The 144,179-nt window shown below is 36.0% G+C and overlaps 1 protein-coding gene and 1 long non-coding RNA gene across 5 annotated transcripts; one reads left to right on the forward strand and one right to left on the reverse strand.

Moving 5' to 3' along the window:
• The first annotated feature begins 9,729 nt into the window (after positions 1 to 9,729).
• LOC122127721 lies at positions 9,730 to 27,623 on the forward strand. Its single transcript, XR_006151262.1, has 3 exons — positions 9,730 to 9,742; positions 9,991 to 9,992; positions 27,499 to 27,623. It is a non-coding gene; the product is annotated as an uncharacterized LOC122127721 (long non-coding RNA).
• Positions 27,624 to 29,478: 1,855 nt separating this feature from the next.
• On the reverse strand, positions 29,479 to 95,875 carry Msr1 (macrophage scavenger receptor 1). 4 transcript variants are annotated; one of them, XM_042701645.1, is made up of 10 exons: positions 95,709 to 95,875; positions 91,551 to 91,657; positions 88,772 to 88,885; positions 79,839 to 80,233; positions 74,109 to 74,295; positions 71,442 to 71,522; positions 66,257 to 66,346; positions 62,927 to 62,980; positions 40,469 to 40,657; positions 29,479 to 29,636 (listed from the first exon to the last, which is right to left on the reverse strand). In XM_042701645.1, the coding sequence occupies exons 2-10, from the start codon at positions 91,651 to 91,653 to the stop codon at positions 29,500 to 29,502; spliced, it is 1,350 nt and encodes a 449-aa protein (XP_042557579.1). In that variant the 5' UTR covers positions 91,654 to 91,657; positions 95,709 to 95,875; the 3' UTR covers positions 29,479 to 29,499. The 4 variants fall into 4 exon arrangements, with proteins under 4 accessions (XP_042557579.1, XP_042557588.1, XP_042557599.1 ...); XM_042701654.1 differs by lacking the exon at positions 29,479 to 29,636 and adding an exon at positions 38,450 to 38,523 and having other exon boundaries at positions 95,709 to 95,873; XM_042701665.1 differs by lacking the exons at positions 29,479 to 29,636; positions 40,469 to 40,657 and adding an exon at positions 58,899 to 60,140 and having other exon boundaries at positions 95,709 to 95,866.
• Positions 95,876 to 144,179: the final 48,304 nt, after the last annotated feature.

Consider the following 144,179-nt stretch of genomic DNA (forward strand, 5'->3'; position numbering starts at 1 on the left):
ATTTTGTCTCTTGCCACTGCTTCAGCCCTAATCTTATTAATGCCTATTTTAATTTACTCCTTTCTTTACCACCATCTTAGGCATTTCACAAAATAAACTTATGCATGCATTTGTATTTGCTGCATATGGATTACAGGTGGTGTGTGTCTACCTTTTTTTTTTTTTTTGGTCGGTTGTGGGGCTTGAACTCTGGGCCTGAGCACTATCCCTCAGCTCTTCAGCTCAAGGCTAGTGCTCTACCTCTTGAGCCACACCGCCTCTTCCAGCTTTTTTTGCTTATGTGTTGCTAAGGAATCGAATCCAGGTCCTCATGCATGTGAGGCAAGCACTCTACCACTGAGCTACCTTCCCAGCCCATGTGTGTCCAATTTTTTATGAATATAAAACTTTTATATAAATATAATTTTTAGTTACAAAATGAATATACTACCCCAAAAAGTTTTATAGAACTTCTTAACTAGAAGTAGAGACATTCTAAATACATTAGCTCTTCTAAAGTTCTATGAAATCTAAGGGTTGTTCATTGCCCTGGACAAATAGGACAAGAAAAAGAAATAAATCTTGAAAGGGATTGAATAGGTTAAAGAATTAAAGTTACCCAAGTCAAGATTGGACAATGACTGCATTTTGAACAGGTTAATATGGGAATGCTTAAGCTGGATACCATGGTGCATGACTGTGATAGCAGCTGTACGAGAGACTACAGGTAGGAGAATCAGTCCAAATTCAGCCCTGGGCAAAACCCAAGACCATATCTGAAAAACAACTAAAGTATAACAGTCCAGGAATGAGACATGGCTTGCACAGTAGACTGATTTGTCTAAAAAAGTGTGAGGTACTGAATTCCAACATGAGTATCACAATTAGTTAACCAAGCAATCTGTTCATCAATAAACGTTTACAGAAAAGAACTAGAATTCTATTCAAAGAAAACAGGCTGGGAAAGGTTCATTTGTGGCCTTCAGCGTAATGTCAAGAGGAACAGGAAGAATCTTCCTAAGGAAGACTTGATGGGCATATACAATTGTATTTCGGCTCCTTTATTTTAGCATAGGTAAAGTTGTGTTTAATAGATTGTTAATATGAGAAAGTTAGAATAAAATCAATAGAAAAATCAACAAGCTCTATGCAGGTGTTTATGGTTCATACCTGTAACCTTACCTACTCAGTAAGCTGAGATCTGAGGGCTGAAATTTAAAGCCAGGCCTGGGCAGGAAAATCTGTGAAACTCTTTTATCTAATTAACCTGCAAAAGCCAGAAGTGGAATTGTGGCTCAAGTGGTAAAGTGCCAGACTGGAGAAAAATATCTCAGGGACAGTGCCCAAGCTCTGAGTTCAAGCCCCAGGATCACCACAAAAAAATAATAAATAAATAAATAAATAAATGTATAATATTTTCACCATAACTTTAGTACGAGGAGATAGACACCATTGTTATTAGAAACTTAATTCACTATAAATGAGTACAAGGCAATGAGTCAGTTAAAATAGAGACTCAATAGAAAGATATAACTGGCTCAGAAACCTGGACAAGTTAAAACAAAAGCTATGACGTAACCTTAACAGATGAAAGTAATCAGTCTCCTTCCATGATCCATCCCTCTCAGGGTAGGAGGCATGAAACTCTGAACTTACTGACCTAGCTCTCTAGCAATGCATCACTGATATAACCTGGGCTTTGAACTGGGTCATTTAATCAATTATGCAGGTGCCAGTGTTCTTAGAAGTCCAAGAAAATTCTATTTTGATAAGGTAGCCAGAAGTGCTTGGATTCAGAGAGATAAAGATGACAAGATTCATTACAGTTGTTCTCAATTCAATCTCTGCATAATATTATACTTATGTTTCAGTTTGAAGATGTAAGAGAACTGTTTTTGTAATAAGAAAAATCTGACCTGATACTCAGACTTCAGATTTAAATAATTTATCATGTAAATGCTAACTGGGGTAAAGTTTTCTAGAAACCTTTCAGAAAGTTTTGAAGATGTAAGTTATGATTTGGAGAAATGATATGCTACTAAGAAAATAATTTCTTCATCTTCTACCTCTTATTGGGAGCAACATAAAGGTATTGAACAGCGGAATGGGGAAGAGGATATAAAAACAGAAAAGAAGGACTAGAACAAGGCACTAGAGGTCTTCTGAGATCATTCTGTTCCCTGTTTGTTATGTTTCCCCTTCCATACAGAAGGTGTAAGAATGTCCAGTGATAAAGTCAGTGGTTCCTAAAGGGAGCGAGAACCCAATTTCAGACCTCCCACTGAGAAGTATTATTGGGACACTTGATATGAGCTGGATAATATGATATGTACTTTACTTCATTAGTGTTTTTAACTTTTACAACTTTACAAGGTATTTACAGTTAATCATTTTATAAAAATGAAAATTGAAATTTATAGTGTAAGTAAATCCTGGTATTTCAAGTGATATATTACTTCAGTAATTAACCATGCTTAGTGCCCTATTTGGAAAAGAATGAAAGGCCTTTATAATTTTGGAAAATTTTTAAATGTCAGTAGGTTACATTCAGTGAGAATTGACTTACAAATAACTTATTTCACATGGGTCAGTTCTGAGGAATTTTCTAAAGATTTGAGGAAAGCAAGGAGAGTTTTAGAAACATAAATGGGGAGGAAAAAACTATGTTAGGTGAAGTAAATCAAGCCCAGAAAGATAAAGGATACATATTTTCTCTTATATGTGGAAGGAAGCTAGATTTAGCTTACAAACTTATAAGTTAATATGTGGGGTGATATGCAAGTGAAGACAATTGAATGAATTGAAATACATGAGATTCAAGGGAAATCTCAATTAGTGTAATTCCTTAAATAGGCAAAATCAGAGTTCAGCAAAATAAAACACCAGGAAGTGTTATTCAAAGTAGTGGAGTTAGGTCAAGGGGTAAGAAGTAGATGAATGAAGAAAAGAAGATGGGAAAAATGCAAACAAGAATCCGATGTATATCCTGCAAAATTACGAGAATAAGCAAAGGGTTGGGTTGAGTGGGGTAGATGAGACTATTGAAATAGGTGACATTGATCAAGATATGTTGTATTCATAACCTTCTTTGTTAAACAGCAACTTCTTTGTAAAACTATTTAAAAATACTTTTTAAAATAAATGTATTAAATACTTTTGCATACAGTAAAGAAATATTAATGTACTTAAAATTTAGCAAGAGAAATGTTTTGGATTAATTTTATCGATTTTAATAGTATATTCTAAGATAATATTAAGCGATGAAACATTGGATTTGGAAAGATAGACTACTTACAGGAATGCTTTTACTATGTTTCACTACAGACTGAAACTACAAAAAAAGGAGAGTTTGTTAGTTTGGTCTACAATTTCATCGTCACATGAGCCACTATGGAAAAATTAATGCTTAAACAAATACAGCCATATCAATTTCGAGGGGGGAGATTTCAAAATAATTCTTCAAATTTTTTAAATTATCTGTTCCTGGGCAAAATTCATAAGTATTGAAGGTAGTTTAAGAAACACTTTATTGAAAAGGAGGTAACTAAAATGATGTTTATAATCAGGGGAATATTAGTTCACTTCTGAATATAAGAAGGAAAGTGAAAATTTTCTTTTTTTTTTTTAATTTTATTTTATTTTATTTGAGAACATACTGTACAGAGGGGTTACAATTACATGGGCAGGATAATGCATACATTTCTTACCAAGCATTGCAGCCTCCTCCTTTGTTTACCCTTCACCTCCCTTCCCACCCTCCCCTCTCCCCCCCACTCAATCAAACCCCCCCCCCCACTCCGACATTGTAAAGCTGGTTTTGACATGACATTTTGTACTTCTCATTGTTGCAACAGGTCCACCTGAATCCTTAAACGACTTGTTTGTCCCCGTCTCCTCCACATGTTATACTGACATCAAATATAGTGAAAGCGGGGGTTACACTGTGGGGGAGGGACATACACAAAGAAATAATCTTATAAATTCGTTAGAAACACATGCATGAAAGAAACAAAAACATTAAAATACATATTTGAGGGTTCGTTTTCCTAACATCACATTATCTGACTTTTTCCGCTTGACTCATACCTATACTAGATATTGCAAATAAGGGAAACCATGGGACCTATGTTTCTTTGGGCCTGGCTTACTTCACCTAATATAATTTTTTCCAAGCGGAAAGTGAAAATTTTCTGGCTAAGGAGTAGTGTTGAGTGAGGAGATTTAAAAATATACTAAGGAAACCTCAAGGATAGTGGAAAATTTTTGCCTAAATGGACATGACAGGATTCTTCAGGCAGTCATCCTTAGATGGTCACATATTACCTGGGAGAATGGTAGAGAATAGGAACCTCAGTTAGATATGAACATTGAGAGCTTTTAGTTAAAGTGCTTTAACAAGATTTCTGCTAAAATTGGACAAGACACAATTGAACAAAACAGTTAAAAGATCAAGGATAAGTTGAGAACATTGTTGACAGAATGTGATCAAGGATCAAATCTGTTATTCATCAATATGATGATAAGACTTCTTGTACCTTTAACAAAAAAAGAGAATAGTGATATAACTGTGTAGTTACAGTTATACATACATACAAAAATATATATATATATATATATATATATATATATATATATTTTACTAAAACTCTAAACAAGCCAAAACTGAAACAGTAGATCTTCTGAATGGAATTTGTTTGGAAGAAACATAGAATGCTAATAACCTTTATTATAGAAAGTACATTGATTTATGTTTAGTTAATTCTGACAATTATAAATAATGTGTGATCCAAAGTTCTATGAAGAATATACATCTATATTAAAGATCCTACAGACTAACCTTGGTCAAGTAGAACATTGTGACTGTGGAAAATAGAATGTTGCAGGTTGAGAGAGAAAATTATCTTGGCTGGTTTTAGACTTTTAGTAGTCACTTACTTTTAAACCTCTGCATCCAATCTAATAATCTTGTCACTACTACATAAAACTCTTGGGATATATCACTAAATTGATCACACCTCTGGCTTCCACCAATGCTAAAGATAAGAATGCTGAAGAAAACATCTGAAACTTAGAAGAGCTTTCCTGAAACTTGCCACATTGTTGACCATACCAATGTATTTAGGAAATGCATTGATTATTACTCACTGCTCTTTGTTCAATATAAAGGTTTCTTCAATATTTCCAAGATGGAACACTTTGATCAGAATAATTTGAAACCATGTCTCACTTTTATTTGACTGTTAATGACTCTCTTTTACTCCTTTGGAGCAAGATCTATTTTATATTGGTAAAAGCAATAAGTCTAAATCACAGTATCTCAGGAAAATGAAACCACAAGGTCTACTACCTCTCTAATAGATGTACATAATAAGAAATGAGAACAAGGTAACAGAGAAATTGAAATGAAATTGAATAAAGAACATAAACACAAATAGTTAGATTGAAAGACTGAGAAAACTTAAGATAAAACCTAAGCCACAGCAGTGTATAACTAATATATTAAGATTTTAATGTAAGAATGTCCTCAAATGGCAAGGAATATTGTAACATATATTATAAAAAATCTGTTCATTTTAAAGTCAAAGTTAATGAGTCATCTTGTGTTATTATTTACTCAATTTGGCAGCCTTGTTAAGAACAGATCACTGTGTATATCTCATACTAATTACTATTATTATATTCTTTCCTCCCATCTTCACATGTTATTCTGTTGTTCTGATTTAACCTTCATTTGTGATCTCTTATTTCTGACTTCATTTGGTGTATAGAATTTTGCAGACTGTTGCCACCGGATTAACATTTTTTTGGTAAGCGTTTAGTTAAATACTCGAGCTTGGCTGCTTCCAGGAAAGAGCACATAGTTTTACAATGTGTTATGCACAGATAATGCATTTTTAATTGTGAACATATTTATTGAAGGTGAAAGAAGTATTAGCTGTGTTCTCATGGGTCAGTAATTGCAAATTGAGGAAGGCATTTCCGAATCCTCATTTCTTCTACTATATTATTTCTCCTATTTTTCTGTTGTCTCTTCCTGATTGTCTTTGGATTTACCCCTCTCCACCTTTCCTTTGCCTCCAATTCCCTTTAGGTTGAGCCAGTACTTGAGAACTCTCTCCTCTCTTCATTCTTAGGTAAATTTGCTCCAAGGTACCCACCTTCTTGACCTTTATTTGCTGCTTCTCATTTATGCGAGTGGCCTACAGTCAAAGCAAAGAAAGGTGCTAAAAATGTACACTGCACAACTATCAATACTCACTGTGCGGTTGCTGCCTCTCCACAGAAGTGTTTAATGTCTCTAGGCTTAAAGGTAGCAGGTATATGCACAGACAAAAGCATATATGATAAACTTCTCAAGTCTAATTTGCTTTTAAACTGTACCCAGGATATTTTAAGTAAACACATCTTCTCTGTTTGTAGACCTGCCTCTTCCTCAGAAATTCTAATCTCTTCTAACCTTCCACCATTCAAACAACTGCCAGAAAGCTCACACTAAATAGAGCAAGGACTGGACAGCAATAGCTCATGCCTGTAATTCTAGCTACTCAGGATGCTGAGATCTAAAGATCACGGTTGAAACCAACCTGGATAGGAAAGCCTGTGAGATTCTCATCTCCAATTAACCACCATCAAAGGGGTACTGTGGCTCAAAGTGGTACTGGCCTTGAGACAAAAAGCTCAAGAACAGTACCCAGAGCACGTGATATAGCCCAATGCTAGGACACTTACCTCATATGTGCAATGCCCTGGGTTTGATCCCCAGTGTTTCACCACGATTGAAATGTTCCTTTAATCTTATGTTCCAGCCCTTCTCACTCGGGCCCTATTGTCAGTTCCTCTTTCAGGAAACAATCACTTTCAGATATCAGACCCCTAAGTGCTTTTTCCTTTAAAATTCTACCAAGGTAAAATATCAAAAGACTTAATTAATAATAAAATAAACACTCAGGAGCCACTGTGTATTTTGAAAGTTGAAGCATTTCAAGTAGAATTAAACCTTCATACTCGTCTCTCGACTATAATCCTTTATTTCAATCCTCCCCTCTAAATCCTGGATTTGCTTTTGTTAAGGTTAAGTAGTGCAAATTATCCATCTTTATTTTCTCAGCTTTGAACATAAGTGTAGACTTATGCTGATGCTATTGATTTACATTTATTTAAATTTTATATAAATGGAGCGATACAGCTTTCATTTCTATTTTTTATTGTTTGTTGTGCCAGTACTTGAGCTGGAACTCAGAACCTTGCACTGATGAACATTTTTTTGTTTGTTTTCATAGCTGGTGTTCTACCATTCAACATATATTTCCATTTCTAGCATTTTTTCTGGTTAATTTGATTTCTGACAGCTCACATTGTGGAGGTACTGAAGTAGGTCTGTTCCTGATAAACTCTGGACTCTGGCAGGTAACATTGCCTCAAGAATACCCTGTAGTACAAGATTATGTTCAAAACGAACTTCACAACTTTGGCAAGGGGGTGGGGGTAGTTGTGGAGGTGGGAGGGAAGGGATGGTAGGGAAAAAATGAAGGAGGAGGCAACAATGCTCAATAGGAAATGTGCTCACGTAACTGTAACCCCTCTGTACACTATTTTTACAATAAAAAAGGTACCAAAAAGAATACCCCGTGAGCCTGCAGAAACTCAGAATTTTAATATAGTCTGAAAGTATCCCAATCCAACATTCCTTCATTCCCATAGCACTTTCCCTCCACAGGTATCAAACTGGACCACTTCCTTTCCTTTAACTTCAGATGTTCTGCTAATAAGCCGATTGCACTTCTAATTATATGTTGATGGCTGCCTTTTGGAGCAATCTAACAGATACTGTGTTTGGTCAAAAGAGTTTTATGATTTTTCTTCAAAATCTGTTTTCAGATTTTTATGAGAATTTCCATAATGGAAGTAATGAAGTATAAAAATATTAAGGTATTTAAAAATACTATCTCTTAATGGCAACTCAGAGTGAGAGATTGAATATAAAAACCAGTTTATGTCCACGATTACTTGCCTAACTTGCCTGAAGCGAGTAAGGGTCCTAAATGTGTTAGGTTAGACTGCCTGCTGGATATATAAAACTACATTGCCTGTCGTCAACCATTCTCATGTAGCTAAGACTTAGAGAGCACAGATCACATAGGGAAAATAGCAGGACAGCTGATTCTTGCCTGCAGACGAACAAGTTTAGTAGACTGGCACAGCAGGAAAACTGAAGGCTGGCACCTTACCTCAGCAGTACTGAGAAGTCAGTTTGTGAAGCACAAAAATACTCACGACTTGAAGGAGATAGGATGGGTACCAGGAACAAACGTCTTTTGGATTGACTTTCTGGTTCAAAGCTGAGTTGCTAGACACACACCTCCAGTGCCATTGTCTCGTCTTCTCAACAAACTGGTTCCTGTTGATGACATTTACCATAACGAGGCCAGGATTCTAAAAGTAATGCATAGCTGAGAAACCATTGCAGGGACAAAAAGCTAAGGAGAAATCTCTTCATAGTTAATTCCTATTCAACAAATCCCCCTAAAGGACTTAGGGATCATTTAGTGAATTTCATAAATTTATGTGAGATGTTGAGAATAAATGGCTTCCTTTGCTTATTGACAAAATTTTGTTTAATTTGAATTCTGATCTAATTTTGAGGCAGGGCGCTTTGAATAATCTATAGACAGAGAAATAGAGCGATCTCTTCCACTCAGTTGCTGCGTCTGGGAATAACACCAGCTTCTTAACTCTAAGGGTTCTCGGTGCAACCCCATCCTTATAATACCCAATGATGAGAGCTTGGATCCAAACTGCTCATCCCATATGAACACTGCCCAACATTCCAGTATCCTAAGTGGCTTTAAATCAACTGTTGTTATCCCATTTTTAAAACCAGTTTGAATTTCTAATGAGCTCTTTCTTTTTGCCAGTTCTGTCACTATTTCCCCTCTATTCTAGAAGTCTCACTCTATCAGTTGTAACAAACACCTTAAGGCCAATCTTTCATCTGTTATTCTAAGGTCTGTATCAGAAAACAGTGTGTAGTGCCTGGGAAGGTGGCTCAGTGGTAGAGCGCTTGCCTTGCATGCATGAGGCCCTGGGTTCACTTCCTCAGCACCACATGAGCAGAAAAAGCCAGAAGTGGCGCTATGGCACAAGTGGTAGGGTGCTGCCTTGAGCTGAAGAGCACAGGGACAGCACCCAGGCCCAGAGTTCAGGCCTCACAACCGACCAAAAAAGAAAAAAAAAAAACAGTGTGTAACATTGAATGAGGCTTCCAATGAGCAAGACCATCAGAATGCCATGTATCTGCATGGTAATTATTATTATACTCATGTTGTTGACATGGCTGGTAATTCTAAGGAATATTGCCTAAGCTTATACAACCAGTAAACTACCAAGACACAATGTCTCAATTTGAACCCATGTCCTTTGTACTCCTTCTCTGGAACTTTACACTTATGATATAAGCCAGGTGACCTCTGCATTTCTCTATTCAACTACCACAAATTGGACAGCCTTATTATACCATACCAAATGTCTGATATGGTATAATAAGTAATTTTTCCGTGCTATATCCTTTGCTCTTATTCCTAGATCTTTCCACCTATTTCCATTGAAGCAAAAGCTACTGTTTTTGAGACTCTACCATTCTCAAGTCATTGAACATTCAGCTATCAAACCTTTTATAACTAATTTATTATTATCCCAATCTGTCTGCAATTTAGGTATAAATGTTTTATATTATCTTTTAATTTATTAAAATATGCTGTAAGAAGTCATAAAATGTACAGAGAGCCCAGCTAATAGGCCCTGGCATCAACACTCAGCGAAGGTCATGCCTTTTTGGCTAAGCAGATGCTTAAGGCATTTCCAAGCTTATTTTAAGGTTCAAAAATGGAATTTTACTGCCAGGATGCATCCACACAGGACTTGTATAAAGGGAATGGTAAGAAAGCAATGACTGATACTTTATGAGAACAAATACCTTTTTATGGTCTATTAACAATTCCCTGCTTGAACTAGTAGTTATTCATATGATCTTCTAAGTGGAGCATTCTTTAAAAGCACTGGACTATAAAATCGTGCGTTACATTACCTGTAGGATAAAGTGATAAAATAATTGATCTGTTGTCAAATGACAGCTGGAGAGATACAACAGGATCAATGACTTTGTGAATCAAATGTATAGGAGGGAGTAAAAGGGGCTTGAGTTTTCTTCCAGAATGCTGAATGAGTATACTAGAAAAGGCTGATATTTTATTTGGATCTAGAGCATTTGTGACAGCAGAGAAGTTGGGGTAGAGGGGTTGTAGATTTTATGGTCTCTCTTGACATGAAAGAAATACAATTGTGTTTTATTAGACAAGAATATTCAGGGGGGTTCCGGGAAGATGGCGGAGGAGAAGCTGGAATCTGAACAAGCTCTTGCATAGAAAACAGTTTCAGAGTTCCAGTGAACAGTCCCAAGCCAGAGAATCACACCAAGTGTGCCATCACAGGACAGAGAGTTAGCCAAGAGAGGGGAAGCCAAGCAGACACATCTGAGCTTCTGCCAGCAGCTGCTGCTGCGGCGGCAGGGTCGCAGCGGCGACCGCAGCCGCGGCCATACCTGAGCGCTCACACAGAGAGTCCGGGACGAAGGAGCCAGACGCAGCGGGTGAGCGGATTCTACTCAACACCAGCAAGAACCGACAAGGAGCGGACAACTTCATCCTGCACTTTGCAGACCAGAGACGACCCAGGATCCAAGACTCGGCATGAGTAGCCCCACTTCCTCACTCCTTCCCAGGGAGCAGAGGAGGGAAGGCCACCCCTCCCCCCCCCAGCACCGGTGATCTCCATCTTGGATAGCGACAAAGCTCGGAGGAGCGGCTAGCTCCAGCTCAGGCCTTGGAATAAAACGAGTCATTTAGCAGGTCACAAGAACTTAATGGCGAAGTGACCTCACAGACTCAGTTCCATCCAGGGAAAAGTCACCCAGCTCAGGCGCCAGCCATTGGAGTGGCTCTCCTCACCGGGTAACCAGAGCCAGAGGCTGCCCCTCCCTCTAGCAGCCACCACAATCAATTGAAAAACAGAAACCCTGAGAATGGCTCCAGGCTGGGTGCTGTGAGTTTTTTTCACGAAATAGCCCCAGGGAAAAGCTACTGTTTGTTGAAAGGCCTCAACTCTACCCAGAACCTAGCCTCATCACTGCATCCCCCTCTTTTGTGATTCTCAAAGCAGATCACCCTCCCAGTAAACTAACCTGGGAGGGGGAATCTCAAAATCTTGGGTAAAGCAGAGCATTTTTCTGCCTGTTCCAACAAACTGACTTAAGAAACCAATCAAGCCACAGGACTTCAAGCCGACCAGAGACTCCAACCACACTCTGGTTACAGACAAAAGGGAGATACAGGACTCTTCCCACCCCTCCCAAAAAAAAAAAAAAAAAATCAAAGAACTTTTTTTTGTTTTTTTTTTTCTTCTTCTTTTCTTTTTTCTTTTTTTGTTTTGTTTTTTTTTTTTCGTCCTATGTTACCTTATATATATATAAAAATTTTTTTTTTTGCTTTTCTAAAACTTTTATTAATCCTTAATTTTTGCCTCTTCTGAAAAAATAATTGTTTTCCATTAACTTTTTTTTTTCTTTCTCCTCTTATAATTTTTATTTTAGGAATACGTGAATGTGTGTTTTCCTTTCTTTTCTTGTCTTCTTTCTCTTTTTCTTTCATTCTTAATTATCTTTTTGTTTTTTGTCTAGCTCTACTGAATTTCTGATCATTTCTTCTCACTCTCCTATCCTTTCCAACTTTTCCTCTTTGTTCTTCTTTATATAACTTAACTGTTGTTCTGCACATCCTCAGATAAACCCGTAGTTAACCAGTAGACCCTATCCCCCATTGTGTACACACTTAATCCACAAACTTATTACTCAATTCAAAACCTCTGAGACTTAAATTCATTAATAGCAGTACTACCTCTTTATACCTATATAATATTTTAAGCATTTTTTTAAAGTTTTTCACATCTCCTCTATGTCCCTCCCTTTCTCTCAACATATTCATATTCCTCTATAAATAGATGGTCCTTTAATCTCTAAAATAACATTAATTTTTACGTTTCTTTTTCTTTTTCTGGTCTCTTTTCATTCCCCTTTCCCTTTCTTCTTTTTCTCTCTCTCTCTACTTGCATCCTACCCAACCTATTTCCTGCATTGTGATTAGGACATAGTTAACTCCTCCTGTGCCTCCCCACACCAATCTATTCCTATTTTTTACCCACATCTCTCCCTAACCCTAATAATTTCTGGTTTGCCAAATTCTTCTCTGCGGTTCGAAGCCCTTTAACATATAGTTGTTTGATGTCGAATAGATGTATCTGTTGAACTAGATTGTATCTGTAGACTATTGACTGTACAAATGCAAACTTTGGTTGATGGTTGCCTTAAGATAGTGTTCTAGCACAAAACTGGTGCTATCTTCATCTCAAATGGGCAGAGTAAGCCGGAAAAACACAAGAAAAATGGCAAATTCGGGTATCTCAATTCCCAATCTTGATAATCAGGGGTTAGAAGAGATAATGAATAATCCAGAGGAGAGTTCCCAAACAGCTCTACAAACACTGCTGGCAAACATGATAAATGAAAAGTTTGACAACGTACAAAGGACTCTGTATGAGCGTGATAGGGAGCGAGAGGAGGCATCCCAGAAGTTTATACAGGAATATCATAAGCATGAGGAAGCTACTCAAAAACTGATACAGGATTTGCGTGAACAGCTTGAGAATACTCAAAGAGAAAGGGAGGAATGGCGTGAGCAGGCTGAGAACACTCAAAGAGATCTGCAGGAATCCCACGAACGGGAGGAAGCTAATCAAAGAGTAATACAGGAATTGAGAGACCAGGTAGAGAACACACAAAGATCACTAAAGGCATTCATGGAATCCATTAACAAAGAGCTGAAGAAAGTCAGGGAGACCACAAAGGGAATGCTGAATGGAACCCAACAGAAGGAATGGGAGCCCAAAGAAACCATAACCAATCAACTAAGTGATTTGAGGACAAACACTGAACACCAAATTAAGGAAGTAAAGAAATTCATACAAGACCTAAAACAGAGCTTCAACAAAGAACTTGAAGCCATCAAAGCTGACCAACTAGAAGGAAAAGAGATAAAGAACAAAGTAGAGAGTCTTGACAGCAGGTTAGACCATGCAGAAGATCGAATCTCAGGATTGAAGACAGCCTAGATATTATAGAGAAAGAACATACAACCATCCAAGACAAGTCCAAGAAATATGATAGATCTATCCAATACCTGGAAGACACCATCAGAAGGCCTAATCTAAGGATAATGGGTGTAGAGGAGCACCTAGAAACAGAAGTTAATGGTCTAGGAAATTTGTTTAACAGGATCCTAGCAGAGAACTTCCCAAACATGCAAAAAGATAGGCCTGTCCAGATACAAGAAGCCTTTAGAACCCCAAATAGACCAGACCAGAATAGGACATCCCACCGCCACATTATAATCCATACAGGATCAACTCAGACCAAGGAAAAGATCCTTAAAGCTGTCAGAGAGAAAAGGGTAATCACTTATAAAGGGAAACCAATTAGAAACACCTCAGATTTCTCAGCAGAGACAATCAAAGCAAGAAGAGCCTGGAATGATGTATGCCATGCCCTAAAAACAAACAACTATCAACCAAGAATACTGTACCCAGCTAAACTCTCCTTCATAACTGAAGGCCAAATAAAAACCTTCCATAGCAAAGAAAAATTGAAACAATACATCTCCACCAAACCAGCCCTACAAAAGATTCTTAAAGATGTCCTACACATAGAAAACCAACAAGACCGCAATAAAGGCCAAGAAACTGCACCCAAACTGAGAATCCAAGAACCATAGGAAGAACCCAGTTTTCGCAGCCCCCAAGAAGGTAGATAACATGGCAGGAACTCCCAAATACCTCTCAGTCCTATCTCTTAATGTTAACGGACTGAACTCTCCAATTAAGCGACATAGACTGTCTAGTTGGATTAAAAAACAAGACCCTTCTATCTGCTGCCTGCAGGAGTCACACCTTGCCCGTAAAAACAAACACATTTTCAATGTTAAAGGCTGGAACAAAATCTACCAAGCAAACGGACCGCATAAACAGGCGGGAGTTGCAATCCTAATATCAGATAAAATAGACTTCAAATTAAAATTCGTGAAAAGAGATAAAGAAGGTCGCTACATACTAATTAAAGGATGTCTCCTTCAGGAGGATATTACAATTCTAAATATCTATTCGCCAAACAATGGAGCACCCAAATTTATCAAAGAAACACTACTTTCCCTCAAATCCCATATAGATCCAAAGACATTAATTGTTGGGGATTTTAACACACCACTCTCCCCACTAGATAGATCAACTTGGCAAAAACTCAACAGAGAAACTTCAGATCTAAACAGCTGCATAGATCAACTAGACTTAACAGACATCTACCGAACATTTCACCCAGCAGCATCAGAATACACGTTTTTCTCAGCAGCACATGGAACGTTTTCTAAAATAGACCACATTTTAGGCCACAAAGCAAACTTGTCTAAATTCAGAAACATTGAAGTTATACCTTGCATTCTCTCTGACCACAAGTGAATAAAATTAGAACTCAACACCAAAAGCCACCAAAGAAAGTCCAGTATCACATGGAGGCTGAACAACACACTGCTGAATCATGAGTGGGTCATGGAAGAGATTAGAAAGGAAATTCAAATGTTCATGCTATTCAACAAAAATGAACACACAAATTACCAGCTCCTCTGGGACACAGCAAAGGCAGTACTCAGAGGCAAGTTTATAGCTCTGAGCTCCTACATCAACAAATTGGAGAGATCTGAAACTAGCAATTTAATGACGCATCTAAACCTCCTTGAAAAAGAGCAGCAAGATAAACCCCAATCCAGTAGACGGAAAGAAATAATCAAAATTAAATCAGAATTAAATGAATTAGAATCCAAAAAAACTATAGAAAGAATCAACAAAACAAAGAGTTGGTTCTTCGAAAAACTTAACAAAATTGACAGACCCTTAGCAAATCTTATCAGAAAAAGAAGAGAACACACCCAAATTAATAAACTCAGAGATGAGAATGGAAACATCACCACGGAAACAAGCAAGATTCAGAACATTATAAGGGAATACTTCTCAAAACTTTATGCTAATAAGTTTGAGAACTTGACAGAAATGGACCTCTTCCTAGCAAATAGTGACATGCCAAAACTAAACCAAGATGAGTTAAAGTATCTTAACAGGCCCATATCAAGCATTGAAATAGAAACAGCAATAAGAGACCTCCCAGCTAAGAAAAGTCCAGGACCAGATGGTTTTACAGTGGAATTTTACAATGCCTTCAAAGCAGAGCTCACACCAATTCTCCTCCAACTCTTCAATGAAATTGAAAGAGAAAGCTCACTACCGAACACATTCTATGAAGCCATCATCACCCTCATCCCAAAACCAGGCAGGGACTCATCAAAGAAAGAGAACTATAGACCCATTTCTTTGATGATCATTGATGCAAAACTTCTCAACAAAATTTTGGCCAACCGACTTCAACAATTCATCCAAAAAATCATACACCACGATCAAACAGGATTCATTTCAGGGATGCAAAGCTGGTTCAATATACGCAAATCAATTAATATTATTCATCACATCAACAGGAGCAAGAATAAGAACCACATGATTATCTCAATAGACGCAGAAAAAGCATTCGACAAGATCCAACACCCCTTTATGATGAAGGTTTTGGAAAAATTAGGAATCCATGGAACATTCCTCAGTACAATAAAGGCTGTATATGACAAACCTACAGCCAGCATTATACTCAATGGTGAAAAACTAAAGCCATTTCCTCTTAACTCAGGAACAAGGCAAGGATGCCCACTCTCTCCACTTCTCTTCAATCTAGAATTAGAATGCCTACCTACAGCAATAAGACAAGATGCAGACATAAAGGGGATCCAAATAGGGAAAGAAGAAATAAAACTCTCCCTCTTTGCAGATGACATGATCTTGTATTTAAAGAATCCCATAGACTCCACTCCCAAATTACTCAAGCTGATTCAAAACTTTGGCAAAGTAGCAGGTTATAAAATTAACCCCCCAAAATCCATGCCTTTTCTGTATGCCAACAATGAGAAAAGTGTGGCTGAAATTAGGAAAGCAACTCCATTTGTAATAGCCCCACAAAAAATAAAATACCTAGGAATTAACTTAACTAAAGAAGTGAAGGACCTCTATGATGAAAACTTTAAAATCTTGAAAAAGGAAATCAACACAGAACTTAAAAAATGGCAAAACCTCCCATGCTCCTGGATTGGAAAGATTAACATTGTGAAAATGGCAATACTTCCCAAGGCTATCTACAAATTCAACGCAATACCTATCAAAATTCCACCCTCATTCTTCAAGGAAATAGAAGAGGCAATCCAAAAATTCATATGGAACAATAAAAGACCCCGAATAGTAAAAACGCTCCTCAACGGAAAGAACACTGCTGGAGGAATATCAGTACCAAATTTCAAACTCTACTATAAAGCCATAGTAATCAAAACAGCTTGGTATTGGCATAAGAACAGACCTCAGGACCAATGGAATAGAATTGAAAACCCAGAAATGAACCTACAGACCTATAGCCATCTAATCTTCGATAAGGGAGCTAAAACAATAGAATGGAAGAAAGACAGCCTCTTCAGTAAATGGTGCTGGCAAAACTGGTTAACTACATGTAGAAAACTAAAGCTAGATCCTTATATATCACCCTGCACCAGAATCAACTCCAAATGGATCAAAGACCTTGAACTCAAAGCAGAAACTCTGAAAACATTACAGGATGGAATCGGAGAAACCCTGGGTCTCCTCGGCTCAGGCCGAAATTTTCTGAATAGAGACCCGGAAACACAACAAATCAAAGAAAGGTTGGACAAATGGGATTGTATAAGGTTGCAGAGCTTCTGCAGGGCAAATGACATAGCTAGCAAGATCAATAGAAAGCCCACGGATTGGGAGAAGATCTTTACTAGCCATACAACGGACAAGGGTCTCATATCTAAAATATACTTGGAACTCAAAAAATTAAACCACCCAACAACAAATCCTCAAAGAAACAACTGCCCAATAAGTAAGTGGGCGAAAGACCTAAAGAGAAGCTTCTCTGAAGAAGAAAGAAGGATGGCCAATAGACACATGAAGAAATGTTCAACATCCCTAGCCATAAAAGAAATGCAAATCAAAACAACATTGAGATATCACCTCACTCCAGTTAGAACAGCAAAAATCAAGAACTCTAACAACAACAGATGCTGGAGGGGATGTGGACAGAAAGGAACCTTACTTCATTGTTGGTGGGAATGTAAACTTGTTCAACCACTTTGGAAAGCAGTATGGAGGTTCCTCAAAAGACTTCACATAGAACTCCCCTATGGTTTTGGGCATTTACCCTAATGTTTACAAAAAAGACCACACTAAAGCTACCAGCACAACTATGTTTATTGCAGCATTATTTACCGTAGCTAAGATATGGAACCAACCCAGATGCCCCTCAGTAGATGAATGGATCAAGAAGATGTGGTATATATACACAATGGAATTCTATGCCTCCATCAGAAAGAATGACATTGCCCCATTTGTTAGGAAATGGAAAGGCTTGGAAAAAATTATATTAAGTGAAGTAAGCCAGGCCCAAAGAAACATAGGTCCCATGGTTTCCCTTATTTGCAATATCTAGTATAGGTATGAGTCAAGCGGAAAAAGTCAGAGAATGTGATGTTAGGAAAACGAACCCTCAAATATGTATTTTAATGTTTTTGTTTCTTTCATGCATGTGTTTCTAACGCATTTATAATATTATTTCTTTGTTGCTTTGTATGTCCCTCCCCCACAGTGTAACCCCCGCTTTCACTATATTTGATATCAGTATAACATGTGGAGGAGACGGGGACAAACAAGTCGTTTAAGGATTCAGGTGGACCTGTTGCAACAATGAGAAGGACAAAATGTCATGTCAAAACCAGCTTTACAATGTCGTTGGGGGGGGGAGGGGGGATATGATTGGGTGGGGGGAGGGGGGAGGCTGGGAAGGGAGGTGAAAGGTAAACAAAGGAGGAGGCTGCAATGCTTGGTAAGAAATGTATGCATTATCCTGCCCATGTAATTGTAACCCCTCTGTACAGTATGTTCTCAATTAAAATAAAATAAAATTTAAAAAAAAAGTACTTTTATTATCTTTAAGTAGTTGTACAAAGGAGCTGCCATTTATGAATGCAATGCCTCTTGATCAGCGCCATCCCTTTCAACAGTCTCATCCTTGTTGATGTTCTTGGCAAGTAGCAAATTTGTGGTGACAATCTCTCACTGAAAACAATCTGCAGGATGGAGGAAAATATTCTTTTAGACACACAAATCAGATCTCTTAGACAGAATGCTAGTGGTGGCTGGTAAATCGTGTTGTGATTTAGAAAGGGGTTAGGGTTAGGGCTAGGGTTAGGTTTAGGGTTAGGACTCTCATCAGGACCATGGTTTTAAAAAAAAAAAGAAAAAAAATAAGGTCTCTGATTTTTTCAGTCCACTGTATGTGGCTTAATGCAAATACCTGAGATGGGTTTAGTTTTTAATGGAAATAAAGCTCTGGGGGTTAGGAAGTCCATGGTCAAGTTTGGGTATCCAACATGGGTGTATTTGCTATGTCATGATGAAAACATCATGGTGGAGACAGAGGGAAAGCCTCTAACTCAGGTCTTCCTTTTCTAATAAAGCTATTATTCCCATCAAGAAGGATGACTTTAGTGTAACTTAGGCACTTCCAAAGGCCCACCTATGAACTTGGTTGACTGTTTCTAACACATGACCTTTGTGGGGAGAGGGGGGAGAGACATTTCAATCCATAAAAATGACACATAAGCAATTAGTATTTGAGTGGTAGGTGAGAGCCTGAGGAAAAAGAGAAGGAATAGAGAAATATGGTAGCTTAGAAACAAAGGGAAAGAAAGGCAAATCAATGGTTGAAGACTTCAACGCAGAGATGTTCAATCTTTGTGGCTAAGATGTTTATGTTACTGGGAACTTGTTTCTTTGAAACTCCAAATCTTTCTGTTTGGGATATGTTGAACTTAATGGAATTGAGTGGTTTTCCTAATGAGGACATGCAAGAAAATAAATATACTCTTTGTTATATGACGATAAACTCTAAATTTCACTTGGTTGGAATGGAAATCTGGATTGACCAGATAAAGGCATTTCTGATTTTCTGCAGTGCAATTCCAGAGGCGGTAAGGAGTCTGTAGGCTTCCCCAGGCTACTTGACGTTAGAAATCAATCCATTCAATGCCAACCTGAAGGATTTGTTAATTAAAAGCAAAGAAATCTCAGTTCAAGATCATAAAAAAAACAAAGATAAATATTCTATACATCGCATCTGCTCATGTTAAAATTCTGCTCAGATCTGGCACTTAAAACATTTGGATTTTAAAGAATTTCTCATCACTATGAAAACACATTTATATGAAGATGTTGAATAGAATTTAAATAGTATCCAATTTCATGTTTTATTTAACTTGCTAAGAAGTATATTTTTACAGAGTTTAAGGGTAGGGAGCTAGAATTTTAACACACAAGAATTCCGACGAATATATTCGATTCTGTCAATTCTTGCTGTGACTAAAGTTTTTGAGAAGATCCCCATTGGATGCTGTTGGGAAGTTCTTCAAAATGACTTCTTACAGAACACCAACCTTTAAAAGTTACCCCAAATTGATCCCACATTTTACTGATTTTTTTAACAATAACTATGTGTCTCCATTGGGAAGATGGATATTCACAAATTGATGCTTACGGACTTTAAACCTGTATGAGGAAGTAACAACCAAGAACCACATTCATCTGTCTATGAGAATGAATGAACTAGAGGTACGGATCAGAGAGGGATCAATCAGTCTAGCGATCATGGCTTATATACACACACACACACACACACACACACACACAAAAATCAATTCCCTAAAGCTTTTCATCAAACTCTGAAACTTTTCTTTTCACACAATGAAGCCAGCATTCTATGACTAAGTCATGGTGGAGATGTCGCCTATGAATTATAGAGGAAAGCAAGATAATTATGCAAAAATGACTAATCAGAACTATGAAAATTATTTTGTCATTATCATATATTCAAAATTCACCCTGCGCCCATGTAATTCTGAGCACAGAACGATACTAAACTAGATTTATTCCTTAATTGTAAACTGAAACAAGTGTAGTCTGCCTTTCTCTTAACAGCAATAAGAATAACAATGTTCATTTAAATGCTACTAGACAGCAAGCCCAAAGATTTTCATGACAGAATCAAGTGTGATCACAACCATTATAGTGGGAAGCAGATACAAGGTATAGACCCGTACATGATCAAAACTGTTAAGGAATAGCAGGGAATGCAAGTGTCACTGGCTAGCTTAATTTCGTACCCCTCATCAGGGATGTTACTGAGGCTCCAAAAAGTTGTGGCCAGCTCTCAGCGAGCACCACACCAGCTTAAACAAACCCCAGGTTGAGCTAGTATTATATTCAGTCACTCTCTGAAGCTCACAGACAACCAGTTTTTCTTTAGTCAAAATCATCATTAGATATTATTTCCCTTTCCATGATGTAGTAGTTCCCAGAGGCCTCCTAAATCCAATGGAAAACTCCTGAGTTGTACTTTCAGCTCTTCTGGCAATTACTTTGTTTGTTTTTTGCACCCTTAGGGTTGGAGTTGGTTGTTAAAAGTTTTATTCAGTCTGGCATTGCTTACAAATATGTCCTCGGTGCCTAACCACATTCGTATCCTTTTACATCATGAGAACTCCAAAGTAAGGTTCTTCATTTCTTCCCTGTTGTCTCCTCTGTAACTTCCCAGAGTCTTTGCAGAGGCCACGGTGCACACTGACTTAATGAGTGTTTCGGTGAAGCCCTTGGCAGACATTATCTAGGACAAGCCAAGTTTTCATTTAAGAGCTTTTCAATGAAACCCCAGAGCTTTTCTAGATAAAGAAAAGAAAGGTAAAAAAACAAAAATATGAGGCTAGGAGAGAACAGAAGAGGAAGAATGAAAGGAGCCAGAGAGCTGGAAGGTAGGAGAAATGACATTTATCCGGGAAGCTGACCTGACAATGTTTCTTGGGCTGAGAATTCTGTGATGACTCCATTGAGGATCAGCCTCTGTGTCAATTCTCTTTCTCTCTTTTCTTCCTCTGAACCCCTACGGAGTGTTAGAGATGCTATACAGTACATGGCAGGGGTCCCTCAGGCAGCTGTGGAACTAACTCCTCCAACTGCTTTCTTCTAGAATACATTTTCTTCACTATGTTAAACTAAGCAGCTCCACATAGCATCTCCTCACCCCTAAAGATTATAAGTCGAGCTATACAATACATAATTTTCAGAGCACCATCGCATTTTTAACACTGATTAAGCTGTGACAAATAGGAATCTGATTGTTACTGTTAACACACGAAGTATATAGGTGGAAAATCAAAACAACTTCAGTGCAATTCACTTTTTTTTGCAGTACCACTATCAGACCTGAGAGGTCTAGTCAATATCAAGGGCCCATGAAATTGATTACCTTGTGTCTTCCTATAATTCATGCTCATCATTGGCCCTCACCACCATAGCATGAATGAGGTGACCCACCTATACTCATTCCATTTTTTGTCTTAGCAGGGGAGGGCTGTTAAGAGATTTCCTAAAGAGCCCACAGCAGCAAGATAGACAGGCAGTGAAGAAATATAGGTTGGCCATCCCTAATCTTAAAAACTGAAATATGAATTGCTCCAAAATGCAAATCTTTTTGAGCACCAAAATGACACCACAAGTGGAAAATTCCACACCTGACTTCACATGACAGGTTGCAGTAAAAAGACAGGTGGTGAATGAAAATATTGTATAAAGTTATCTTCAAGTTATATGTACAGTGAATATGACAGATGAATGAATTTTTATTTAGACTTGGATCTCTTCTTCAGGATTTCTTACATATTCATAAATATCAAAGAAATTAGAAATCCTAAGCATTTCTGGTCCTACACATTACAGATAGGATATACTAGACTGTTAGAGTCTCCCATACTTGTCTGTTACACTAATCATATCACATAGCGTGCTAGAAAGCTACCCATGAAATAGTGCTATTCTTCTTCATCATGGAATAAGGACTTACCACTTAGTAATAAACCATTTTAAGTTTAAATTCTCTACAGAAATAGCATAATCCAGAGATAGCGAATATTATACATTCATGGTATATCTCAATACATTTTTCTCAATATTAAGTTATTGTTAGTTTTCTTCAAGATATCAAAATATAGCAAAGTTGCTCTAGCACACAAAACTCTTCCTCTGTAAGGTGCATGTACATTCTAGTTGGATTTCAGCACAGTATCCTGAAATATAATATTCTGGCAGGAATTTTTTTATATAATAAATTTTCCTTATTTTCTTAACTTGTAGATTACCTGCAATGTACCCTCCCTCCCTCCCTTCCTTCCCTACATTCATCCCTCATTCCTTCTTTCCTCCCTCCCTTTCTTCTCTCTCTTTCCCTCCCTTCTCTCTTTCCCTCCCTTCTCTCTTTCCTTCCCTTTCTTTCTTTCTTTCTTTCTTTCTTTCTTCCTTTCTTTCTTTCTTTCTTTCTTTCTTTTCTTTCTTTCTTTTTTCTTTCTTTCTTTCTCTTTTTATCTCTTTCTTTTTTTCTTTCTTTCCTTCTTTCTTTCTTCCTTCCTTCCTTCCTTCCTTCTTTCCTTTTCTTTCTTTCTCTTCCTTCCTTCCTTTCTCTCTTTCTTGTTTTTTTTTTGTTTTTTGCTGGGCCTGGGAGCTCTCGCTAAACTCCTTCTGCTCATGCTTTTACTCCACCACTTCAGCCACAGTGCCATTTCTGGCTTTTTCTGTGATCACAGACTTTCCTGCCATGATTAGCTTTGAACCATGATTGTCAGACCTCAGTCTCCTGAGTAGGTAGAATTACAGGAGTGAGCCACCAGCGCCCAGCTTCTTTCTTGTTTTATTTTTATTTTTATTTTTTTGTCTTGGGTGGGTTTTTTTGAGATAAAGTTTAACTTCATAGCCCAAGCTGACCTTGAACTCAATTTTCCTGCCTAGGCTGAATCACTGGAATTACCAGTGTTCAGTATATGCTACTATACCTGGATTGGAATAGAACTTTATATTAAGTAGAAAATAAAGTGTAGAATGTGAATATTATAATAAAAATACTTGTTTAACATCATTGTGCTCCCCTAAGCCTTTCCTTTAAATTAACTTGTTACTTTACTTTGTGACCAGAAGATGTTTAGAAATCTAGGATGTGGCTCAATGCTAGAAGGCTGACTCTCATGCCTCTGTACCTGATTTCAATCCCAGAGCTACAAAAAAAAGTCTAATAATACCACAGTGACGAATTCAAAACAAATGTCAAATAGTAAAAAAGACAACTAGAAAATTTGTTATTCTTTGGAGTCACCTACTTTTTTATCTTTTTCTTTCTCCCTGTCTCCTTTTCATTTATTCTTCACTTTCCTAGTCTATCAATCCAGCAATCGAATCATTCTGCTGACTGGAGTATGACTGTAGGCCTCAGAAAGCCATTGTGCCCTAACTTCCTGAACAGCTACTTATTCAAAATTATGTTTCACTTTCTACTGCCACTAAAACTTTAGTGAGGTCATTTTTTTATAATTAAAAGAATGGAAAAGTATGTAATTTCTGTCATTAATTTTAATACTCTTTAGAGAAATGAAACAAGCATAAAGCGTCAAAGGTATTTTTGTGAAAAAAAAATTTAACAGAAGGTTTGTGTGAACTTTTTTGGCCCTAGGGAGGTTGCTAAATGATTAACAAATGTATTTTAATCTTTTTCTTTTTATTCCTAAAGTAATTCAAGGCATGTGATTCTGTTATTCTCTCTTTTAATTCAGGGAACCACAAAGAGCTTTGAGGGTTTCATTTAATTTTTGAATACTATTTTACTATACAATTTTAAAATAATACAATAAATTCACTCTTTCATTTTTTGTGTTTGAGTTTTGTAGGAAAAAAACTGCACAATAGTTTTATACTTTGTGTACTTTTTATTATACCTGGGAACATGTGGTTCAGTCTAAGCATAGTGTTCCTTTCAGAGAATACAGTTCAGTAAAGTATTAAAAAAGAATTTCACTTTTAAACACGCATGCTCTGTTAACTTGAAGAGAACCTGAATATCCAGCCCATCCCTGCAGTTATAAAATGCTCTACTATCTTCCTGTGTCTTTTTCTACCCAAATCTCAAAATCCAGAATAATTCTGTCTGTTTCAGTTCACCACGGCTTCTTTCCTCTCCTTTCTTTCTCATTTCTCTGTTGAGCAAATCAATTGCATATCTAGCCTCTTCATGGACACACTAGTACTTGACCTTCTCTTCGGTTGCAACAGTTAAGATTTTGAGTATGCAGCAAATATAAATTGTCAGTATTTGTTAAAGAGACTCAACCTTGTGCATACATGGATTTCAGTTGTAGGTTATACCAGTCTTTTGCTTTTGTGTCTCATGCTTGATCGAAGTCACCATGACTTGTGTCTTGGAAGGAAGAAGGACATGAGATAGAGAAATACAAGGAGAAAATGTCACCCAAGTAGATAGAAGTCAATGGAGTCTTGTATCTTGTCACTGTACCCAACATTCATGTTTAACGTGGTCTTCAGGAGAAACTGAAGGACATTGCCAAGGCTGATCTAAGGAGCTACATCATCACTGACAGTTGTTGGCAAACCAGGTGAGCCAGCAGCACAATCTCATCGTCTGGTAGCCAGTACAATGACATTCTGAGCGTAAAAGCAATATGGTCATGATAACCCAGAGCAAAGTACAAAGTGAAAGACTGAAAAGTTACTGCCTACCTAGGGTGATGGATATAAATCCAGAAAAACAAAACAAAAACAAAAAGCAATAGACTCTTTTCATATGGATTTTTATATCATCAAAATGCTTTCTTCCCTCCATGATTTTGTTGACAAATCTGATTGATTGCTTACAGAACGGTGAGTAAAGTCTTATCTGAAAACTTTTCCTTTTGCTGCTTTCAAGATTCTATTTATATTTGTCTTTGGGTGTTTTGATGACAATGTCTTATGGGGTAGCTATCGGTCCATCTATTTTCCTTAGACTTACTTAGCTTCTTGGGGTTTATAAATGTATGTCCTCCATCCAATTTTGGCACCTTGACCAATATTTCTTTTGACATTCATCCTTCTGTTTAAGTGTCTTATGCTTCTATTTTTTCCAAACTACTACTTCCACTGAGCCTAGAGATCAGTTCAAGGTAATAGCATGGGTTTTCTCAGAACTTCTCCTTGCACACGTTTTGCCCTGAGCATGCACATGGCTTTCTAAATCCCTCTGTATTCATGACGTTTTTGTGAATGCCTACATTTCCCAAGGAAGTTCTCCCCAGCTTTTGCTACTGTGCTTTACAGTCTGTTTTATTTTCCACTGCGATCGCTTGCCCCAGGCATCTAACAGTTGTTAGTTCATCTTGCAGTGTTTTTAAGCAATGAGCCCTGCTTTTTCAGCTCTTATTTGAAGTTCAGTTGCCTGACACCAGTCCTCCAGACAGTGTTTGGCAACTTAGAATAGACACCCACAGTCATTTATGAGGGTCTTTGCTGCTTCCTCTGGAAGGACCAGGGATCTCAAAGTGTGAACACAGACTGCCCTGTCTGTAGACAAAGGCCACAGGGAGGCCAGAAGAGAAGGCCAGAAGAGAAGAGGGGAAAGGCAAGTAATAAAACCCTCCCAAACACAAAACTGCTGTACTGTTTTGCAGCTGAAATTTTCTTGACTCAACATTTGCTCATTGCTTTTAGAAAATTTTGACTCTTTTTCTAGAGTCCTGAACAAGTTGTTTATGGAAGTTTCTCCTTGCTATGAAGTGTTTCTTTGCAGGGACAAGTGCGCAGAGCTACCTACTGAACCAATTTGCTAATGTTTCATTCTACCTTTGATCTTTATCAGGCAAATGTATTAAATAATCACACTAGCCCTTTTCCAAGACATCAAGAATTAAATAATTTTAAATGACATAAAATTATAAATGTAAGTTGTTGAGTAAAGCCAATATCAGAATAGACTACAGTGTCCTGTTTTGTGATGTTAATGAAAAACACTTAAGGATCTTTTTAATTTAACATTTGTTAAAATTGAAAGAAAATCTATAGTGTAAAAGTGAATGCCAGGAAACAGGTATTTGAAAGGTGGAGAGTGAAGTGAAGGGGACAGAAGTATATGAATGAAGAGAGGAATACTAAAGGGGAATACAGTCATAAAATGTCATATGTAGCCTGCAAAATTAAAACAAACTGACTGGAGGGATGGGAAACAATGATGGAAGGGGTAACATCATTCAAGTAGCATTGTATTATTTTTAAGGAAACACTTTTAACTCTAGACATTTTCTCTGGAAGACACATGAACCCTTGATCTTCATAAGCCTTAAGGCCTTGGGCCCCGGAAAGTGAATGGCACATATTGTAAGACATTGATAGGAAATTTGCATTACCTAATTGTGACTGTGATTGGCCTAGTCATAAATTTTGTTGCCATCGTAATCATACACATGCTTATTATTAAGACTCCCAGTGTTCCATTTTCCCTTAGTAGCAATGACTATTCAATTCAGTTGAGTACGATTTACCTGTACTCAGTAGTTTATAATGCTTCAAGAGTTTTAGAAAAATTGAAAGTTTGATTAGGAACTAGTTATTCAGATAATCGAAATATATTTAGTCCTTAGATGTCAAATGATTTTCTTGACTTTCTACATTCCTTTTCTCCCTCACTTCTTCCCTTCATTTTCCTCCATTCTAACCCTCCTTTTCCTCCTTCCTGCCCTCTCTCCTTCCTCCCCTTCCCTTCTTCCCTCCCTCCCTCCTTCCCTCTCTTTCCTTCCCTCCCTCTTTCCCTCCCTCCCTTCCTTCCTTCCTTCCTTCTTTTTGTATTTATTTTATGCTCAATTGTCAGAAAAGTTTATATTCATTCTGATAAGTCTGAAAGTAAACAAGCCATGATTTTTTGCTCCTAGAATAATTTAATGCAATTCCCTCTTTCAATGTACATTAAATTCAAATAACACTGGCATTTTAAAGATTTTTTTCTCTGAATATATTCAGGCTAGATTCAATATCTCTTCCCTGAAGCCTAAAATTACAGAAATGCAATAGATGAAAACCACCTATGTTCAACAAATATGAGAATTTGTAACATAATAAAAATTTTCTGTAGGCTATGTCCAATAGCTGTACTTCCAAGATAATACATTTTGCTTTTGCAAGTAGAGGATACTGAATCATTTACTTGGTTACTTTTTTGTGTGGTAAGACTTCGTAATATGAAAAAAATTGCTTAGGCCTATGCTTTGCTTGCCATCAATAAAGGGTATAGTAAAATAATTCTATAACAGTACTGTTTCATAATCACGTGTTTCTATAGGTTAAACCTAGGATATTTGAAAATTGAGTTTCTCTTAGGGACCAAATTAAGTTCAGTTGGGTTCAATAGCTACCCTTGCTCATCTGTCTCCCATCTAGACAGTCACTTTCAAGGTTACTGGGGTCTCGAGTAGCCTTTCCCACTCCTAGGATAAGGTCCAGTGGAAGAGCTCACTCTTGTGAGGGGTTTCCTCACAATAGTCCTCAGGACTATTATCCACTTAGGATTAAATATGTTTCTTTTTTTCTGGTTGTAAAGTTGACTGACTTCAAGAAAGATTTCAAAGAGGAATAGTTGAAATCATTTTCCTGCTGCTCTCATGACATTTGCATTCTGAAAGTAATGGAGTAATTAATTTTATTTATGTTCTAAACAGTTTCCTAAGTCATAACCAGCCAGTTTCTCAACTTTTTTAAATGCAAAATGACTGAGCTATATTTGTTTATATTCAAAGATAGCGAGGTTTTTTCATATATTGTTCTTCTGTGACATATATTTTCATTGTAAAGATATTGTATAAACGGGTTACAGTTACATGAGTAAGGTAAGGAGCACATTTCCTATCGATTATTGTTACCTTCTCCTTTATTTTTCCCCTACCATCCCTTCCCTCCCCAACTTCTCCCTCCCCCACCCAAGTTGTAAAGTTCATTTTCAACAAAGTATCTTGTACATCTCATTGTTAAACAACTTAATGGTTCAGTAAATCTACAGTCAGAACCTGACCATGAAAATTAGCTTGATGGTCCATGGTAGCCAATATAAATTATACAAAGCTATCCAAGCTAAACTTGCACAGATACTAATACTTAGATTTTTTAAAGGTATATGGATGGGAGATTTTGCATACTTTACATAAAGACTCTTGCAAATTATTCCATAATTTAACATAATTATAATCAACTAAATTGATTTCAATGAAAATAAAAAATGGCAAGTATTATCTTGCAATGAAAATAACGTAAATTAGATCCAATGGTTTATATGTGTTACTATTGTCATTTGTGATATAGAAATATTAAGCTTCAAAATGTTTTATTCAATATACAAATCATTTTCTTACATAATAAAATTTTACCTAATGTCTTAAACGTAAACATAGGGTAAATATGAAGGAACTCATTCAACATGATTATTAGATTATCTATTATATTATTATATTGTTATACATTATTATATTATTATATATCTTATATTATTATTCAATTTCTTTTTGGCTGGTCTTGGGGCCTGAACTCTGGGTCAGGGTGCTGTCCCTCAGCTCTTCAGCTCAATGCTAGCACTCTACCACTTGAGCTACAGTGCCACTTCTGGCTCTTTTCTGCTTATGTGGTGCTGAGGAATCAAACCCAGCACCTCATGAATGCAAGGCAAGTACTCAACCACTGAGCTACCTGCCCAGCCTCATTATCCAATAATATTTAAATAGGAAAATGAACCCCAAGTTAAGTATTCAAATGTTTTTTTTCTTTCATGTGATTGTTTCTAACATATTTATAAGATTATTTCTTTGTTGCTTTGTATGTCCCTCCCCCGCGGTATAACCCCTGCTTTCACTGTATTTGATGTTGATATAATTTGTGGAGAGGAAGGGAAAAAACAAATGGTTTAAATAGGGATACAGGTGGACCCATTGCAACAATGAGATGTACAAGTCGTCATGTAGAAAAACGAACTTTACAACTTTACAACTTTGGTGAGGGGGGAGGGTTGGGTGGGGGTAGGGGAAATGGGAAGGGATGGGAAGAGGAAACAAAGGAGGAGGCAACAATGCTTGATAAGAAATGTACTCATTATCTTGCCCATGCAATTGTAACCCCTCTGTCCACTATTTTCACAATTAAAAAAAAAGTAAAATATAAGCAGTTCAAAAAAAAATAATAATATTTAAATATTCTTTTTCTTTGGACAATATCATTAAACCTTTAAATACTCATGAAGTGACGAGTGAAGAAAGCAATAAAAATATTTTATGACAATGATTTCATCAATGTGATTGAAAATATGATTTATTATAAAACGCAAGTGACTCCTGCATCTTCTGAGTGGGTGCAGGTTCTCACGCCCCATTGTCCATGGAGATTACAGTCTTCAATAGAAGATTCCATCCCAAAGCAAAACACCTCTTTTAGCCAGATTGGACCAGTACCTGCAAAAACACAGGCACAACTGCATTAGTTATACATGTTTAGAAGGTGTTTATGTTAGTTATAAGAAAAAAAAAACATTAGTTTACTCACTAGTTAAACACAAAAGTGTCAATCATAGTCTACATGCAAGTTCTATGCTCTGTTAAAATTAAAAGGTTCTTGTCTTACAAAACTATATATTCTGCCAACATGGAAACTACTAAAATACAAAGTAATAATGAAGGTACCAAAGCAGTCCAGAGAATGCAGAGATTAAAGAAGATCTTAATTTTTTCCTAAAGAGTTTTTGTTTTATTAATCTACAAAGGAAGGAAAGAAATGACATTTAATCACAAAGAATTTGTGAAAGCCTGTAGACCTAAGTTGTCCTCTATGTCACAGACTTTGTCCTATCTGTAACATAAAAACGCTAGCAGGAAGGGAAACTTGATAAGACCCTTTTTGTCCCTTCTCAGTTTGTAGTGTATTAGCCTAGATGACCTGGTTTACCAAATATATTGTTTATTTTTAATTAAATTGGCACTAATATTATTGGAAATGGCTTACAAAGTATCCTGTTTCAAGCACTGCATAATACACATTCAGAAATAACTTCAATTTCAAAACAGCTCTCTATGAAGCTATTAAAGACTAAATAAAGATGGTTTTTCAATGAGGCATATATAAGGGTATTACCTCACTTAATTTTTGAATATTCTGTGAGGTCAATAACTATAATATAACAATGTGTACATGGTTGACAATGTATATAGTTGCATAATAACACATGCAAATGTAAATAAAAACAGCTATTGATGATATTTTAACTCAATATATGGAGAACACATGAGCTAACCTTAAACAAAATTGATGAGGCATTCCAGTGCCCATAAAAGAGCTATTCTTTATAAGTAAGGACAGTATGAAAATGGGTGATGTCTCCAGGCATATAACATATAAGATATATTAAACACCAGAGAAATACTTATTAAGGAGGTTAGATAGAAAGTTGGACTGAATAATAAAAATATTGAATTTTTATTATCAATCACCAAAATAAATGGCCCCATCAATTGTGCAATTTGGAACTCTGTCTGGCAGAAGGGGAGACATTGGACTAAAGAGAAAAGAATCTGTCAGGGAGGAGGAAAAGTAAAAGAATGTGCCTATGAAAAGCTTTCTCTGAAATGCAGAGTTTTTACTTGTTCTTGGAATTAAACAGAAAAAAAATTTATTCCATGCATAAATTGGCCATTCATTTATTATATATAACATGTATAATATTTTATATAATTTATTGTATATTTATTTATTTATTGTATATATATATATATATATTTTATAAATCATTATGTGCTTAACTAGAAAGATCCAAACATGAGGCAAAATTATATTTTTGTTTGCCTTGTCAAGGTGATTAGACACATATTTTCCATTAGTATGACAGCAATTAAGTTGTTAGAATCCAAATCATGTTTCCATTATGATTAGTCCATTTTTCTGTTCTTGGGAATGAAACCTGTGGCATGTCAGGCAGGTGCTCTACCACTGAGCTACATCCCCAGACTACAATGTTTCTATAATAAGAAAACAAACATTTTCTTGGATGGATCAATTTCAACAGTAGTAACAGTAGGCAGAAAGGCTCATGCATTCAGTGTGATAGTTATAACAGGACTGAACCTTTTGACTTGAAATTTTAAGCCAGGCCACCAGGATGAGGTAGAAAAATATGATTTTAAAACTAGAAACTTTGCCAAGAATGTTTGGTTCTCAAATTGCTTTGATTTGGGAGGATATTTTACCCTTTACATTTACGTTTATGTGTATGAGTGTATTTGTGTATGAGTGTATTTGTATATCTCCTTTTAGGTTGCTAAAGCTTTATAGAAAGTTCTGGAAAGCACCAAAGGGCTACTCAAAACTAGAGGCAAATAACAATTGAACAAATAGTGGAATACACATGCTAATACAGAAAGAAGTTAAAGCGGTGTGTAATATTGTATTGTATTATAGTCATTGCATTTCTAGACATTGATAAAGCAGATAAATAAGTAGAAGCAGTGTTCTGGGTGAGAGCCATGGAATGTAGTGGTGCAATAATCTTTGTCTCTGGATAGTAGGAAGTTTTATAGTCAGTATTCTGCAGAATACAGTGGAAAAACAAACAATTAGCCTTAGGTCTCAGCAGTGTAGACGTTTTACAATCTAGGAAAAGAAAATTGCAAGTAAGATTGTCCCCATTGCATTTAGGACCATGTAAACAGGAGGAAAGATATTACTTAGTCACTAGCATACTGACAGGTAAACACACATTTTCAGAAACTGGCTGAGGTAATAGTAATGAGAACTGAAGTTTACACTTTTGAATATTTTCTTTTTTTTTTGGTCCAGTAGTGGGGTCTGAACTCTGGGCCTGGGCGCTATTCCTCAGCTCTTCAGCTCAAGGCTAGTGCTTTACCACTTGAGCCATAGCAGCACTTCTGGCTTTTTTCTTTTTTGTTTATGTGGTGCTGAGGAATTGAACCCAGGGCCTCATGCATGCAAGGCAAGCGCTCTACCACTGAGTCACCTTCCCAGCCCCACTTTTGAATATTTTCTACGCAATATGAAAGTGTTGAAGGTGGTGACAAAGATCAAGATGCATTGTATTCATAAGCTGCTTTGTCCGATTGCAAAAATAAATCAATACATATCATACAAAATTAAGAAAATTGAGGGAAGGGGTGAGTCAGGAGTGAGGGGTGAGAATGTTAAAAGGGTTGACAGTGATCACGGTGTGCTATATTCATAAACTGCTTTGTTGAGTGGCAGCTCTTTAGTACAACTACTTAAAGATAATGAAAATACTTTTTAAAACAAACAGAAACATCCAATGTGATTTAGATCTATTATGTGATTGAATCCTCAAATAACCTTAACAAAAGTGCTCTCAAGATGCTATTTTACTCTTAAAGGACCCGAAACTAAGATTTGAATTAGGAACTTGGTCCATAGTACTACAACATTCCTATCCAGAGCTATGTATTAAGCAATGACTAACTGGCAAGCCTCTGCCTTCTTTGATTCTATCATGCCTCAAATCTATCTTGAGTGACAACAGGAGTGAGCAAAAACACTCCACACTGTGTTGTGATGACCTGTTACTGAGGGTGTACATTCTAGGTAGATGAAACTACCAAAGTCACGTATACAGTGGCAGAGTAGATATTTGCATCTAGAATCTCTGATTCTTATCCTACTCCTTTTTTCACTAAGGATGCCTAGATAAGAGAAATATTGGGCCCCTCTCGGTAACTGTTGTTTGCTATGTGGAAAAAAATGAACACTTTCTGAGTCCCTGTATATAGGGTGAGAGACTAGACTACTTCCAACATAATTTTAAGTTTACTTTTTATAGTATTTATTAAAACATTAGCAATCACTCCATTTCATAGAAAAAGTAAGATTCAGAAGGGGTCTATGACTTCTTCAAAATAGCAGAGAACAGAACTAAGCAATAAAGCCTGAGGACACTCAGAACTTAGTGCTGTTCATTGGCTACATAGATGCTCAAATACAGTTACAGAAATATTTCCCCCAAGATTTGTTGTTTTATTTTTGCATGAATATATTCAGGAATATGGAGCCCAAGGGAAAATTTATTTAGCACACATTTCCCATTTCTTTCCAAATTGCTTGCTGCATTAAAAAATTAATGCAAAGGTAGCATAAAATTCATAAAATTTTATCCTTGTGTAAATCTACAATATAAAAAAGTGAATTTATTTTTACTCCTTTAGATAATAACAGTTATTCAAGGCCTTCGTTGTTGTAGCTACCATTGCTGGGATTTTTTTCTCTAAACTATTCTTTCCACTCAGTGGAAACATATAATTGATGTGTATATTTTAAAGATTCTTTTGTTCTCTAATTGTAGATCAATCATTCTTCCACCTGTTTACCTATATATCTATTTATTCTACCTACCTATGCAGCTGTTATAAGTATAATTTTCTTTGCAATTTGAAGGCTAGAGGGGAACAAATGGATAGATTTTATGTTTCTAAGAGCAGGCAAGCATAGCAGTGTTGTCAGTAGTTTCTGGAGTTTTGTGGGGTTGCTTTGTCATGCTCAATAATTCTATTCTGTTCTATTATATTCTTCATCATTTTTGAGGGAAAAGAGACATATAGCTGTACTTCCATGATTTGGTGACTTGGGGATCTTGTCTTATCTTTTGTCCTTTTTTTTTAGGTCAGAGACCAGAACTTGAATTTGGTATTTGACTCTTTTGTCTTACTGGCTAGTGCTCTACCAACTGAGCCATGCCCCATCCCTGATTTATGTATCTTTCATTCTGTTACAAGTTTTATGGGGAAAACGGGTCTCTAATTTCATGCATTTCCCAGACATAAAGTAAATTAGTAAGACTGGAGATGAACTGTCAAATAGAGAAGCAAAACTTACTAATAAGTAAAAGTGACTGATGTGTTTTAATGCTATTTAGCCATAGCTACATGACATGAAGTTGAATCATTTTTCAGACTTCTAGCTGGAAGTGTTTTGTAAAGGGCTTCTCCTTTGAGAAAAATTATTTTGTTTTCACTTGAAGTTGAAAACTTGAGTCAAAAGTTATGTACATATGGCCATATAAGATGATGCTAAGTGAAATGAACCCCAAGGTAAGGACACAATAGGTTTTATCTTTCTTGCTGTTGTTTTTAATGTACTTAAAATGTACTATGTGATTTTTTTGTTTCTTTTATATGTTCTTCTCCTTTGGTATAACCCCTGTTTTCACTGTTTTTGCTTTCTGTGTCTTACATATTGTATATACATTTATTTTTCTAATTTGGGGAGGGGAAGGGAAATAACAAAATGTGGAAATAAGGATCCAGGTTGACCCATTGTAACAATGAGATGTACAAGACACTGTGTTGAAAACGAACTTTACAACTTAGGGAGGTGGGGGGAAGTTAGGGAGGTGAGGAGGCAAGGGATGGTAGGGGAAAAACAAAGGAAGGGGTAACAATGCTCAATAGGAAATGTACTCATTACCTTACTCATGTAACTGTATCCCCTTGTGCAGTATCTTTACAATAAAAAAATATATAGTTAAAAAAAAAAAAGAAAACCTGAGTCGAGCAGAACTGTGGGGAGTGAATATGATTTGGATTCCAGTTTCCAGGTTCCAAGATGCCCCTTGCTCTCCCATCATTCTGGTCTATGCAGAATAAAAGAGTGAGGGTAAACTAATTCTGAGATTTCATTTGCTTTTGATACTCAATGATTCTAAGATGTTAAGGAATTAAGATCTTTAAAAATTGAGCTTCTTGGGCTGGGAATGTGGCTTGGTGGTAGAGTGCTTGCCTAGCATGCATGAAGCCCTGGGTTCCATTCCTCAGTACCACATAAACAGAAAAGGCTGGAAGTGGTGTTGTGGCTCAAGTGATAGAGTGCTAGCTTTGAGCAAAAGAAGTTCAGGGACAGTGCCTAGGCCCTGAGTTCAAGCTCAAGGACTAACAAAAATTTGAGATTCTTCAGGATTGAAACTTTAGAAGCTTGCTCTCTACAGAGGAAAGACTGCGGTATGGAAGTGAAGTTAAATGTGAACTTGATGCAGACTCCACCCCTACCCCATCTTAATGGCTATGTAAATTTTGGCCAATTTTCTGACCTCTGATGGGTATAATTTTTCTATAAAAATATTGGCTATAATACCTATTTCTCATAGGCACCTGTGAGGACTAACAGAGACCACAACGTAAGCTTTTGATAAATGAGGCCATTCCATATTAGTATCCTCTTTGATATTGTAACAAAACCTTTGCTCTGAATTCCATATGCTCTAAAATCTTTCATAATACACCACGTCCAAACATGAACCTTCCATAACTTTCTATACAGAATGGAACATGTAGAAATTGGAATCCTGACCAACTGATGCATTTGTTAATCTTACGACTCATGCAGTAAAATATAGTACAGAGATGCAGAAACTGCATTTTGGTTGCCTTCTTTTATCCTTGCATTTTTATGAAAAGTCCACTTGTAAGCTGACTGGAATGGGTCAGTCATTAATGTAAAAGCAAAGAATAGTCCACTGAGACTTCTGTTTCTGCTTTCAGGTTTGGAGCTGAGTACTCTAGCCTTAAAAGGTCTTCTCTCATCAGAATACACATTGGCTCAGAGATGCTTGAACTAAATCCCAGAGGTAGCACTATTGTCTGGCAATGTTCACCGTGCTATAGGCTTCCCAACTGGAACCAGGGGTGGGGAAGAAGAGAGAGAAGAGACTGCTCTTTTTCGTGCCCCATGTGAGACAAATGCCCAGTGCTGCTCAGTGCTTCCTTAATCTAACTGTTTTTGTCTAGTCAGGAAAAAGAAAACACATACTACTTTATGCAAATGAAAGAACCTACTTAAAGGAGCGTGCTTTAAGCTTTATTCCAATAAATCATTTTGCTTGCAGCTGCAAAGCTAATTGTTCTTAAAGCTAACAAGGATTATCTTTGGTAAGCCAGGTTTTCTATTTTAAAACCTGAGGTAGAAAAAAGGAGGATGATAGTAGAAGACTATGTCTAGAAAATTGTATTCCATTCTGGAAGGGAAGAATTATGCAAAAGGGATAAAGTTATATTTCTTTTTTACTACAATTTTTGTAATTATATAAAATATTGTATTAGCCTAAGTCTTATTTTCCTAGAATAGTAAATTTAAATACTGATGCATGTTTCTCTTTCATTCTCCTATCCACATTTTTTTCTAAGTTTCTTGGGTATTGTGCATTCAATATTGCTTTTTCCCCCCCCTCCTCTCCCGGGTGAACCTGTAAATTTAAAATAGAAGAAAGGAAAAATAGTCTCAATAACTTGGCCTAAAAATGGTTTTCAATGTAGTTAATCTCAAAGCAACTTATGATGTAAGCTTGTCTCTTAAAATATAAGGTATAATGCATCATATCATGAAAATTATTATTTTTTTTGCCAGACCTGGGTCTTGAACTCAGGGACTAGGCACTGTCCCTGAGATTCTTTTGTTCAAGACTAGCACTCTACCACTTGAGCCATTGTACCATTTCCTGCTTTTTCTATATATATGGTCCTGAGGAATCAAACCCAGGGCTTTGTGCATGCTAGGCAAGCTCTCTACCACTAAGCCACATTTCCAGCCCATGAAAATTATTTTTCACGTTTTTTCATCAGAATGAATTACTTTGGCTTTATTATTTCTTTATCAAAGCTCTCTTTGCTTTATTGTTTAAAATTTTTTCCTAATCATTCTTCAGTTGTGTGCTACCAACCTCTAGCCAGAGAGTTGAAATAGGAGTTGAGTCAATATTGAATAGAAGGGTATGATGATGACAGCTTTGTTCACACCTTCATATGATGGAAAATAGCATTTACCTTTTGACCCCTGGAACATCATCACTGTCACAATACAATACCACACCAATCTGACCCATCCCCAACAGAATGGTAACTAAACATGTAATTATAGGGTGTGCTGGCTGCTAGCTCTGATACTCCTCAGTGGGGAGCAAACTACTGGAATAGGTCTGCTATTTTTCCTAAAAGCATTGACTTCTAATATGAGCTCCTTACAAAATAACTAAAACAAAAGAAACTTGGCATCCCTGCCTCCATTTTGTATTTGACCTTATTCTATGACATGTCCCTTGAAAGTCACTCTGGAATGTAGGCGGGAGAGACCTGAGTACATATTTACAAGGAATAAAGGAAGAAACTTCCCCCAAAGGAAAGCAGCAGTGGGATTCTTCCTCAGCACAGACCACCCTCCTCAAAACAGCAATGATTTGTTTGTCTTGAACTGACAGTTCCCCTCAAATGATGTTGACAATCCATACATATCAGCTCCCTCAGAATGCCTCTTAAAAGAAGAATAACCAACCAGGGCACTCTATCTATATATCTCACTCCCTCATCTTCATTCTTCATCAACCCAAAAGCTCATGTTTGTTCGCTGAAAATGGCTGAAGTTGAGGTCAGAAGGTTCCTTGGTCTCTTCCTGAGGCAGCATGAACTGGGTAGGAAGTCTCCTTCCTTTGCCTTTCATCGTATCTCGATTAGGCATGGTGGGGGGAGTGGGGAGAGGTCAAACCTGACATGGGCAAACTGGCAAATTTGGTGCTAGGACCTAAAGTTAGAGTTTGCCATGAGTTATGTTTTGTTCTGGGCATATCCCATATGTTAACATATTTAAGATTCAAAACAAATCAGCTCTGTTGATTTTACCTCATTTTGTTAGCAAGGAAATTGAAATACTGAAACATAAGTGTCAGAGCTAAGGATTCAAGTTACATCTTCTTAGTTATAAAACTCCCAATCTTTCCAATTCTTTAGTTACTTGAAATATGAAAAGTAAAGCAACATGTTGACTGGCCTTATTGTTTTATTACAGGAAAACGAGGAAAATATAAAGAATCACCAAGTACCATATACACAGTGTTCTTAAAAATTAGACATATTAGCCAAGTAGTCAGTTACATCAAGAAAATCTGAGAGATTTGTCTTCCAATAGCCAACTAAAAAATTCCACGTAAGTCTGAATCCTATCATTTCAATCCTTAGCGAAAGAGAAAACATTTTCTTGACAAAATTTCAGGATACTTATTTATTTCTTTACTTAACAGTGCTTTAGACCAGAACTCTCTAGAGATATAAGTAGGAATAAATAAAGGCTTTGAGGAAAAGCATGGGTCTTGTAATTCACACCGTCTTAAGAAAATAGGCTCCAACTCAGTGTTTCCCATCTATGTTGGAATGCTAATGAAAAACTAATTTTGAAATCCATGATAATCTTGTATTCTCAGAAAAGAAACAAAGCTGGGGTGAGTGTTGGGGATTTAGTTCAGTGGAAGAGTACTTTGTGGTAAGGGCAAGGCCTTGAGTTCAATCCTCAGCTCTGAAAAAAGAAAAAAAGTGGGAGTATTCGTTTCGCCTGAACTAAACAACATATATAGTTTCTGTTGCTCTGTGTCTAGTGTCCTCTCTGCATAAGAGCTTAATAAACTGAATCAGTAGACTTGTTTCTTAGAGAAACAAAGCTAAATGTAGAGCTCTCAACTCTCTGGACTATGTAAGCTACAAAATGATTCTTCTTGATTAAAAGTATTTTAGGATAATTTGTCTTGGTTATGGACTGAGCTGATCTCTACTGGTTAAATAATCGGAAAATTGTCCAAAATTGTCCAATTTTGTTTTGCAGCAAAGGTACATTCTGACCATGCAAACTTTCCCTACACCGTTATTCTAAAATTGAAAAATGCTTATTTACCAAGAAAGATACCAATGACAAGAACTGCACATCCTTTCCTGGAGGGCAAGTGTCTCTTCCATAGATGGATGCTTCTCATCATTTGAAATGCTTATACAATTATGTATTTCCAATATATAGCTTTCAGTCCATGGACCTTAGTTATCACAAAAGTGGACCCTTTCTTTGTACACAAGGGGAAACTCAGACTGGCAGTTCAGTATGAGCTACATGACTGACTCCATCATTTGAGTCTTTTGTGAACAACATTTGGGGATTTTTGTTTCTTCTTTTTCTAAAATATTCTCCAAAAAAGCAGCTTAAAAACCTTGAAATCATCTCAATTTAGGAGGTAATTTTCACAGGTTAAAGAATGATTTTTAGGTCTCCATTTTTGAGCTCGAGGAAAGATGCTCTTAAGATGTTGTAGGGATGGAAATCTGGGAAACATGTCTAATTGTGGCAAAGAATGGGTATTTTCTTTCTTTTTTTTTTTGCCAGTCCTGGGGCTTGAACTCAGAGCCTGGGCACTGTCCCTGAGCTTCTTTTTTTTGTTCAAGGCTAGCATTCTACCACTTGAACCACAATGCCACTTCTGGCTTTTTCTGTGTATCTGGTACTGAGGAATTGAACGCAGGGCTTCCTGAATGCTAGGCAAGCACTCTACCACTAAGCCACGTTCCCAGCCCTCATTATGGGTATTTTCTAATTACTCTGTTTCTTCTATTCAAACTGTTAAAAGCATAAGTTCAAACTAGTGATCAGGAGCTCAACATAAGTACAGAAACTCTGCTTGTTATTCCTAAAATCACTAGTGTCTTCCTGAGATTAAAATATCTGTCTAGTCTCTGAAGACTTCTGTATTTGGGATCCCTGCTTAAATCTGCCTCATTTTTTTTATTGGTGCAGGGAATTCACTTAGAGAGATAAAGGATATAATTGAAACCTAGTGTGTACGTTCTGGAGGTGCTCAGCACAATGTTTGGCTGAGACACCACGTGAGGCCATTATCATTTCTCAGACATCTTCAAGACCCAGTAGTGTAAGCTGAGCCATCCAGTATATACTGGCTTGTCAATAATTCACTTTCCCTACTCCTCTTATTTCTGCCTTACCAATCATTCTAGTTTTGTCTACGTTAAATAGTTCCTGAAGAAGTAAAAGGTAAAAGGGAGCCCTCCGCTGTCAAGTTCCACACAACTTGCAGAACTTGAGATCCAGAGGGCAAAGCATTTCACAGAAAGGAGAGTCTCACAAGGTGAAATGTTAGCAAGGATTTATTTCAGTAAAGCAGGATGAAGTAGAAAGAATAAAGAAGGAAGGCAGAGACATTTTCTGTACTTCACACAAAGAAAACAAAACAAAACAGTTGAGGCCCTTGTTTAGGGCATTTGTCTGGGCCTTTCAGGTTGAATTCCTACTGTAACGTCTGGTCCATAATCATCAGAGATAATGGTTCCAGGTGGATTCATTAGCCCCAACAGGTCTCAGATGGGATTCTTTCCTCTACCCTAGTTGCCTCTGTCTACTTGGCTTCACATGTTACAGATTTCCTACATTTTACTATTGTTTATAAGGATTCGTTTCAGATTACCTTCTCCAAAGTGAGCTCTCTTGTGCACGCTTTGAATTTCTCGATATCCCAGACTCCGACAGACGACTCGTCCAGCGCGTATTTCCCAGTGATCGTCACAGATGGTACCCCACAGGCCATCATGGAAAATTTCTACTCTGCCTTCGTGAGGCCCACTACCTCCAATTAGCCGCACTATTTTAGTCTGAGCTGGACAAGGAATAAATGAACAAACAGCCAGGATTAATCACACGCATATTGCTTCCCAATATATTTTTCATTCTTTCTTTGTGGTGCTGAGGATTGGACCCAGATACTTTTTCCTTAGAAGAAAGAAAACAAACACAGGCCAGGTTTGCAGTTACTTGGCCTATTGGCGTACATACTAAACTTTCTAGCACCACCTATTGGTCAAGAGTTTAACTGCATGTATTGCATTTGTAAAGGTTGAAGAGCAAACACTTCTTTAACATAATACTTACGAACCCACCCGTGGCTTTCGACAGTATAGAAAGACAAGAACCATATATTTTATAACAAAATATACATGAACAAGCATGATATTTTGATAAGAAAATTAAGATAGCTATACTGACAACTAACTTTTAGAACTAGCAAGCGCTTTCCCTTTTATGGAACCTTCAGAATTCTCCCCAAAGTATTGGGAAAAATATTGGGGACAATCATAATAATGGAAGTAAAATATCTGAATTTTAATGTTTTGGTAGAAATTACCAAAGCATTAAGCTTCCTAACAAAGCACACTGAAGTCACAATCCATAGCAATATTTTGTTCTATCATGCTTAACCAATTAATACTGCTATATGAATGGCAAAATTGTATAAAAGTCTCGAAGATGCTACAAAGAAATTCACATAGATATAAAATAGTTCTTCACAATTTTTGAAAAGGCAACGTATAAATTTTGTGCCTAGGGATAATAATATTATAAAATGGGGAGGGGGTAAGAAAGAATAAATAGGGGTGGGGCTGGGAAGATGGCTCAGTGGTAGAGCGCTTGCCTTGCATGCCTGAGGCCCTGGGTTCGATTCCTCAGCACCACATAAGCAAAAAGAAAAAAGCCAGAAGTGGCGTTGTGGCTCAAGTGGTAGAGCGCTAGCCTTGAGCTGAAGAGCTGAGGGACAGCGCCCAGGCCCAGAGTTCAGGCCCCACGACCGGACCCAAAAAAAAAAAAAAAGAATAAATAGGGGTGGATTTCATCAAAATCCACTATGTGTCTATGTGGAAATATCACAATAAAAATATGTGTACAATTAATATGTACTAATACAAATAATGCAAAATGTTATAAAAACAATCGATTGGAAAAACAAAGTTATTTCAAAAGCTCATACACATAAAGGGAGTATTTTTTAATTAAATCATCTAGGTGAAAAATAGAATGTAAAAGCAAATATTTCTAAAATCTTATTTAGTGTTATGTAAGCATAATATTACCTAATGATATATAATTAATAAATAGTCTATATAAATATACATTTTCAAATATAAGTCTAAAATATTATATAAAATGTGATTATACATATATGTACACATGTAAAGGTAATATATGTGTACATATATAGAGAGGTAATTATCAAAACAATATAGGTTTTAATGTGAAAATAGAATTTTAGGTATGAGTTTCAAGGTTCAATTAATTGATGAAATATTCAATTAACATGTTCCTCCATTTGAGTAAATTTAGTTGAAACAGTAATTCAATAACATGTTAAAGGAAATGGACAATTTCCTCCAACAAAACTCACTGAGCCTCTCAGAAACATGAAAAAGTGGCATGTTAATATATATTATTGTAATTATTTCTTGATTCTTCTGAATTGTAACACATGCTAAATACTGAGTTAATGTAATTATGTCAAAGTGCACAAGGCATTCCTCACTCAATATTCATAAGGTTGAAACACTTTTAAATAGAAATAATTTCCTACTACTGTATTCAAACTTGCAATTATGAGTAAAATACCTGAGTGACCCCATCATTCACTATAATTACCTTAAAATTGAAGAGGCACAAGCTAGCAATATTATGTGTTACTTTTCAAAATTAAAATCCTATTTTGTCAACTAGAATCATACTCAAATGTTTTTATAGAAATCAAATGTATCAAAGCATACCACATGCATTTTGTAAATCTGCAGCATATTCAAACATCTGATTGTGGATCCATGGTTGTCTTATTGTGTAAACAGCAGTGTGTACTAAACATTCATACCCTCTCACTCATTATTGAGCTTGGCTTGCTCTGGAGCAGTGGTTCCTAAACTAGGCATTATAGCAGATTCATAGTTGGAGTTTCTGGTTTGGTAGGTCATGAATGAGGTCTGATAATTACCACTTTTTTGTTTTACTGGTTCTGGGATTTGAATCCAGAGTTTCATGAATGCTAGGTAAGGACTCTACCATTTGAATCACATCTTTACCAACTTTAGGTTATATTATTATTGTTGTTGTTATTGTTATTACAAATAAGATCAGTCTTGTTGTTTTTGCCCAGGGCTGGCCTTGGGCTCTGGTACTTCTTTCTATGCCTCTTGTTTAGTTGGAATTGTAGACATGAATCACAAAACCCAGACTTTTAAAGATAAGCCTTCACTAACTTTTTGCCCAGGTTGGCCTTCAATCAATATCCTCTTGGGAGATTTCTGCTTCCAAAGCAGCTAGCTTATAGATGTGAGCCACTGTGTCTACCCTAATTTCCACTTTTAGCAAATTCTCAGATGATGCTAACTACAATGGTCCATTGACCACACTTTGAAAAACACTATAACTAGAAGATCATATTATATTTGAATGAGAGGACAGAGTCGACTTCTAAAACAGGTACAGATGCCTAGAAAAATGCTTTAGTTTTATTGTAAGAGAATCACTGCAAATTTCTTTAAAACTGGATAAAATCATGAAATTTTTATAAGGCAAGTTCTTCTATTCAAACTCTTTGGAGCCATATATATCTGAGTATGCCTTTGCATATCTGTCACCAGGAATATTTTTCAATTATACATAATGACTGAAGAATTGATATCGCTGCTCTACTTTGGTAAAACTTCCAGAGATATAAATAAATTTATGCATATCATATATAGATATAGGTAAGTAGACAGACATAGAGAAAGAAAGAGACAGACAGACAGATAGGTAGATAGAATTTCTGAATAGCTATCTTAATTCTTCTTTTAAGCTTATTAATAGACATTTTCCAGATTCATATCATATACATGAAGATAAGCCATGACTACGAGCATAGGTAGTAACTCCCTGCGTTAGCAACAACTTTTAAACTGGTGAAAAAAAACAAACAAAAACCAAAGCAACTAAACCAAAATGGGAATTACAGTGGTCTTTAAAGATCACAGAATGTCTTTGGAAGCCAAGGCTAAGATTACAGTTATGTGTCTGGAAGACAAATCTGCTTTCACCGAGGCTTCTTTGGGTAGGTTGCTTTCACTATCTTCTGTGTTGCAGGCTGGAGACAGTTTGGATGATGGAACATTACTTAAAGGTCATAGTTCAGCTATTCTTAAGTATTCTGCAGTCTCTTTTACAGTAACACTTTTTAAAGTATCCAGGTAAGTACTCTTGTGGCATGGTTTGTGAAAGAACAATCTGGGACATACACATGAATATGGCCTTCCTGGAGTAAGGGCAGTGAGTTACTTCTTTGTTAAAGAGTTTTGAACAGATGACAACTAGAAAGGTTCATTCCATAGAAATTCTGCTGAATTTTATTACAATATAATATTAACTATACTACAGATTTATTTCTGTATTTTTCCCTTGTCAATGGCTACACTAAATTCAGGTGTCAGTAAATCTAGGTTTTAGTTTTCTCTTGCACACTATTAATGAGCCATTCCCAGACCATTTCATCCCTGCAGGATGTTAGGAGAAATAGTATCTGTTGTTAGTTAAATGTGTCTAAACACAAGACTGTGCCAGTCACTTTCATAGGTCTGGGATAATTAGACTAAAATCCATATCTTGCTTTCAAGATTTGTGAAATTATTTGGAAGCTTAGAAAAAAGTATAACTGCTTAAAATTCTGTACAGGTTCCTATTTTGTGATGAAAACAGTAAGTATATACTCTGCCTATGATATCAGTCACCTTTATTTACGTGTTGTGTGAGTGTGTGAGCGCGCGTGTGTTTCATGAGCTTTCTGATTTAATATTTGTCCTCTCAAAGAGGGCATGCTGACCATCCATGAGAGTTTCTGGAGCTAGACAACACCTGTTCTGCAGTTTCAAAGATGAGGCTATTTAGCCTCTATCATTTCTAAATGTGATTTTCCCTTTTTGGGGGATAGTCTTTCCTAGCCTAGTGTTAAACAACTTTTAGGCCTGCAGGCCAATTCCAGCCTTCTGTCTGTTTTGTAAATAAAGTTTTATTGGAACACATCCATGTCTATTGGTTTTAGCATTGTCTATGACTGTGATTAGGCTGCAGCAGGGGAGATGAATAGTATGACAGACACAATACAGCATGTAAGGCAGGTATTTGATCACTGGTACTTTCCAGTAACATTAACACAGCTGTAAGTAGCATAGACTAGGCTGGTAGAGGTGTTCAGTAGGGTTATCTCTGTCAAATGACCTCTGGATAAGTAAGGGTATGATTGATCTTTCCTTACATTTTAGAGAAAATGCCCAAGTCTCCCTTCATTGGTCCTTTCATGCCAATTATTTAGCTACTGGAATTTTTGGCACAAGCCTTAATCTCCTCAATCTTCTTTGTTGCTGGGGCTTTGGTCTCTGCATGAAATGTTTCCTTCAATCTTCCCTTCCTATCCTGTCCTGTTGGCAGCCACTGTCATTGGTGTGTATAACTTACCTTTGCCAGGTTCCTTTAGCACTACTTGTCCATTCCAAAGACCTGTAAACTCTTTTCCCCACCCACCAGATTGAGATTCTATGGTTAGTTACAGCATGGAAGTTGCTTGGTGGTCCCTTAATGAAGTTACTATATGAATGAATGAACACATGCATGAGCTTGTTGTAATACAAGGACTCCATGAGATGAGCTCATGGAATAGACAAATTCTCAAAAGACTAAACAAGAGAATAGATTTTAATAGTTTGACAAGACTCTGGAGAAAATACAGTTCCATGTATAGAGAAATGTAAGAGAAATAGGGAAGGAAAGACTGACTTAACTGGCATAGACGTAAGTCTTACCATGGGAAAAAATAAAGGGCTCTGTACTGAGAAGAGTGTGTAAAGTATAAGGGCTCAGTGGAAGGATCTGATTAGAAGTCTGACACATTCTGAAACTTGATTTTTATTGGCTCAGAGAGAGGGTATATCACTTACTAGCAGACTAATGTTAAACAGAATCTTGGGACTAAATGTCAATTCAATTTACAACCAGAAATGTAATTGCCTCAAAAACTGGAATATTCGAATCTTCTCAACAAGGACATTGTTTCCCCAAGGGCAGACTTCAGGGAAACCAAATCTCAATGAGAGAATTATTAGTTTAATTAATTTATTAATTTATAATGAGACATAGTGAGAGTCTTGCCTCTGGGAATGCCCTGTGCATGTTCTTTATATGTGTTAATATATTCAATCAGGTTAGGTGATTTGATGGATATCAGTTCTGATTCATTGTGCATTCTACAGTTTAACTTTCTAAAGAAAATATCAGTGTTTTTATTTCCTAGTTCTTGAGCACACAGTACTGATAAATTATTTTCTTCTTTGTAATGCCTGTATTTAGAACAAAAATGTATGCAAAGCAGGTATTACAAACAACTCATTTATACTCTATGACTATAAAACCATCAAAAGAAAAATAAGAGCATATAATTTTCAAAAGAAGAAATAAATTTATAATCCAATCTGGAGCAATGATTCCAACCACAGTAAAAGTTAACAATTCCAGTACTTGTTTTATTTGTTCAAGTATATTTTTAAAGGTAGAGTAAACCGAAATATATTAACTATAACAGAATAGAATAGTTAAAGTAATATACTTAGTCATGTGTATATGCATTTTTGTGGGGAAGGGCTTAAATTCAAGGCCACTTACTCTTACTCATTTGCTCCCAGCTGGCTCTCTATTCCTTGAGCCACATATCTAGTTCTGGATTGTTTTCTTATGTTTTGTTTTGAACTGGCTATCTTGAAGGATGTAACTATTTCACTCCAATTACAGACAGTCCTTGAATTGTAGTTTGGCTTAATCACTTTTGCACTCTATGATAGTGCAAAAGCAAAACACACCCACCAGGAACTAAACTTGCAATTTTGATTTTTGTCTAGAAAAGTAATATATCATTTTTTGTCTTCTCTCCATACAGGACAGTGTCGGTGAGCTGCAGCTCCAACACACCTGAGACCCAGAGGAGAAATAACTCAGGTGCTACAGAGTGCTGGAATGTTGAGCGAGGTTTGGTAGGTAAGGCATATTAAATGTATTTTTGACTCAATATTTTCAACATATGGTAGGTTTAACAGGGCATAAATTCACTGTAATTGGAGAAACATACGTATATATTCTTTACATATTCATATTTCTCTCTCTCTCTCTCTCTCTCTCGTGTGTGTACATAACTCATTGGAATTAGGTGTTTTGGAATTAAATTTATTACAATGTTGTTTCCACATATATTAAAGAAATTAAAAATATTTATATGTGATTAGAGTTTGTACTGAAGGATTTTCTAATATCAAAATTCAGAAAGGAACTAGTTATTTTGAATATTTTAAATGAGGTACCTAATTATGAGATGTATAAGCCAGAATACAATTTGCCTGAAGAAAGAGAACTAAATTTATCTATAAAAATTATGTAACAAAAGATACAGAGCCACCGACATGAAATAAAACTGTAACAGTTTTATTTATTTCAGAAGTTGGGGGATATAGTAATTTTGGAGATCTCAAAATAAAGTGAACACTATAAGGTAATCTAAGTAGAGAGGAAATGCATGAAATTATTATGATGGAAGAGTAGAGACTGAGGAGAATGACCAGGGAGAAAGATTTAGTGCTATGCTAGCTGAGAAATTTTTCCTTCCTCCCTCCCTCCCTCCCTCCCTCCCTTCCTTCTTTCCTTCCTTCCTTCCTTCCTTCCTTCCTTCCTTCCTTCCTTCCTTCCTTCCTTCCTTCCTTCCTTCCTTCCTTCCTTCCTTCTTTCCTTCCTCTTTATTTCTTCCTTTCTCTTTCTTTCTTTCTCTCTCTTTCTTTCTTTTCCTTTCTCTCTCTTTCTTTATTTTGTTTCTCAATTTTCAAAAACTATCAAGAGTTTTTTTTTGTTGTTATTTTGGATTTTTTCTCCTTTGTTGCTGTTTTTGTTTTCTGTACCTTTTGTCTCATTTGTAAGTTTATCTGTTTGAGGGAGGGTTAGAGAGCGCACAAAAGATGGAACAAAGGGTGAACAAATACAACAGTGATACTCACTGAACACTGTTAAAAATGAAACATACAATGTTTACAGGGGTGTCTGGGCAGAAAAACTGGGAGAAAATGAGGGCAGCGGTGACACTTCAAAAAGAAATGTATTGATTACCTAACTTATGTAAAATTGGAACCCCTCTGTATAGCACCTTTACAACAACAATCATGAAAAAAATCAAAGGCATATTTAAGGTGAAAATCAAACTTGGTGTTTAAAATTGCCAATTAAATAAAATGCTACATTTCGAAGAAATACATTGTTATCTTCAAGAAATGTTAGTGTTCATTATTGGGGTATTTACTGTCATTTTCCAACAATCTTGTCATGGGTTAGTGTTTCATTTTTAAGTGAGTCTGAATTTCTAGGTGTACTTAGAAGGAGAACTTCAAAACTTTCCTAAAGAATAATTTAATTTACATCTTTGTGAGTTGTTTAAATTTTTGTTCTTCTATTAAAATCCTAGAACACACAAAAAAATCAGAGCATCTATCAAGAATTGAACAAGGCTTATTTAGAAAGTTCTCATTATACAATTGCATAATTTAAGTTAGCATGCTTCTTGCCTTCTGAAATGTAAGTTTCAGATCAAACTTGTAAATGTCTTCACATCTCTACTTTCAAGCTGTGGGCATTGGTAAGTGATCTAGCCCCTTTGAGTTCTATTTTGCTCACTTATAAATGATATATAATAATCCCCATTATCTAGGATTGAGGTATCAAAATGGCGATATGTGAAAAATGTATTTTAAACTGTGAAGTACAATGTAAGCAGTCATCATAGAATTAATTATATTTTCTTTTTTTTTTTTTTTTTTTTTTTTTTTTTACTTTTTTTTTTTTTTTTTTTAATTTTATTTTATTTTATTTGAGAACATACTGTACAGAGGGGTTACAATTACATGGTCAGGATAATGCATACATTTCTTACCAAGCATTGCAGCCTCCTCCTTTGTTTACCCTTCACCTCCCTTCCCAGCCTCCCCCCTCCCCCCCACCCAATCATACCCCCCCTCCCCCCCCTCCGACATTGTAAAGCTGGTTTTGACATGACATTTTGTACTTCTCATTGTTGCAACAGTTCCACCTGAATCCTTAAACGACTTGTTTGTCCCCATCTCCTCCACATGTTATACTGACATCAAATATAGTGAAAGCAGGGGTTACACTGTGGGGGAGGGACATACAAAGCAACCAAGAAATAATCTTATAAATGCGTTAGAAACACATGCATGAAAGAAACAAAAACATTAAAATACATATTTGAGGTTTCGTTTTCCTAACATCACCTTCTCTGACTTTTTCCGCTTGACTCATACCTATACTAGATATTGCAAATAAGGGAAACCATGGGACCTATCCAAAAATTCATATGGAACAATAAAAGACCCCGAATAGCAAAAACGCTCCTCAACGGAAAGAACACTGCTGGAGGAATATCAATACCAAATTTCAAACTCTACTATAAAGCCATAGTAATCAAAACAGCTTGGTATTGGCATAAGAACAGACCTCAGGACCAATGGAATAGAATTGAAAACCCAGAAATGAACCTACAGACCTATAGCCATCTAATCTTCGATAAGGGAGCTAAAACAATAGAATGGAAGACAGACAGCCTCTTCAGTAAATGGTGCTGGCAAAACTGGTTAACTACAGGTAGAAAACTAAAGCTAGATCCTTATATATCACCCTGCACCAGAATCAACTCCAAATGGATCAAAGACCTTGAACTCAAAGCAGACACTCTGAAAACATTACAGGATGGAATAGGAGAAACCCTGGGTCTCCTTGGCTCAGGCCGAAATTTTCTGAATAGAGACCCGGAAACACAACAAATCAAAGAAAGGTTGGACAAATGGGATTGTATAAGGTTGCAGAGCTTCTGCAGGGCAAATGACATAGCTAGCAAGATCAATAGAAAGCCCACGGACTGGGAGAAGATCTTTACTAGCCATACAACGGACAAGGGTCTCATATCTAAAATATACTTGGAACTCAAAAAGTTAAACCACCCAACAACAAATCCTCAAAGAAACAACTGCCCAATAAGTAAGTGGGCGAAAGACTTAAAGAGAAGCTTCTCTGAAGAAGAAAGAAGGATGGCCAATAGACACATGAAGAAATGTTCAACATCCCTAGCCATAAAAGAAATGCAAATCAAAACAACATTGAGATATCACCTCACTCCAGTTAGAACAGCAAAAATCAAGAACTCTAACAACAACAGATGCTGGAGGGGATGTGGACAGAAAGGAACCTTACTTCATTGTTGGTGGGAATGTAAACTTGTTCAACCACTTTGGAAAGCAGTATGGAGGTTCCTCAAAAGACTCCACATAGAGTTCCCCTATGACCCAGCAATCCCACTTTTGGGCATTTACCCTAATGTTTACAAAAAAGACCACACTAAAGCTACCAGCACAACTATGTTTATTGCAGCATTATTTACCATAGCTAAGATATGGAACCAACCCAGATGCCCCTCAATAGATGAATGGATCAAGAAAATGTGGTATATATACACAATGGAATTCTATGCCTCCATCAGAAAGAATGACATTTCCCCATTTGTTAGGAAATGGAAAGGCTTGGAAAAAATTATATTAAGTGAAATATATTTTCTTTTTGAAAGTCATTCTGAAAACCTGAGAAGTCATAGGCTGCAAGGGAACTTCGGATGTGACAATTGGGGATCAAAATGTCCCCAATTTGGCCTATTCACGTTTCATCTACCCAGTTCTTGGCAGTGCTGACAAATCACTATAGAATTTTATGACTTTTCATAAAAGGAAAATAACAGTCATTATACATTGAGATGGAGTTGGAGGAGATTGAAAGACAATATGCATTTTCCCTGACATTGTGTGCTATGTTTTGCTGATGCTTAGAAGTACTCAGGTATCTCTGCATGTGGTAAACAATCTGAATGACTGGCATTGATAGAAGACATTTGTGTTTAGTCTTCATTACACCTGCACCCAACAAAACGGGCCATAATTCACATCTAACATCTGTGGATTTTTTATTTGCGGCTTCTCTGGAAAACGATTCCTTCTATTTACCTGACCATTTGTACAAACTCTTCAGAAATATGAAAAAAATATAAACTGACAAGTTTTGTTTATAATAATAGAAATGACAGAGAATACCTCTTTTAAGGAGGATCTCAATATGGAAGCCATTAGATCAAAGTACCAAATGGATTATTTCAAGATGGCCCCAATTCTCATTAATCAAAAAAGGGCCAAGTCTATTATCTTGTTGCAGAATAAATCTCCAGACAGGACCAAGAGGAAAAACAGATTCCAGTCCAAGCTGGGCTGAAATCTCACTTTATGACTCTGTTTACAGTTTCATCTGATTGCATTTTTAATAGTGTTTATGGTAAACATACTGTACAGAGGGGTTACAGTTACATGAGTAAGGCAGTGATTACATTTCCTATTAAGCATTGTTTTACTACCTCCTTTGTTTTTCCCCTACTATCCCTCCCTCCCCACCTCCTCAACTCCTCCCCATCCCTTCCCCACTGAAGTTGTAAAGTTCGTTTTCAACATAGTGTCTTGTACTTCTCATTGTTAAAATGGGTTAACCTGTATCCTTGGTTCAGCATTTTGTTATTTCCCTTCTGCTCCCCAAATTAGAAAAATATATATACAAGATGAAGGGCCAGAATCAAATACAGTGAAAACAGGGGTTATATCATGGGGGAAGAACATACACAAGAAACAAAAGAATCACATAGTACATTAGAAACAAAGCGACAAAGAAAAAAACCTCTTCTGTCCCTATGTTGGAATTCATTTTGCTTAGCATCCTCTTATATGGTCATATGTACATGCATTGTTTGTGGGAGTATAAACTTGTTCAACCACTTTGGAAAGCAGTATGGAGGTTCCTCAAAAGAGTCCACATAGAGCTCCCCTATGACCCAGCAATCCCACTTTGAGGCATTTACCCAAATGATCACAAACAAGGCCATATTATAGCTACCAGCACAACTATGTTTAGCAGCATTATTTACCATAGCTAAGATATGGAACCAACCCAGATTCCCCTCAGCAGATGACTGGATCAAGAAAATGTGGTATATATACACAATGGAATTCTATGCCTTCATCAGAAATAATGGCATTGTCCCATTTGTTAGGAAACAGAAAGACTTGGAAAAAATTATATTAAGTGAAGTAAGCCAGGCCCAAAGAAACATAGGTCCCATAGTTTCCCTTATTTGCAATATCTAGTATACGTCTAGGATAATCTTACCAGACAAGCAGAAAAGATCTGATTGCATTTTAAGCTTATTTTATTTATTATGAAAACTTTTGTAATGGCCTTATTGGATGGTTGTGAAGGTTGATTTTGCTTATAGATATATTTTGAAGAAGTTTGAGGGAAGGCTTAGGGAAAGGCACTTTTTAATTTCTTTAAATTAATGAAAGGAATTTAAAATCAAATAAACTAAGATTCAGACTGTAGATCTGCTACACATTCACCAGTTGTGTGGTTTTGCACTGGTTATTAATAGCTCAAAATTCTCATGGGAAAACAACAGAGTAATAGGTCCCTCAAGATAAGTACTTAAAGAAGCTATATAGTCTATGAGGTACTTTGCAGAGTTTGAAAAGTGGCTCAGAGGGCTTTTAAATGGCTGTGATGGGGTTGGGAAGGTGGCTCAGTGGTAGAGCGCTTCCCTTATATGCATGAGGCCCTGGGTTTGATTCCTCAGCACCACATAAGCAGGAAAAAAAAGCCAGAAGTGGCGCTGTGGCTCAAGTGGTAGAGCACTAGCCTTGAGCTGAAGAGCTGAGGGACAGAGCCCAGGCCCAGAGTTCAGGCCCATGACTGGACCCCCTACACACACACACACATACACAAAATCTTAAATGACTGTGATGGGGATGGACTCAAGGCCTTGCCTTGAAGCACACCAATTCTACTCTTAATGCAATTATATTTTGAAAGTTTAGATTTCTGTCCTAATGATTGTGAAAATGTGATATGGCATCAAAATATCACATAATAAAAGGTAATTTCTTAATGAAGTTGCTTTTCAGATCCCGAAAAAGCCATTATATAAATCTACTTCACTCACCAAAGACACAAGGCCCTGAAAAATGAAGCTTTGTTAAGTCCAGTCATCTGTAAAGGACAGAGTCCTAGAGGTTATTCCAATGTTCCCACAGCCTTAGAGCAACTGGAATAACACACATCTGTTACAATTACTCTTTTGCATTAAACAGATCCTTACTTGTATACTGCAATAAGCAATCAATAAGAATATTTCTTACTAAGGCTGGACCACTTTTTCAGTGCTCTGTGCCCTGCACATTTTGGGATTCTGAAGAGCAATTCTGCCTTCCCACATCTGGGTATTTATATCTTCTGGGCACTGCATCAGAGGAAAAGTCCAGGGCCACCCAGTGTTTCTGAAGGAAAGAAGGTAGTAATCTTTCTCAGACATGGCAAGAATTAAAGATAATGCAGCACACAACCAGAGCCTACATGACAATGAACATGATGGTTCAAAGAGGAAGACATAAATGCAGAGAGACAGAGCCGAAATGATATAATTTGAACTCCTGGATCTTATTATGTCTGAAATAAAATTCATCTTTTCTAATCTGTAATTATTCTACTTGATTGGACAACATTTTGTTCCCCTCTACTTAACTTTTTTTAACAAATATATCAGTAATTAATATTTGAGGAAGTATACAAGTGATTGTAACTTTTTTAATATACAAATATATGAGTAGTGAAGGAAGTTAAGCTCATTCTCTGTCACCAATCTCATTAAAATTAATTATGTATTTATGAAACACTATCACATAAAAAATCATGAAATGTGAAAATATAATATTAGTAACAAACAAATCAAACTGAAATTGCTTTCATAACTTGAAACACCAAAATGTCCCAAATATAATTATGGCATAATTTAGGCCCTCTTTTAAGAACAAGAGGATTCTTGGACTGCAAAGATTTAGACATAGGACAAGAGACTATCAACAGCCACAGACAGAGGATCAACTTTCCTTTTTGGTGCTTGAAGAATTTTTCATACCTAAGAAGGTGTGAAGTCCTGTTAGGGACTTAATGTGTTCCTACCAAATTCATATGATAAACTACTAACCCCCAATGTGACTGGATTTGGAGATAGGGCATTTACCGAGATAAGAATGGAGCCTATCTCAATACAGCTGGCATTTCTGAAGAGAAAACTCAGCAAGAGTTCAGTGCTCAGGCTCCCAGTGGAAGTCATAGGAGGAGGATGCCGTTTGCAAGCTAAGAAATAAAATCTCAGGAGAAACCAACACTTTTGACATCTTGATGTTGCCCTTCTGATACAAAAATGGAGGGAAAACAAATGTCTTTGATTGGAGCTATCTAGTCAGTGGCATTCTGTTTTGGCAGCACAAGCAAGCAGATGAATGAATATATACTTCTTTGTCTCACTTATGGTTTGTTATTGAATATTTGTAAATTAGAGGTTAAACAGAAGAACCTCAAGTGGGTATAAACTTGAAAACACAAGATTTTTCATTTACAGATGAGAATTAAGGACCCATACCTGCTTTGTTGTGATTTGAACACACAGAAAACCTCCCTTCAAAAATGATTCCTTTCAGTCAGGCATGGTCGTATTTGATTGTAGTCTCAGTACACAGGAAGCTGGTGCAAGAGAATCTTGTGCTCAAGCACAGCCTGGACTACAAACCTGGACCATATCTCAAGAAAACAAAGATTACTTTTCCTATTTGAGTGTGGGAATGTGCTCAGCTGGACTAACACACACACACACACACACACACACACACACACACACACACACACACACACACACACACACACACACACCATGAACTTGACTCCCAACAGGACCACAACAGAAAACTACTCTTAGCTAAAATTTGCAAAAAGTATTTACTTCATTAGATGTTTCAATTTGGATTTTCTCTGATCAAAATGTTATACCTTGTTTTGTGGAAAAAATGTATTCCTGGGCATAGATGAAGTGGGTATCAGGACTGGAAATGTAACAAGAGAGAGATTGGGCTGAAAGATTGTTTATAATAGAATGCATCATCATTTATGCCATGTGCAGATTTTGTGGAAACACTGCACATGGAAATTGAATGGTTTGTTCCTATGGATTTACCTTTCAGTAGTTCTAGAAGTGAAAATTCAGACAGTATCAAAGAAAATAGAGTCACTTTCCTAATTACTTCACATTGGAATCCTTAACTAGCTTCCTAGAATGCCTGGGATTCAAGTACTTTTAATTTGAAGTGAATCAAGCAGCACATAAGAATTTAGAGGAAGCAGGAAAGGGGAATAACTAAAGAGTGGGCAGCTTTTTTTTTCTTCGTATGGTTCAATGGTTTTTTAGAGCATCGTTCATGGGCCACACAGATAATCAATACAAGCAGATGCTCGTGGATAAGTCACTGAGATGCATATGAGAAGTACAGGTATGTCTGTCATGTACCAAATGGTGACGAAGAACTTCCTATGGCCACAGGGCTGGACACTCCCCATCACTGTAGAGGTTAAAGCAAAATGGAGAGGATTTCTTGGGCACTGCAAGTACAAGCAAGCTGAGTATCTGTGCTTCTGGATATTTTTTGTTGAGATTCATATTCTAAGGACAGTATGTTTCCAGAGAAGATAGGCAGAGGGGGGAAAATAATAGGTTATGAGCCTATACTTAGAAAGTGTTTTAAGTTGAGCAGAATAAATATTTGGTACATGTAAGGTTAAATTTCTGTCTGCAAACAGGAAGGCATTATTCATTCTCAGGAGAGGGACAGAGCCATTTGCTTCCTCAGAAGTTGTGGTGGGATGAAAGGCAGTGTGACAGGCCTCTCTCTTTCTGTCTACAAGCTTGCATATACTAGATGAGTTTCAAATGTGCCAATGCAAAACACTTGGGTGGAGTTGTATTGATTTTTTTCCCCTTCTAATTGGCTCTGGTATGAGTAAGGCTTTAAGAGTCATTTGGGATAGAGACTAAATAGGACAAGTGTTAGCTACTTGATCCATTACTGATTTAGATCTCTATGTCAATTTACAACACATATTAGTTATCACACTATTAAGGTACACATATATTGTGTTAATGGAAGGCTGTTAGGTATTTAGCAACAATTTGTGGAATCACAGACAACGTTGAACACAGAATAACTGTGATGAATGAGCAGCATTTATCTAATTTACTTACCACCATGCATGCTCAGGGATAGTGTAATCTGCTCTGCTAGGTCATAAGTAGTGCTACTGAGAAAAGTATATTGTGGAGTTAAAAAAGATACAATAAACGGAGACATATCAAATCAGCTAAATGCTACTGAAAATGTTAAAACTGTGCGAGTTACTGAGATAAAGATAGAATATTAACAGGTAGCTCTTCCCCTGGTGCACATTAGTAACTCTCATTAGTGATAATAGGAGCTTTATGAGCATTGCAGGAAGATTAGGTTCTGAGTAATATACTTAGGGGAGAAACTGTGGGCCACAATGTGTGGCGAGGTTATGAAAATGGAAATAAACAAAGATGAACTGGGAATGCTTGTTTTGGAATTTGATATACCGTAAGAACTTTTGTCTCCTTAGTGTCTTCAACTTATTAAGATCATTCTAGAAAACTAGATTGTCTTTTGAGAAACCTCCATACTGCTTTCCAGAGTGGTTGAACAAGCTTACATTCCACCAACCATGTAGTACAGTTCCCTTTGGCCACATCCTTGCTGGCATTTGTTATTGTTAGTTTTCTTTTCTATTCTTTTCTTTTTTCTCTCCTTTTCTTTCTTACTTTTTTTTTTATTGTGGGGCTTGAACTCAGGCCTGGGCACTATCCCTGAGCTTTTTCACTCAAGGCTATAGCTCTAACACTTGGAGCCACAGAGACACTTGCAGTTTTCTGGTGCATAATTGGAGATAAGTGTCTTACGGGCTTTCCTGCTCAGGCTGGCTTTGAACCATGATCCTCAGATCTCAGCCTCCTGAATATCTAGGATTATGAGTGTGATCCACCAGCACCTGCCCAGTTTTCTTAATAATGGCCATTATAACTAGAGTGAGATGGAATCTCCATGCTGTTTTGATTTTCATTTCTTTTTTGGTCAGAGATGAACATTTCTTCATGTATCTATTGGCCATTCTTCTTGTTCTGAGAAGTATCTCTCTAAGTTTTTAGCCAATTCATTAATTGGGCTGTTGATTCTTTCAGGTTATATTTGGGGGTGGTTAATTTTTTGAGCTTTAAATATATTTTAGATATGAGACCCTTGTCTGATACATCACTAGTAAAGATCTTCTCGCTTTCTGTGGACTTTGTTTTTATCTTGTTAGGTATATCCTTTGCCACGTAGAAACTCTTCAGGATTTCCTGTCTTCCCCTACTTTCGCATCCTGCACATCAAATATCTGTAGTATTTATATATAATACAAAACTAATGTGTACAAGAACTGAAAGGATGACTTCAGAGACTGATGTGGCTTTGGTTTTCTGCCCTTTGACTTTATAAATTGTAGGTTCTAATAGGATAAATAGGGATGCTAACAGTTTTCAACTTTATGGCTTTTCTGAGAATTAGATAGGATAATGAATCTAAAGTGTATGGTATAGGCAAATGTCCTGCAAATGTCCATTATCATAATTAGTGTTGGGAAAAGGCTTTAGTTTAAGCAACTGAATAATATGGGAAAGACTAGAATCCATGTAAGATAGACCCGAGTCTTTAATAAAAATCAAACCAAAGAAAAATAAATTCAAAATACAAAGGTCAAAATTTGCTTCAGACCTATAGTCTTATTGGGCCAAAGCAATGTATAATAAAACAAAGAAACTAGGAAGAAGTAATGGACAATTTAAGACAAACTCTCACAAAGCTTAGATGAGGCTGGGAAGGTGGCTCAGTGGTAGAGTGCTTGCCTCACATGCATGAGGCCCTGGGTTCGATTCCTCAGCATCACATAAACAGAAATGGCTGGAAGTGGTACTGTGGCTCAAGTGGTAGAGTGCTAGCCTTGAGCTGAAGAGCTGAGGGACAGCGCCCAAGCCGAGTTCTAGCCCCACGACTGACAAAAAAAAATCCAAAAAAACAAAAACAAAAACAAAGTGCTTAGGTGTACAGAAGGTATTCTTTTGCTTGACTGCAATATCTACCTTCCTACTTAGAGTTGCAGCATAAAATTTAATAAAAGTAGCATTAGAATTTGGTAAAGTCTACTTTTCTCATCTGTATACATTATTGAAGTTGGTATAATTTGTGCATTTGAATGAGTATTCAGCATTGATTTCTATCTAAAGAGAGAAGCAAAGGTTTTTCTTCCTAATTTGGAGCGTTTGGGTTAGTATTTCACAATGAAAATGCTATGTTCAGCTTGGGATATGAGATGAGTTGAGAATTGAATATCTTGGAGTTGTTTCCCAATATCTCTGAGATCAGGACCATTCTGTAGCCAATGAGGTCTACACGAAGTCCCCCACAGTCTTTCTGAACAAGGTCTAGATGTTTATGCTAGCCATATGGGGTTGATGATTTCTTACTATTGAGGACTATATGGGCAATGCTCAATTCTCCTTCCCCTTTCCCTGGAGATTTTGGTCATACCAGTCCAGTACCATTGGCAATTCTAATTTATTTCAACTTTTCTTGAAATTCACTGAATAGAAGTGTCAGGCTCAGTCTTTGTCCTTCACAGTCTAGACTCTTTTGTTCTGACCTCCAGACTATGGAGTGTACCTTGTAGTCACTTCATTTTCTTTTAACTAATGCTCCTTGCTCAGACAAACTCATTGGTTTATGATCTGATCACACTTGTATCTTATCTATCTATCTAATGTACAGTCTTCACTTAATCCTCAGCCTCTCTCTTTTCAGCTGTGATGTTTAATTAACTTCTGACATTTCTATTTTATTTTCTCTCCTTTCACTCCAGTTCTGACTACAGACTTAACATTCATGATTGTCAGCAAGAAATAGCAGTTTCCATTCAGAAAGACCACAATGAACCAAATCTTATGACTTCAAAGCACTTTATGACTTTACAGAACATTTTCAAACACATAATATCTCATTTGCTCCTCACAACAACCCTGTGAGGTAGGTATTGGTATGAACATTTGACAGGGCAGGGAATAAAAATAGTGTTGAGATACATGTAGGCATATGACTTAGAATTCTACTACTATTTTAATAGTGAGAACCTTGAGGCTATGTGTGAAAACTTGAAGGAAAGAAAGTTGTAAAAATGTGGCCTATTACTTTTCTCAGAGGCACTAAAAAAATAACACAGAATCCCACACCTTTTCTCAATTCCTTTTTTGCCTGGGCTTTTCTTATTTTTCCTGCTTTTTAAAAAAATATTTATTTACTTTCCGTCTCTTCCTTCACCTACACAAAATATTCATTTCTACTAGCATATTTTCTTGAGAGCCTAAATTTAAAATATGGAAGAAGTTTTTGGAAGAAAAAGTGGTCAGCATTATTTTTTGTGATTATAGCATGTTTCAGTTTGAAATGGAAAGGTAATTAAGGAAACAAGTTTTGGGTCAAATGTGTTGAATAACTAAGCTCCATTTTACTTCACTTTAAGTTTTGAAGAAAAAATATACTACTAGTTTGGAGAATAAGGAGCCAGGAAGATAAACTAAGCAAATCAAAAATAAATCTACTTTATTATATTCTAAGGAATGAAAAATACTTGTCTCTATTATGTAACTATACAGTTCTATTATTTCTCCTAGAACAATTCTGATATGTTTATTTGTGTGTATCTCTCAGGGAGAACTGTCCTTATAAATCAAAGACAGAATCTCTTTTATTAGCTTAGCTGTCAACATTAGCTCTAGGAGGTATGCTTGTACACCTGCTAAACAGAGGAATGAATGAATGCTAAATGAATGAATGCATAGACTTAAGCCTACCTCTGCTTGACAACAATATTTTCTACTTTGAAATTTCACAAATAACCAGTAACTCATGAGATTTCTCCTGGAACCCAATGGACAGCAGAGGGCTTCTACCCTGGTACCTACAGATGGAATGGAGCATCCCACATGTCATCAAATGAGGGCATTCAGGCTGGAAGTGGTAGAGAATGGGGGTGATGGTGAGGGAGAGGGCAATGCTATGAGCATGGCAGCAGAGGCTGGAACAGTACCATGGATGAGAAGAGAAAGCCAGGCAGAAGCCAGATATGCAAACCAAGGTCATTTGGAGGAGCCGAAAAGGGGTCTGGAAGTCAGTAGTAACGATGACCTGTCCAGAGGTGAAAGGCCTTTTAGCGAGGGGGCAGAATTGATTGTCCTTCCCACCCCATTGGATCCTAAAAGGCTCGTACTGGTCCAGATGAGCTACTTTACCAGATTCTTTTCCAAATCAAATGCTTATTCCTTGTGAAAGACAGCCGGGGAATATTGTTTTTAACACAATGATCACAACTAAATAATGAAGTCTTGGACCTTATAGAATTTGTAAGAATTCATCTCTCTAAAGGAAGAAATCAATCATTATTTTTATTGTATTTGTATCATGCCTAAAGTATATAAAAAGTTGGCAAGCATAATTCTGTATGATTGTCATAGGCCTGAATTAAAGATATGGGGAATCAAGCATTATGATATTTGGCAGCATCTTTTTGAGCCACGTGAAAACTGTCAAATTATAAAATGCATATAACCTTTGAACCATTGTTTCTACTCCCTATAAATCCTCTATTAAAAAGTATTCTCACAAGATCATGTATAACAGTATTTAATAAAACACTGTTAATTAAAGATAAATCAAAGGCAATAAAATCATAAAGTATTCAAGATAAATGCAGTCTAAGTATATATTAGAACATGTAGGTATTGAGAGAAACCAAAATACAGCCATATGTAACGACAGATAAGTGACTAGTATAACAACTTAAAAACTAAAAATATGGGATCTATAATATTAGATATATATGTATATTGTTCTTCCTTTTTGAAACATTGTAGTGTTATTTTATAAATTTGCCATGGGCAAGCATGAAGAATCCAAGGACTACATACAAGTATAGCTCACTTATTGCTTTCTCAAAGAAAGTATGTGCATAAACTGTAAAATAGCCATAAAAGTCTACAGCTGACATTTCTAAACATAGCAGAAAAAAATGGCCCAAGCTTTTGATAACCTCGGGTAACAGAAAACAGCATGACTGCTCAGTTTATAGACTAAAAACACGAAGTTCTTTATTTGCCAAACTCAACTAGAGTTAATGTTTGGCAGCTCAGAGAAAGCCTCAGGGAAGAGAGATAGGGAACAAAAGATAAAAAATAAAGATAGAGATAAACATAAAGAAGAGAAACTAAAAGAACTCAGCTGAAACTAAATGGAGTAAAAGGAGAATGAGTGAAAGGTAAGCAGTGGACAAGAAATCATCTTAAAGAAATAAATGGACACAGAGAAGAAAGAGATATGCATGATTCTGTTATCTTAATATAATATTAAAGCACTAAATAACACCAAGAGAAGATACTGAGAAGGCATTCAGTACTCTGTGCTATCCAACTTTGCACACATCACAATTATACAACATTCTAATAGCTGATATTGGTAATGATAACCCTAAGTTATCCAAATGTAAAACTCAGACATAGTATTAAGTTAAAACAATTGTTTTTTTGTTCAAAAAAGCATTGGTATTATCTATATTTTAACGATTCCAACTAGGATTTTGGCCAATCTACATTTTATAATTTGATTTAAAAAATTTGGTCTAAAACAGACCCCTGAGTGAATAGATTATGATCCTTGTATCAATTATTTCCATAAATGAGCACATACATAATCTCTCACCGAGGATACAGGAAGAGAGGGCTTTTGATTCTGAAAAGTTAACTGGGGTTCCTTATTCATCTCCATAATCCTGTCATTCTATTTGTGCACCCTTGGTCTAGGCACTCAATAAAGTATTTATGGCATGAAAATTGATCTTATCTCACATTTTATTTTTTAAGATACAATGTATACAGCATTAAGTCTACATCCTATAGACAAGGACCTTGTTATGGTCTGTTTTGTTGTAGATTCAAAAGTCTAGGATGTACAGTATGACTACTAAGTAAATAGTTAAACCAAAGCCTCCACTCCTATGAGCTAATTAGTCCTTCAAGCCTCCTTGGTCCAAATTCCTATACATGAGGATTTAGTTAGTTCACTTAGTGGATAAAGAGGTTGTAATTGCTTCCATTCATAAACCTGATTTTTCTTTAGCCCATTGAAATTGACTCAAACAAACAAACAAACATACATATATAATTTCCTGGGTGAAATTTTTAGAAAAAAAGTACTCTTCAAAAATAGGCAATGAGAGCCAGGCACCTATGGCTCATGCCGAGAATCCTAGCTACTCAGGAGGCTGAGATCTGAGGATCCAGGTTCAAAGCCAGACAAGGGAGGAAAGTCCCTGAGACTCTTATCTCCAATTAACTACCAAGAAATCAGAAGTGGCACTGTGGCTCAAGTGGTAGAGCACTCGCCTTGAGCTGAAGAGCTCAGGGACAGCACCCAGGCCCAGAGTTCAAGCCCCATGATTGACAAAACAAAACAACAACAACAAAAAGGCAATGAGATTGAAAAAGTTGTATACTTTACTCTTTGTTTTACTCCAATTTAGATATTCAATTAGGACAGTTTCCACAAAATCTCCATAAGTCAATGCTGAATTTCTCAACCTTTTTGCCAGATCCAGACCATAATATCTAAACTTATTTATTGCAAAGCTACACACAGAAATCAGAAATGTGTGTGTGTGTGTGTGTGTGTGTGTGTGTGTGTGTGTGTGTGTGTGTGTTTAAAGCCTAGTTTTTCTCAATATACCCTTAAAGGTTTTTAAATTGTTTCATATCTGGTCAAGTTGAGATTTTTAAGAACTTTTTTCATTTTTCATTTTTAATACGAGTGTACAACTTGATTTTTTCAAAAAAGTCAACAAACTGCAAGCACCTGTTAATAAAGGTCTTAAGTTTTAAAAAAAAGAAAAGAAAAGAAAATAACATCAGAAACTATAAACTTACCTCCCAGGCTTCCACTTCCTTTTTCTCCCTTTTGTCCTTTTGGTCCAGTATTTCCTTGCAAAAAAATCATAAAAAAAAAATGCAATTAACAATCCTCCCTCCCCTTCCCTCCACTCCCCTCCCCTTTCCTATCCTTTTCTTTCCTTCCCTCCTCTCTCTACTTCTCTTCCCTCCCCCCACCCTCTCTCCATTTTTAAAGGGGATATCCAGGAAATAATTCTTTAGCTCCAGCAATCAATGTTACATTGTTTTTGAGACAGTGACTTACCAGCTTTAACTCAGGAACCTTCTATCTCTGTTTTCTGAGTGCCTGATTGCTGTAATTTTAAGCCTGAATTTCCAGGCCTATGTCCAGTAAGACACATTAATGGTGACAATTTCATCTCATGAAAGTAGTACTGCTCTTGATTATTAATTCTTCCTCTAAGAGAAATTGCTGTCTTGCAAGTAATTAAGTTCTTAGTATAATTGTAGGACTGGTTTTAGTGTTTTCTGTGTCAAAGTTATTGTAGTTTTTAATTTCCCTTACAAAGTTGGGAAACTCTTTTTCATCCAAACTCCATCAGAAAATATCATTTTTCAAATTCAGTCTTTGAAATAATACTGATGATTTAAAATCCTGTCTTGAATTGATCTGTTCTGATACTTACTAGTTATGTATGGATACTTGTAAACCTTTTCAATCAAAGTTTATTTTTCTGTGTAATAATAAAACACCTCTCACTGTAGAGATTATTTGAAAATTAATTGCCACATTATTACAGCGTGTATTCATAAGAGACTATAGCTCCACTTATATTATTTCTCTATCTCTCACAGTTTAGTTAGAAATGGAGTGTGTGTATGCGTGTGTGTGTGTGTGTGTGTGTGTGTGTGTGTAGCTTGAATTCATTCTGACTTAGGTTTCTCCCTGGAGGCTTTAGCCTTAGAGCCTTAGCTCTAGTACTTGAGCCTCAACTCCACTTCCAGAATTTTTCTGGTTAACTGGAGTCTCTCAGATTTGTTTGATCTATTGAGATAAAAGTCCTCAGATCTGGCTTGAACTGAGATTCTCATATCTCATATCTTCTGAGTTGCTAGGGGTATAGGTATGAGCCACCTGTGCCCAGCTTCAAATTTCCAAAAATGTCATATAGTGTGTTGTAAGTAGCATGAGACCTAAAGCATTTAAAAAAGTATAACTTACTCTCAACTGAAGTTTTGTTTTGAAGATTTAGCTGAGGTCCAATCATTATCAGAACAACATGGTGAAATTTTCTAATTCTCATATTGCTTTATATAATATGATTATATTTTATACCATTACATTCACTTTTAAACTGTGATGGAGTGAATTCAGGTACAAGTAAATTTGAAAAAAAAGCTATTACTAAATATTGCAAAGTACTCAAAAACTTCCTTATTATTTTAGTTGTATGCTTTTATGAAGTAGGCTGAGTACCATATTTTCAGGTTGTTCAAAAGGAAAAGACTTATACATTAAAAACAAATAGGATGGATGAAATTAAGCCAAAGTGGAAGTGATTATTTTAGTTGCTACAGAGATAATATATAGCTTAAGGAAAGATATTGCGTGTAATCCTTGGAAGCCTTTTGCTTTTCTAGCTTTCAGTAAGCATTTATTTTAATAAAACAGAATAAAGAAGAAAGTGATAGAGGGAAGAATGAAGGAGGGGTAGGAGTAGGAGAAGAGGGAGAGGGAAAGATGAAAGCTAGGAGGAGTGGAAAGGAGAAGGAGAAAGAGAGAGGGAGATTTCCTGCTCCCATTGCAGGAAGTCAGAGTGAAAGTCACCAATACTGTGAATCTGTTTTTACACAATCATGTTATAGATTGTTGAGAACAGAAATATTCAAGTCACCTGGCTTATTATGTGGTGTTAATTTCATGATAGATTACATTACTATAAGTATAAAAGTCCAAAACAAAAAAATTTATATTTTCTAGGAATATTAACTTATCACCTATATTTGAGATTGACCATAAACTACTACACCAATTTTTATGTTAAGCTTAGAAGACAAATAAAAAATTATTTATTCTTTCTTCCCAGAACTACATTGAACTATCTTGGAATCTGCAAGTAGATTTGGAATTCTGTCAAATGTAAAGTTTTAAACATATTTGTCTATTGAACTCAAATTGGTTATGTAGGAAACTAAGACATATAGATAATTTCAGGAAAATTACCAAACAAATATTTTCCCACATGTTGCTTAAGTGTCTGATGAAAGCTAGATGCTTTAGAGGTTTGGGGTGTATAAATACACCATGCAAATACAGTGAAGCAGGGTTATAGCGTGAGGGAGGGACATACAAAGCAACAAAGAAATCATCTTATAAATATGTTAGAAACCATCACAAGAAAGAAAAAAAACATTTGAATCCTTATGTTGGGGTTCATTTAGCCTAACATCAACTTATCTGACCATTTCTGCTTGTCTCAGACATATACTAGTTATTGCAAATAAGGGAAACCATGGGACCTATGTTTCTTTGGGTGTACTTTGTGGAGGGGAAGGGAAAAAACAAATTGTTTAAATAGGGATACAGGTGGACCCATTGCAACAATGAGATGCACAAGTTGTTTTGTTGAAAACGAACTTTACAACTTTGGCGGGGGGGGGGGGGGGGGGGGGGGGGGGGGGGAGGGAATGGGAAGGGATGGGAAGGGGAAACAAAGGAGGAGGCTACAATGCTTGATAAGAAATCTACTCATTACCTTGCCCATGTAATTGTAACCCCTCTGTACGGTATTTTCACAATAAAAAAAAAATACATAAAATACTAAAAAAATAAAATAAAATAAAATAAATACACCACTCACTCCAAGTAGTCATATCTGCAGTTCAAAGACTAATTGCAGGCTGTAGAAAGTGGCTAGCCAATTTTTCATTGAGGTAATTGATATCAATGCTGATCATCTACCCTGATATTATCAGCACTACTGAACTGCATTTCTTGAAGCATGTACAGTTCAAAACATGGATAACACCAAAGCCAGTGAGCATGGGCTACAATATGGAATTCCCACTCATTGCTTGTTGAAATGCAAAAAAGTAGTGTCAATTTGAAAGATAATTTATAAAGCTAAATATACATTTACCGTGTGAACAAGCAATGACATTTCCATGTAACTGTTTTATTCTCTTTCTGTGTGTGTGTGTGGACAGAACTCAATTTCAAAGTGCTTCAGATAACAAAATAAACTATATGTACTACTATCCATATGATAATGACTTTGAATAAAAGTAATTTTTAACTTTGAATATAATCCTATGATCCGACATTTATTTGTGTATTCGTTAGCAAAATACACAGTGTTATAATACCTGTCCTCCCTGTCTTTCCTACTTGTCCTGGGAATCCTTTACTTCCAGGAAAGCCAGTTGCTCCACGATCACCTTTTTGACCTGGAGGACCTACATGATCAATAAAGAAAACAAAAGTTTGTTACAATCCATTTTTTACATTGCATCTATGGAATTAACATAAAGTGAGTCTCCAAATGGAGGATAATGCTACTAAAAAATAATATGAATAATAAGAATAAACATTAGTATTTTGTTACATTGTAGGTATTCAATAAATAACATAATGTGGGAATATTAGAAACACATGAGAAAGATCAACCTTGGAGTGTTAATGTTGTATAATCAGCTAGGAAATTTCAAATGGTAGACTTCGTAATGGCTAACAAGATAATTTGCTAAAAACTTAAGATTTTTAAGAATTTTTAATATTTTAATAATTTTAGGAATTCTTTTAAGAATCTAAAATTTCCTTTAATATTTCCCTTAGGAAAGCACAACACAACAAAAATTATGTGTATTTACTTAAAAATTAGAGTCCTAAAACTGGCCATCCATAGGCAGAAAACTAAAAATGGATTCCTGTTTGCCACCATATCCTAATACCAATTCAAAGTGGATCAAAGACCTCAAATGTGAGACCCAAAACTGAAATGACTGCAAGAGAGAGTAGGAGAAATATTAGAATTTATCGGTATAGGTAGAAACTTCTTGAATAGAGTACCTAGAGCAAAACAGATAGGAGAAGGACTTGACAAGTGGCTCTACATCAAAATTTAAAGTTTCTGTGCAGCTAAGGAGACAGTCACTAAACTAGAAAGACAGCAAACCAACTGAGAAAAGATCTTTACCAGCAATATATGAGACAAAGGCCTAATATCCAATATATACAACCTCAAGAAACTAACCCCTCCCAAACCTAATAAGCCAATCACTAAATTGGCAAGAGAGCTAAAGGAGTTAAGGGAAGAAGTAAGAATGGCAAAGAAACACTTGAAGAAGTGCTCATCATCCCTAGACATAAAGGAAATACAAATCAAAACAACTCTGAGATTCCATCTCACCCCAGTAGGACTTGCCAGCATTGTGAATTCTAACAAATGATGGTGGGGATGTGTGGAAAAAGGAACCTTACTGCACTACTGGTGGGAATGTATACTAGTACCACTCTGGAAAGCAGTGTGGAGGTTCTTCAAAAAACTAAACATAGACCTTCTCTATAATCCAGCCGTACCACTCCTGGGTGTCTACCCTGAATGCCATGAGCCAGGAAATGATAAATACACCTGCACATCCATGTTCATTGCCACACTATTCACAGTAGCCAAGATCTGGAAACAGCCCAGATACCCCACAATAGATGAGTGGATCCAAAATATGTGGTACCTATGCACAATGGAATTTTAAATAGCCATTAGAAAAAATAAAATAATGCAATTTGCAGGGAAATGGATGGAACTAGAACAAATCATGTTATGTGAGGTAAGCCATCCTTAGAGAGACAAATGGTGCATGTTCTCTCTTCTATGCGGAAATTACATCTAAAATGCACTGGAATATGACAAATGATACAGGATAATAAATACTCATACACAGTAAGACCAAAAATGGATACTGAGAAACACATAGGTGCCTAAGTACGCTCTTCATATTTACATAAAATAATATACATAAAGAAACAGACTCCAATATATGAAAACAAAAAAATTATGATTCTGGCTTCTTTATGTGGTGTATTCAGATTTATATCATCAGGAGGGAGGGGAGATACAGAACTTAAGGGAAAGGGGTGAAAAGCTTCAGCATAAGAGCTCACTGGACATTGATGAAATTGAACTATCCAAACCATGGGCAGAGACAGGAGGAAGGCACTACAAGATAATGAGGGAACAGAAAACACCGTATGAAAGGAAATGTACCTGACTGTATTCCCACTGTACACCACTCTATAATAACAATAAAGTAAATTTACTTTAAACAATTAGAATCCTAGTTCTTGAATAAAGTGGTGAATCTGTTTTGTACAGAATCCAATGTAATTCTAAACCATTTAAATATGAGTGCAGATAGGCACAACACACACTCACAAGTTTACTTATAGGTATACATTACGTATACATATATATATATATATATATAGGGTTTATACTTATATTAAACTTATTTATACTTATATTTAAACCATTTTTCTCTACTTCATAGCTGTACAGTCATCACTGAAAGTGAATATAAAAACAATATTGTATGACTTCAGAACAAATGAGGACTGGAAAAGAGAAGGTATTTGGATCTGTTTTAGAGTAGTGGAGAAGCCAAAGCCATTCTGATAATGGTTGGTTGGGGACATTACAATGCTACTCAGAAAGTGTGTGTGAGTTACATTTTCCATAGGCGAATGAGGAAATTCACAAATAAATCCTGTGAGATACATTCAGAAATAAATCAATAGACTATTATGGGGAAAGTTTAAGCAAATTCATCCTGGTTAGTAGTATCATGTAATTGATGGTTTAATTATGCTTGAAAAATGACCACTGAATATAGCACCTCTGCAAAATTTTATTTTAAGAGACTAGATTCTCTGGGCCTTTCAGGTAGCAACTAGCTAAATATCTACGGTAATCTGTAGCAAGGATCAAGGATTTAGTGCTACAAATCTTCCATTTTACAAGTAGAAGGACTAGAGTACTGCGGAGATAAAAATCACATGCATAAGGTTCATCTATGTCTTCATATGTAGGTGGAAAATTAATGAACTGGCTAAAATCACAAAGTAGAATTATTTGAAACTGACCATTGCATACTCCTTATTTCCTGGCTTCAGTAATAAGGGAATCCAGCAATATGACAGACAAACTGAATATGAAATTAACTAGGAAAGAACCCATTAGGAGAGGAGGCTTAGAATTTTGAATGTTTTTCACCAAACCAATGGCAAGCTGATAGATACTTGAAGGATTTGTATTCTCTCTCCAGCAAATCACTTACTAGCTTGCTCACTCATTTTATGAGGTGACTGGACAATACCTATTTGTGCAGATAAACAATACCAATAGCATCCTACTAAGACCTGGCAAAAAGAAACTTTGAAAATGTGTTGTTAAGGCATTAACAAAAGCTGAAACATTTTAAACCCTTCTTCGTACCTCATATATCAGTAGTTCAAGAAGAGCTGCAAGATCAGCTACCCAAGAGAGTATGTGCACAGCAAATATAGCCAGACTAAACTTCTCTAGTTGAGGTATAAACTTTTGACAAATGCAATTCATAATGGAGGAACAGACAGAGTCTTAACAGTAGTAGCTCTGACAGCTATTATAATCTTGGTTACTCCTCCCACTTATGGCATCAACACAGCATTATTAAGATCTATTGAACCATAGTCAAGTAGAAGGGTTTTTCTTAATAAAAATTCTCATCTGACATCACTTCCCAAAGGCACATTAATATCAAACAACCACCTGCACACACACACACACACACACACACACACACACACACACACTCTTTCTTCCCCTCTCACTCTTCTCCCTCTCTCTCTCTCTCTATATATATATATATACATATATATATATATATATATATATATTCCCTCTGTACATCACCTCTACAATAACAATAAAACAGATTATCTTTAAACAAATCCTACTTCTTGAATAAAGTGTTTGGCGAATCTGTTTTGTACAGAATTCATTGTAATTCTGTTTGTCTCTCTCTCTCTATATATATATGTGTATAACATATATGTAATTCTATATACATACATATGTGTATGTTTGTTTAGATATAAATCTTGATTTATACATATATAAAACATATACATATCTACACATGTATATATGTTAACATATATATATGAACATACACATACATACGTTCGTTTTAGGAATGATGATATGAGGGTCATATAGGTGCCTTTTTTAATTAAAAATTTTTTGTTTTGGTTATTGGGCTTGAACTCAGAGCCTGCACACTGTCCCTGAGTTCTTTTGCTAAAGGCTAGCACTCTACCTCTTTGAGCTACAGTGCCACTTCTGTTTAAGTGGTTAATTGGAAATAAGAGTCTCACAAAGACTTTTCTAACCAGGCTGGCTTTGAAGCACAATCCTCAAATCTCAGCCTCTTGAGTAGCTAGGATTACACTTGTGAGGCACCAGTGCCTGGCTTTCTGTTTTCAATTTTCAAAATTTCTTTTTCTATATGTTGAAAATGAACAACAAAACTTGTGAGTGGGGATGGGAAGGAAAGAGAGGCAGAGAGTAAGGGAGGGGGTGACACTGCCCAAAAAGAAATGAACTCTTTACCTGACTAACATAATAGTAACCCCTCTGCAAATCACCTTTATAATAACAACATTAAAATTTTTTCTTTTTTCATGTAACCTCAACTGGTCAATATATTGATCAAAAAGAACATTTTTATATAAAGAAAGAAGGGTTTTTCTTAATAAAATGACATACAAGATATGTTTTGGCTGCACAAACAATTGTAGTTATAATGAAACTATGCAATATATTTCCTACTTTGAAAAATATGCAAGGTGTTTTATTTCTACTCAAACATGACATATTATTGCTCATTTTAATGTTTTGTAAGAAAAGAGAGTTCATGATTTTCTCTTCTGTTCTTCTATCATCTTCTTTTAAAAACATTGTTTTCAAGATGAAAGCATATACAGAAACAAATAAGTTGAATCAAATTTTCTCTAAAAATACAGAAAGTAGCTGACAGTAAAGGTAAAATATTTTAAAATATTTTTTTCAGATTTTTTGAGTTTTAGAAGATATATTCAAGGACTACATAAGAAATATATTCCAATATTCCTCAGCACACATTATTTCATTTTATATCTGAAAATAAAAAGATTTTAAAATGTATTCAATGTTAAGGTGGTGTTCATGTGGCTCATTACATACTTTTGTAGTCTATGGTAAAATGACACCCCTTAGTATTGTAATTCCACAAAGTAACTATGACAAAAACATTTAATTTTCTTTGAAAATCAAGAATTGTTTCAGGAATTTCTATGATTACAAAATTATGCATAATTAGACTGCTTAATAGCTCCTCAAACATGCCCATACATGTTCATACAATCACAGAGAATACAAGAGCAAATGAAATAGCTATTTTCATTTGTATACATGCAGGACTGCATATTTATATACCCTCATTGACTAAGATTAAGTAGTTATTATTACCATACCTATCCGACCTGGAATGCCTGGTAGACCAGTTAGTCCAATGGGTCCTCTGTCTCCTTTTTCCCCTGGGGGTCCTGGAGGACCTTTAAAAAATTACAATTACTGATGATTAGCATAGATTACATAGATTTGTCATTTATCAAGACAGTGATATCAAAGACCAAAGTTTCTTTCTGTTGTGCAATAACAGAAAATAAGTAAGACTTTATCTTCCTAAAGAACACTCTGCAATTGAGATGCTGTAATGCCTTCTACTGATAAGGATGAAAGCCTTAAATTAAACTTCTCAAATATGTCTTAAATATCTGTATATGGATAATGCTTTCCTAGGTTCTAAGAACCTAGAGGGGAGTGAAAAGATATCACAATGGCACAAAACCACACTAGTATTATGTACATATTGAGCTGGTATTGCTTTATTAAGTTAGACAGGATGTCAAAAAATTTATTACCAAGGCCTTATATTTGTGATGCCCTGAAAAGAAACAAAAATTCATGTACTTTAGACAAACAAATGCTTTATTGTTGGAACTGGCCCTGCCTGCAGGTGTCTGGCAGAGAGGTGAAGGGATTCTGAGGTAGGACAGAAGATTGCAAGCTTTCTCTCTGTGACTCAATGATTGACAAGAATCAGGGGAACAAAGGGAAGAGTATAGTGTGAGAAGATAAAGAGGGAAAGAACATTGAGAGTTGAGAAAGTGGTGAAAGGGCAGCTACAGCAAACAAATAAAGAAAAGCAGCAACAATGAACCACCAAGGAGGTACACGGGACAAAGAAGACAGCAATGTATTATTTTGCTGAGGACTTCATAGAATGGAAACTGAAGCTACAACCACAAAGCAAACAAAAAAAAAAAGCCACAGTGCTACCATACCTAAAATCTAATCCAAGGATTTTATCTGACAGTGACACTTTAGCATGACTCATAATTCACTGCATTGCCCATACTTATCTCTGAGTGTTATAGCCAGGCACTATCTTGAGAGAGGGTCAATTTTTGGCACAGAAGTTATTCTAGGAATCTGAACATAAAAAATTCTAGGTTAAAGAGCTCAGAGAGTGTCTTCCACAATTTCTGGGTGGGACATGATAAGGAGAGTCAGCCATGGAGTGAAAGAGAGAGTTGGAAATGGACCTACTAAGTTTAGGCAGCAAGGAGTTCATTTTGTGGAATTGAAAAACAGAAAAAATACTGAACGGTAAAAGAGAGAAACGTTCTTACTTACAAAGGTAAATTTATCTGAATAGTAGCAGAAAAAAAAGGAGAATCGGGGATTAGGCTGTCCAGGGACAGCCAGGATATAAACAAAACAACCTATCTGAAAAATAACTAAAGCCCAAAAGAGCTGGGGGTGAAGCTCAAACAGCAGAGAATCTGCAAGGAAAGCCAGATGCTAGAAAAATAAATTCTTGCCCTCTAAAACCCCGGGTACTGCATTGAATTTAATCAACCACTTACATAAAAAGCAAACAAAACAACAATAACAAAATAAAATCTGCGTGGTAGCTTAGAGCATTTGCCTAGCACAGCAACTCCCTGGTATCCATCCCTGGTGCTCAGAGGCAGGGGAACTACATTTGTACAGAGCAAGAGCCCTTTTTTGTCATTAGTCCCTAGTCAATACAGTATAGCAACTGTTATATGACATCTACATTGTAACAGTTATCATGAATAATCTAAAAATTATTCAAAGCTTATAGGCTATATATGTAGATTATATGCAAATAACACAGGACTTTATATAAGGGACCTAGGCATCCATAGATTTTAGTAGTCATGAACATCCTATAAACAATATTCTAAGGGTACAAAGGAACAAGTCTATTCAGAAATAACCAGAGAGAGAGAGACAGAGAAACAGACAGACACAGAAAGACCTGATGTCTTAGAAATGTATATAGAGTAAAACAATTAAACAATCAAGGATCACACACAGAAAAGAAAATCAAAATGTCTCACTAGATGAATTTTCCAAAGATGGATTCTAAGCAAATGGAAGATGATCCCAGATTAAATTGAGATAAATTTAGAAGCAACAATAAATTACCTCCTGAGCAACTCTGAGTAAATATCATTTGTAAAAGTAAGAATGATAGTATTGACTAAATTATTGGTTTAAAATTCTCACAATATAGCAATGAACTGACTTCATAAATATAACCAAACCAAGCATGAGGCTTCATATAAGGTATGTTATCTATTAAGGTAAGTAATCTATTAAGCTGTCAATCAACCTTAGAATAGATTAAAATCAATTTTAAGAGAAATAAAGAAAAACAGAAGAAAATAGAAATACATTGAAAACAACCAAACTATTTTTGGTAACTTTAATGAACAAAAACATTCAATAAAAATTTCAATCAATCCAGAAGTCTAAAAAAAATCAAAACAAATGAAAAAAAAACCTGGGGGGACAAAACAGGAAAAAAAACAGCACCAAAATAAGATAGTAGAAAGAAATATCCTGAAAAGTCATTCAATGTTATATTACACAAACAACTGAACAAACAAAAAGATAGTCTTTATATGACAAACCTAAAACAAAGGATTTCAGAAGGTTGAAGGCAATATACTCAAAAATTGTATAGCCAAACATGGAATTTAAAATGCCAAATATCTGCAATGTGTCAGCACATCTTGACATGTCTTTCTGGAAGGAGAGTTTACCTTGAATCAAAGTGATATTTTTCAGTGTCTGCGAATGTTCCCAGTCTTTCAGTCTGAGGTCATTAGTGATGTTGTTCAGTACTTTCACTTCTCTTTTAATTTCCTGTTCCACATGCACTTGTTCTTCTTTCACAGACTCAATTTCTGCTGATGCATTGTATACGTGCTCTTCTAACTTACGGATTTCCTGCAACACAGCCCCAAATATGACATGCATGGTTAGGAAATGTATGATTTCAAGAAGTCTTGGAAATTACATTTTTAAAAACACATGATACTATAGGAATATTACAGAGTAAAAATATGGATATTAGAAAACCCTTTTTTAGTAAATGGCTAAATTGTCACATACCCTCCCTAGCCAAACAATCAACTGGATAGATATCTTCATTCATCTGTATATCCCCAAATATACAGATGCTAAGATAAAATTAAAGACTTCTCAAGGTGTTAATTTATCTGAGGTGAAGTTTCCTTACAGTGTATTTACTGTAGCAACCTCCAGGTCTACGAAAATGCTAGCTTTAATATGACATTGTTTTATAGCAATAGGCAAAGTTAAATGTCAGAATTCTCAATAATAAACAGTAAAGCTTGATTCTGATAGTCAATAAAATTGTAGCATAGTGAATTGATAATATTCTGCTTTGAAACTTTGTAGTTGGGGCTTCTTTGTTTTGGGTTAGAAATCCATGCACATGCATATGTGAAAGCACATGCCTGGATATTTATGAGGGTATAAACAAGTGAAGAATATACAATATTCTGAACTATGCTTTTAACTTTTATTGTACAATATAGTGACAGTATTTACTATTAAATATTTACTGTTAAATAATTAAAGATTGACTTATTTTTAATAATTTAGTGGCATTGAATTGCTGAATATTTTCAGATTTCATATTTAAGCTGTACTTTTCTTACAGCTTTAAACAATGCTGCAACAAAACACCACTTTGCATATACCAGTGGAGTGCTTACTTCTATTTGACAGCTTCCAGAAAAAAGAATGGATTTTATTTAAGAGACTAAACAATTGAAATATTTTTCAGCACTACCACACTGACCTCCAAATATATATGCACATTATTTCCTCTCTCTTTGTCGAGTGCCTACTGTGGGCCCTCAAATAATAGGCCATCTCAGCATATTTGAGTTTACAGAACAAGACCGGAAACATGATAAATCATCTTGACTTAATTAGCCATTCATATTATAAGGTAAGTTAAAATATTTAGTCATCAAATTTCTGACCATTAATATTGTTCTTGATTAGTTTTCCCTTTGTTTACCTAATTTCTCTTTGTGTGTTTGTATTTTCTATGTTTGAGGCACTAAGCCTTGTTGTCTACTCTGGAAATGTTTTATTTCTTTCTGTTCTGTTTTTATGTCACCTCCGTCTTCATGGCATGATTTTGTTTCATAAATATTTCTGTTTAACTGCTTAGGGATTATCATTGCCTATCTGCACATAGAAATCAACTGGTATTCATTATTCTTTAATCCGGGTAAGAGGAAATTATACTTTCTTGGTCTGAACTAAAAAAAAAAAATTAAGCTGAGAGGATTAAGGTAGGGTATAAAACCTTTAGAGCTGCTAGCTTACAACCCAGAGTATTTATTTATAGACTTATGGGAACATTCTATCACTGAGAGAAATCATGCAGTCTTTGTTTCTCTGGGTCTGGATTAAAGCACCAAGAAATGGGTACTTGAAAGGAGACAGTGAGTCCAAGGGGAGAGGTACAGACAAGAATGCAGTCAAGTCTATTTCCTAACAAATGGGGCGATGTCATTCTTTTTGATGGAGGCATAGAATTCCATTGTGTGTGTTTGTGTGTGTGTGTGTGTGTGTGTGTGTGTATACATATACATCACATTTTCTTGATCCATTAATCTATGAGGGGCATCTGGGTTGGTTCCATATCTTAGCTATGGTAAGATAATGCTGTGATAAACATAGTTGTGCTGGTAGCTTTAGTATGGCCTTGTTTGTTATCATTTGGGTAAATGCCCAAAAGTGGGATTGCTGGGTTATAGGGGAGCTCTGTGTGGAGATGTACAAAACACCATGCTGAAAATTAACTTTACAACTTGGGGGGGAGCGGGAGGGGGTGGGTAGTTGTGGAGGTGAGAGATGGTAGGGGGAGATCAAAGGAGGAGGCAACAATGCTCAATGGGAAATGTACTCATTACCTTGCTCATGTAACTGTTACCCCTCTGTACAACATTTTTACAATAAAAAATGCACATACACAAATAAAGAATGCAGTCAAGAATTCATTGTACATACCACAACATTAAAAACTGTAAGAGAAAGGGGTGGGACAAAGGAGGATGAGATTGTTAAGGGCGTGATACAGATCAAGATGTATTCATACACTGCTTTGTTGAATGACACCTCCCTTGTGGAGTTTCTTAAAAATAATAAAAACAGATTCGCTTTTCAATGGTAACATACTTTTTTTTTTGGTCAGTCATGAGGCTTGAATTCAGGGCCTTTCTGCGGCCTCTGAGATCGTTTGCTCAAGACCAGCTTTCTATCACTGAGCCACAGCTCCACTTCCAGTTTTTGAGTGGTTAATTGAATGTAAGTATCATGGGAGCTTTTCTGTCTGGGCTGGCTTCAAACTGAGATCCTCAGAACACAGCCTCTTGAGTAGCTAGGTTTCTAGGTATGAGATACTGACTCAGTGGTAACATAAAGCCCAATTTACATTTAAGTGGATAAAAATCGTTCAGATCCATGTATCTACAGAGGAGAAGTTTAGACTAGCAAGTGATTTTGCTACCTAGAAATCTGGAAACACCTATGTGTTTCAAATCTAGAGTGGAGAGCTGAGTCACCTCTGCATTTTCATCTTGAAAACCTCATGTGAGCTTCTTATCTGCCAACTTGTACTTGTATTGGAAAGAGAGTCATACATTTAATTTTTTTAATCCTATGTAATATCTATTCACACTCCCCAGATTTCACTAACACTAGCCTTGCCAGAAACAGGCATTTAATTTTTGCAATTTTATAATTCTTGAAAGAATCATAAAAGTATAATTAGAATTTAAAAAAAGAAAAAAAAAGTATAATTAGAATGAAGTATTACATCCCTTTTCATTCAAACTAATGGCTGCTCTGTCCTTAATGAGTAGTGTTCTGGTATTACTCAAACAACATTTGCTGATTTTGCCATTCATGTCATGTATTTAAGCACTTAATGAGCTAAGGATTCAGTGATCAGGAGGACTTATGGGGTATCATTCAGTGGACAAACACTCGTCTAACATGTATAAAACCCTGTGTTCAATCTCTCCTACCAGAGGAGTGGGAAATTCTAAGATCAATATAATTACCAAAGCACTGGAGATGAAAACATGATTTTATGCACATATCCACACATGTATACATGGCAGTGACAATTTCTAAATCGTGACAAGTAATTAATGTCTAAGAAACACAGCCTTTCAAACTTCATTAGTCACTTGTACTCCCTTTATAAAAAAAAAGGCCTTCCCCAAGACATAATAAGTATAGTTTATTCAAACTGAAAACATCTCATTGATAATCAGATTTTAATTGTTTCTAATAAATATGATCTGAATGTCTACTACCTTCCAAAGGGCTTCTAACTGGGTCTAAATACGTGGTGCATTTTCTGGTGAACTCCACACATTGCCAAGTCAAGCTACTATTGTTCTTCTATCCATTGTTCACCCAATGGATGGGTTTCTATTGGTACCTCTTTTTGTTCCTCCCAAGTCAGAGTTCTTGTCATCCCAATCATATTTGCTATGCTTAGATACTTATGGATAATGTGGCAAAATACTGTAAGTCATATTTTGGCAGGAGTGACATGGGAAAGAAGCAAAGTATCAATGTTGGTGTTCAAAAGTTGTGCTGAGTTGTGAACATAAAATATTAAAATTTTGAATGACTGAATCTTATAAATTACAAGTATATCACATATTCTCGTCTACTCCTAGTCAATAATTTAGTTGTTCTTTTGTCTGAATCAATATATTTGCTCTCTAAATTGTAGTGGTTAAAAAATCACTACATTAAGAAAGGGCTTAGGACTTCAGGCATTTCTCAAGTGGTAGAGTACCATTTTGAACAAGAAATCCAAGCAATATGATAGGTCCTCAGGTACAAACCCCAGTACTAACACATACATACACAGTTCTATTTTTGTATAAATATTTCTGGCATTGCTTAATAGGCTTCATATTATGAATTTGGGGCTTAGATAGTTTATGACACCGTCATATTTTTCACATGAAATTTTAGTCAAATAAGTGGAATTACTTAGATAGAAGTGGAATTTCTCCACGAGAAATATAATTTAAAAATAAACATGAGTACAAATTAATACTTATCTTAACTAGGTTTGATTACAAAATAGTTTAGTGCAGAGGTCAGATTGGGAAATTCAACCTAGACTTTTTGTGAATAAATATTTACCTTTTTGCAGCTTTTAGTCATCTCTCTACATTTTGTATCTGAATACTTACCTTGGTGCTACAATGGCTTCATCTAAGGAGATGTAAGACATCATATTGTCTGCACAGTTTCCATATGGTTCTTTACAAAGAAATGTTACTGACAACTGCAAATGATATCCAATCATTCAATGGCCTGATTTATGATAGTGCTTTATTTGTTGCTGTTTTTCTCAATGATTAATGAATATAGCTTGCAGATAAGTAGTAAACAGTATATATTTAATCTTAGTTTGATAATAAAAATACATTATTATCTTAGTAAGAGCTCACAACATAAGTTGTGTATACGTTGTTCAAAGTTAATTCTTTACAGTTATTAGCAGGCATAGGTATACAGAGTAGCAAAATAAATTATTCAAAATTTTAATTTTTAAGATATCCATCTTTTATTGGTGCTGTTGTTGTTGGTCACGGGGCTTGAACTCTGGGCTAGAATGCTGTCCCTGAGCTGTTCAGTTCAAGGCTAGTGCTCTAACACTGGTAGCCACAGTGACACTTCTGGATTTCTAGTAGTTAACTTTCCTGACCAGGCTGGCTTTGAACTGCAATCCTCAGATCTCAGCCTCCTTTGTAGCTAGGATTTCAAGTGTGAGCCACCCATCTGGCAAGACATCCATTTGATATTTACATTCTTTTGGTGCTGAAGAAATATTAAGTCTAAGCTGGACACTAGTGGCTCATGCTTGTAATCTTAGCTACTCAGAAGGTTGAATAAGATCTGAGGATTGAGGTTTAAAGCAAGCCCCAGTTGAAAGTCCCTAAGATTGTTATCTCCACCAGAAAAAATATACAAGTGTGAGTGCAGCTCAAGTAGAAGTGCAGTAGAACTCCAGCCTTGAGCAACAAAACCAAGTGAGAACATGTTACCCTGAGTTCAACCTTAATACCAGCCCTAGGGAAAAAAGGAAATATTAAGTCTATTTTAAAATTTACTACCACAAGGTGTCTACCTCTCCAGATATTCTATGATAATCTAAAAATTCCAAGTGGTTTGGACAATCTATCAAGATACTCTAATGACATTTAGAATGTTAAAATTGCTTACATCCAATGGAATATGTTGGGAGTCTGGAAAAGCTACTGGATAAATTCACTTGAAACCTTTTAGTTTGATTGCTTTAATAGAGTAAATAAGGTAATACATGAACCAAATTTGAAATTTTGATTTCAAGGAGACAAGATAAGGAGCAATTTAATTCCAGAATGTGACCTACCTTTACAAAATGATCTTACCTCTTGTTGTTTCAAGGTAGATTCTTGGAGTTTGCTATTCAATGAGTCTATGTGGAGCTGCATATCAAGCAAGGTGGTATTCAAACTTAATAAGGACTTTGAGAGTCCATCTATTGTGTTTCCATGTTCCTGAACTGAGGAAACCAAGGCACTTAGCTTGAGGAGAAAGCCACTGAATCTTTGAACAATCTGCACACTAAAATTTTGGAAGGATTCTTGATCTATGAGATTGGCTTCTGTGTCTAAAATACGTTGGATTTTCTCCTCCATGTTATTCATGTGTTCTGTCACAACTTCTTGAAATCTCATTTCCTCTTCACTGCCATTTCCTTTTCTCATCATACTTTGAGATGAATCAACTATGCAATTCTTCATATCCCACTTTAAGAACTGAGCTGTATAGTTAAGTAAGAATAAACCAAGTCATGATCTGCAGGGTTAAAAGTTTACCTCATTCCACCCCATACGATTGCATTCCACGTGCTTCATTCCTTTCCATTGCAACATGGTGAATGCTAACTTAAAACAAGTGACAAGGTCAAAAAAAGTGACAAGGTAGTAATGAGAAGCTCATAGTCTCCCTTTCCTAGGTTGCTTTAGAATTCATTTAGACTTGCTGCTTCTATCAATCTTCCTAGACATTGAGTTGGGATTAGGCCAGGTAGAGAAAATTCTGTAGATTGAAATAATAGTATCCTACTCCCTGAAATAGGATGAAATGAGATGATGTTCAATGAGATGATGTTCAACACCTTTTCTGAAGAAAATATGTGGACCATGTTAGCTTTGTCATTTGGGTAATGATGAGAAAACCAATAAAAAGTGAAAGGAGAAGCAGTCATGCCAACCATGGGACACAAAAATTGTTGGTCCATCTTCCTTGGCCAATCACAAACTAGCACAACATTTCATTTTAGTTTACTCAGTCCTGACTGAGGTAGAACAGGACATTGGACAACTAATTTCTGCCCCTTTAAAAATATATGACTTCATATATTCTTTATCTATCTTTATTTATTTTTTTAATTTTGTTGGTCATGGAGATTGAACTCAGGGCCTGGGCACTGTTCCTGACCCTTTTTGCTCAAGGCTAGCTAGCACTATACCACTTTGAGCCACAGCTCCACTTCTGGTTTTCTGGTTGTTAATGGGAGATAAAAGTCTCACAGACTCTCTTGCCTGGGCTGCCTTTGATCTGGGATCCTCAGATCTCGGTCTCCTGACTAGGTAGGATTATAGGCAATAGCCACCAGCACCTGGCTTGCTTACCTAACTTTAAAAAAAAAACTTTGTAATAGGAAAAACCAGATCAATTAATAAATAGGTAAAAGACTTAAAGAGTAACTTCTCAGAAGAAAAAGTAAGAATGGCCAATAGACACATGAAGAGATGTTAAACAACTTTGGCCATAAAAGAAATGTAAATTAAAACAAGATTGAAATTCTACCTCACCCCAGTTAGAATGACCGTTATCAAGAAAACTAACAATAACAAATGCCAGGGGATGTGGCCAAAAGGGAACACTACTATACTGTTGGTGGGAATGTAAACTTGTTCAACCACTCTGGAAAGCAGTATGGAGGTTCCTCCAAAGACTAACCATAGAGCTCTCCTATGAATCAGCAATCCCACCTCTGGGCATTTTCCCAAATGACCACAAATGAGCCTTATATGAAATCAACCTAGATGCTCCTCAGTGGACAAATGGATCAATAAAAAGTGGCATATATACACAAGGGAATCATATACTTTTTCACCAGAAAGAATGATATTATACCATTTATAAGAAAATAGAAAGACTGGGAAAAATTATATTAAGCAAAATAAGCCAGACCTGAACAAACAGACTACATGTCTTCCCTCATTTTTGGTAACTAGAATGTGCCTACGTATCTACACCTGGGTTGTAAAAAACACAATGGATGCTAAAAGGCAAAAAATATACTGAGACATGATAAGTTATATAGGTCTCTGGACATTCACACAGTGAGACCAAAGAACATTCTTAGAAGAGGATCACAAAGATTCAATAACTATTTGCATATGGTCATACAAAATAATATTTATCTAACTGAACTCCAAGAAATGGAAACAAGAGGGCTGGGAAGTTGGCTCAGTGGTAGAGCGCTTGCCTTGCATGCATGAGGCCCTGGGTTTGATTCCCCAGCACCACATAAGCAAAAAGAAAAAAAAGCCGGAAGTGACACTATGGCTCAAATGGTAGAGCGCTAGCCTTGAGCTGAAGAGCTGAGGGACAGCGCCCAGGCCCAGAGTTCAGCCCCAGGACTGACAAAAAAAAAAAGGAAACAACAGGGTATTTTCTTCTTTGTTGCTGTTTTTGTGTTCTGTTTTTTGTATTGTTTGTATGTCTTTGGGAGGGTAATGCAGGGACAGAAAGGATGGGGAAAAGGGTGAACAAATGCAGCTGTGATACTCGCTAAACTATGTTGAGAATGAACTATACAACTTGTGGATGGGCAGAGAGGGAAAAACTTGGAGAGAGCCAGAGAAGAGGTACTACTGTTCAAAAAGGAACATATGTATTACCTGACTTATGTAACTGTAATTCCTCTACACCTCACTTTTACAAAAACAATGTGCATGTGTGTGTGTGTGTGTGTGTGTGTGTGTGTGTGTGTGTGTGCATGCGTGTGTATTTTTACATTACCATGAATTTTGATGTCTGGTTTAAAATCTTACTTTTTGTTGAACTTTTTATCAAATTTGGTTCTGTTTCCATTACGGTAATTTTATTATAAAATGAATACTGGATATGTACAATATAATATATTAGACAAGTTAATATATTAACTATGAGCCTGACACTTGGCAGACAAGTACTCTTCCATTTGATCCACAAACACAGATCTTTTTGGTTTCATTTTTTTTTAAATTAAATTTCACATTTATGCTTTGGGAAAGCTACAATGTGATGCTCCGTTTTTACTTTTCCATATAATTGGAAGTTATATTAGACATAATATGTAATACATATTATACAATTTATTATAAGTATTTAATATTAAATTTAATTATACAAGTATGAATTAATATAAATTTCAAGTATATGTTATTTGAATATATGAAGTGATAATATATATAAGGTGATATACTTTTATACAAATGCATTCTAAACATATTTATATAATGTTATTGCATTATAAAAGTTAATATATCTATTTAAATATATACTATATATTACAATTTTTAATTCAATGCTATATAACAAATATTTTATAATATTAGTTAATAATATTAAACAAAAATAATTTGATAATTAAATCATACTCTACTTATGAAGATAACAGATTTATTGAACAAATCTCATACATTGTCTATTTCTGTTCATTAGTAATATATACAATTTGATATAACAATCTTGTGATGATGAATTATTTCCTGAAGGAAACTATTTAGTGGTTTTTGGGGAACATACTGAGCTGTGGCTACATGTTTCCAAATGGGCATATGTTCTCCAAACAATCTAATTATCCTTCCAAAATGATTTAAGGCAATATGCCCTAGAGAGTTTTTTTTCAAAAGAAAAGAAAAAAATACACAAACATTAAATTTGAATAAAACTAATGCACAGTCATAATCTTACAAGATGAAGAAAATATTAAACATCATTTTATTACTGATCTCTAGTAGTTAATGTACCTCTATATTAATACTACATGCATATCTATATATGTATGTATGCATATATATAGTTCACATTCTTATTTATTAAATGCATTAGATTTTGCACATGTGGTAATTATGGGCCAATAAAGAATGCCTTTGTATGCACTAAAAATGACATATACACATCTATACATGAGTCTACTGTTTTGTGCTACAAAAATGATATTTGAGATTGCCAATTATATAGACCTTTGTGGATTAACTACATTAAGACAGAAAAAAAAAAAAACAGTTTTTCTGCTAAATGAGAGCAAGCTGCTTGATATCAGACTCTGGTGTGATTCTACACAAGTTACACAACCTTTCTCAGGTCTCCTCAAAGACATAAAATATCAACCTCAACAGAGATTAAGCATAGGTGAAATAAAACATAATCCTATAGTGGACAAATTGGCATATATGAAAACTATTTAACCACAAGGTACTTTCTAGAAGAAAGATGGGTTAGTTGTGTTTGTTCAATATTTCTGAATTTACCAAGAAGTTGACCATAAAAAAATATATATTTCTTCATCACACTAAATTGAGTATGAAGAATAAGTTTGACAGCTGAATTGATGCATTAACCAATTCTAAGATTTACATATTAGTCTGAGTACAAGTGGTTCAAGCTTTAATTTTTGCCACTCAGGAGGTAGAGAGCAGGAGGCTGAGAGTTCATCAACAGCATTGGCAAAAACTTTACAAGATCCCATCACAACTGTCAGCTAGGCACATTAACTTGCCCTTGTATATCCAGCTCCTCAGGAGGCTAAGACTGAGAGGACCATCATCCAGTTTTCCCAGTCATAAACATAAGACCCTGTTAGATAAATACAGCAAAGTATATGGCAATGTGGATAAAGTGGGAGAGAGACTGCCCAACCAGCACAAAACCCTGATTTCAAACTCTAGTACCATCACCTACTTTGTGCACGGTAACTCTGAGAAGAAAACTGGAAATCAATTTCAACATTTATTATAAATAATGTGTGTGTGTGTGTGTGTGTGTGTGTGTGTGTGTGTGTGTGTACACATGCACGCGCTTGCTCTGGAGCATGTACACGCTAGTCTTGGAACTGGAACTCAAGGCCTGCGTACTGTTCTTGAGCTTTACTTTATTCTAGGCTAGCATTCTATCACTTGAGCCACAGCTTTACTTCCAATTTTTTGGTGGTTAATTGGACATAAGAATCTCATAGACTATCCTGCCTATGCTTGCTTCAACTCACAATCCTCAGGTCTCAGCCTCTTAGCTAAGCATGAGCCACCAGGGCCCAGCATACATGGACAATTTTCTAAAAATATTTCAAAATTCTTCCTTTAGATTTTTCATTTTATGATGGTTACTCTGAGTCAGGACTCCAGGTTGCAGAGTAGGACTACTTGAGTAGAAAATCTAGCTCTGTCTCTTGTAAGGTGTAACAATGATGAGTTAATTAATGAGTCCATGCTTCTGCTTTGCTATTAGTATAATTGGAATACTAACTAAGTTTCATAGTTTCATTGCTTTTATTTTGGATTCAACATCTGTGTCCTAAGCATCTCCAGACTTGATACTAATTAACCATGCAGAAATAATATTGTGTAGCATAAAAGTTTTCTGGAGTTGAATCTAATCTTAGCTTTTTTTTCTACATATAGTAACTCAACAATATAATTTTATTTCACTGAGAACAAGTATTATTTTGCAGGGATAAAATAAATGTTTTTCACAGCAAGCTAACACCTGATTGGAAAAAGATATGAACAATGCTTTTAATCTGACAAAATAAAGAACATTTGAAAGAAAAGGCTACATTTTGTTTTTATATTTAAAAACAAAACTTTGTTTTTTGACCCTGAACAAAAGTAAGTTAAATCTGGCTTTCTTTTTCCATTAAATTTTCTTTTCTTTTCTTGTAATGATGTTATACAGAGGGGTTACAGTTACATACGTAAGATAATGAGCACATTTGCACATTGTGACCCCCTCCCTCATTTTTTTCCCACTTTCCCTATCCCCTCCCTTAAGTTGTAAAGCTCATTTCCATCATAGTGTCTTGTGAGTATCTTTTTTTTTTGGGGGGGGGGTCAGTTGTGGGGCTTGAACTCTGGGCTTGGGCGCTGTCTCTGTGCTCTTCAGCTCAAGGCAAGTGCTCTACTGCTTGAGCCACAACGCCACTTGTGGTTTTCTAGAGGTTTATTGGAGATAACAGTCTCAAGGACTTTCTGTCCTGGGCTGGCTTTGAACGGTGATCCTCAGCTCTCAGCCTCCTGAGTAGCTAGGGTTACAGGCGTGAGCCACCAGCGCCCGGCTTTGTATCATTGTTGTATTGATTCACCCTTTGTCTTTTGTCTCACCATTTTGTTATTCCCCTCCCCTTCCCCAAATCAGATGTAGGTATGACCATGTAAAAGGATGCTAATTAAAATGAACTCCAAGATATGGAACCAAGAGGGTTTTTTTCTTTGTTTCTCTGTTTTTGTTTTTGTTTGTTAATGTACTGTGTAAAGTTCTTTTTCGTTCGTTCGTTCGTTCCTTCCTTCCTTCCTTCCTTCCTCTCTCTTTCTCTCTCTTCCTTCCTTTCTCTCTCTCTTTCTTCTTTTTTCTTTCTTTCCTTCTTTCTTTCTTTCTTTCCTTCTTTCTTTCTTTTCCCTTTATTTTATCCCTATTGTAAACTGTTTTTGATTTCAGTACCTTCTGTCTTTTATATATGTTTAAATTCTACTTTCTTTAACAATAATTAACCCTGAGCCAGGCTTCCACCTGTAATCCTAGTTCCTCAGGAGGCTGAGATCTGAGGATTGTGGTTTGAAGCCAGCCTCAGCAAGAACATCCATGAGATTTTTGTCTCCAATAAGCTACTCAGAAAAGGCCAAAAAGTGGTGCGGTGGCTCAAAATGGTAGAGTGGTAGCCTTCAGCCTCTGTATTTCTAAACTTATCAATAACTTCGAGATAAGTGTATTTCTTCATCACACAGTAAATTCAGTATGAGGAAAACGGCTTACTTCATGCATTAATCAATTTTAATATTCACATATTAGTCTGAGTACAAGTGACAGTGCCCAGGCCTTGAGTTCAAGCCCCAGAACTAGTGCATGTGTGTGTGTGTGCGCGCGCACACACACACACACACACACACACACACACACAGATTAACACTAGTCAGGTGTGGTGTTTAACACCTGTAATCCCAGTGTTGAAAAGGTGACACAGGTGATTTGGGTATGGAGGTCACAGCCAGCCTGGGTTACATAGAAAGACCCTCAAATTCCCATAACGTTAACTTGGGCTGTGGATGTGGCTCAGTGGTATAGCACTTGCCTAGCATGCCTACATGAAGCTCTGTGCTCAATCCCCAGCACAAAGGGGAAAAAAAAAGAAAAGTAGGGTTTAACTCTTTATCAGATACTCAGGTAGAGAATGCAGAGTTCGTTTCTTTCCTTTTTATTGGTGAGATGGCAGTTTGTGACTTTTCTATTTCGTATGTGAGAGAAGATACTTTATTACATATGCAAAGACCTAGGGAGAAGCTTATATTTGATTCTACAGATCATGTTTATTCTTTTATGTTGGTGATAGCTCTTCCATTCTTAAATTTATGTTGTTTTGAGTAAAGAATTTTTAGTGTGTCAGTAGCGATTTATACACATCCGCTCTAGATTGTATCTATTGTCCTGGGACAGCATTCTGCTGCTCAGCTCTGCCAGCTTTGTAAAGAAGAGGTACTCTATGAAGTCAACTGTAGAATTCAGGAAACATCTTTCAAAATATTAGATACCCTAAATTTAATTCCCTCTTGTGGTACAATATTTTACTTCATCTATTAATTCGTGTGCTCCAAAATAATAACTTCCATCTTTCTAATGATGTATTGTATAACTTGGCTAACTCATAATGGTGTATAGCTAATGTTTTCAACCAAATAGGTATTTCAGACTACAGATAAGCACATTTGGCTATTTAGTACATAGATGCCCCTGATGCATCTGGAAGGTCATTCACTACTGCTAGATAGATATATTGGAACCTCTTTTCTTTAGAAGGCTATAGTTGCTTTTTGCTTTAATTGTTAGGGTAGGATTTTGCTTTTGTTTGTTTTTAATGTCTTAGAAAGGAATACACATTTCCCCAGAGAAAATCCTCCATTGGACACAACTATAACACTTCCATCTAGGTGGTTGTTTTGTTTTTACTGGCCAATCATGTTTCATTATAAAATCTCAATTACAATGGAAGACAGTGGGCCATGGAGGTGTAGATGTCATAGCTGTGACTCCATTACTGAAGAGTCTCTATTTTCCTGCATGGATAATGAGGATAATGATACTGTCTGTTCAGAGGATAATTGCAAAGGTGAATTAAGATAATATGTTTAAAGTTTATAGCCTTATGCTTAAAAATAGAAAATGCTCGAACAATGATAGCTATAAATGACAATGGTTCTTCTCATTGTCCTTTCCTCTAGTGGAATTTTGAACCTGTTTTGGAATACTACCTTAGATCATCTCTTAAGAAAGGACATTTGGCCTTGTGTTTGGTATTTTCTTATTAGGTAGATTAGTATACACAGAAAAGTATATCTTATTCCATCCTTGTTTGTTGATGAAATATATTGCCAGACAATTTATCATCTACAGAGAAGAGAATGACAAGGTACATAAATTGAAATGTCTATTAGGATCCGTCAAATCCCTGAAAATTACTCCATAGAATAACATTTACATATATACTTCAGGTATATGTAAGCCATAAACCACTATGGAAACCTTCATATCTATCCCCAGAGAAATATATGTCTGGAGAACATCACAATGAACAGAACTAGCATATTCGATTTCTTTCCTTTGAGAAGATTCCATCATGTTACTTTTTGATACTTTTAAGTAATGGTAAATGAGATATTTGGACAAGTAAGCTGGAAGAATATTAATGAGGGACAGGTCATTCTTCTACAGCATAGACGAATGTTGTCAGGATGTCAGTAGCTCATAATAGCTACTCAGATGGCTTATTTGAAAACTGAAGTTTGAAGCTAACCCAGGATGACAAATCCTTGAGTCTCTACCCTCAATTAACTAACAATAAAACAGAGTGGAGGTGTGGCTCAAGTGGAAAAGCACTCTCTATAGCATGAAATGTTGAGCAACAGCATGAGGCTCTGGTTTAAAGCCTCACTATAAGCACCCACAAAATCCTGCTCCCCCAGCAAAAAAACAACATGAATTCCCCTGTTTTGATCTCACAATACTTAGTTTACCTGATTGCTAAGTTTCAACATACCTGCCATTATTCCCATGATAGGTATGAGGATCCCAAACACAAGGAGATAGAGGGTAATTAGTGCGGCTTTGAAGCACTTCAGCTTCTCCTGAAGAGTAGGGCCATTTTTAAGTTCTAAAAAGTAAAACAAAATCCCAACAATTGTTTGTAAACTTACTTTTATTATGTGACTCTATGAACATTTGATTTAAGGGAATTAGTAAGTTTAAATATTAATGCATATGTAATTATAATTATTTACTTGGAAATATATTGTCTGCAAATAAAATTCTCAAAGAACTATACAATAATGATTTTTTTCATATTTTCAAACCAGACCAGAGAAATATTTATTTTCAAGGAGTTTACTATGCAAAAGTAGTACTGTTTACCAATTCCATCTTGTTTCATATTTGGCTATCTCTTACAATTTGAAAATGACAAAGTTATTTTAAAAATCAATCAAATGAAATGATTTACACTTTGATTTAACTGTGGAATAAAGGAAGCCTACCATAACGTTATTCTTGAGCATATTAACAACTATAAGCTCTAGTCTTATGTATTTCATGGAACTGTGTTTAATATAATAAGATGTGAGTTGTGGTAGAAATATAGTGATAGTGAAGTATCAGACTTTTCTCTGATTAGGTTAATAAAATATACATTACAACTTTCTTCTCCATGGACGTTTCTTTCATTGTTCAATAAAAAGTAATCATTTTGCTTTCTGTTCAAAGAACTTCTAAATTAAATACAAAATTTGAAATACTGTTCAAGAATGTTTTAAGAGAAACTGAAATGAAAACAGAAAAACATTTTTAAAAGTAGCATAAATCAAAAGAGAAAAGATGGAAGAAAATAGAAAAAGCAACCTGTAATACAAATAATATATCTCACAGATTGATTAAGCCTAAAACTTGTTACAATCATAATTTATTATTATAAGCTCTGTTGTTTTACCTCGATTAATGTATCTATCTTAGCAATAGCTTTTTTAAAGTTAGGGCTTTGTGATTAATGTATCTATCTTAGCAGGAGCTTGTTCAAACTTAGGGCTTTGTGATTGCTAGGTACACTGTACTCTTAGTGAACTCCTCCATCCCCTTTTGCCTTATGTTACTTTTATTTTTTATTTTTTTGTCAGTCCTGGGGCTTGAACTCTGGGACTGGGTGCTGTTCCTCAGCTCTTCAGCTCAAGGTGAGCACTCTACCACTTGGGCCACAGCACCACTTCTGGTTTTCTGGTGGTTAATTGGATATAAGAGTCTCATGGACTCTCTTGCCCTGTCTGGTTTTGAACCATGATCCTCAGATCTCAGCCTCCTGAGTAGCTAGGATTACAGGTGTGAGGCACCAGCACCCAGCTTTTATCTTACTTTTTAGATACTGTCTGGCCAGGCCAGTCTAGAACTGTAATCCTGCTATTTATGCTTGTCACATAGCTGAGATTTAAAATACACTGTTTCCTATTATGCCTAGCTTGTTTTTTTAGATGGAGGGTCTCACTAACTTACTGGGCTTGACTAACCACCTTCTTGATATCTGTTTCCCAAGTAGCTGGGATTATAGGAATGTGCCACCACATCTGGTTCTCTGTGTACTCTACCTCTTAGATAACGCACAATTTTTCAAAGTTTCCCCCCTGCTTCCAATGTCCTCTCTCCCAGTAACTCACTACCTTTGTTTATTAGCTCTTGTCATTACTTTTTTAAATGTGTACCTCAATGCATCACACCCTCCCCTCCATTACAAGACTCACATATCCACTATGTCCTAGGGTTGGGGTCTAGACTCTAGACCCCAAGAATAAGAATTCGTGCTCTTTGACTTTAACCATTTAGTTTTGTGTATGCTGCTCATTGTAACTGACATATCTCTCTGACACCTGTTGGACATAGGTATTGCCTTTCAAAGTTTAGTTGAATTACAAGCAGTTCTGTCCTGATACCTTAATCCATCTTATGCAGACATGTCTGGTTATTGCTTCTTTTGAATTTCTGTCATAACCTATACAATCATCCATTTCATCTGCTGTGGGTTGAATTGCATCTCCCAAAAAGATATATTGAAGGCCTAATCCCAGATAGATATGTAGCTGGCCTTTGTGGGAAAGAAGATCTTTGAAGGTTGTACCTCAAATTCAATAATGGGATGTACAAGATGCTATGTTGAAAAAGAAACTTCATAATTTAGGCAGGAGGGAGGAGTTAGTTGTGGAGATGGGAGGGAAGGAGAAAAACAAAGGAGGAGACAACAATGCTTGATAAGAAATTACCCTGCTCATGTGACTGTAACCCCTCCTCTGTACAATATTCTTACAATAAAAAAACTTATTAAAAAGAAAAAAAGAAAAAAGCCATTATGAAAATATCCTTCATTAGAAAGATTCTATTTAGGATCTACCTGTAAGTTAAAATGAGGTCATATGGATAGGCACTAATCTGGTGACTTGGATCACCAGATGTGTAGAAGGAGGATGAGTTAAGTGTTTTGTAGGTACAAACCAAGGTAGACCAAGAATGGCCACATGCCATTCGAAGCTCCAAAGGAACATGTAGGGATTTGTTCCTATACCCATAAATGAGTGTGTGGCATTCTGAACACCTTGATTTCAGACTTTGAATCTTTCAGAACTGTGAGAGAAAAAAGTCACAATCTTTTAAAGTAACTAACCTCCCATCCATAGGCACTCTTTTCCTCCCCCACTAACACCACACACACACACACACACACACACACACACACACACACACTCACACACACACACACACACACACACACACACACACACACTTACTGGGAGAGAGCAAAGCTCTCATTGAGCGAGCATCAAATTTCACAGATTCTGAACAGCTGTCAGTGTCCTCCAGTTGGTCATGAAATAGATTCTGATGTTCCATGCTTCTGCCAAGCACATGGAAAAATATGAATTCCACATGAAATGGCTGCAGTCTGTTTATATAGTGGTTCAAATAGAAATACATAATTGAAATTCAACTTTAGCAAAGAAATGATCATAATGAATTAAATTTATACATACGTCATATATAGTAATATATTAACCTTAATTATACATTACATGTTAATATGAAAGGACAGATGTATAAGAAACCTATTCATGGGTCTTTCTCTACACAAATGTGTATCTGTGTATGTCGATGTGTTTCTTTGAGAGTAAGGAAAGAAAACAATGAATAAATGAAAGGAAGAAGATAAAGAAAGGAGATAGATAGATTGATAGAGGTAGAGAGAGAGAGAGAGAGAGAGACTTGCAAGTGCAAGAAAGTAACATTTAGTGTCTACTTAGATTTCTAATGACTCCCAAACATACTGATCTTCTTTGTCCCTCATTTGTTCATCCCCCACATCCAATCCCCATAGAGTCTCTCGAGTGACCCTCTCCAATGGTCAGATGATGTCCTCCTGCTCACATCCCTTGAGTGAATTTCCATCTCACATAGGGTCTAACCACAATCTTCTCAATAGTCATCATGTTTATTGAGCCTCATATTTAAAATTAAAATCTATTCATTTTGCTTCCTTGAAGACCAAAAGGGAAACACCATCTCTAACTCAGACTCAGCTTCTCCTATCACACATTCACAACACAGATCACTTCTAGGACCTCAAACAATCTCAAATGGCGGAGAGGTTTCTTGTACCAGCAAGCTAGCAAGTCTGCCACAAAGGGATACCAGCTGGCTGTTTTGTAAGCCACTTCATTTCTCACAGTATCTGCCAATATCACATGCAATAGATTGAATGCTCAGTTCCTGAGATTGGCCATTCTGACATTAGATGCCATGCCCAAGCCAATTGTACCTCTACTTCTGACTGCTCCAATATCTTTAAGTTGGGCTCCCCTGAAACATGTATAGATTTGGTTAATTTGTTTGAAAGGTTCATAGAACTCAGAAAACACATCTAACAGTTTACTGTAATGGACATTACAAAGAATTTCAAATGAGCAGCTGCATGAAGAGATACATAAGGTGAAGCATGGAGGGGGAGGCAGGCCTGTCACCTTTGAAGAACCTCCTTCTACGCATATGGCCACAAGCTCTGCCCTTGGTTTTTATGATGGCTGCACTGCATAGACGATATCTAGGAAAGTGAGTGGAGAATCCTGTCTGTTCTTTCTGTTTGTGTGCTGTCTACAGCAATCCTACAACCAGAGCATTCAGTAAGACCCCTCTGAAACACAGAGGTACTAATGAACCTCAAGATCAGAGTTTTCATGGTATGCTTGAGCTATGAGTGAGAAAACATGATCAGAACCCTAAAATAAGTAACAGTATATTCTCCTTTCCTTTCCTGGCTTAATTTCTTCTCAAAATTTATCATCACCTAGCACTGCACAGATAATTTTTGTCTTGTCTGTTGTCTGTTTTATTCATTCAACTTAGGTCCATGAAATGAGCTTTTTGTCTCTTGATTTCAGTGACAAGAGAGTTCTTGACATTTCAAAAATGTTACATATATCATGCATTATATAAAATATCAGGGCTGGGAAGGTGGCTCAGTGGTAGAGCGCTTGCCTTGCATGCATGAGGCCCTGGGTTCGATTCCTCAGCACCACATAAGCAGAAAAAAAAACCCAGAAGTGGCGCAGTGGCTCACGTGGTAGAGCGCTAGCCTTGAGCTGAAGAGCTGAGGGACAGTGCCCAGGCCCAGAGTTCAGGCCCCACGACTGGCTCCCCCCCCAAAAAATAACATAAAGTAAAATAAAATATCAAATATTTTATATATTTATATCTAAGATATATGGGAATGCAGCTCAGTGGTAGAACATTTGCCTAGATTGTGTAAGAAACTGAGTTCCATCCTCAGTATCACACACACAAAAAAACTTCAACTTAATATTTAAAAGAAAATTATGGTCAGGTACCAGTGGCTCACAAATATCAAGGAACCCAGGAGGCTGAAATCCATGGTTTGAAGCTAGCCTTGGCAGAAAAAAACTTCCATCTCAAAAATAACTAACAAAGCCAGGTGCCAGTGGTTCACACCTGTAATCCTAGCTACTCAGAAGGCTGAGAACTAAGGATTGCTGTTCAAAGCCAGCCTAGGCAGGAAAGTCCCTGAGACTCTTATTTATCTCCAATAAACCACCAGAAAACTGGAAGTGTCACTGTGGCTCAAGGGACGGGACAGTAGGAGAAAAACAAAGGAGGGGGTAACAATGCTCCACAAGTATGTTCTCATTACCTTACTGATATAACTATGACCCCTCTGTACATCATCTTTACAATAAAATAAAATTTAAAAAATCAGGCTGGAGTTATGTCTCAGGTTGTAAAGTACCTGCCTGGAAAAATTCATTTAACTACCATGAAAAAAATTTTAAGTCTTGTTACTAATTAGAAGATAACATGTTTTCCCTGAATGGTGTGTAACTAGTAAACTGAAACGAAAAGCTGTCACCATCAATGTCTCCACTTTGCTTCAAAGGCATTTATTGTTAGTATTGCCAGATTATTCCATTTCTATTTTGTTCACTAATTATCAGTTGTAGCATAAAAATATAGTATGTACACTCCTGAGACTTGTTAGCAGCCAGGAAGCAATTCAGGAGAGTCAAATGTAATTTTAAATACAGCTTCAAAATCAGGAGAAAAAGCTAACTTCATGTAAGGGTACTTTTCCCACAAAATGTCAATGCCCTGTTAAAGAATTGTGAAATCTTTTCTGTAAATAGTCTATTAAAAATATGTTCTGTGAGAAGTGAAACATATCTTTGCAATATCAGCTTTTTATGACATAGTTGAAAGTTCATATAAGCAACAACAGGATAACAATAATAAAATAATTTTCACATTAGTATGTTTGGAACCACATGCTTTATTTTCTTGTTTTTATGATAAAAACATTATCAGAATATTAAGATGAGATAATATTCAATTTTTGACACTATGCCATTCTAATGCAAGAGAAATGTTTTCATTTTCAAATGAAATCTGAATCTTTGCACACATTATGGGTGTCAGATTAAGATGTACAAATTAAGATGCCATAAATCTGTTGATAATTCAGCCTTATTATAGAAAAATATACATTTAGGATAATTTACATTTTGAAATGCAAAGCAAAAAATGTTTTAAATATTTTGGTCTCTATTCTCTTACCACTTTAAAAAATAGGACCGATTTGTGAGAATAGAAATTTTAACCCAGATTCCATTATTTAGCTATGTGATCTTAGACAAATATTTTAACTTCTCTGAATTACAGTTTTCTATGTAGCATATCAATTTAAAGAATTAGTTTGACAAAATAATTTTTGTAAATTGCCTGGAAGTGAATTACTACTATTTTTAAATTTCATTTTCTAATATGGGCTTTTCATATTTTATCCTAATAATAGCTATGTAAGCTACGTAGCAGTAGTTTCTTGATTTTACAGCTCAGAAACTAAGACCTAAAAAAGATTAAGAAACTAGTCAGTGTTACCTATCAGACAGTGGGAGAATCAATATTGATTCCAGAAGACTGTATTGGATTCTTTGTATTCTTTCTTCTTATCTAGTTCAATGATATACATATTTCAGACACCTAGTCAATATTCATAATTTGTGCAAGTAATAAGAGCTATTATGTGAAGGCCAAAAATGTCACATAAAAACAAAGGAAAGGAGTCTAACTAAAATGTGTTAAATAAGACTGAAAAAAATCAATATTTTAAACAAAGCATGCATAATCAAATGGAAAAAAAAACTGCTTGAGAGTTCAAACTCCAAGCTACCATATTTCATGCATATTTATACACACACACTAGCATTCTGCCGCTCATGGAAACAGCAGAACTGAAATTAGAAAATTATTAGTGATGTAATAAAATATTCTACTAGAATGTATATATTTAACACTTCTCTGTCTCACAGAGACTCATACAGAGTCACAAACAGTCAACAGAAGCAACTATAGAAAACAATTAAAACAAACTTTTCTTAGTTTACCGTTAGCTGTGAGGAAGGCAGCACTGATTTGTCCAGTTCCCTCTCTTCAGAGTGGAAGCTGAAAATTTCTGTCTCATAGTATTTCAGCATCTAATCCATGAAGAAAGGAAATGACACACTTGCATGTTGAAAAAATCTTCCTTAGCAATGGGTTCCAGGAGCACTCTTCTCAATGCACATGTTTGCAAAATCTATATTTGTCTGATAACTTATTCCTCTTTCCACATTAGCTATTGAATGAGAGAGAAAAAAGAAGTAAAAAGAACAGGGCACATAATGAATAGTTTAATCTATCTTTTCCTTTTAATAAGTTATGCTTGCCTTTTACAATTCTCCATTTCCCATTATTGCTTCATTTACTTTGTATAGTGTTGAGAGGACTCCATATTTGGTTTTCTTTTCTTCCAACTCCGCCCCGCTCCCACACACCTATAACACCAAGTATCCAAGGAAAGAATCTGATGCCTCATAACTGATAATAATCTAATAATTCTCAAATAATTCTCACTTCAACCTCTCTGCAATAATGTTAGCATTAACTATTTTTGTTTCCTTCCTTTCTTTCTTCTTTCTTTTTTCTTTCTCTCTCTTCCTTCCTTTCTTTCCTCTCTCTCTCTCTCTCTCTGTCTCTGTCTCTGTCTCTCTGTCTCTCTCTCTCTCTCTCTCTCTCTCTCTCTCTCTCTCTCTCTCTCTCTCTCTTTCTCTTTCTATTTTTTTTGGGGGGTCCAGTCATGGGCCTGAACTCTGGGCCTGGGCACTGTTCCTCAGCTCTTCAGCTCAAGGCTAGAGCTCCAACACGAGCCACAGCACCACTTCTGGCTTTTTTTTCTGCTTATGTGGTGCTGAGGTATCGAACCCAAAACCTCATGCATGCAAGGCAAGCACTCTACCAATGAGCCACCTTCCCAGCCCCTTTCTTTCTCTCTCTCTTTCTTTCCTTTCTTTCTTTCTTTTTCTTTCTTTCTTTCTTTCTTTCTTTCTTTCTTTCTTTCTTTCTTTCTTTCTTTCTGTCTGTCTGTCTGTCTGTCTGTCTGTCTTTCTGTCTGTCTGTCTGTCTGTCTTCCTTCCTTCCTTCCTTCCTTCCTTCCTTCCTTCCTTCCTTCCTTCCTTCCTTCCTTCCTTCTTTCTTTCTTTCTTTCTTTCTTTCTTTCTTTCTTTCTTTCTTTCTTTCTTTCTTTCTTTCTTTTGTTTTTTCTTTCTTTCTTCCTTTCTACCTTGAACTCAGAACCTGGCACAGTCTTGTAGCTTTTTTGCTCAAACCTAGTACTGTACCACGTAAGCCACAGCTCCACTTCTGACATTTTACTACTTAATTATAGATAAGATACTCACAGATTTTGATGCCCAGACTGGCTTCAACTACAAGCCTCAGATCTCAGCCCCGTGGGGAGCCAGGATGACAGGTGTGAGCCACTGGGTGCCCAGCTTCATAATCTATTTTTATATATTTAATAATTTATGCATTTCCTCAGGAGGGCAAAAGAGACCTCAGGCATGGGCTAGAGAAAAGGAAAGCCCTTTACCTTCAGCCACCATGTTGAAGTTGTTTACATTTTCTCACTTATTTAACTACATTCAACGTAAAAATATGACAAACATTAAAGAAACTCCACATTGTAGTAGCAAGATGACTTTTACAAATAATGTTTCTAGAAGCAGGTGTTTCGTTTCTGTACCATAGGAATTTCTTTGTGCTCTATATTGGAAAGTCCAGTCCCTAAGGAATGATAGGCAAAACCAGTACACCTCTCACAAGAAGAACCTAATAGCAATCCATACTGCCTTTTTGAGGCACAAAGTACCATTATCACCCAGCCACTTTCCAAGTAACTGATAATGGGGGCGGGGGGGGGGGGGTGTGCAGATAATCCTGAGTTCAATCCCTAACACTAAAAAACTTTAACAATAATAATAAACATAAAAATGTGATAGCAATAGAGAACTTAAAGTAAGTGACACAACTTTTTACCCAGAGAGCTGTGAACAAAGATTAGTATCAAAACTTTATCCAGGCGGGACTAATTTAAGGGATCCTGTTTTGGCTTTTTTGCCGGGGGGAGTCAGTCATGGGGCTTGAACTCTGGGCCTGGGCACTGTCCCTCAGCTCTTCAGCTCAAATCTAGAGCGCTACCACTTGAGCCATAGTGCCACTTCCAGGTTTTTTTTTTTCTGCTTATGTGGTGCTGAGGAATCGAACCCAGGGCCTCATGCATGCAAGGCAAGCACTCTACCACTGAGCCACCTTCCTAGCCTGGGTTATTTTTTAACCACACTGGTTTAAATTTATCACAAAATTCTTGCTGAAGGATAACAGGAAACTAACATTTGAAACTCATTCGATTTAGACTACGGGAGGTCTACCAAATCTGGAGATTCAGAATCTCTATTATATTGTTAAATTTGGATACGTATGTCAACACTAAATGATCTGAAAAGTTGGAAGAATTGTAAGTTAAGACAACTAAACTTGGTCCTGAGGAGTACTTTTTAGCTAATGGTGCCCTCTTTTCTAATGTGTCTCTCTGCATGTACTTTCACAACATTTACCACTTCCCTACTCAATTACTTCCACATACTTTGGACAATTTCATTGTTCATTACAAGAAACAACTTCTCATTCTCTTTCTTTATAACTCTAAACTATGGTACAATTTTATTTACAATCCTGTTCATATGATTGCAAGATAATGTATTACCATTTAATGTTATCTATTCAGTATTTCTGTATATAAAACATTTAGCAGAGGATTGGGTAGAAAATGTTCAGAACACACCAAGGATGAACTGAAAGGATAGAGGAATGACTCTCTAAGGTTAGAACTTCATTGTTTTCTAACAGTTAGCACTAGATTTGCCAAGTTATTTTCAGGATCAAGAATCTGAGGCATAGAAAGATATTTATAGAAATTGAGCCATCAGAGCCCATAGTCCAACAAACGATGGATTCAAAACTTGGTAAATGTATTTTTTTTTGTTCAGTATACACAGGATCAAGGGTCTATAAATTTTCAAGTGTTACATGAAAAGAAACTTCAATACAGGCATTTTTGAGATGATCGTGGTCAACCTGCCATCCGTTACAGCTGTAGGATAGATCCCAACTATATTTTTCTTGATTTCAGACATATATGTTGAAAGTGAAGGCTATTTTAAGATTTTGCCTCAGGTTCAAATTCAGGTTCACAAACAAATAGAGATGTTCTTTGGAAGAATTGAGTTGAATGTCCTCAGGCTCACTATGGTAGAGGCATGATGAAATCTAAGGAAGATTTAGTATTTTATTTATTAAGACATACTAGTATGTCTAAAATTACACAGATATAATTGCGTTTATGTTCTAAATTCAAAGCAATAATTACATGTGATTTAAGCACAAATTTTAATGCAGCAATATGCTGTTTCGGTGTGGGAGTGGGTATGGGTATGGGTGTATGTGACAGGCCTGGGCTTGAACTCAGGGCCTGGGCACTGTCCCTGAGCATTCACATTCAAAGTTAGCACTCTACCACTTGAGCCACACCTTCACTTCCAGTTTCTTGGTGATTAATTGGAGTCTTATGAACTTTCCTGCCCTGGCTGGCTTCAATCCATGATCCTTAGATCTTAGCCTCCTGAGTAACTAGAATTGCAGGAGTGAGCAACTGGTGCCTAGCTTAATGCATTTACTGAATTAACAAAAAAATCAACTCTAAGAGCGAATAAGCATATACCAAAGCCTACAGGTCACACACTGCTTGGACAATTGGGGAAGTAGTATAAACATTCAGAAAATGCCATTAAGTAATTTCGGTGCAAGTTCAGCTGTCTGCCAAAAGCAACACCCATGATTCACCCTTTCCTCGTGATCCTGGAAGGAAGAATATGAATGTGAAACCATTTTTATGGACTATTTTAAGAAACTGCATGCCCATTGCACTGAATTTAGGGAAATCAGAATCGAAGGATTCATGCAGTTTAAGTAATATTAATAATTTTAAAAGTATCAATTACCTTAAGTCTGAGCAAAATATGTCTTACCCAGAAGTCTCAGAAAATATTATTGAATGTCAGTCTGGGGACTCTAAAAGAATATGACTGTAGACGCATTTGTGGTTCTTTTCCCATACACAAAATTTCAAGTCAGTGGAGATACATTTAATGACTGGAAGAATCCATGTTGATTTTGATCTTTTTGAGGTATGGAGTAAAAACTCTTTCAGTGAAGGGCCAAGTGGAAGCCCCTGAATTCCTCCTCTGGGAGTACATCAGGGAAGCAGTCCATAAATTACATGGAGTATCTGGCCAGACAACTGAGATCAGGGAGATGATCAAGCATTTCATGTCACAAGGTTGTGATTCTGAGGGAATGATTTATGAATGAAATTCTTGAAATGAGCAAGTATGAAGACATTTATTTTCTCTATAAATGTCCACTTGAGGATACTCACTTTGTAGACCTAATAATCTGAATGACAAGATGACCTGTCTAGTGAGTCAATTGTCAGCTTCCTTCACTCCCATCATGTACAAAGCAGCCAAGAAGGAAAGGTGAAAATCATCCACCAGCTGAAAAATGCAGGTTTTCTCTTAAGAAGGCTCTGGACTCTGCACATTACTAAATTCCCAATGTCAGCAGCTGAACCAAAATGGAGACTTCTTGATAAAGCCCATCCAATCGTATGGAAGTACACTTATCACATTTGTCTTCTTGCAGTGAGGAATGAAGAATTCTTACTGGAATCAAACACGTGAGCAGATAAACAACAACAAAATCTATTTGAAAATGTGTACCTGCCTGTTGTAGTTTTAGGGCTTCTCTGAATACAATCAGAAGACATATTGACTGTTTCAACAGTCATGCATCTGACGCCATGTTGCTTCTAAATAGGAAGCACATTTTATACATCTACAAAATTCCATTACATTTGGTGAAGGTACCATTACTAAACCAACCACTTCTCTAGAGATACGTTTTGTAAGGATGTCAACTTACACATACAAAGAGGGGATGATATATTGATGCCATGCAGGTAGGGCAGTAGCACACATCTGCAATCCCAGAGGCACATGTAAATTCAGTAGGCCAAGGCCAGTCTAAAAAAGGACCATGCTCCTCTCAATAATAAAATAAAGAAGTGGCGATGTGGCTCAAGTGGTAGAGTGCTCACCTTGAGCTGAAGAGCTGAGGGACAGCGCCCAGGCCCAGATTCAAGCCCCATGACTGACAAAATAAATAAATAAATAAATAAATAAATAAAATAAAAACACATGATTTGAGGCATCGCTCAAATGGTAGAGTGCTTGCCTAATATGCACAAGACCCTGCAGAATACTCCCAGCACCATAAGGCAAGCAGGCAAAGAAACAAATAAATGGTGGAATTGACAGAAGGAACATGTCTCAAGAAAGAAATGGCAACAGGAAAATATCTCAGCACTGATTTTCCATTTTCCTAAATTTCATGGTTATCATAGCCTTGCTTTACTTCTCATCTCTGTTTTCAAACTTCATGACAAATGAGTGCATGGATATGTTTTGGTGTTGGCAACAATCCTTCATATTTATACATTCTTTAGTGCATATGACATATTTATATTAAGATGGTATACTACCATATACCATGTATCTCACAGGTCCTTAATATGTCTTTTAAAAATTGTGTTGGGGTTGAACTGAAGTTCTCCTACTTATCAAGTATGTGCTGTATTCTTCAACTGTTCTCCCAGGCACACTTTTTGAATGAAAGGAATTAGAATGTTTGGGTGGTAGGGAAGGAAGGGATAGTAGGGGAAAAACAAAGGAGGGCTAACAATGCTCCATAGGAAAGGTATTCATTACCTTACTCATGAACTGTAACCCCTCTCTACAGTATCTTTGTAATCTCTCTCTCTATATATATATCTATATCTATATCTATATGAAATAGAAATATTGTAGGGTTATGTCATTTCATTCTTTAATTTACTTTTGCTAACACTAGCATTTAAACTCAGCACCTCGTGCTCTACCAATTGAGATATGCCTCCATATTTGCTTTTGGCTAATAATTATGGAGATAGTATACAGAGAACTTTTCTGCTCAGGCTGGCCTGGGAACACTATCCTTCAGATCTCAGACTCCTGAGTGGATAGAATTACTGGTGTGAGTCACCAGTACCTGGCGTATCTCATTATTTACAATGCCTTTATATTTTGAGGCAAATATAATTTAAAGAAGACAACTCAGTAGATTTCCAAATTGGTAACTCTTCGCAGCTTTGTTTATAGGCATATATGATAATGAAGATTGAAGTAGGCCAATGTTATGGGTTAAAAATCATTAGAAACACTTCTAAGTAGTGAGTTATATGTTGTAAGCCTTTAGGGGAGGCAGGGTCTGTTTGCCCATCATGAGGCTGTCAGCTCCAGGAGCCTTTCTTGCATTCTGATCACTGAAGCACAGATTGTGTCCTATGCCCAGACAATGACGTAATCTTGTCTGGGTTTTGGAGTTTTGAGAAAATAATGCAAAATTGGTAAGAATGAAATATCTCATAGCAGCCACCTGGGAGTCCAGTGGAATTTATGTTCATGCATGCAGCCTTGGTGGTTCTTTTAACAGTCAGCATTCTCAACTGAACAAGGCTCTGGGCTTGTGTGCTGTTTTCATGGCTTCATGCTCACTCTTGTCTCAAGTTGGGCTCTCCAGCCTTTCCACTGATTCTTTGAGAGGTTAGTCTTTTAGTAACTTACTTTTAGCTCCTTTCCTTTGCCAGAGTTCTCACCACTGCAACGGTTATGACACTTGATTTAACCAGAGAGAAGATGCAGAGAACCCAGAGGGGCTGCAGAAGACCATTTGTCACGTCTGACTGACTGCTGCTTTGTAGAGTTTTCTTTCTCTCCTATCCAGAGCAATCTCGCTCTCCCTCACTCACTTGCTGGCTCTCTCTCCTCTCTCTCACTTTGTCTTTTTCAGTTCAGTTGTTATAATTTGAAGTTTGATCGTTTATATTTTCCCAATTAAATGCCCAAATAGCATACTTTCTCTACCAAATTATGGGCAGAGACAACCAGACCATTACATGACTGATAATGTGTCCTGCACTATTTCTCTTCCTAAGATATGCCATGGGCATTGAATATGTCTGGGGAACCATTGTAAAGTATTAATTCAATCCTCAGAGATGGATTTACTCCACCTGTGATTAAAAGAGTGGTTAAACTTCATTAATTAGGCTCAGGTGCCTGAGCAGATCCAATGGAGTCCTGCAGCTCTCTGCAGGACAGGATGGCATCCAAAACACATCCAGCTAAGGAGAACAATGAGAATGGTAACGAGGATGAAAGAAAGTTACAACATTTTATCATTAGCCAAAGTTGAGGATACCTCAGAAAGGGCAAAAAGGCACTATCTTGTGAACAATAGTTCAAAGAAAGACTGATTAGTAAAATGAACAAATGGAACTAAAACAGATTGCTCAAGACTGTACTTTCCTTTATACCAGTGACAACTGCAATGCTTAATCAGAGCCTTTATTATTGAGATATAAATATAAATCATTTTAAGAAAAGTCTTTTGCAGAGCAAAAGCTTTTTGAAAATTTAAATGAGTTCTTCCCATCTGTCATTTGCTTACAACAGATTTACTCAACACCTCATGTGGCATTAGCTTCACCCAAGGGAACACTCTTCTCTGGTTGTTTTTACATCGTATCCAAGAGAGTTTGTTTTGTTTTTCATTTTTTTCTTTTTACTATTATAGAGATTAGCATATCACATTTTCCAGTCTTTGAGCATATAATAAAACACTGTTCTTCTTACTTGAAAGAACATCTACTAACTCAGGAAGATTAAAGAGAATTGCTGGAAAAGTTGGTATTAACATTATTATATTTATGTCTTGTAATAAACTCCATGCAACTGAATTACCTTATATGTACAATTTATAGGAAATGATAGAGTATAAATCAAATAGCAAAAATCTATTGCAGCAAATAAAACAACTCATTACACAATAATATACACAAGTTCTGGCTATGTGGTCCAAGATGATCTGGAAGTCACTACGTAGCTCTGGTTGACTTTTAGGTCTCAATCTTTTTCATCCTTCCAAGTATATGATGTTCCTAATTGAATAGCATGAAAGAGACTACTATCCAGTTAGCATGTAAATGTGGAATGTTTTTAATCTTACCTCTGGAACATACTCTGAAACTTTTAAAATCTTACCCCTGGCCAGACACTGGAGGCTCACGCCTGTAATCCTAGCTATTCAGGAGACTGAGATCTGAGGATCACGGTTCAAAGCCAGCTTGGGCAGGAAAGTCTGTGAGACTCTTATCTCCAAGTAACCACCAGAAAAAATGGAAGTGGCGCTGTGGTTCAAGTGGTAGAGCACTTGCCTTGAACTAAAGAGCTGAGGGATAGCTCCCAGGCCCAGAGTTCACGCCCCATGACCAACAACAATAACAACAACAAAAAAAAATCTTACCCTGGAAAGCAGCTGCTTACCCTCAGTTTGTTAGCAGTAAAATGCGGATTTTAAAACTAGGCCTATAAGAAATTAGTAAGACCTCTTTTGTGGGGTATGGGTACGAAGGCTTGAGACCAGATTTAAGTCCATGTTTTTGAATGTGTTTAAAAGTACTTGACATCTAGTATGCCTTCTATTAAAGTATAAACTGTGAATAATAAAATTTTTAAAGGTAAACCAACAGTAAACATTCATAATTGATATTCATAGTATTTTCCTAAAAGAACAATTACTATTTATTCATCATCAAGATTATTTTCATCTATTTCTTGGAGAATAAGTGGTGGCATGCTATTTTTGTACAGTAAATGCAGTTGAGAAATTCACTTTAGTATGAATAAGTCGAATTCTTCTTGCCTTGATAATTCAACAACTTAAGCATAAGAATTAAGTCTTGTTAACAGCTGGGAAGATTCTTGTTATCTTTATTATGATGTTTGAGTTTTTAATGAAGTTTAACACCATAGCATGTTGATAAAAATATCAAATTGCCATGGCTCAAGATTGTAATCCCAGCTACTTGGGAAAATCATGGTGGAGGCTAGCCCCAAAAAGTAAATTCCTGAAACTCCATCTTCAAAAATATGAATACCAGGTGCTGGTGGCTCATGTCTGTAACTCTAGATACAATAAGGATGAAATCTGAGGATTACAGTTGAAACCCAGCCCAGGAAACATAGTCTAACTCTCTTATATCTGATTAACCACCAAAAAGAGCAAAAAATGAAGACATGGTTCAAGTTAAGTAAAGTGCTAACCTTGAGCACAAAAACTCAGGGCCAGTGCCAAGCCCTGAGTTCTAGCCCCAACACCAACAACACTACCTTCCTAAAAAAGGAAATGTCTGCATGGTGGAGCTCCTGTCATCAAAACACTATGAAACATAAATAGGAGGATTATGTTTGGGATTGACTTTGGCATAAAGTACGGATGTGAGCCCCTACTAGAAAAATAACTAATGCCAAAAGGGATGGTGGTGTGGCTCAAGCAGTAGAATATTGGCCTGAGTTCAATGTCCAGTCTTGTAGAGTTCTGCTATCTAAATAGCTACATGCTGTTTAACCTCATTTTACCTCATTTTGCCTATTTTATGACAAGAATAAAAGTAAGTGGTCTTAAAGTTTTCTTATGGAAATTAAATAGCTTTAACATTGTGCTTCTCCCTATCCCTAGTTGAAGAGTCTTTGTTGAAGCAGAGAAAAGTTTTCTCTTCAAACAAGAGTTATGTCAGCTACTGCCCTTATTATGCATGTTTTTCTTTATTAATATGAACAGCTACATGACAAAGAGATGTTTACATTCTTCATAACATTTCTTCTTCCACATGGTAACCCTGACTGTATGTAGAGAAAAATTTCTTATGATGTTCAATTTACTTCATTCTGATTTGTTTTGTTTAATTTGTTGTTTAATTTGTTGTAACCATTACTCATTCATATGCTACTACAGACCATGAATTTATATTTTCCAAATATACTTATATTTATGTAAATATATACTTAATATATAATATTTAATTATATAATAATATGTTGACTGTATTATATATATTTATATTTTCCAACTATATTTTTATATTTATATTTTCCAAATATATTATAGCAGAATGCCATCAATCATCTTTTCTGTTTTTTGTTTGTTCGTTTGTTTTGTTTTCTGTTATGGGGCTTGCAGTCAGAGACTGGGCAGTGTCCCTGACCTTTTTTTGCTCAAGGCTAGCACTCTATTACTTTGAACCATAGCTCTACTTCTGGTTTGGGGGTGATTAATTGAAGATAAGGCTCACAGGTCTTTCCTGCCTAGGCTGGTTTTGAACTAGTCCTCAGATTTCAGCCTCCTGAGTAGCTAGGATTACCTGCATGAGCACCAGAACCCAGCTTGTATTGTTCATATTTAAGAAAATGCTTGCCCCTTAGTCTCTCTTAGAGAATCCTAACACAAAGGGGAAACTGGCCAGCTCACAAAACATACTGTAAGATTTTGTTATTTGAGGTTCAACTATTTGAGAATGACTTGATGGTTCAGAATTTGTAGCATTTTGCAAATTCGCTGAGGCACAAATGTGAACGACACATGCTGTGAGTGAAGTTGGTGTGCAGGAGCATCACTTAGCTAATGAGAAAATCTAATGAATCATAGACCGCCATCAACGCAACATCAGCAAGGGAGTTGGTTATTCAGCTACATAAACAGAAAATTCTATATTTAATCTGCATGTTTATTGAAGAACAGCCCTGACGAGAATGTAATCAAACTAGTACTGAGGCTACCTTTTAAAACTAAGATACCACTATAATAAGTACTGGAATGCATGCTCAACTCACAAGCATTAGCTAAACATAAAATATAACATTAATACCACTTTGCTATAGATTTTTAAATATGTGTTTTAAAATGAGTAATGTAAGACCTCAGAACCCTTCCAAAAGAAAACTTAAAGCTTTTACATGTGCTATAGTTATTGATATTTCTGTAGAATTAATAATTTATCATTATTTTCAGGTTAGTTTACACATGGAATGCTATGAAGAGGTCATTAACAATTGAGGAAGAGCCAAACAGACCCAGTTATTACCAGTTACTGGCTATTTTTATTTTGGTGTTGAGGTTTGGACCCAAGTTCTCATGCACAGTAAAGTTCCCTGTTTTCCACTCAATATACCATTGTACCACCAGCCCCAATGTCAGATAGACTCTTATTTCATTTCTGAAACTAAGAATCAAACAAAAACAGGTATATAACACTGTGAGTTGGAGAACATTTGATCTAAAAGGGAACTTGAAGAAAATACATATTTAGAAAATACCATTAGTTATGAAAAGGTGTTGGAATGTTGTAAAGATCTAGGTAATAACACTTCTGCAATATTCACTAGAAATATTTTCAGGTTAAAAAAAGAAAACATCGGGACTGGGAAGGTGGCTCAGTGGTAGAGCGCTTGCCTTGTATGCATGAGGCCCTGGGTTCGATTCCTCAGCACCATATAAGCAAAAAGAAAAAAAGCCGGAAGTGGTGCTGTGGCTCAAGTGGTAGAGCGCTAGCCTTGAGCTGAAGAGCTGAGGGACAGCGCCCAAGCCCAGAGTTCAGGCCCCACAACTGGACCTCCCCCCCCCTCCCCCGCCCAAAAAAGAAAACATCCTCTAGTGTCTTTGGGGACCAAGCTGAAATCAAACTCAGGACCTCATGCCCGCAAGGCAAGCACCTTATTACTGAGCTACATCCTTAGCCTTCCACTGTAGGCTCTACTTCATATATATATATACGATATACACCTATATCGTATATATATATGTTATATATAACATACTTTAAGATAAAATTAAACACTGTATTTAAAGAGGTATATGTTAAATAATTGTTCCGTGAAAAGAAGTATACATATAAATAATTTTCCGTGAAACCTTGTTAGTAAAATTTAAGCTGAAGCAGATAAACTTAAGAGAAGACAGACTTTCCAAGACAATCAATAAAAAAGATTATAAGAGGTTAATCAATACTCTTATCTCAGAGTAATAGGATTACATTGTGTTGGGATTATGCTTACTACCATGAATTGATCCATGGAAAAAAGTATTCTTACTGTTCAAAATTTCTGCTGAACACCAGCTGTCATGTTTTAATTTTGATAAAGCTACTATTTAAATATTTTTGAAAACATACTTGGAAAACAAATTAAATCATGAGATCAAATTTTATGTCATACTATAAACAATAAATAGGGTTTGGAATTATGAGACAATATTTTATATCCTTGTTAGGTTTTTTAAAATATAGAAATAAACTCACATTGCATTGTAAAAATAAACCCAGAAATCTGAATAAGGAACTCCAAGAAAAATGAAAGTGAATCAAAGAAACAAAAAGTCATAAGTCTTGAAGTAAAATGCAAGTATAAATGCACCTGTAAGAGAAATAACTGGCTGGGAACATTAAAATTCATACTAATTAGGAGAGTAGATAAGCACCTAAAGGAACATAGTTAACTGTACAGGTATTATCAAAGTGCTGTGACCAAAACAATCCATACCAACTACTCATAGGCTGAGATCCGGAGGATCACAGATCAAAACCAGCCTGGTCAGAAAAGTATGTGAGACTCACATCTCCAAAATAACCAGTAAAATCTTTGGCTGAAAGCATGGCTCAATCAATAGAGCACCAACTGAGTGAAGAAGCACAAGGTCCTGAATTCAAACTCCCATACCCCTAAGAAAATTGTTGTTGTTGTTCTTAATATGCTATGTGATTTCTTGTTTCTTTTGTATGTTCTTCCACCCTATGGTATATACCCTATTGTAGCTGTATTTGATTTTAGTACCCTGGTATTGTATATACATTTATCTGAATTCGGGAAGGGAAGGGGAACAACGGAATGATGAGACAAAAGACAAGAGGGGAACCATTATTCACAAGACAACATGTTGGAAATGATTTGTACAACTTGACAGGGGGGATTGGAGGAAGGGAAAGTAGGTAAAAACTGAGGGGAGGGATAACAAGTCTGACAAGAAATGTAATTACTACCTTACTTATGTAACTGTAACCTCTCTGTACATCACCTTGCAATAAAAAAAGAAAAAAATTGAGATGACATATCAACGCTACCAAGGACTTGAGAGTGAAGGGATTTTTGGGAATACTGCACACTTTGAACAAAAATATGATAAGATAATTAAAGAATGATAAAAAGAGTGGAACAAATCACCAAAAACAGAAGTGATTTTTCATTTCTTTAAAACAAGAAATCAAGTAAAAGACAAGTTACTAATGTTTTCTTTACAAAGAAGCAAAATAGATCAGCTTATAATATATGGATGTATCATCTTATTTTTCCAAACATTTATAACTGGTGGTAAAAGATTTTAAATGTATGGAGAAAATATTTTAAAGTAATGAGATAACTATATTTGTATCTTGTTTTTAGTTAGAATGGCTATAATCAAGAACTCTAATAACAACTGATGCTGGAGAGGATGTGGCCAGAAGGGAACCTTACTGCATTGTTGGTGGGAGTGTAAACTTGTTCAACCACTTTTGAGGTTACTCAAAAGACTCCACATAGAGCTCCTCTATGACCCAGCAATCCCACTTTTAGGCATTTACCTAAATGATCACAAACAAGATCATACTAAAGCTACCAGCATAAGTATGTATATCACAGCATTATTTACCATAGCTAAGATATGGAAGCAACCAAGATGCCCCTCAGTAGATGAACAGATCAAGAAAATGTGGTATATATACACGATGGAATTCTATGCCTCCATCAGAAAGAATGACATTGCCCCATTTGTTAGGAAATGGAAAGACTTGGAAAAAATTATATTAAGTGAATTAAGCCAGGCCCAAAGAAACATGGGTCCCATGCTTTCCCTTATTTGCAATAACTGCAGTATGTCTGGGACAAGCAGAAAAGGTCAAATCTATGAAGATAGGACCAGATAAGATGATGTTAAACGAAATGAACCCTAAAATAGGGGCACAAGTGTTTTTTTTTCTTTCTTGCTATTGTTTCTAACATATTTATAATGTACCACATGACTTTTTTTCTTTGTGTGTTCCTCCCCCATGGTATAACTCCTGTTTTCATTGTGTTTGATGTTGGTGCCCTGCTTCTTGTATATACACTTCTTTAATTTGGGGAGGGGAAGGGAAAAAACAAAATGTTAAATAGAGATACAGGTTGACATATTGTAACAGTGATATGCACAGGACACCATGTTGAAAAAGGAACTTTACAATTGGGGGGGGGGGGCGCGGGGGAATAGTGTAGTTGTTGAGGTAGGAGCGAAGGGATGGGAGGGGAAAAACAAAGGAGGAAGTAACAATGCTCGATAGGAAGTGTACTTATTACCTTGCTCATGTAACTGTAACCTCTCTGTACAGTATTTTTACAATAACACACACACATATTTATACACATATATACATATATATAAATATAAATATATATATACATATGAGGATTAGTATAGTCCCCCAACAAATATACAAGGCAAGGATCTCCTGCATCTAACGTGGTATTTCTATGATAGTAAAATGTTTTCTTAAAATTTTTAATCCAACTAGCAGTCTGAAGATACTGCAAAACATACCAAGATAAGATACAACAATGACAATTTAAATGAGTAAAAATGTTTTTAGATCATTTCCTTCTAAAACATCACCCAGACTAGAAGGGAGAAAACTTTAATTAAACAAACACATTGCTCTGTTTTTGAACTCTGTTAGCAGAACAGTAGCACTTTATAAGTTACGGTCTTAGAGAGCATGTTCAAAAAACTAAAAAGAACTCATCACTTTTTCATATCAAAATGGAGTATAATTAAATTAAAGTGTGGCATATTTACTAAGACCCTAAATGAAAGGCATCCGAGATCGTCATATAGAGTCACATAGAGCCTTCTCAACAGAGACTGCTAATTGGAATTCTTGGACGTACTTAAAATGGTTTGCTTAGTCTGCTTTTACTTTGTGAGTTCCTTTTGTCTATAAGCTATATCAATATTGCCGACTTCCCATGGCGCCACTATAGCATTTGCTCAACATTTTGCAGATGTCTGTGCATGGATTAAGAGACGGAAGCTGGGTTCCAATTCCCTGACTTCTAAGGGTGCTCTGCCCCCAGCTTACCTATGGCATAGAATTGTCGATGCCAATTTCTGCTCTGATATTAATGTTTTCCAGGCTTCTCTTTCCTTTCTAAGCATTTCTTACACATTGTGCTTATGTTTTTAATAGAATGAATTTCCCTCCTATGTAAATATTCAAAACAAAAGCTGGAAGTTTACAGACCAATTATTTAGAATTATTTTACTTTCATTGCTGGTTTTAAAAACCTGCTGTAAGTGTAAATTCAATTAGATGAATGGATTTAAGCCTCCCCTCCCTCATCTCTCTTCTTAATCCATTTGGGCTGGTAGAACAAAATATCTTGGATGGGCTAATTTATAAACAGCAGAAGTTTAATGCTTACTTTTCTGAAGCTTCAAGATCAAAGCACCAGAAGATTCAGAGTGCAGCTCACTGCTCAATAGATGGTGCCTTCTAGCTGTGGCTTAACTTGGATAAAGGGTTGATGAGCTCCTTCGAGCTTCCTTTGTAAGGCACTAATCCCTTTCATATGTACCAGAGTGTCCATCTCTTAATGCCACCGCATCAGGGATTAAGTTTCAATACATATATTTGAGAGACCAACATTCAGATCATGGTACCTCCTCAATCTCCCCAAGTGTGGGTGTCTAAAAGTAATGAAAATCCCACTCCTGGGCATTTATCCAAAAGATTACAAATCAGCATACAGTGAAGCCACCAGCACAACCATGTTTACTACAGCGCTGTTCACCATATCCAAGATACAGAATCAGCCCAGATACTCCTCAGTAAACAAATGGATAAAAAAAATATAGTATATACACACAACGGAATTTTACTTATCCATTAGAAAGAGTGATATTGTAGCCAGGCGCCAGTGGCTTACACCTGTTATCCTAGCTATGCAGGAGGCTGAGATCTGAGGATCACAGTTCAAAGCCAACCTGGGCAGGAAAGTCCATGAGAGACTCTTATCTCTAATAAACCATGGAATAAACCGGAAGTGGTGCAGTGGCTCAAGTAGTAGAGTGCTTGCCTTGACCTGAAGAGCTGAGGGACTTTGCCCAGGCCCAGAGTTCAAGCCCCACAACCAATGAAAGAAAGACAGAAAGAAAGAAGGAAGGAAGGAAGGAAAGAAAAAAGGAAGGAAAGGAAGGAAGGAAAGGAAGGAAGGAAGGAAGGCAGGAAGGAAGGAAGGAAGGCAGGCAGGCAGGAAGGAAGGAAGGAAGGAAGGAAGGAAGGAAGGAAGGAAGGAAGGAAGGAAGGAAAGGAAGGAAGGAAGGAAGGAAGGAAGGCAGGAAGGAAGGAAGGAAGGCAGGCAGGAAGGAAGGAAGGAAGGAAGGAAGCAGTTGTACTATTTGTAAGGAAATGAAAAGATTTGGAAAATATTCTAAGTGAAGTAAGCTAGACCCAGAGAAACAAAGATTGCATGATTCCTTCATTATGGTAGCCAGAATGTGCCTAAACTTCTATTAGTAAACGCACTGAGTGGTAGACAAATGGTTACAAATTAATTAACTGAAGTTTAACAGACTCTATGGAGAGCTCAAATAGTATAATTCCTTAAAAAGGCAAAGTCAAAACCCAACAAAATAAGTACTAGGAAATAGGTACTTGTGGGAGCCAGGGGAAGAGGGCAAGGGGCAAGGGGAAATGGGAGGAGAAGGCAGGCAATAATTCACTGTATATACCATAAAATTAAGAAGAATAAGGGAAGGCGTGGGTCAGAGGGGGATGAAAATGTTGAAGGAGGTAACAGATCAATATACATGCACACTGTTATATTAGATGGCAAAAGGAAAATGCAATATATATCCTACAAATTTAAGAGAAGAGGGAAGTGTAAGTTGGGAGGTTTGGATAAGAATGTTGAAAGGGATGACACTGATCAAGACAGAATGTAATCATAAACTGCTTTGTTGAATCGAATCCTTTGTACAACTACTGAAAGTTAATAAAACTATTTTCTAAAAACTAATGGAAAGTGAGGAATTTGGCTTAAGAAGGAGAGAAGAGAAAAGATCAATAAGTGTTCTTGAGTTGAGGGTGGCTATAGTTACATTAGTAATGTACTGAGTACATTTCTTGTTGAGCATTGTTACCCTCTCCTTGGTTTTTCTCCAGCTATCCCTTCCCTTCCCCACTTCCTTCACTCCCCCGATCAGAAAGATTTACATTGCATTTTTCATACTTTAGTGATAAACATTCTTGTTTAATTAGTACTACATTGACTATCTTTCAAAAATTACTGCTAAACAAGACAAACACGTGGAAATTCTTTACCTGTTTACCATCTTGTTTTGAAATGTTTGGACAAAAATTGAGATAGTACTATTTTATATGAAAGGTTTGGAGGTCAGATATTAGATGGTATTCATCATTTGGAAAATTGGAATGTACATAATAATTCGCATGTATAAAATAATAATATTTTTGCATGTACATAATTTTGGACTCCAGTTGATACAGAAAACTCACTTTTGTTTCATATGTAAGTTATACATGTAGCCTGAAGGTAATGTTATGCACTATTTAAATTGATTTAGTGCATGAAACAAAGTTTCATAAAAGGGATCTTTCCACCTATGGCATCATGCTGATACTCAAAAAGTTTTAAGTTTCAGAGCATTTGGGATTTTGGCTAGTTCTGTTTGAATAGCTTCAGATAGCTAGAGAGATGGATAGCTTTATTTACCTATATTGAAACAAAAATTCCCACAATCTTCTTCTTAGTGGTTAGATTCTTCCACAACATAATAGAAGGTATGAACACAGAAGACAGTAACTCTGAGCACTATGAATGCAATCATTTTGTGTACCGGCTGAGTGGGTCTCTGTCATCTGTTATTCAAGATGACCTTAGGAAATCTGAGTGATTAAGGAGCTGCTTTGAGAGCTTTTAAGTTGCAGCTTGAAGTTCAACTCCTTACCTCTATCTGGTAACTAGAAATTTTGTTCTGGAGCTCCTTCCAAGGCTGGAGAACAAATTCTTCCTGGTTTTTGGTCATTTGTCTCTTTACTGTCTTGTGTCTTTATCAACTAAGTCACTGCTACCTGCATTTTAATGCACTCTATTATAATTTTAAATGTAAGCCTTTAATCTTTATCCCTCCAGCTGTTGCTCCAGCCTCTTCTTTTCTGACTAGTAATTTCTTCACACATAATGTCTACATTTCCTCATTCATATTCCACTGTAATGTGAGGTCACACTCAATACTTACTTTGACAAACCCAGTGGACATTTTTAGTCATTATCCTACTGAAGAATTCAACAGCCTTTGAGTGAGGTGTTCTATCCTTTTCCTTCAATTCCTTTTGTCTTGGTTTTGTCATGGCATTAAATACTTTTATGTCAACAGTTTTCACTTTTATATTTCCATCCCTGATTCATTTCAAGCTCATTTAACTAAATGCCTAGTCAACTCTTAGGAAGCTTAAAGCTGAGATTTAATATGCCCAGATGGATACTTTGACATATTTCTTCCTCTTTTTAATTCACTTATATCATATGAAAAATTAAAAACGTTTTTCCCACTGTAACTTTTAAAATGTAGCTATTTGTTATTGCTTAGAACAAATTACCTTGCTGTAATACTACATAGAATAAGAACTGCATCCTCTCTTACTATGGTAGTTAAGTCTTTATAGCATTCTTTTGGGTCATCAATTTCCTTCAAATACATTTAATCAATGAACACAATGTTATATACACCAATTATTCCTTTTTGGTTTCTTTGTTTGTCATTTTATTAAAATTTCTTTGTACCTAGAAACACGTAGAAGACTCAGGAAGGACAACTTTACTCAATTTTGGTGACACCCATTCTTCCTAGAAAACCCCAGCACTGGCTGGTCCCAACTTGACAGAGATTGTGGAAGAGCCACTTGGGCCTGTTGAGGAGAGGATGGTGGGCCCGGAACATCATTATACTTTGTATTTAAGCTGACTTCAAACATGTTTCTATTTTCACACGCGAACCCCTTCCAGAACCATTGTCCCATCAGGAGCAATAGTTTCCCTAGGATAACACTTTAATTTGAATGATAACACAAGTCCATGTTCAGTTTTACATAGATCCAATGAGCTTTAAATTTTTGGCATACCAATTTCCAGTGAATTGTGCTACATTCCAATAGGTTTGTAATATAAATTTTTTTCATAATGTACTCAATCGTTCTTGTTATGTGATTATTTATTTCAAATTATTTAAACATCTTTTAAACATTGAAAAACACTTTGATATTGTTTATTATATCTAACTTAATTTCTCCTTGAAAATACAATTTAAAAACATTTGCGTTATGTTGCCTATATAAACAGATAAAACAAAAACTTGAGTCACTATTTGATTCTGTCAATATTATAAACTCCAGGTTAGGTAGCCAAAAGAATCTACAAAGTCACTCTAAAAAATTAGTACACCATATTTTTTGAAAACTGTGATAAGGAAATATATTTGTCCCTCTCCCATTCCTTCTGTAACTTATATGCATATTGGCCAATATGTATTAAATTCAAATTCTATTTCACTGGGTTTCTCTTTACTAGAAATCGTGCCAGCAAAAGGAATACTTTACAATATTTGAAAGTCTTACTGGAAACTTCGATGTTACTTGAACAGTTGTACCATTTGTACAGTTTCATGTTCTGTCACCAGCTTTTGCTTCAGCTATGCTGGGAGATTCAGGTCACAGTAATAAACTGAAAATTGGACACCTATATTTCTTTAAAGCCATTAGCACATACCTCCTGCTTCCTCCCCTAGTGTTTTACTGATGATGTCACTCTTACAGCCAGCCCCAGAATTTTGGGACTACATCTCTAATGAAGTAGGACTCTCTTTGGCCAGGAGAGAACAGAAACAAACCATTTTTTCCTTACTGTCACCAGTAAGGAAAATGTTGACACATTTAACATTGAAGAAATTAATAAAATACTCTGGCTTTACTTTTAAAACCTTCCCTTCTCCCCTTTCTCATTGGGATCAACATTTAAAAACAAACACTACAACTACTTTCCCGCCAATCTGACTTCCACTTGATAGAGAGAGAGAGAGATAACACAATTTTTCTTCACATATACATTATTCATCTCTCGGTTGGAGATGAAGCTGAAACTAAAGAATGCATAAGAATGATTACAAGCCATTTACCAACATGGATCTTTCTCTACCAGAAAACTCACTGTACTTTAATCTTCCATTTCAAATCCTCTGTGCATATTTATCTGGCTTGTGTTAACTGGCTCTTCACTAGGTGAACTGGGGAACAATTCAGTTTTTAAGTACACATTTGTCTGTTATATACAGAGAAACAGGTCAGCCTCCCACATCTTTTTAATTTAAGGCATAATCCAGAGTAAATGTTTTTGATAAATGTTTAAATGAATAAATGAATAAATAATTAAATTCAATCTTAGACAGTCACTCAGACAGCTGGGAGCTAAATTGATTCCCCCATCCATTGAATTGTAGTCCAGATGGGAGGAAATTAGTGAAAAGCAGACAACAGAAAGAGTTTCTCCTCCCATTATCTCTGCTGTTATTAAAGCTTGCTAAATGAAGTTCATAGGTTTTACTTTACACAAATCAGTTTAAGAATAAGTATCCATATAGGGACATGAGAGCAAGATGTTATAACAGCCATTAAGGAACATATATTTGAAATATTTGTGTACAGGTAAATTTTTAACATTATATTCAAATGCTCAGGTACAACAACAATAAGATATATATATATGAAGATCTTCACTTTTATGCAGACTGACAATCAGTACATGTTGAATGGAAATCATTACATGAAACCTCAAAAAGGCTTTTTATTTCATACAAATGAAATAACATTCAATGTATTATACTGCTTCTGCATGCACACATATATCATGTAAGTGCTATTATATATAGTAGAATGGATCTCTAAGCTCAAACTAAATTAAGCAACTAAGCCACAACTAAATAAAAATCAGGGTATCGTGGTGCAGTGGCTCATGCCTATAATCTTACTTCCTCAGGAAGACTGAGATCTGAGGATTGTGGTTTGAAGCCAGCCCAGGCAGACACATTTTTGAGAATCTCATCTCTAATCAACAAGCCAAAGCCTGGAACTGGAGGTGTGGCCCAAGTAGAAGAGCACCAGCCATGAATGAGACAAAATACTCAGTAAGATTGACCCTGAAAGTTCAAACCCCAGTATGAGCAGGAAAAAATATATTAGGGCATTGTATCTTCTTGTTTACTTAGTGCAATATTGCTATAACACTACCAAGACACCACTTACTATTTTAATGTGGTAGTAAATGGAATATTCGCTCTACAGTTATATGAAATGTGTAAATTTCCTACATTTACAAGATGTTCATATCTCAGACAGTTGTTTAAAATTGAAATAAAAATATCCATATTCATCACAAGATTTTTATTCCTGAGATAATAGTTTTAATGTAAATCTACTCAAGAGGGTGAAGGCAGGATATTTTAGTGTTTACTCCATTTCTTTATAGTTCCACACACAATGAATGGAAGAGAAAATAAAATAACATTCATAAATTCTGTTTATTTGCTTCATTTCTTAATGTATTTTGAATTTAAAAATTCATTCTACCACTAGCAAAGGTTACACACAGCTTCCTCCACCAAATATTCCTTCTCCCTTATTCAGAAGATAAAAATCAGGGACCAGAGGAGAACAAGTGTTTCATATTAAAATGAGTAGATATCCACAGCTAATGTATGAGATGGATGGATGAACGCCTAGAAATGAAAATGTACAGCTTGTTCAACAATTCCACATGAGCAGAATCATCTTCCATCTATTCCATGTCATGCACTTCAAAACAGTACTTACAGCAAGAGCTGTGCTTTAGAATCCAGTATGCTAGAATTAACAATCTTCTCATTTCCATGTAGGTCTTCCATGGCAATTTGGACATATCTATATTGCCTGATCTTTTTTTCTGTTCACTCTCTGTTCACATACTACCAGATTGAATGTAAGCTATATTCTATACATGTTGTAGGCCAGATTTTTACATCTGAAATAAAACAAGTCTGCAACAGAACAATGTTACCTTTTTTTTTTTCCTCTTCTGTTCTTTGTGAAGAACTGTTATATGAGAATTTGATCAGCAAGATACAGAGAAGCATTCTTTGAGAGGTTGAATTGCAAGCAAAATCATATCCCCCTAAATAACTTGAAGATCCAAATGTAGCTAGCATAAAGCTTATAAAGGCAAAACCACATCAAGCAAACTAGCACATAGTATGGGGCTAGAAAAGCATGTTTATGGAAGCAAAACAGTTAAGGGCTAAGGAGAGCAATTAGAAGTTATAGACATTATCTAGGGGGGACAACCAAGGGTAGGGAATTCCCCAGAATCTAACAATCTTAACAACTAAAGGTAGGGATTTTCTGGAGTGGTAACAATCCATGACATATCTGCAGTTCTCAGAATTGAGTGAAATGTCCCTATTGCCTAGTAAGGCATCAAAGTGGCAGAGAGGATAAAATGTCAGTACTTAGGCCCAGTGTGCATAGTTCAACCCTACCTAAAAAATAACCAAGCCAGAAAGGGACTAGATGCATGATTGAAATGATAGAGCATCTGCCTTGCAAATATAAAATTCTGATTTTAATCTCAACACAGCCCCATTCCCAAATAAATTACAGATTCATTAGAATGACTAAAATGTAAAAAGCAGAAAATACCAAATCAATACAACAAGCAGCACTTGAAAAAAACTGGGCCATGCTAATATGAGCATGAATTGGTAGAAACACTAAGCCTGAATACACTATACTTCCGAATACACTATACTAGCTTTCAAATTTCCTAAATATGTGAAAATCAACACACCAAAACATATATACAAGAAAGTACATAAAAGAATATCTTTTAAATAAACCCAACACAAAAACAACCTAAAGTCAACTTACAATAAATAGATAATATTATATGCATAAAATGTTTACCATTTTACCATTTCAATAACTCAAAAATAAATTTAAGAAGGAATCTAAACCTCAATTATCCTGTTTAGATCCATTTATAAGATAGTCAAAATTAAATAAAACCCCTCAAGGGTCATGGGAGTTAGAACTTCGGGTCATTTTACCCTAATATTTTCTAAATTCATTTTGAAAGGTGAAGATTCACACGTGTGTGTGTGTGTGTGTGTGTGTGTGTGTGTGTGTGTGTGTGTGTGTGTATTCATTAGAACAGTAACTCAAATTATGTGTTTAAAACTTATATTTTAGATTTCCACAAAATGAAATATTTAGTTCTGAAATATAGATACCGGGGCCTAAGAACTGCCATCTTCTCCTCAGCACCTCATTGATACCTTCATAGGTAGCAGGAACATTTCACTCAATCCCGAAATTCCCTATCCCTGATTGCTTCCCCCAGATAACTCCTGTAACCTCCAACTTCTCTCCCTAGTTTACCCTCTACTAGCTTGTCTTGCTTCTGTAAACATGCTTTGCTAATCCCCATACCATATGCTATTTTTCTTGATGTGTTTTTTTGCCTTTATAAACTTTGTGCTAGCTATACTTGGGACTGCAAATTTCTTAGGGGGATTTGAGTCTGCTTGCAGCCACTGGTGGCTAACAAAGACTCCCTATTCCACCCCTCAAACTATGGCTTCTCTGTATCTTGATGATCAAATTTCTGTATACCATATAATGAGGTCTCCCTTACTTCCAGTCAGCCTGAACTAGACTCTTCCTACTTGTGTTTGGGTGGCAAGCATACTCCATTGCACTCAGTCGTTGTGATTCCCCTGTAGCTTGTATAACAGCTATTTGCAACTGTGCCCACCAACTGAGTGAGATACATCCTCAGGAACTTTTATTCCTAGAGTGGCCTCAAATTGAGATCCCCATTCTCTGTCTACTGAGTAGTTAGATTAAAGGCTTGAGTCACAATGCCCAGCTGTATCTGTGATGACTAACGGATTTGAGCTCTCTTTTATGTTTATTGGATTGGTGATATCCTATTGTAATTGCAAATGATATAGATGATAAATGTAAATGTAAATCATATTTATCATCTATATCACATATATGTATATAATATATATATATATATATATATATATTTATAAACTAGATTGACCCTTTATCTTATTGAGTTAGAGGAGATGTGTCTATATCCTTTGATTCCTTTGTCAAATTTATATGGCAAATATCTTCAAAAAGGTAGTTGGTTTTCTTAACTCTTTGTTTATCTCTTTCAGCAGGAATTTTTGTCTATGCTCGTCTTCAGGGTATTCCTTTATGTTTTCTTCCAAAAGCTTCATTTTATTTATTTCATTATCAGATCTATAATACAGTTCGAATTAATTTTTGTATATTGTATAACAGAGGTTTGACTGTCTTTTCCACATACCTATTTAATTAACCTAACTCCTTACACAAAAACAATACTCTTCCCAGCAGCTTCTCACTGTAAGCTGTGCCACAAATCAAATGACCTTCCCACTGTAGCTGTTTCTAAACTGCTTTCCTATTGTGCTTTTCTTCTTGTTTTGTTTCAATGATGAGCTAATCATGACATTCTTTTGGTATTGTTAATTAGGATCTCAAAGAATCCATGTACAATGAAATTCATTTACCACAATAATAAATATAAATTTACATTTCAGAACACCCAATCGTTAAAATTTTTGCCACTTCTCACGTTCAATTCCTTTATTAAGGCTTTTGTTTCCTAATGGGATCTGATGAAGAGTTCACTTTCTTCATGACCTGAAAGCTTGAACAACTATTTTCTGTTTCTTAATTATCTTCGATACGTGGTTTGTCTTGGTGATTTTTTTAAAACACTTGATGATGCACTGTAGTCAAAGCTAGATAATAGACACTCAGAACCTTTTTAATTAAAAATATGTTAACTTTAATACTCTGAAAACATAATTATGCCACTGCCAGTGCCTTCAATATAAAAACCTTTGATTTCCATCTCAGACAACTCTTACTATAGAAAGTGATATAGTCTCCTTAAAACTGCCATTTTTCAATCTAAGTAGAAAATGCAAACGTATATCTCACTTTACATTTAGTTTCTTCTTCATATAGGTGAGAAGAGAAAAAAATGTCTACTTTCAATCACAATGGAAGAATAAGAACTTGATTTATCCCCTTGCCAGGAACAAGTATATAAGTAAATATAGGCTTAGCGCCTGTGTCTCATGCCTATAATCCCAGATACTCAGGAGGCTGAAGACTGGGATTCAAAAGAAATGCACTCACTAACTTACTTATGTAACTGTAGCCCTTTGGTACAGCATCTTCACAATAAAACAAAATTTAAAACAAAAACAAAAAACAAAAAAACAATCCCAGTCAGGAAATTGTGTAAGACTTATCTCCAATTAGCCACCAGAGGACTGGAAATGGAGTTGTGGCTCCAATGGTAAAAGCACTAGCCTTGAGCAAAAATGCTCAAGGACAGCACCCAGACCTTGAGTTCAAGCCCTAGGACTAGCACAAGAAAAAGAATAAGAATTTTACAAAATTTTCATAAGTCTATTATTTAGAATGAGATACATTTATATAGTTACTAGAGTGTCTCTGAGTTTTTTAATTAATTTGGCATGAAAACTATTTGCAAGATAGGATAAAATTTTAAAAATCAAATATAGTAAATAATAATAATATTTTATTTCATGTTCGTAGAAAATGGCAGTCCTGTTTGAGATTATGCATTTTGTCCACTGATGATTGAAAGAAATCACTTGGAAGAATAATTTAATCTAAGTACATAGAAGAATCTAAATTTTCTCCTCCACAATTTTATAAAATAAAATTTTCCAGTGTAATGCTACTCTGTTACTCCTTCAAATGATTCAAAATTTGATATTCCCCTACTTTTTAGCTTTAAGAAAACACATCTTAAGAATGAGTAAGGCCTTATTCGCAATAACTAGTATATGTCTGAGACAAGCAGAAAAGGTCAGATAAGGTGATGTTAGGTTAAATGAAACCCAAGATAAGAACACAATAAGTTTTTTTCTTTATTACTATTGTTTCTAACATATTTATAAGGTGATTTCTTTGTTGCTTTGTATGTCCCTCCCCCACAGTATAACCCCTGTTTTCACTGTATTTGATGTTGGTATAATTTGTGGAGGGGAAGGGAAAAAACAAATCATTTAAATAGGGATACATGTGGACCCATTGTAACAATGAAATGTACAAGATGCTATGTCGAAAAATGAACCTTACAACTTTGACTGGGGGAGAGGGGGGAGCTGTGGAGATGGGAGGGCAGGGATAGTAGGGGAAAAACAAAGCAGGAGGCAACAATGCTTGATAAGAAATGTACTCATGCTGGGAAGGTGGCTCAGTGGTAGAGCACTTGCCTTGCATACCTGAGGCCCTGGGTTCGATTCCTCAGCACCACATAAGAAATGTACTCATTACCTTGCTCATGTAATTGTAACCCCTCTGTACGGTATTTTCACAATAAAATACTTATTAAAAAAAAAAGAATGAGTATGACTAAGCAAATAGTTACATTTTTCACATTAAATAAAGCCATCAAACGCAAGTTTTCTGTCTATAGAATGAATTCCACCTGACATAAAATCACAACTCAAATTACACATAAATGTAAAATAAATGAAAAATGAAGCAAATTTCATTAAATTCAACAAGACATGCAGTATTTGAGATAAGGGCTAATTTTGAAGGGTAATTAAAGACTTCATAAATTATGAAGCAAGTTTGTACTTAATTCTAAGAATTCTTTCTGGTGTCTATGGTCCTTTGGTAGCACTGCAGAAAGGCAAACTTCTCCCCATTGTACTAATGTTTTCCTGATCGTCAAAGAGACAAACAAATACACACAAAGGAGTGAGGTCATGAAGGGATTGTGGATGTGCCTTGGTAAATAGAAGAGAATCATCACCCTTTAACCTATCTCAATAGCATTGTCGGCCAGACATAGCACACCAAAGGTCAAGACATACACTGGACTGAATCACACAGCTGTTTTAATTGATGGGCAGAACCTATTCTGCTCTTCAAGATTAATACTAGTTGAATTTGAGAGCCAAAAAGAGGAATTGAGTTTAGACCTCTTACTTTCCTTTGTACCTACATTTATTTTAACACTGAAAATTAAATCCCCCAACAAGAAATCCTCAAAGAAACAACTGCTGGATAAATAAGTGGACTAAAGACTTAAAGAGAAACTTCTCTGAAGAGAAAATAAGAAGGGTCAATAGACACATGAAGAAATGCTCAAACTCTCTAGCCATAAAAGAAATGCAAATCAAAACAACATTGAGATTCCACCTCATCCCAGTTAGACTGGCTATAATCAAGAACTCTAATAACAACAGATGCTGGAGGGGTTGTGGTCAGAAGAGAACCTTACTTCATTGTTGGTGGGAGTGTAAACTTGTTCAACCACTTTGGAAAGTAGTATGGAGGTTCCTCAAAAGACTCCATATAGAGCTCCCCTATAACCCAGTAATCCCACTTTTGGGCATTTACCCAAATGATCACAAGACCATACTAAAGCTACAAGCACAAGTATTTATTGTTGTTGTTGTTGTTTTTATTGTGAAAATACTGTACAGAGGGGTTACAATTGCATGGGCAAGGTAATAAGTACATTTCTTATCAAGCTTCATTGCCTCCTCCTTTGTTTCCCCTTCCCATCTCCACCCCCCCCCCCACCCCCCTCACCCCCAGCCAAAGTTGTAAAGTTCATTTCTTGACATACTTGTACATCTCATTGTTGCAATGGGTCCATCTGTATCCCTATTTAAACAATTTGTTTTTTCCCTTCCCCTCCACAAATTATACCAACATCAAATACAATGAAAGCAGAGGCTACATTGTGGGGGAGGGACATACAAAGCAACAAAGAAATCAACTTATAAATATGTTAGAAACAATCCTGAGAAAGAAGAAACATTTGAATACTTGGGGTTCATTTCACGTAACATCAACTTATCTGATCTTTTCTGCTTGTCTCAGACATATACTAGTTATTGCAAATAAGGGAAACATGGGACCTATGTTTCTTTAGGCCTGGCTTACTTCACTTAATATAATTTTTTCCAAGTCTTTCCATTTCAGCATTATTTACCATAGCTAAGATATGGAACCAACCCAGATGCACCTCAGTAGATGAATGGGTCAAGAAAAAGTGATGTGTGTGTATTTATATATATATATATATATATATATATATATATATACATATATATGTATATATATACATATATATACACACATATACACATACATACATACATACAATGGAATTCTATGCCTCCATCAGAAAGAATGACATCACCCCATTTGTTAGGAAATGGAAAGATTTTGAAAAAATTATATTAAATGAAGTAAGCCAGGCCCAAAGAAACATAGATCCCATGGTTTCCCTTTTTTGCAGCTATTGCTGCAATATGTCTGGGACAAACAGAAAAGGTCAAATCTATGCGCATATGACCAGATAAAATGAAGTTAAGTGAAATGAACCCCAAGATAGGGACTCAAGTGGTTTGTTTTCTTGCTTGCTACTGTTTCTAATGTATTTATAATGTACCATCTGATTTTTCTTGTTTCTTTGTATGTTCCTCCCCCACAGTAAAACCCCTGTTTTCACTGTATTTGATATCGGTGACTTGCATCTTGTATATACACTTCTCTAATTTGGGGAGGGGAAGGGTAAAAACAAAATGCTTAAATAGGGATACAAGTTGACCCATTGTAACAACGAGATGCACAAGGAACTATGTTGAAAAACGAACTTTACAATTTAGGTGAGGGGGGAGGGTAGTGTATTTGTGGAGGAGGGAGGGAAGGGATAGTAGGAAAAAGAAAGGAGGCAGCAACAATGCTTGATAAGAAATGTACTCATGGGGCTGGGAAGGTGGCTCAGTGGTGGAGTGCTTGCCTTGCATGCATGAGGCCCCAGGTTCGATTCCTCAGCACCACATAAGCAAAAAGAAAAAAATAGCCAGAAGTGGCACTGTGGCTCAAGTGGAAGAGTGCTAGCCTTGAGCTGAAGAGCTGAGGGACAGCGCCCAGGCCCAGAGTTCAGGCTGCACGACCAGACCCCCCCCCCAAAAAAAAAAGAAAAAGAAAGAAATGTACTCATTACTTTGCTTATGTAACTGTAACCCCTCTGTACAATATTTTCACAATAAAAAACTTATGCATATAACTAATAAAAAAAACTTTTACAAATTCCCCTTTCAGTTTGTTCACTGCCATCCAGATATATTTACTAGGACTTCAATTGGCACTAAGTAAATGCACCATAAAATTTATTTCATTTTCCTTTTATAATAACAAGGATTATTTTCACAACTAATATAGCACTCTCTTGGGGAAAATTCCCTTATTCAGTCTGCTTCTAACCTCTTGATGATAATAGACTAAATTCTGAATGGGAAACTGAAAAAAAATTAGGAGGTGGTTAGACGTGAACAATGGCTCACTCTCTGAGGTACACAGAAGCCAATAGTATGGTGCTGGTTTCAGCGAAACAGTAACCATAACAAACCGAAATGTGCTCTATTGTAATCCCTGGGAAGGAGGACAGGAGCAGAAACCTCAAATCTGAAGCCTTGATACATTTAGGGTGGAGTGGTGATAATGGTGGTTGCTGCTGATTTCATGGAGGGAAAAGGAAGTCTTAGGACTTTTTGCATTGGTACAGATGGTGATCATGCTTCTTATACTTCTTTTGGGAGGTAGTTATCATGTTATGCACAGGAGATTTTAAACTTATAATGTCAACATGCCAGTAATAGGACTAGCTAGTTTTTTATTTTGTGCATACCTTTTCTTCAACACCTGATGTTATTCAGTGGATTATGGAAAACAACTCCAGCACTTGAATGTAAGCCATTTCAGAGACATAATATCTATAACTATTAATTTAGTCATCTTTAAAATAGAAAGTCTAACAATATTAATTGCATAGTGTGTTTAAGGGATTCCATTAGAACATTCCTGTACAGTTCTTGGATATAGTTAAGTCATTACAAATAACTTCTGTAGGGGGTAAAAAGAGATAAAGAGAGAAAGCAACCATTAATAAATTAACATAGATTCACATGATAAGAAAACAAAATTAGCCGGGCGCCAGTGGCTCACGCCTGCAATCCTAGCTACTCAGGAGGCTGAGATCTCAGGCTCACGGTTCAAAGCCAGCGCAGGGAGGAAAGTCCATGTGAGAAACTTACCTCCAATAAACCACTAGAAAACTGCAAGTGGTGCTGTGGCTTAATCTGGTAGAGTGCTCTCCTTGAGCTGAAGAGCGCAGGGACAGCACCTAAGCCCAGAGTTCAAGCCTCACGACCGACAAAAAAAAAAAAAAGAAAACAAAATTAATTTTGTTCCAATTGCAAGACTTTTGATCAAGTTTCCCCAAATGCTTAGAGTCATGAAGGAAAAGATATCATCAGAGTGAATTTTCTTTGCAACTTTAGCAAGCCACCTGAAGTCCTAACTGTACTTCATAATAAACACTTCTTAGATAAAAACATGGCTTAGGGAACACAAAATGGTGGCCCAAAGCCTACTCAAATCTCTTACTTCTGCATTGCTCTGGGGTTTTAATCAGTTTCCATTGAATTCTCATCCTGAATCAGACATGGAATGGAAGATTAATGCCCTCCTCATATATATCAGGCAATAGCTGGCAAAATGGCAAATACATCTGAACTTTAAATTCAAGTTTCAGCTTTTCTGAAACTTTACCCTTTCTAGCTAATGACAGGTTACCCAGACCCACATTTCTGCATGTCCCTTAAGGTACACTTAATAGTGATGGTCACAGATGAGGGCATGGTTCAAGTAGTAGAGCACCTACCTAACCATCAAAAGACCCTGAGTTCAAACCCTAGTACCAACAATAACAATAAAAACTTAGAAAATGATGGCCAGAGAAAGCATCTACTACTAGTGTTATTTCTTTTTCCAGAAATGAATGAGTCCAAGATAATCTCCAGAAGAAAAGATGTATTTCTATCATGTGAGTCTCAGTAAACACAGAAGAAAGACTAATACTAGAAACTAGCTGATGGTGAGGATTTTTAACATGTTGACCCTGAACATTTATGTGCATGACCACATTGTTTAAATAATAATGGAGACAAAAATTGGATGGATGAATTACAGAAGGAAAGCAAATTTTAACTTAGGCAAGGGGGATAACAACTTATTCCATTACCTTCTTATGAATTAGGAATCCAGATAGCAAAATTGTGAAGTAGCACTATGAGTATTATTGAAGCAATCAGTAACTCTCATAAATCAAATCCAGATACTGGTACTCTTGAATTAGGCAGGAAAAAAAGATTGTGAAGAAGACATAAATTTTATTGTTTCATTATCATCTTTCCTCCTTTTCCCTAATTCCTCACAACATAACCAATGCTGATCTGTCGTTATTTTTATCTATATCATTTCACAACACTATTAATTCAATGTGCAAGCTACCTTTTCTTACCCCAAAATTTTCATGAGTAAGTTCAGTTAGTTTCAACTGTTTATTTCTACTTTGAACCTGAACCAATCCACTGTTTTGTCGATGGAGACATATGTTAAGATTATTCTGTAATTTAGTAATAAAGTTTACTGTGCATTCAGCAAAATTATTTCCACAATCAGATACTATATAATCAAGGTGTTCACACTGGTAATGTTTTCTGAAACAGATCTCTCAGAAACCCAGCATATGTATTAGGCATGCACATCTAAATAAAAACTGACAATGAGCTCTAGTCGTGCAATGTTTTAATTTATGATTAGCTATTGTAACACTGTTAATGAAGCCCGATTCACAAAATAGGTTACAAATATATAAAGTGCAAGAACAGACACCTTCTGTCTGTATACACTCTTTAAAGCCATCACTACCATTAATATAAGCAACAGTTCCATGATCCTTAAAAATGTCTTTCTGCCCTTTTGAAATCCTTCTATCCTACACATTTCCACACTCACTCTGTTACCAGGCAACAATGATCTGATCACTAAATTTGGCTTATTGTTTCTAGATATTTCTAAACAGTGGAATCACATATAGTACTTATTTTCTTTTGCCAAGTTCCTTGAATTAGTATAACTATAATTTTTTATCAATACTCAAAAATATTACAGCGATTCCTGGCTCTTTAAAATTGGCATAATATTTGAAAATATGCTAAATAACATGGAAACCAAAACTACTGGTGATTCCACTGAGATTGCATTAAAACTATAGCTCAAGTCGTAAAGAATTTACACCTTGAAAATTCTTTCGTTACAACAATAAACATCCAGTATAGCATTCTAATTTATGTTTTTGTGCATGAAAATGAAATTAACTTTTTTATACTGAATTTGTATCCATCATTTAAGTAGAATATTTGTGGGTTATATGTTTTTGGATTTCATGTATAAAGCCTTATTGCTTGTGAAAATGATATTACTTCTTTGAAATTCTTTTAAATGATATTTATTTTATGCTACTTTGTTGTGTTATCAACATCCACAAGTATAATATGGGACGTCTTTAGTTGCTCCAAATACTAAAGGGAATGCTTTTCATTTATATTTTTATTGTTATTGCAGAGTTGATCTATAGAGGGATTACAGTTACATGAATCAGGTAACGAGTAACGAGGTCGATTCTTTTTGAACCATGTATCCCCTCTGCCACTCTCAGTTTTTCACTCTCTTCCCCATCTACAAGATGTACAGTTCATTTTCCACATATTGCGCAGTGACTACCACTGTTGTATTTGTTCACCCTTATTCTACCTTTTCTGTACTCCCCCTTTCACTCTTAAATACAAAGTAACCAACAACACTAAAGGAAAAGATGACAACTAAAAACTGTCTCATTTCCTTCTCTTGCAGTTTATTTCATAGAATATTATTTTATACGATCATATGCACATAGCTATTGAGCCTTTGTCAGCCACTCCTGTGTATATTCACCTTTGGCTTCAGTGTGTGATTCTCTAGCGGCTTATATAATCTATCATGTCCCAGTGTATGTGTGTGTGTGTGTTCATATATATATATAACTATACATAAATATATTAATATGTAAAATATTATATGTATATATTTTTAATATTTTATACTTATATATTTTAAATACATATTTAAATATATATCATAACCAATGTTGATCATTCATTGTGTTTACTTGTAGATTTATAGATACGTACTATTTACCATAAATGAGGAAAACCATGCATCCTATGTTTCTTTGGCTCTTGTTTACTTTGCCTGACATAATTTTTCCCAAGTCTTTCCATTTCCTTATGAATTGTACAATATCAATCTTTCTGATGTATGAGTAGAATTCCATTCCACACTTTCTTGATCTATTCTTCCACTGAAAGACATCTGGGTTGATTCCACATCTTGGTTATGGTAAACAATGCTGCAATGAACATGGTTGTGCTGGTAGTATTAGTGTTGCCTGGTTTTTTAATTGAGTATGCATTCACTTTTGTAGATATCTTTGATAAATTAAAATGATTTGACTCTATGTCTATTTTGCTAAGTATATTTATAATAATTGTGTCAAACTTGGTCAAATGTTATTATTCTGAGTCTGGTCTACTGAGATAGTAGTATGATTTATTACATTAATTTTTCATTTGACTAGTTAGCTTTATTACAACCATTAACCTTGTAATTTCCAAGTCAACAAGTGTTTTTAGCTTAAGAATGGTTTTGCTATTGTTGTTGAATTATTTCCTAATTTGGGAAGCAGTTAAGATTTTTTTAGATATAAAAACAAAATATGTACCATATAATAACAAATAATTACATTGGATCTGGCTAAAATTAGACACATCTTTTCTTTGAAAGACTCTGAAGGAAACATAAAGACAAGCTATAAGGTAGAAAGGAGCATGGATACAACTGTGAATTATAGAATTGCTCATTATAGTAGAATTTAAAGTCATTACAAATAATAAATCCAAATTTCCCGCAAGGGTAACATAAACAATTATGTTGGGTCTTCAAAACTGATTCAATGACATAATAAGAGAAGATTATGAAAAAGCATTAAAGAATTTCAGAAATATGTTGAGATGAATATACAGTCAGGTTCCACTTATAAACATTAGAAATAAAAAAAAACGATTTCATCTTAGGAAATACTGCAAATGGCATAATAACTAAATTGTATCAGAATTTAGGAGCATTAATGGATGAATTTCAGGATGAAATTTACAGAAACACAATAGGGTCAAAAGAAACTGATGGTATTTTATGTTGTTTTAATTAGTAGTTTTTTTTTTTTCTTTTCTAGAATACTGTTTGGTTTAGATAAAATTGAATAAAAACTATAGAGCTCCATTCAGCCCTCCTGGCAACCTACTTAAATTTCTCCTACTGTTACTATCTTGCAATAGTGCTACAATTTGTTCACTCACAAAGATGTACTAAATAATACCTTCATTTGCATTGTGTTTCACTCTTTGTGTTATAAATTCTAAATTTTGATAATGAACATGAATCCAAATGTACTAGATCCACCGAATAGGTTCACTTCTGTGATTAATAACATAGTTAGAGATAAAAATCCAAAGTCATTATGATGCAGATACACAGCCTGACAGAAAGCAGATAAGCAGATACATAGATAAATAGACAAATAATGTTGACCTACATATTTGCTTTGGATAAATAATAGATTAAGAATGATTTTAAGTTCTTTCTTATTTTATTTTTTTTCTGTGATTATTAATCTTTTGTATTATCCTTTATATACAGATAGAAACATAAAAAAATTAGAAAACAAGAAATTCTTAAGTGGGTACAAAATTGAGAATGTCATAATGACTAATTTATTAAAATGAATGCTAAATGCTGAAGAAGAATGAAGCTTCCAAGAATGCTATAGATCTAAAAATGCTATAAATATAAAAATGATAAATACATGTAAGTACATAAAACATTAATAATCAATGAACTGGTTACTATTTAATAATCAACGAGCTGGTCCCTTGGAACATACATTAAACGTCTGAAATCTGAAACGAGACATGAAATGACAAGATAATCTCAGATGTCAGATTGGAAACTGCTGGCCCTTGACTCCTATAAAATTAGAGAACTTTCAGCTTATGATTAAAAGGAAAAAGTCAGACCCATGAATTAATTTTTAACATTTTTAACAAAATTTCAGGTCAATTTTTCATATATTATTGTGTCACTGAGTGGATTATTATGAGCCTTAGCAAAGGAATTTTCATAATTTCTGTAGATAGGAGAGTCATTGTATTATAACAATGGAACTATAGGAATATATTAGAAAAAATGGAAGGAGGAGAGCTTAACTTCTGCCTGGCTTGACCATTCATGTTAGCTTGGTTCTCATTTCAATGAAGGTTCTTCCTAAATACCATTATTGAGAAACTCTGATTGTTAGCAGAAATTGTTTCTATTTTCACATTGACACAATGTTGGGAAATACAATGTGAATGAACTTGAAATCTACTTACCTAACATAAATATTTTAATTATTTAAGAAAAGCCCCATGGCAACAATGAGATATACAAGACCTTATGCTGAAAAACAAACTTTACAACTTCGGGGGTCGAGGAGAAGGGAGGATTGGGGAGATGGGGAGAGAAGGAATAGTAGGGGGAAAAACAAAGGAAGGGGTAACAATGCTTGATAGGAAATGCACTCATTACCTTATTCACATATCTGTAACCCCTCTGTACAGTATCTTTCCACTAAAAATATTTTTTAAAAAACTTGATAGGAAGTGTACTCGCTATCTTGCCCATGTGATTGTAACTCCTCTGTATGGTATTTTCACAATAAAAAAAAAAAGATTTGGAACCTGGCATGCACAGAGGGAAGAGGTGACAAGACATGGAGAGATGAGGGCTATTCACAGTCCTAAGACAGAGATCTTCCTTCCCAGCACTAAGGACTAAGGACTAAGCCTGTCAATATTTTTCAAACCCCAGACTTTAGAGTCCCCTGACAGAAACTTGATTTTAGACATGTAAGATTCTAGCAATATGAGACAAAACATTACTGTTAGTGAAGACTTCCAGCCTTGGGCATTTTGTTGTGGCAGCTCTAGCAGACTAACATAACCATTATAAAAGTTTATCTGAAGTTTTGGGTGTTTCACTAATTTTTTCCTACAGGTCTCAGGCGTGATTACCTTAAAGCTCCCAAATATGTTGATATGTTTGAAATACATTATTTTACTTTCTGTTGACTTCTCTGGAATATAAAGGTCACAACTCAAAAAAATCATATACATGATTAGAATGGCAGATATGGATGGTTCATAACTAGTCCCTTGCAAATAGGCATATAATTTAAAGAAAAAGGTATAACATTCCACAAGTTGAAGACCAGAAAGAAAAATATACATAATTGAGGACAATTACATATAAGATATAATATCCTCTTGAAAAAATAGTAAACTAGTTTTGCTTTGACAACCTTAGAACATTACATGCTGTCGTATTTCAACAGCGTTCTTCAGAATGTCTCCTTAATAAACTGCAACAAAAACCTGAAATGTATATTAAGGATTTTCAGAGGGATGCTTTGCTTTTTTAAGCTTAGGTAATGTTATTTCAAATATACATTTAGTTGTCCTAAATAATTACATTAAAAATCTATTCATACATATACATATACACATATATGTGTGTTACATATACCATATATGTGCTATATATGTGTGAATATAAATATATATATATATATATATACTCAAGTAATTAACAAGCATTTAACAATTCAAAACAAGAAAGCACATAACCTTTTTTTTTTTGTTTTACATTGCTGAGTCTCAAATCCAGGGTCTTGACCATCCTAAGCAAGCACTCACCACTGAGCTAGATATATCAGTAATTCCAAACATAGAAATTAAAAGAGAAGAATCAACTCATATCCTTAGTATATCAAACAGAAATACATAACTAAAATCATCTAATTCACGTCACTTTCTGAAATAATGACAGTGAACTCATAGTACATTTTTTGGAAAAGATATACTTTATCAAATCTCATTGCTTTGACATTACTCAATATTCATATACTGAGCATGGGCAGTGGCAAGTTCCTCATTACCCTTCCACAGATTTCTTTGTCTAGAATCACATTCGAGCCTGATAAAGAAGAAACTCGAAGGCACTCACACAAATCATTTGCAAATAACTAATATAATTTCATGATGGGTATGAAGGACATAAATGATTGAGGGTACTTAGGTATGAGATGAACGGAGTTCAGGCACAATGGCTACCAGAGGTGACTTTATGGTTGAGCCCTGGCCTTCTGTGACTGATGAATCTGCCAACTAAGGAGTTTCAGCTTCACAGGCACTGAGGGAGGAACAAGCTTAGGGCAGACAGGATTGAAAAGGACTGCAAGACCGAAGCGGCTGAGTAACGATGTCGAAGAGCCTGGATCAGTGCTTCATAAAGGCTCCTGGATGATTTAAATATGGGAAGAATATTTCCTGATGTGTGTTTTAAAAATATTCTAGCTGCTCTTAGAAGAATAAAGTATAATAAAGAACTCTGTGTGTGTGTGTGTGTGTGTGTGTGTGTGTGTGTGTGTGTGTGTCCATGGTTTGGTACTGGGGTTTGAACTCAAGGCCTGGGCACTGTTCCTGAGCTTCATTTTGCTCAAGGTTACTGTTCTACCACTTGAGCCACAGCATCACTTCTAGCCTCCAACTGTGATCCTCTGATCTCAGCCTCTGGAGTAGCTAGTATTACAGGCATGAGCCACCAACACCTGGCTAAGAAGGAACATTTTAATGAGGGAAATTGGCTGCCTTCCTCACAGCTGTACTTTTCAGTGGTTACTTTATAGTATCTGCTCAGTATTTGCTAAAAGACTGAAGGAATGTTTTTGGTTTACAGTGGTCTTGTGTGAGGAATCTGTGGAATGGCACGTTTACCAATGAGTAGTAAAGCTGGGTGATGGTGGTTCACACCTGTAATCCTAGCTCCTCATAAGGCTGAGGTCTGAGGATAGAGGTTTGAAGCCAGACTGGGCAGAAAAGTCCCAAGTGGAGCTATGGCTCAAAGTAGCAGAGTGCTAGCCTTGAGCATAAGAGCTCAAGGACAGCACCCAGGCCCTGAGTTAAAGACACTCTTCCCCCCACCCCTGAAAAAAGAATAAGTAGTAACTTTAAGTGTATATATCCTGTAATTTTCTCTGCTTTGTATAGTAGAACATCTTCAAGAATAGTAACTTAAGCAATGCCAATGAACACTTGTAGCAGTAAAAACACAAATAATTAAAAGAGGAAGAAAGGGACCCAAATGTAGTAATAATTCATATTGTCTATGAATCAAATAGTAGCTTATGAATTTTTAATTGACTATTATACATCTCTAAAATTATACATTTCTATCAATTTGTCCCTGAGGATAACGCGTCTCTATTAATGATGATTGACATAGAAAACATATGTAACATTATTAAGATCTATTTAATAATCATCCAGTCTCTAATTTCTTCAGGGACAGAGAAAAAGGAATGAAATTCCATTGTAGGGTTGGGCAAGGTTCAGTGGTACCTCCAGACCTGGTCATTCTTATGCTACCCTCTTTGGAAGGTTCATAAGCTTGGAAACACAAGGATATGTCATTTGTCATCCCTTCTTTCCTATTTTCTATCATTCTTTCTAAAAATATTTTTGTCTCATAAGAATGTTATGTGACTCCTCAGATACCTATTGAATCCAAAGAAAATGCCAGAGAGCTGAACTGCATCTTTGCAGGCCAAAGGATGGGTGAGAGAGGAAAATAAACATGTGGGCTGTGAAGAGCAGATAAAGAAGTGGTGACTGCTTCCTCCTTTGTCTTTATAGCTGGCCACCTCGAATGACCCACTGCAGCAACTAAGTAGCCCCTTGCAAAGATCATCCTGTTCCTTCATCTTCCTCTGCCCGGATAAGGGCTGTTTGGAGAAGCATTTATAAATGTGTGGGAAGCTTATCACAAACAAGACCATACTGAAGCTACCAGCACAACTATGTTTATTGCGGCATTGTTTACCATAGCTAAGATATGGAACCCACCCAGATGCCCCTCAGTAGATGAATGGATCAAGAAAATGTGGTATATATACACAATGGAATTCTATGCCTCCATCAGAAAGAATGACATTGCCTCATTTGTTAGGAAATGGAAAGGCTTGGAAAAAATTATATTAAGTGAAGTAAGCCAAGCCCAAAGAAACATATGTCCCATGGTTTCCCTTATTTGCAATAACTAGTATATGTCTGAGTCAAGCAGAAAAGCTCAGATAAGATGATCTTAAGCAAAATGAACCCCAAGATAGGGACACAAGTGTTTTTTTCTTCCTTACTATTGTTTCTAACATATTTATAAGGTACCATGTGATGTTTTTTGTTGCTTTGTATGTCCCTCCCCCTAGTATAACGCCTATTTTCACTATATTTGATGTTATTATAATTTGGGGAGGGGAAGGGAAAAAACAAAATGTTTAAATAGGGATACAGATTGACCCATTACAACAATGAGATGTGCAAGACACTATATTGAAAAACGAACTTTACAATTTAGGCAGTGGGGTGGGGGTGTAGCGTAGTTGTGGAGGTGGGAGGGAAGGGATGGTAGGGGACAAACAAAGGAGGAGGCAACAATGCTGGATAAGAAATGTACTCATTACCTTGCTCATGTAACTGTAACCTCTGTACAGTATTTTCACAATAAAAATTATTTTAAAAAATTCAAAATATCAGGTCTTTAGTCTCCCATTACGAATTAGGAAGACCTATTCCTGGGCCCAGACCCACCTTTAACCAGACCACCCCAGTAGATCAGAATCTTCAAGGAACACTGGAGGGAGGTGAGAGGTACTGGAAGTCAACACCATTAGCTTTAACTTGGGCATGATAAGGCTGACACATCTAGCTGGCTGAGAACCCTGAATTGAATCTAAGCTGGGCACAGGAGGTAATTTAGCACTGTATCTCAGATATCAATGAATGGGACTCTTCAGAAACATGAAGTGGACCAGCTGAAGAAAATACAGGAATATCCACAGTAACATGTGATAATGTAGAATTACATAATGGAAAACACTAGCTGTCTCTCTTAACAGCTCTGTTTAATTTACTGAATGCTCATGCCTTTCTAAGTCTTTAACAATGTGGTGCTAGAAACAATATTAGCTACACACACAATCAACTTGAAGGTTAATACTATCACAAAGCTGCTACCTTGCTACCACTGATTGTGTTCTGGTACTCCCTGAATTCTAGTACATTAATATAGGTAGTACAGAAAAAAATTCAAGGAAGTGAATCATTGTTCCCTGAAGTTCAACGTCATGGAAGATTTCAGAGGAAGAAGGACATTTAATACGAACATAAAAATCAAGTATTAGAAGATCAATAAAGTGAATTTGACATAGTGGCTCACCCTTGGATTCCCAGCTATGTGGCAGGCATAAATAGGAGGATTGGGTCTATGGCCTACCCCAGGCCAAAAGCACAAGACTACTGGATAACTAACGTACAAAGGACTGAGGAGGTAGCTCAAGTGTTAGAGTATATGCCTAGGAAGCATGAGGCCTTGAGTTCAAAGCGTAGTACTGCCAAGAGAAACAAAGGGATGATAAATAAAATATCCAAAAGAGTGATTCGCAAAGTGTATGTGAATTTAGGTTTGACTGTAAGTAGTGGAAAATAAAACAAAATGTTTGAATCTGTAAAATGACATTTTTATCATATATTATTTATAATACAACACATTTTAACATATAACACAATAATGTAAAATATTATGTATATTATATACCACAAGGTGAGATCTTATTAAGAATTTTTTGAGGGGAGGTCCGGTCCTGGGGCCTGAACTCTGGGCCTGGGCACTGTCCCTCAGCTCTTCAGCTCAAGGCAAGCGCTCTACCACTTGAGCCATGGCACCACTTCCGGCTTTTTTTTCTGCTTATGTGGTTCTGAGGAATCGAACCCAGGGCCTCATGCATGCAAGGCAAACACTCTACCACTGAGCCACCTTCCCAGCCCTTATTAAGAATTTGTAAATAGTTAATAAGACATTATTAAAAATAGGGATACGGGTGGACCCATTGCAACAATGAGATGTACAAGATGTTGTGTCAAAAAATGAACTTTACAACTTTGGCAGGGGTGGGGAGTGTAGTCGTGGAGATGGGAGGGCAGGGATAGTAGGGGAAAACAAAGGAGGAAGCACCAGTGCTTGATAAGAAATGTACTCATTACCTTGCTCATGTAATTGTAACCCCTCTGTATGGTATTTTCACAATAAAAAAAAACGTATTAAAAAAAAAAAACAGGGCTGGGAAGGTGGTTCAGTGGTAGAGTGCTTGCCTTGCATGCTTGAGGCCCTGGGTTCGATTCCTCAGCACCACATAAGCAGAATAAAAAAAAAAGGCGGAAGTGGCACTGTGGCTCAAGTGGTAGAGCGCTAGCCTTGAACTGAAGAGCTGAGGGACAGCGCCCAGGCCCAGAGTTCAGCCCCATGAGTGGACCTTCCTCCCCCACAAAAAAAGCACCTTTTTTTCTCTCTATTTCTGAGACAGGGTCTTATTGTGAGGCCAGCTGGTTTCAGACATATTGCTTTACCTCTTAAGTGCTGGCTTTGTAGATATGTGCACCATGCCTGATTCATTAAACTGTGAAAAAAAAAAATCACAATGACCTACTTGGAATACTGTTGTAGAAATATAATTCCCACCTCAAATGACTTCTCCCAAATTAACTGTTATCCATGAGTTATTTTCCTTGTGAAATAAACATGACAGAACCTAATGAGAGGCATAAAAAGGTGCTTTTCCAGAAGGAAAGCAATGGTGTTGATGGGTTGAAGCTAGGATTATAACAATTATATCCAGGTAAAATCCAGGAGTTATTTGTGGGACATTCACTCAAGTATGATATTTATTTTGTTCCTTTCATTTGCTATTATGCTTATAGTTTGTTTCTATATAATTTGTGGTTTGGACTTTCTGCAATAAATTTAATATTTTAGACTCTTTGCAACAATAAATATAAAATATTAAACAGCCATAAAGATTATGTTAGTATTCTACAATAGATATTTAAACGGCAGAACATCTAAAATTGCCAAGGGCAACTGTATGGCCTTGTTCCTGGAAAATTTCAATTGGATTGGATATCTGAAGTTTTTAAATACTCTGGATTTCACTTCCAGCAGTTGTGTTGGATTTCAATGTTGTGATGGAAGTAAGCTGCTTCAAGCTTTGCTTTTCCTTCTATAATTCCATTTTACATAGTAACAAAGACCCTGATTTCAGAATAGAGAAGGAATGAGAGAGAGAGAAACGAGAACACTCAGGATTCCAGTGCTTAACTTTTACAACCCAACAGTTGTGAATAATTTATTGTCAATAATATAAGGACCTCTTTCATGTTTCCTAAGCAGTGGATGCCAAACAGCAAAAATGAATAACAAAATTCAAGTCATTTTATCACTACTTTATTGTCCCACTGTGACACATTTCTGGGCATTTTATTGCATTTCTACTTTTGTCCAACCTAATAAAAAAAAGTCAGATACTTCTTCCTATCCAAACAATTCAGCAGCAACTGTGAGGATAATAAAAAGATGATTTATAATCGATGTGGATAATTTCTTGAAGCCGGTTTAGAACTGTCTTGTAAGTTTCATCTTAATGTGAAACAATATAATTCATAAAATCCTAATACTGGAGTGGAATTAAGCAAAAGTTCTAGTAGAAAGTGCTGTATTGAACCCAGGTGCAGTGAAGCTTCAATCATTTTAACCAAAATTATTCATTTTTGGGGGGAAACACAATAAAAGGAAAATATTTTGTGTGAAATGTTTTAACCAATATTATGAAATTGTTCCAGTATGTGAATTGATATCACAAAGAGCAGAGGAGTTATTATCCAAAATAATAAATAACCACTTTTCTGGCACATGATAATATACAACAAACCAAAACAAAATGGGGCTAGCTTCCCTCTTGATCTTCTTTCCTTATGATGTCATTAGGAGACTTGTTCTATATTCTGCCACCTTATTGTCTCAATGCATGTATTTCTCTGTTTAAAAGTTTGAACTTAGGACTCATGCTTTCTGGGCTGACACCAATTGAGTCACATCTCCAGAGTAGCTTCCTGCAGGTTATTTATGGAGATGGGTCTTCCCAATTATTGACTTCTTTCCTGCTCTACTTAGGCTAACTTCCTAGTTGATGTCATCTAATTGCATCTGATTTAGAGATCACCTACAACCCAAAATTTCCTACGTTTATATCTCTAACCTATTTCCTACATATCTCTGTCTACATATCTACATATCTACATGTCTACATATCTCCTACACAGGTTACCTGAATTTTAGAACTATGTATTCAATGATCACCTAATTGATTCTCTAATTGGATATGTAATGGGTGGGCATCTTCAAATCAACACAGTCTGAGGTCCTGATATTATTACGCTCTTTAAAAGTCAACCAGCTCAACAATTCACATACTATTTCATAACTACCTGATTTTATCATGATAAGCTCATTTTCCCCTCAAAAGCTTTCTTTATCCATCCCATTACTAAATCCTGTCACCTTTACAGCTATCTCTATCTATCTATTTATCTATCTATCTATCTAAAAACACATAATCAAAAATTGGCTGCTTTTCACTAAATCAATAGACTGGTCTCAGGACAATGTATTCTCTTTGATCTTGACATAGACTACCAACTGGATTTCTGACTTCTGATCTTGTGCCTCAAGAGTATTTGTTATGCCTCCGTTACAGTGATGATATTGGAGTGTAAATGTCATATGACTCTGTAACTTATAATCCTCAAATTTCTTCCCATTTCAGAGATAAAAGCAAATAATCAATGATGGACCGCTATAATAAATATGCTTTGTACCTGTCTGATTTCTCTTGATTCTCTCCACCATTTGGACATGGTAACATCTTTCTGAAATACATTGGATACACTCAATCCTTAAAAGACATTATAGATTAGTTTATTCAGACTAAAGTACTCTTTATATTCCATGAAACAACTTCCACATTTCCTTTAGGTCTTTCTCAAAAGCCAGTTTCTCAATGAAGCATTTTTCTGATATCTTTTGTCATCTCAAATTATTCCTCTTTGATTCTATGTTTCATTTTTCCCATTAGCATTTATCAATAGATAATACATCATATATTTTATTCACTCTTCTGGTTTATCTGCATCCCCCATTAGAATGTACTCCAGAAGAATACAAGTTTTCTGTCGTGTTCAGTATTGTATCCCCACTACTCAGAGGAAGGCCCGGAATACAGAAGATATATAAATTGATTAAAAGTATTAATGAAATCAAAAGCATCATATTCAATGTACAATATGTAAAAAGTGAACAATGTAACTTGATGGTAGGGGTGGGAGAAGAAAAATGGGAGATACAGATGATAGTGACCAAGAAGCATTGTACTCATTACCTGACTTATGGAATGGTAACCCCTTTGTATAATTGTTTGATCATAATTTTATAGAGAAATGGAAAACTCCTTTTAATCCTTTATTTTGTATTTCGCTAATGCAATTAAAGTCATTTCTTTGAAAAATTATCCTCACTGTTATAGTTTCTATTTTTTTTTCTCACCTCTTTCTTGCTCTATGACCCATTTGACTTCTTTCCCCACTATTCACCTAAATGCCGCTGGTCAATGTCACCAATGACCAACATAAGTCTAACAGCTATCTCAGCATTCAGGAATTATTGTAGTTATAACTTGAGAATATTTTACGGTTTTCTACCTCTGACAATCCCCATGGCTACTGAGACACTGTATGCCTCACTGTCTCAGTCAACAATTATGGTGGCCTGCTTTTCTTCCTTTGTCAGTTCATCCTTTTTCAGGTTCCCCAAGATCCTGTGTTTCAATGTTTTGCATTACAAACTCTAGTCATGTGATCTATCATGCATTTTGGCAACACTAACAGAGTTGTTATCCAGATGACAAAATATGTACTTGATCTGCTAGCTGTAAATGCCTCAGACATAATTAGGAAAAGTGGTCTTCAACATTCTTAGTTTCACAGCACTATGTTTCTTTTAGTTTCCCTTAGAGAGTGATCATTAGTCTCCACTATCACAGGATGCCAAAGCTTTTAGAGAAATATATTCAGCTATGTTATTTTCTCAGGTGTATTTTTCAGTTTAGAGTAGCAAGAAATATTGGGTGCTAAGTCAAAAACATTATAAAAATATCCAATGGGAATGTGAACATTTATCTCAAAAGGTATCTCTGTAGAGTTTCAATAATGGATGACTACTTGATACAGAAGTTATACATACTCTTTCATAAATATTATTTTAAGAGGATGCACTTATTAAAAATGGTCCTCTTTACTCATTATTGTGTTCTAAATTATTATAAAAATACTGATTTTTAATTTATTTTCGATTTTGTCATTATATTATTCATTTAATCCTCATGTAGATTTCTTTTCATTTATTACCATTCCTCAGAGAAATACATAATGTATTTTATTAAACTATTTATTTCTCCCAGATGTGATATATACTGCAAAACTAATGTCTCAGAACTTCAGAAAATTAAAAAGAGGAAGGAGGATTCTAAAAATCTCTGTAGAGGCTTATAAATAATTGCTTTTCTCTTAGATAATCTTCAATGAGGTTGTCTTTTTAGTTTATTGTACTTTTTTCTTATGGCAGAAAAATATTAGTATGTATATCATTGAACACAAAATCAATATGGCATTCTTATTAAATTTAAGTTCAATTTCCTCAGATGGGTACCTAAGAAACCTGGAAAAACTTCCTCAATTTTGCCTCATGTATGCTATTCTTTGTATCTTGATAGAAGCTGAGCATAATCTAATAAAAATGTTCCAGTATTTCTGTAGAGATAAGATAGCCCTGAGTAGATTATATGATTTGCATGAACTACAGATGATATTGTATTGTATCAAATCCATTGTTGGCACATCAGTTCAGGCTATGTACAACTTTTGTAAGAAACTTCCAAGAAAAAGTGTGTCAGAAGAAAGGAAACAAATAAAAAGGTTGTTTTATTGTGGTCATTATAAAAGCCAATTTCTATTAACCCACAGAGAGGGGTAGATATTGAAGGGGAGAAAGGGTAGGGGGAGAATGTAATCAGGAATTCATTTTATACACCACAAAATTAAGAAAAGTAAGGGCAGGGGTGGGTCGAAAGAGGGTGAAAATGTTGAAAGGGGGACACTGATCAAGATGCATTGCATTCATAAACTGCTTTGTTAAATAGAATCTCCGTAAATGGTCTTAGACCAAAAGCAACACAGGTAGATGGGGCAAAAAGAAATAAACAGACCAAAAAAGTGCATGGAAAATTTGTCTATTGAAGAACTTGTATTTTTATTAGTTATTCATCTGAAAGTCTGGCGTCTTAATCCCTATGTTTTAGTTGATCAACTATTGGCTGATCATCTCAACCAATGGATGTTGGATTCTGTTGCAAACAGAAAGCAAATGAGGAATATTCAATATTGGTGTGACCTCACTCTTAGAGACAGATAATAATCATTAGGAAAATCTCCAAGACCTTTATCCTCCAAATAATAAAAAATCATAGAAAGCAAAATATGAGCCCAAACTAAATTTGGTAATTGCATGTCAAATAAAGAAGCAGAAAGCAAAACTTGATGTTAAATGTTAAAGTGCATAATCGCACCTGTGAATGAAGATGGCAACATAAAACAGACTGAAAGCCACTGAATAATAGGAGGTAAGGGGTTAGGGAAGTGAGAGTAGGCGAGGGCGTCAATGTGAATCAAGCATAGTGTGTGCATGTGTGAAGCATCATGGTGGAGCTCTGGCGAACAATTAACATACACTTTAACAAAGATGAATGCTAAGAAGTTGTCTGAGATAGGAGTACCAGTGGTGCAGGAAGAGCCAACAGAGAGGACGGAGGAAGGTGAATGTAGTCATATACTACATGTACAAACATAAAAATGGGACAGTGAAACTTTGAGATTGGATTGGGAAGAGGAGAAGGAGAGACAGTGGCAAAGGAGGTGAGTCTAATCGAAGTACATTGTATGCATATATGGACAGGTCAAAATGCAACCGCCTTGTGCAACTGGATTGATGACAGTAAACAAACAAACCTACAGAGGAAAGCCACAAAAACCACTGAGACAGTATGTATAATATTAATAATAATCAATAGTTTAGGCCTACCAGAATCTTTGAGAAAGAATTTATCACATGGAGAATACAGAATTTCCGAAGAGGATAATTTTGTATAGTATGTTTATATCCTATGTGCTAAGAAATATTGTAAGCATATAAGATATATTAACTCACTTGAATCTTTTTTTCCAGTAATGGGAATTGAACCCAGAGTATTGTACACACAAAGCATGCCTTACCACTAAACTACTCCACACAACTCATTAGATAATTAAGCAAGCCTATGAAAAGGATATGACTAAAATAAAAGAAAGTATACTAAAGTTGAACATGAGGCTCCATTAGTAACTTCATTTTTTTATCTCTAGTAACTCCAGAAGTTAACTTAGTACTCTTTATATATTTTGATCTCACATACTATCCAATTTTTGTGATTCTAGGAAAGTTTCTTATCTTACCTAGTCACAAATTTTTCATCATACCTCTTTTATCTCTTATTTTTTCTTGAGGGAGAAAATTGCATAAGACAATTCTGATAAAGCTCTTAGCTCAGTGCCTTAGATGAAGAGATATTAATGATAAAGATGATGATGGCCTAAGATATAACTGTTTGGTAAGCATTAGACAAGTTTCTAATATTTCTCTGATAGAATCTCTACAAATGAGTTCCTGCAATATAGCCTTTTTATTTGCCATGAGTCACTTTTTTATTTCCTTGAAATCTAGAACTTGTATTAATGTGTGGAGGATAGGTGACAAGAGGATATATAAACAGCTGCTGTACTGCAGGGAAAATGAAAATATTTTACACGGGTTGGGCTAAACAAATCACAGAACGCTACAAGGCTAAGACACATTATCGGCTTTCTTAAGATCCAAAGTTTAATGAATACAAAGAAGAACAGAGGTTGTTAGTACAGCTTCACTAAGTACAGATGTCAGGGAATAGGAAAATAGATTTTATTTGTTGACAGCTGGAAACAACTACTTGTCATTTGCTAGCCATTTTAACTTTCTGTGCACATAGTGTTGGAGCTATTATCTATCTGTATAATAGTGCATTTCTCAACACATTTTTAAATCCTATTGTTTAAGACTTTATCAAAAAATTTGTCCAATTCAGTTATATTTTTAAGTATCCAAGAGGCTAGTGAAACTCAGTCTCATTTACAGGTTTTAGAAAATGACAGTGGAAATATAT

This window comes from Dipodomys spectabilis, unplaced genomic scaffold (genome assembly GCF_019054845.1).
Source record: "Dipodomys spectabilis isolate Male_0828 unplaced genomic scaffold, ASM1905484v1 ptg000009l, whole genome shotgun sequence".
Lineage (NCBI taxonomy): Eukaryota > Metazoa > Chordata > Mammalia > Rodentia > Heteromyidae > Dipodomys > Dipodomys spectabilis.

Coding starts and splice junctions, on each gene's coding strand:
- Msr1 (XM_042701645.1), bottom strand. CDS start 91,653: ATGGAACATCAGAATCTATTTCATGACCAACTGGAGGACACTGACAGC. Junction 80,234..88,771: donor TATCATGGGAATAATGGCAG/GTATGTTGAAAC, acceptor TTAACTATACAG/CTCAGTTCTTAAAGTGGGAT. Junction 40,658..62,926: donor AGGAAGTGGAAGCCTGGGAG/GTAAGTTTATAG, acceptor TTCCTTGTCCAG/CTCAGACTAAAATAGTGCGG.